We start from the raw sequence: 119,675 nt of genomic DNA, 5'->3' as shown, positions 1-119,675 counted from the left end.
ATATAGATAATCACTTCACATAAGTATGTGTATATTTTACATCAATCCTAAACATACAACACAATTATTGATTTGTGTAAACTTATCCAGATGAAATATTACTTTAATATTCTAAAAGATTAATCTTGTCTCATAAGTTATTATATATATATATATATATATATATATATATATATATATATATATATATATATATATATATCATTATAAGAAAATTCTTAATTAGAAACAAAAACAAAAAATAATTAGTCACTATAGTGACCAATTTAGATACTAATTTATAAAATTAAAAATTGTCGTTCACTAGTATTATTATAAATAAAAAATTATAACTGATCACTAGTTAATTAGAGACCAATTTAGAAACTAAGTCATTTTAGTAGCTAAAATCTAAGTAGCTAATTTGTAGTGACTAATTTTCTTTGATAGCCAAAACCATAGTAACTAATTTTAAAGACTAATTTAGTGATCAATTATAATTTTTTATTCATAATAGTGACTATTTTAGTAACCAATATTTTTTAGTTTTGTAAATTAATATCTAAATTGGTTACCATAGTTACTAATCATTATTGGTCACTAAAATTTATTTATCGATATATTAATTAATTTTATCTTTTTCATTTTTTTATATTGTAAAATATTATTTGACTATTTCTATATAGTTATTTTTATTTTCTAAGTTTTTATTATAAGTGTAATTTTACCACTTGAATTACATTTATAATAATATAATAATTAATGTTATTGTCATAAAATTTGTATACCGTATCAAATATAGATTGAAGTTCAAAAGTTTAAAAAATAAAAAATTTAAGTTTAAATTTAAATTATTATTATTAGTTTAATAATTTTTATTTATAAGATTTTATTCAATATGATATTTTTGAGTGTATAAGAAAATATATTAATAAAGAGACGTTTGAAATATTTTTAAATTTAAATTTTTTTATAGTTTTTTTAACTTTATTTCATTAATGTTTGAAAATTTTATAGATGTTTCAGTTGTGAAATTTTATTTGTGTAAACTGTGAAATATTTTACATAACTATTTGATATTTTGATTAGAAATTTAACTTTTTATAATTTTTTTAAAAATATTTGATACTAAATATATAAAAATATATTTTTTATATTAAATATTTTATAATATTACGTATTATTAATGTTATTTTTTATTTTTTTATAATTGATATTGAAATAATAGAATGACGAGTATGAACACGATATGACATATTCATGTTACCTGATGATGACAAAAAATTTATTCTTTTGAAATAAGCATGATGATCAATTTTTATCTTGAGGATAGCTCGTTATGATCACAACCTCATTTAATTGAATTATTTTGGATAATTGTGGATAAGTGAAGGAAATTGTTTGAAAATATTAATAAATTTGTGACAATTCTTTTTTTTTGTTGTTATATTAATAATGTGAAATGTAATTGAGAAATTGATAATTAATTAACTAAAGAAAATTACAAATAAAACCCTTTTAAAACATATTATTATTAATATACCTTTATTTTTATTTACTCGTTATTAAAAAAAAAACAAATAATCAGGCATGCTCAACTGAATCATTTCTGTTTTAAAATGATGATCATGCAAAAATCTTTTGGCACCCTAATTTACTAGATCTCATGCATGCAACACAGTAATCTTTCCTCATAAATATCATTGAACTGCATGCATGATTTAACAGATTCCCCTCTGAAATTAATATATAAATAGAATGAACATGCAACTCTCTTCCATCACATATTAACATTCTTCTACCGTTTTCAGAGTTTACTCTTTCCACAAACAAAATCTTCTTCTTCATACACGATGGTGTTGACAACGGCACTCACCATTCTCATCTTTTTGTCAACAACAGCTTTTGCAGCCACCGACATGGTTGTCGGGAACCACCGTAGACTTCTTCAGGATTTTGGTGATTACCCTGAGGAAAAACATCATTTTCAAATAACTGATATATTCAAAAGAGTTGACATTATCGTCTACACAAGCATCGGTCTTCTGTTTCTCACCATTATCAGCTGCTCTGTATGTCGTTACCTTCGCTCCAAAAAGGATGCCCCTGCCCCTGCCCCCGCCCCTGCGCCGCCACGACCACAGCAGTGATGCACTGCATCCAAATATAAATACACACGTTTAATAAATGTATTTGGGACAACTAGGTTATTGTTTTCATATGATTTATCTTATTAGTGAAAGTAGTTTTCTCATTACTTGGTCATACATGATTGTGTAGCACTTCTCCTTATTAATGAAATCCTATTCCTTTTCATTTGTTACTATCTAAAAAGTTGTTTGACAAAAAAAAATATATCATGAAATGATCGTCGTGTGTTTTTATTTTTATTTTTATTGTGATGTGACTGCTGCAATAAATTTTTTGAATAATATCTCTAGATTAGTCATTAAGATAGTTTTTATTATAAATTTATTTTTAAATTGGTTATTAGAAGTAATTATCTAGATTTTGCCTATTAAAAAAATTGATTTCAACTTAAGAAATTAATCTCTAATCATGTTTTTTATTAGAATCATTAATTAAGAATTTTATTATAGTATGAACTTATCAAAGGTTCCTTTTGATTTTACTCAAGTGATTTGTAAATTGTGATTTTAGTGTGAAATTGATTAGGATAAATTTCACAATAATTCCATTTTAAATTTCGAAGGAATTATTTTATGTTCACCATTTTTCCTTCAGTGGTTTTATATTATTATAAAACATAATTAATGTAGAAAGATTGACGGGAAATTAGAAGGTTTTTATCGTGTTTCTTTATGTATTTACTGTTAAGTAATTGGTGTAAAAGGTTTGGTGATAGTACTTTTTAAATAAAAAAAATGAAGGCATTTTTGTATTTTGTATTTCATTTGAATTTAAATTTGTAAAAATAGGTTTGTTAATTTTTTTTTTTGTAAAATAAGGTCGAATTGTTAGGGTGGAAAACGACATTATAGGTGAAGTTGTCATCCACCCTGTTGGTTTTTTTTTTTTTTTTCAAAAGTAAAATTGTGATGAAGAAAATCGATTTCTATTCATTGTCAAAAAGTGAAATCGTCCTTGCATTTGATAACTTCACTTTTCAATTTTTTTATATATTACCAAAATACAAAAAAGCTTTTGATATCTGTATGGTTTAATGTTTTTTAATAAACGAGTGGCATAATTCATTTGAAAGACATTTATTTTAGATTTAAATAAACTGATTCAATTTATGATTGACCTAGTTGAAGTGGGGGGGGAGGGGGGGAGGGGGGGGTTGACAGGATTGACAATGGTTTGAGAAGGTTAATATAATTACATGCACATGGGAAGATGCATGTTGGTGAAAATTAAATGTGACATGAATAGAAACCGGTTTTCTAAAATACAATTTCAATTTTTGAAAAGAAAAAAAAAACCAACAGGGTGGAGGACGACTTCATCTGTAATGTCGTCCTCCACCCTAATGACTTGACCATATTTTACAAAAGAAAATTCAACAGACATCTTTTTACAAATTTAAAATCAAATGGACCCCAAAATTAAAAAAAAAAGCCACAAATGAAACTATTTTATTACAATAGGATTTTAATCATCACGATGAAAAATCAACAACACACAAATTCTTGAATAATAAATAAAATCACATAAAAAATAAATAAAAATTGTAAAAGAAGAATAATAATTTTCAATATGCTCTCATTTATCATTTAAGAACTTTTATATATTTTTCAACCATAATTATTTACATTTATTATATTTATTTATATATGATTGGTGTTCTTTTAAATAAATAACATGAATAAGTGGATATAACACAAATTATACATATATATTAGTAAATTTAAAATTTAAACTAAATATAACAGGTATATATATATTGAAATTAAAATTCAAGTTTGAATGAATTATGAGTTAGCAAAAATAGTAAGAAACAATAAGAGAGTAACACTATTATAAAGTACTAGAAATGACAATCTAATATATAGTTCTCAAAGCATAGAAATGAAACAAATCAGTTCCACTTTCAACTATCACATATATTTCTCTTCATGTTCAGAATATATATATATACTATTCTAGTAATTGACAAATCTCTTATAAACCTACTATATAAATATATATCATAATTTGACATTTAAAATGTAAAAAATAAAATAAGTTATTTAATCATTTTAAATATCACCGGTGAAGATTTAAACATTTTTTTTTAATCAGCGGTGAAGATTTAAACATATTTAACTTAACTTAGTAGGAGACAATTAATCTCAAGAATTTTGAGTAACAAAATTTATGATTGTCTCAAATCTTTTGTCATATTCTATGATATGTTTGTTTTGTTCAATCATTGTTTTATTTTGTTAATCCAATTATGACTTCAATGAAATGATTTACATTAAAACACAATCTATCATAAAAAAATAATGAAAACCTACGTATTCAAAAATACAAAAACTACACTATTTGTTACTCATATTATATACCTTTGAAACAATTATTAAAATTGTTAATACTATTAAAAATTCTCATGGAAATTTTTTTGGAAATTTGTTAAAAAAATTTGTAAAAAAAGACTTTTTCCTGATATTTTTTCTAAGAATTTTAATTGACAGGTAATTGGCAGGTAATTCTTTCCTGAGTAATCCTACAAAATTATAGAATTTGCAAGTATTTCTTACAAAATTTGTTACGAAAAGTGTTTTATATAAAATATTTTACAAAAAAATTGGCAGAATTTTCTGCAAAAAAAATTTCATAACAAAATTTATAAATATTTTTTATAAAAAAAAATTCAAAACAAAATTGACAGAAAATATGAGTTTTTTTGAGTAATAGTGTCTAATAATATTCAACCCATCAACATTTGGTAATCCAATATAAACACCAAATTGCTACATATAAGATCATGCACGTTCAATAACTTTTTGAACAAATTTCTTTCTTTAAAATGAAAATATAATTAAAAAAAAAAACTTATTACATGGGAATGGATCCAATAATTCAACATGTAGAATTTCTATTTTCAATTATTTAATGTAATAATTTATATATTGTTGATTAGTTTTAAGCACAGTCACTCTCTTTTTCTCTTTCTACACACACAAAGATAGCTTTGTAGTCCCAAACCAAAATGTCAACTCTATAAATCCAAATTATATCCATGCCAATATACAAGACTAAATGAATAACCGAAAGAAGAAGAAGCAGAAGAGCTATATTATGAGCTAGGTACTTGTGTTGTATTAATTGTATGTGTTCTTCTATCCTTCCCCACCTATCAAATGAACACACTGAACAATTCAACACATTGGGTGTCCAAGTGCAAGAATTGTTTATATTGTTTAAAACATTTTATCTTTCTGACACTTTTTACATATAGTATTTTTCCTTACACATGTTTTTTAATTTATATATGATGATAAGTGTTGGCATGCAATAGTATTAATCGTTCCTCATGTAGAGTCATAATTAATGATCACTCAATTGCATGCATGCAAACACATAAATTCCCTCTTCACCTCTGTCATCCAAAATTAATATATAAATAAACTAAAAATGCACTATCTCTTCCATAAACTCTTCCAACAAAATCTTCTCCATGCACAATGATGTGGGCAAAGGCTTCTCCAGTGAGCAAGAGCATGTGCATTATTCTGAGTTTGTTCTCAGCAGCAGTTTTTGCAGGCACAGACATGGTTGATGGGCACCACCGTAGGCTTCTTCAGGATCATCCTCACATAAAAAAAGCTGACATTATTATCTACGGAATTATCGCTGGCCTGTTTCTGGCTACTGTCGTCTTCTTCATCTTTATCTACTTTCGATATCGTCGTTTACTCACTGAGTAGAACACCACTGTCTCACACCAATGCTTCAAAATGTGTAAGCATGCACATCCAATAAATATTTACGACCACCATGTTATTGTTTTCATTATCATTTTTCTTGCCAGTGTCGCTACTTTTCTGATTATTTGGTCATGTCATTGTGTAACAACACTTCATTATCAATGAAATAACATTTCCTGTTCCTTTTTCTTTATCAGTTACAAACTCTTGCGTTCAAACCCTCTTTGTTTCCCTCTAATATGTTGCTCACGCAAAAAAATTATCATGAAAATGATTCGGTATTGATTTCGAAACTTGGATTCAATTGCTCTGTTATTTCGAAACTTGGATTTCGAAATTTGACGCATTTATTGTTGTTTGTAAATTGTGATTAAAACATATTCTTGTAGGCTGGATAATTAAATTTCAAAATAGTTAAATCCGAAATTTGAAAACACTTTTATTTTTGCTTTATGTTTACAATTGTTTTTGTCTTTCTTTTACTTGGTTACTCAAGTTTCCTCCATCGACATATTTTCTTTACCCAGAAAAGGATCAAATTCCTAAATACATATATTTAAAGAATAAAATTATTTATCTTAATAAGAAATTAGTGTAGTATCCAATGAGCAATTTGATTAACTTGAAAGATTTGTTTTCTAAATTACATAAATTTTAAAACATATTGTCTAAATTATGATAAGTCGAATATCTGAATTAACACTACTGTTAATGTTGTATTTTTACTGTTTTTAATTAATACAGAGTTGTTTTGGAAAAAAAGAGAGTCATTATACTTAAAACTTGTTATCCAATGACAAAATTACTAACGAAGACTAATAAAATGATTAATTTATGCGATGTAATACAATTTTTAGGTCTATTTATCAATTTTGTTAAAGATTAATTTTCTTCTACTTTCTTGATAATGAAATCTTGAACGTCAAGATATTTGACATAGTGAGACTTAACCTAAGTTAATTGGTGTATTATTGTACCTCTATAATTTTGGTATATATTAGGAGGATACAATGTTCATGTATCCATAGAAATTGGGTCTACCAATGAATTATTTTCATAGCCGCATAAAGGGATTAAAAATTTCAAGGAATATTTTATTTGTATTCATAAAAAAATAATATATAAAGATTACACTTGCAGTATTTCAACTTTTTTTTTGAATGAGTCATCCCTTAATCATGATTTTGATCCATTGCATAGGCATTCATAGACTGATTCTCGATTTTCTCCACCCATTGTTGTTTGCACAATTGTTCTGTAACGGAGATCAGGTGAACCGAGTTACAATTCAAGAGAAGAATTTTTAGTAGAATAATGATTGAGGGAGAGATTCTTGCGGGGTGACATCAATTGTTGCATTGAGGAGGTCAAGTGGACTAAATCATAATCGAATCGTAACGCTTAGACTGTTACACTCTTAAGTAAAAAAGAGTTGTATTCTGACTAATGACTATATAACTTCTTACCTAATGATAAATGCTTAATCCCAACAATTAATATTAGAGAACCAAGGTTATGAGTCTGATTCCTGTAGACAAGTATTTAGAGACAGATTGTTGTAACTTATTTTACAAATGACATTTAATTAAAGTTAATAAAAAATAAACAAATATATTAACTAGTAGTAAAATATCCCAAAATCAAATTTTGCAACTAAAAGAGAAGGAAATCCTAATATATTAATTAAGAATATTTTAAAATACTATTTAAAATAGTTTTGGTATTGTTAACCAAACAAAACCCCTATTCCATCAATTATTTTAAATCTCTTTCATTATTTTACTTTAATATATTTTTAGATGAAGGATGAAAATACTCATTTGCATTTGCGTTATTAAAAATAATTTATTAACTTATTTGTGATGAAATTGTATATTATTCATATTAATTACTGATTTATTCATGCATTTTTAGTTGCAATTTATTTTCATAAAATAATTTGAATAATGTTGTATTTTGATGATGTAATAGCTTAGCTTTTATATGTATGTTTTATATTTTAATTAGTAATGATAATTTTACTGTTTGAATTAATAGAAATTTAATTTCTTCATAATGTGTTAATTAATTTCATCAATTATATAACAATGTTAATACATGGAAAAATAGAATCTAATTATATACAAATAATCTAATAAAAAATAAAATTCAATTAGATAAATGTTTAATTATAGTTGACAACAACGTAAAACGAATAATATTTTTTTTTAATTTATTAAATGTAATTGTAATTTTATAAATTAAAATTAAATAATAATTATATTATAATTTTTAAAATCTGGTGCGACCAGTTAATTACATGATAATTTCTGTACAATGACATGACATGTGCCAATGTCCAGACACTAGGGATGGCAACGGGGCGGGGCGGGGACGGGTTTCGCTATCCCATACCCATCCCCGCATAAAAAATTCATCCCCATCCCCATACCCAAACCCAACGGGTATCAAACTTTTTTCCCATCCCCATCCCCACCGGGTAACGGGTATAATCTCGTACCCATACCCGTACCCGTGTTCTAACTACTTCAATATTAATTTTTATAAAAGAAAAAAAATTACGGTAAAGAAAACATAATATTATGAAATATTCAATATTAGGAGGATTTTCTTCGATGCCAAATACCTTAAAATAAATTATAATTGTTTACATTTTATATTAGAATACCAAATAAAATTTCATGTGAACCAAAACATTTGTTAAATTTGCAAACTACAACATTGATGAACTTAGTTGATAAAATTAAAAAATATTTCAAAAAAATATAAAAGGAAAACAAATATTTAAATTAAAATATATTTTAAATGTTTGTTTACTTCAATTTTTTAAATTCTAATGAATATCTTTTTTATACACTAATAAAAGTTATAATATATCACTTGATCAAAATGACACAAAGAATAAATAATAAACATAATAATAAAAGGAAAATAAATATTCAAATTAAAATATATTTTAAATGTTTGTTTACTTCAATTTTTTAAATTATAATGAATCTCTTTTTTATACACTAATAAAAGTTATAATACATCACTTGATCAAAATGACACAAAGAACAAATAATAAAATTTTGACATAGATTTTGTATCTTTTGAACTTCAATATATGTTGGATAGTGACAAAAAAATATTCATAGCAATTACATTAAATTTTTATATTGTAGTAAATAAAAGTTATTTATACAATTAAAGTGGAAAAAATTACAGTATGATTAATAGTGAGTTATAAAATAACAAATAATTAGATAGAATATATCGAAATATTATTCTACATGATGAAAATAAACAATAAATAAAAATATTAAAAGATTAACAAATGTGTGTTTTAGAAATAATTTGAGAGACTATCGAAAGAAATCGCACAAAGGAAATCAAATGTATAATTAAGGTATGATAAAATGAAAAATACCTTACAGAACTAATTATTAAATTATGTTTGAAGTGGTTAAAATTAAATAGAAATATCATTAGTGACCAAAAAATTTGTCATTAAATTACATATAAATTAGTAATTAAATTGGTCACTAAATCAAGTACAGATTCGATCATTGAATCGGTCACTAATTTAGTCATTGATTCAGACAATAAATCAACTACTACCACCAATGACGAAAAATAGTGACTGATATGGGTTACTGACTAAATCAGTCACCATTTCATGTTTTTCTTGTAGTGAATTATCATATACTATTCCTAAATATCATTATATATATATATATATATATATATATATATAAAATTTTAACCACTTCAAACAGAATTTAAAGTGAAAAAATTACATTATGATTAATAATGAGTTATAAAATAAAAAATAATTAGATAAAATATATCGAAATATTATTCTACATGATGAAAATAAAAAAAATAAATAAAAATATTAAAAAACTAACAAATGTGTGTTTTAGAAATAATTTGAGAGACTATCGAAAAAAATCACACCAAGGAAATCAAATGTATAACTAAAGTATGATAAGACGAAAAATATCTTAGAGAATTAAGAAAACTTTTCAAATATTAACATATAATTAATGGTTGAAAAATAACGAAAATTATTTTAATGAAACAAAAGAGTTCTTCAAATTAAACAAAAATTAATAATAATAATAAGTAAAGAATTTTTTTTATATTATCTTAAATTGAGAGTATAAACATTCTCATGTGAAAGAAAAATTTATAATAAATAAAAATATTAAAAAATAATATAAATATTCAAATGTGAGGCATAATTTTTTTTTAATTAACATACATCATTTTAACATAATTACATAAAGGTTATGATAAGATAAAAAATATATTGGAGATGAGAATGAGTTTCATGACAAATGAAATAATTAAAAGAAATAAAAAATAGAAAAAAAATATATATATATATATATAGGGGTTACTTGATTAATTGTGAATATTTTAATAATTTAAACGAAAATGGAGATATGGCGGGGACGGGTATTATGACGGGTATATGTACATCCCCATACCCATCCCCATACCCAACTGAAAAAGTCGGGGATTCCCCATACCCATACCCATACCCAGTCAATGCGGGGATTCCCCGTCAAAACGGGACGGGTTCGGGCAATACCCACGGGGACGGGTTTATTTGTCATCTCTACAGACACCCACCCACTGTTTATGCAAATTATTTATTTATTTTATTTTTTTTGAGTATTGCTGACTGCTAAGACCAGTATGCCCAGGTTTAAGACTTCTAACTATTACTACATGTCTCTGCATTTTCTTGTTCACAACTGTTAATCATCGTATCAAAGCTTCACCAAATTGAAGATAAAAAAAAGTACCCACTTGCTGTTTTCCTAACACAATTCACAATGCATCACACTTTAACACTTTAACCGATGTTTCCAACAATAACAAATTTTTAATTATTCAACAGGGACACTGATGCCCAGCCATTCGCGTGTACGGCCATTAATCAGTGTCTAACAATTATTTTTTCTTAAATACGTTCCTTAGTATTTAATTTTTAATAAAAATTAGAATTAATTTTTATTTTTAAAATTTTAAACTAATTTAATCTTTTATATTTAAAGATATATGAATTTAATCATTTTAATTAATTTTTATTAAATTTATTTAATATTTTAAAGACTTTTCAAACATATTTTTCGATTAATATTAATATGTAAATGTGTTAAAAAGATAAACAATTCAAATATTATCCTGAAATATATTTATTTAAAATATCAAATAAATTTAACAAAATTCGATTAAAACAATTAAATACACACATTTATAAAATAGAAGAGTAAATTCAGTTAAAATTTCAAAAATAAATTAATTCTAATTTTGATCGAGAATCAAAGGACAAAATTATATTTAACTTTTTTTTGACAAAAATAGAGATAAAATTACAAGACAAGACACTTACTCTTCATTGTTTTGGTGTACACTTGTGCAAATTTAGGTTTTGGTGGTGGAGTGTCGACCAAACTGAATTCATTTGTGATAAGTATACAAACACTCGCGAGTTTAAGTTTAATAACTGAAGTTTTTGTTTCCTTGGTAGAGAACAAAAATTCAATGTCGCTTTATGTTTAAAATCCACATTATATGATTTCACGCTTTGTTGTTGTGGATGACAGTATATTTTTATCGTTGAGGTCTGAATCTAATGGCAGAGGAAATGCAAACAAAAGTGGCATGCGTGTACTGTGTACATACAAGTCACCTCTCTCTACTTCCACAATGTGACTCAGAGCGAGTGGTTTCGTGAGACAGCAACCACTAATTTTTCTGTGTACCACCACCATTTATCAATAACCCATGCCATGTCACATTAATCTTTTAGTTATAGATTCTTTTTTTTTCATTAAAGTAGCGTAATTTTTTTAAGTTTATTGAAACGATTAACCTTTAACCAAATTATGGACAATAATAAATTGTGTCAAAATTATATGATTTTATTGTGAGAAAATTGTTAGAGAAACATGATTTTTAATTTAAAATAATTTTAGTTAAGTGACATCAAGGTGATACGAATTTAATTCAGAGTATTTTAAATTAAAATTATACTACTTGAAAATACTTCTATCAAAACTAAATTAAAATTTTGACATTTAATACAACTTTAGTTTAAGATGTGTTTCGATTACAGGAGTCAAACACCTATCTTTAACACTCAACTTGTAGTCTCAACTTTCACCCTTCCATTCTCTCTTCTTTTCTACCATTCAATTTCTTCTCATTTCCATCCATTCGGGTGTCCAGACCATCGGGTACCTGTGTATAAGGCTCTGATGCTGATGCTTAAGTTAGTTCGGGTAAATGCAATTAATGCTATAATAAATGTGATGTGAATGTGTTTACCAATGACTCCTATTTAGAGTGTTTGATGTGGGCATGTAATTAGGATTTTCTTAATTGTGGCCCAATTACTTTTTAAATTTGATTCCTGACTTCTATTACCTTAGTTTGAAGGTTTTGGTTTTATCGTGTCTGACCAACCGATGGGCCGCTCGTGCTGTCAGAGCCACCCTATTTATGGTGACAAAGTTTCACTAGAATGAGCAGATCTTGACCGCTCGGTTCGTGAGCTTCCTAAAATCACTCCGAAAAAATTGTCACATCAACAATCCAAGGAACCATCCGCCTGTAGCGGGCAACCTTCGGCCATTTATCCTTGATCCAACTGACTAGGGATCTGGATGGGGACGTTGACAGGTCATACTGTAAAAAATGCACTAAAGTTGCATTACCTGGTATGATTTTATTACAATGAAATTATGTCAAAATGACATGATTTATCTATATCCATAATTATTTTAAAAGTTATCCATTTTAGTAAATTTTAAAAGGAATTACATAATTTTCGTAAAAAAAAGATTAGCTTCCTGTGACATTTTTACTACCTTCATCGATTCATGCACATATAAGATTCATTCTTAATTATATATTGTATACTGTAAAATCTTTTAATTTCTTTATAATCTTTATGGTTAATAAATATTAAACATCATAAATCATTAAGATAAACTCGTTCTTTCTATAGTGAAGAAAAACAACACGTACACCGTCTTCTTTTCTCAATTCTTTTCACTACGTACCAAACAAAAGTTATAATTTCATTGCTGTATAATAAAGGAAGATAAACAAATACAATAGAAAGAGAAAGGGTGAAACGGTAACATTTTGAAGAAGAAGAAGAAACGTTACTTATCTATCTTTAGTTATACGCTTATGATACATAACTATACGCTTATGATAAATAATTATACTCTTATCATAATAATATATATACGCGTATGATAATTGATATGTCTCGTGACATTACTTCTCTCTTGATTTTCTTATAAGAAAATGGATCAGGATTGTGCTCCCTAATTTTTTTATTCCTTTCTTTTTGGTATCGTCAACCTTTTCAGTGTTGTTGATGTAAAAATGCTTCATTAAAGGAGTTTAAAAATTTGAATAGAATGTGGACTGTGACAGTAGATTTCCATTATTGGTTAATCATATTTTGAAACACCATTAGTGGTTAATCTTGTTGTTTAATTTCTTGAATATGCCAGGTTTATGCATGCTGCTCCCCACCATGCTAATAGTTTATTAATCTGATTAACCAAAAAAGAAAATAAAAGAAAACCTATATATGTCTATCCCAAAATACCAAACTTATGTTTAACCTATTTGCAATTTAATAAAGAATAAATGACATCTCTTAATTAGTGCAATGCACCCCCTTTTTTGACTGTATAAAACATTTTATTTATTTGACTATTGAAAAACCTCCACCTACGTCACCTCGTAAATCCTAAATAATTATTAATTAATATTTTAGAAACGAGAGTTGAAGGAAATTTGAGAATAGGTTTAAATAAAGGATTAAATATTTTTTTGGTTTCTTAATTTTGGAATTAGTCCATTTCAAAACTTTGGATCAATTTAGTTATTCGTCTTTCGAAATGCGTGAATTTAGTCATTTTAATTAAATTTTGTTAACGTTTCACAAAAGTATTTGACATAACATTAAAGCAAAAATGTGTCAAACAGTATAAATAATTCAAATACAATCTTGAAATGCGTACGAAACATCAAATAAACATACTAAAATTTGATTAAAATGATTAAATTTATGTATTTCGAAAGATCAAGGACTAGATTGGTCTAAAGTTTCAAAATAGACTAATTCTAAAATTTACTGAAAATTAAGGGATAAAAAACATATTAAACCCGTGAATAGCAGATTTATGTGCAATTTGTTTAATTGATTTTCAAAGTTTATAAATAGCAGATTAGTACACCTAGTATTCTTAATTTCCTCTTCCCTTCAAACAAGCAACGTGGATCGATAAGCAAAATAATGTATAAGTTTTTAGTTGCAGAAAAATAAAGTATAAGGAAAATTAGGTGCATAGAAGCAATAGTGGTGAAGGCACTATTATTGTGTGGCTCTATAAACAACTCAAAAGCAGTGGGTACAATCATGTTGTGTGGATAGTGGATAACCCAATCCCATGGCTAATTAACACAAATTAGTTCCATTGGTGATTAGTGACAACAAATACCTAAATTTCCTTATTAAACTATAACTAACATTATTTTATTTCATGTGTTGTGGACTTTGTGGTTATAATTAATTAAACTCTCCAAATACTCATTATAATTAAGATACGCTTCTGTTTAGAATAGGTAAATTTGTTGTGGATGATAAGTTCCCTTCTTTTTCAAGCCCAAAATTTAACATTCTGCGTTAAATTTTATACAATCTTTTTTTTTTTCCAATTAATCCAGTGATCCAAAGGTCAAATCTTACATTTATAAAAAAAATATTTTATTTAAAATATAAAGGCTATATTTTACTATTGAAATGAAATGAATTATAATAGTTTATTTTTACTGTAAAACTTTTGGTTTAATACATTATACGTTGAAAGAAAAAGGGACATATATACAGATAACCTAGATTAAAATATGAAAAAATATTAACAGATGTGGATTAGTTCACCTTACGCATACAACTCATACCCTTGTCATAATCAAATTATCTAAGTCTAGCAACAAAAAGGTTCACCTGGTCTCTGGGTGTTTATTATTTTTGTTAATTTAACTTTCTATCGTTTTCAAAGGAATATATTTAACATTCATTACCAAAAATTAAATTTTGTCGATATTCAAATTTAATGGTGATTCTTAAGTATAAGATGAAATTGTGGAGATCCAGTTTGATCCATTTAATATATCATAATATCAATTTGTTCATGTTGGTATTAGTTTTTAGTATCATCAAATACGTGTACGCCATAAATTTATATTTTTATTATATATGTTTTTCTATATATATATATATATTAAAGTTTAAAGCCTTTATTTACTTAAAGTGCTAAAAGATAAAAAACCTCACCATTACCTAAAATAAATAAAGTAGCTAGTTTCGAAACTAATGGTAAACAAAGTGTCATAGCAAACTTAATGAAATTAGCTACATCTTGACCATAAGTTTTTTGAGAAAAATAATTAATTAAACGATAATTTTATAAAATTCACAAGTAGTTAGAATTGTTTTTGTTTTAAATTTATTGACATATATTAACATAAAAAATAGAAACAAACAATATAATTAACCAAAATTTTCCAAATTGAATTTGTTCTGATATATTATATATTCAATATATAGTTGGCATGAATCTGTGGCTGAATTTTTGTGACGATCCGTTCTGAACTCCGATGCTTTAGTTGATGAACATGGATGTATCTCTGTAATGCAAACTTTAACCTAATGCATATTACTATGAGATTTGAGTGCAAGAGTGTAGTTGAATGTTGATGCAATGCAATGATAGTGCATAGTTTCATGATCATGGCAAGATGGAACGTGATCTTTATAAAGAATTGGATGGAAAAGGGACATGATCCATGAATGATTAGATCATGATGAACTTCAACCCTGAAAGCAGGTTTGGAATGTGATCTAAACTCAATCACAGTTTTTTTAAGTTTAATATTTGAATTAGGAATCTTTTTTTTTTCTGTCTAGGAATCTATTCAACTATAGAATCAAAAGCAGATGGTTGTTTTATAATAATGTTCTGTGGAGACAGTGATTATGTCCACCTCAAGCCGAGAAGGCTGAGAATAAGATAAAGAAAGAAAAAGTAAAACAAATAATAGATTATAATAAATTACGTGAAGAAAAAAGGAAAAGAAAGTTAAATGAATTTGAAATGGAGGAAAAAGTGAATGATGACCATAGTTATTTTTCTTCTGTAAGGTGGGTCTGGAACAAAGGCACTAGATGTTTAAAGTATCAATTCATGCATAAATTGTGTTCTCCAAAGACAAAGACACTTCACAATTTTGTTTAAAGTATCATCAACTCATGCACATATTCTGCTTTTACGTACTCTCTAGACTTTGAAGAAAATGAAAAGAAAGTACGTGATTATTGTTGGCCATTTAAACTCTGGTTTTGCAAAATTTTGGTGCCACGACGAATTCAAACCTTTTATTTTCCTATATGTAGGTAGAAAATCGATTTCAATAAATTTGATTATCTCACACAACGTGTCAAAACATCTGAACAAGAATGATGGTGTCCCAACACGAAGAAGAAACAAAATAATAGGTCAACAATGTTTACAGCACACAATTTACAAGACAAGACACTTGTTGTTGTGTTGATTAATGAACAAAAACTACATAATTAATTGTCATTACGACATGAAGTTTGGTTTTGGTCGAAATGTCAATAATCTAAAACCACGAATCAATAACATTTCATATATATGGTGAAGTATTTTACATACCAAAAACCCAAAAAAACTCCACGTGGAGCCGTGGACAACCGTCTATTTGCGCCCATGTTTATCAGCCGCTATCTTCAATTACTCGTGACCACATTTACAACCCAAGTCCAACTCAACCATACCAAGCAAAATTCATAAAATAATCCCACAAAAAAATAACTTAAAGATGTGACACAATTTTTGTCCCAACCATCTACATTCAATTAACATTACTTTTTATATTATGTCAAATATATGTGTATTTTTTTCAATCCAGAATTCAGGGGAAATCCAGAGCAATTTCTTAGATTATTGAGATGTACTATTAAGTAAAAGATAGAAAGAGTTTTATTTTACCTCATTGGCTTTTTTTCATAATGATATTTTTTTACTAAAGATATATTATTAGTATTTTTTTTATTTAATTTTCGAATGTGACAGACAGCCCGTGGTGGTGTATAAAAGGGAGTGAGTCCTCCCTCTGCGGGGTTATGAGACCTGACAGGAAGGGAAATTGAAGAACCTTGCCTCTCTCACTCTTAATTTCGATCCTTAAGTCTTTTTCATAACCGTCATTTTTGTTATTTGTACGCCATAGCCATAACATAAACCCTCTTTCTTTCTACATCCATCTCTATTATCTCCCGTGACCTATTAACTTCCATTTCCAACATTTGTGGCTCTCTTCAACCGCGTCACCTTCATCACACCCGTGTATATATATATACACTACAAGACGACGTCGTAGATCAATTCGGAAATAGAAACCGTAGTTCAAAGCAAAATTGACATCGCTTGATCATAATAATAATAGTATCAGCAGTTTCCTGGGAGTTTATTTTATTTTATTTTTTTATTTTCTTTTGAAAATGACGGGGAAGAAGAATGTGAAGGCGGCGTCAAAGGAAGAGGAAGAGGAAGGGAAGCAAACGACGACGTCTTCGACTCCGCTTTCTCATTCGCGGTCGTTGTCTTCGTCGTCATCGTCTTCCGCTGAGAAAGAGTACGAGGTGCAGGACCTGCGGGACCGATTGAAATCATCGAGAGGGAGCCGGTTCGATCTGATAGAGAATGAGTTGGGACTCAACTCAAGATGGAGCAAGTTCAGTCGCCAAGCTCTTCTCCAGGGAATCTGTGGCTTCTCCAAGGACTTCGTCATTCATCCTGATAACAGGTTTCGTTTGCTTCAACTTCCTCTCTTTCTTCCTTTCAATCAGGATTAGGTTAATTTATCAATAATTTACTGGTTGGTTACTCAGTGATCATGGTTTTAATCATCACAATCATGGTTTATTTTTATTACTCCCTCCCCTTCAAAATTATTTGCCAGAAAAGAATAATAAATATAACATTCTTTTTTCTAATTTCAATAAATTAGTTACTGCTTTTTATTTAACTTTGTTTTTTTTTTCAATTTAACACGATAAATATATGTTTAAATTATTTTTAACGTGTTATGAAAATGAAAGGTATACTAAACATAATAATACACGTGTTATTGAACTTTTAAAAAGACAGATAAAAAGAAATAGACTTTTTCTAGAAGTATAGGAAGTAATGCTATTTTTATTCAGATAGAAACAGAATGAAATAAATACTTCAGCTTTAAGTTTAATTGAACTATTAATATTTTTTTTTCCTTGTCGTTTTTGTGATGATATTTAATTTTTGAGATTTTTTATCCTTATTATTTTAAAAGTTGAATGTATGTGTACTAGCCATAGCTTAATATAATTTTAAACATATATAATAATTTATATTTGTAATAGTTTGTGTTGATGATAATATAAAACATATAGTATATTCTTCTAGTTTTAGTGTTGTCTTGTTAATTTATTTATTAACTTTATATTTGATGTTTAAGAAAAAAGTTATGACATTTATATATGAACCTGACACTCTATACATTAATTTTTTCCATAAGTAATAAATATTTATGAAAAATAAAATATTTCTTCCATTAGTATGTGCATAAGATAAAAATTAAAATTTTGGAAATGAATATGACATATATTTTAAAAATTAAATTATTCACGAATTAAATTTTACTTTTCAAGTAAATTTATCTTTTCTTCTAAAAATATTTACAGAGAATTTTATGTAAACATACTCGTTATATTTTAAATATTTTTTTCTAAATGCTGGATGTTAAGATATGCAAATAAAACCAGCGAAGAAAATTCACTTAGTAATAAAATATAAAGTGCAATAAGTTAATAATAAGTAAATAATAGCTGCATTAGTAAAATCAAAATATAGTTAATTAATGACGTGCTGAGTTAAAGACATAAAATGTTAAGAAATAGATACGGTACGGGCTTCAACAAGGTAGGCTTGAATCTTGTTGCTATATGATTCCATCAATTTGATCAGACAGCAGTGATCTATTAAGTGGGGTGTAGGGAACGGTGGTTGTGTTGAAAGAGAACATGTGAGATGTATTTAGGTTGGATTAGATGTAGGCAAGTTTGAAATGAAGGTTCATTTCCCTCCCGCCACACGCGGCATGTGCTGGCTGGGTCCGTAATTCATGTGATTTTGCTTCGTTGTCCATCTTATCATAACCATCTACTTCATTAGTCATAGTTTACATTTTTTATATTTTTATATAGTTTCAATTTTATTAATTTCTCATCAAGCTGTGTGCATCAAGTGACTCATACATTTTACACTTGGACGGGCTATATTCTTTACAAACTCACACTGTGTACAACCACTCTATCAAAATGATTTTTTTTTTCACTTTTTTTTCTTAGGAATAATAATAACAATATATATTAAATTTTCATTTAATATAAATGTACATATAGTTAACGTAATTTGTTAAAATAATCTTACTGTCAAATTGTAGACTGTCAACAAGATTTTCAACTCCAATTTAGAAGGGAATAATCAACTGTCATTTTTGACATTTACACACTTGATGTTAGGACTGACTTGACACTCATGCTATATAATTATTTATGTCATATTTTGATATCTCAGTTTTGTCTCCACCAGACAGTTGAATATTTGAAAAAAAAAAAACTATATTTAGTACGCAAATCTGATATATATATATATATATATATATATATATATATATATATATATATATATATATATATATATATATATATATATTCGGGAGTGGGTTTTGGTTTGGTGCGGGAATCCGGAAGGAGAGCTAAATAAGGCCGATCTTTTGTCCTGGGAGAGAAGTTTCCTAAGCTTTATAGAACGAACTCAAACGTGAAGCAGTGAGAATATTTGCCAAGTTCAAAATAAACTTTCTAACAAAATTAATCAGGTTTGAAAATTACTTAAGAATATTTATGAGATTTGCAATTATTAATAAGAAAAAAAAGATTTTGAAGTTAGAAATAATCAGATATTAGAGTCTCACGTTTCATCTTTTGAGCAAGATAGCTCGCTTGCGCGAATAAATTAAAGTAATGAAGCATTACTGATTCTGGTAACCGAACTACTTGATGACCTTGCTTCATATTTTCGATACACATTTCTTTGTTGAATCATAGAGTGTGCTCTCTCACTTAAGAAAACTACTGATAGTTGTGTAAGACGAAATTGTTTGATGCTTATGGTGATGGGCACTGCAGGTGGTACCGGGCATGGACAAAGTTCATATTACTATGGGCAGTGTATTCATCCTTCTTCACCCCAATGGAGTTCGGATTTTTTCGTGGCTTACCTGAGAATCTCTTTATTCTGGACATCATTGGACAAATTGCTTTTTTCTTCGATATTTTCTTGCAATTCTTTGTTGCTTACAGAGACAGCCAGACCTATCGTATGGTCTATAAGCGAACACCTATAGCTCTGCGGTAAACTTTTACTTCTTTTTTCTTCTCTTTAATGATGTTCTTCTTCATGTCATTATTACTGATGCTGTTTATGATTATTATCTAACATCAGTTTCTATTGTGCTCCTGTATAACTATGCCTTTGGTCTTTGAGAAAATCCGCAATTGGTTACAAATATTTTATTTGTAGGTGTCCTTTTTTCAATTGATTTATGTCTTACATGTTTCTTTTCATGTAGGTATCTAAAATCTGACTTCGTATTTGATCTTCTTGGGTGTATGCCATGGGACATCATCTTCAAGGTTATACTTCTTCCAGAAAAACCCAAACTTCTTGAGTCTCTATACTATTTATCTTGAATTGTTTTGACGCTCTTTAACATATCATTTATTAAAACGTCACAGAAAAGTTCCGTAGTATCCTGACATTCTGTCTCAATACTAGAATTTGAAAAGATAAGTTGCCTTTTTCTCTTTTAGCATTTTGTTTATTTCATGGTAATGGAACTTTAGTACTTACGGATATTTGACTTGTCTTTTGTAACGTAATAGAGGTAGTTTTGTCCCTCATAGCAGTGGTATACGAACCATTGCCCTTTACGTGTGTTTCTGTTTTGTATCGAACCGCTTCACAAGTTTTGGGACTTAAGTGTATATTTAGTCATGTTTTTACATCACTTTGCTGCACAAGAAGTCGTGAAGCCTGTTATTAAATGTGAGCTGGTGTAAATTAAATCACTGTGCAACTCAGCTATGATACGAGACTAATATTGGCTAGTTTTAGACGTTACCTGTACAGAAAATGGCATTTGATATGCTAAAATGTCAACAGCTTTTTGTTTTGATATCTAATTTTGTTGCAATTTCTTTGTTATTGAAGGTTTGTGGACGAAGAGAGGAAGTGAGGTACCTTTTGTGGATCAGATTATACCGGGTGCGGAAAGTCACAGGTTTTTTCCACAAGTTGGAGAAGGACATACGTGTCAATTACATTACTACCAGGATTGTGAAACTGATAGTAGTCGAACTCTACTGCACCCATACAGCAGCCTGCATTTTCTACTTTTTGGCTACTACACTACCGGAATCACAAGAAGGGTACACATGGATAGGAAGTTTAAAATTGGGTGACTATAGTTATTCACATTTCAGAGAAATTGATCTTTGGAAGCGCTACACAACATCTCTGTATTTCGCTATCGTTACTATGGCAACAGTTGGTACGTTTTTTTATGTTATTCATTCAGCAAAATCGATTTAGTTTGTTCTTCTTTATTAGTTATTATAATTCTGCCTATATCATGGTATGTGGTCAAAGTTAACATAGCCGGTCCAACTCGGAGTGAAGCGGAGGGTTGTTTTTAGGCAATTGATAATCAAATTCAAATTTAGAAAAATCTCTAAGACATTGATCGATGAGTCTTTTCTTCACCCTTTCTAGTTGTACAAAAATAGAACGAACACGCTGAAGGAGAAACAATTAGAAAAAGATATTATCCAATTAAATAGATTTAGTGATAAATTCGTATGTTAGAGTCCAATTGGACGGTTCAATCACTGTAACAACCCTTGCTAGCAGGATAAGGTATGGTCAGTGTTGTTGGTCTTTAGTAAACCATCGAATTCTACTCATAAACTTGTCACGGTTGCTTGATGGTTGTTGCTTTTAAAAATAAAGCAACAGAACAGTTTTGTCACCGATCAAATCTCTAAAGCACTCGAAATTGTTACCTCAAAAGCACCTGTGGTGCTATGAGATTACTGAATGGTGAACCATAGCTAATATCTGCTATCGCTGTTACCTTTTCTGCATCTGCTGAAGCTTTTATAGTTTGGTAATGAATAAATGGACGGACAATAGTCAGAAACTCTTCTGGTCCCTGGATATACTTGTAAGCAAAAGTTCATGGAAACATTTTTGCTTACATGGATTTCAACAAAATCTTCCTCCACCTTAGCTTAAGGTTATAGATTTCTTTCTCCTAGTAACGCGACAAAAAATAGCCCTCTACTCTATCCCCACTTCTTGAATTTGAAAGCTCCTAGAATGCTTCCCAAACTCTTCCTTTTTTCTAACAAAAATTGCTTTTAGTTTTGGACAAAGATAACATTTCAAATCTGTTATTTGTAAGTATAAAGCTCTCAGCAATTCGGAAAAACAAAGGATATTAGAAGGATAAAACCTCACTTGTTACATTCTTTTGGAGTGGCTTAGCTTACCGTTTGAGTGATATATTAGGATAAGAAAAAAATAGTCTTCTTAATTCATGGAATGTCCAGCAGAATAAGTAAATTTGCAGTAGTTTTAGACTTGTCTGTGGTAATTGCTCGTGTCCCAAGTAGGGTGCTACTGTATGTATTCGTTAGTTTACATTGTTTTTAGCGTAGCTTCATAACAACATGTTTGGATACTTTAAAACATTGGTGAGTGATCTTTCCCCAATAAAGCTTGACTCAAATAAAAATAAAGCAGAAAAATCATCTGAACTTATTTAATACAAAATCATTTGATTTGAAGTATTTCTCTCAAATTGTGATGAAGGAATTAATATATTTCAAAATCTTACTAAATTAATTTTTAAGATTTAATGAAAAATTATGTATTAAGTTTTAGTTGAAACGTTGTTAGTGGATTTCAAATAAATCAATCACAACAAGCTTATTTAAATAAATCAAATTAAACAAATATCAAGAAATTTCAGCAAATAAATTACAATTAATAGGTCACCTTGTGCTCACCTCATGACTTCATTGCAATCAATTACAAGTAAGGTGCTTAATCAGTTTCCAACGAGGATAAGTTATTAATAAAGTTGATTAGTACTTCGTACCATTGTCTTGGTGCCTTAAATCAATTATAAATTGTAAAGGTAATTTAAATACATGCAATCTGTTCAAACTAGAAAAACAAAATTTTCACTTGTTCAAAAACATTACACTCATCACCAAATCTAAAAAGACTAACAATTTTAAATGGTTATAAATTCCAGATAAACATATTTTTTCATAGATATCTGCAGATTTTTTTTCAAAATGTATGTTATGTTGTCTCTTTTTAAATTTCCCTGAATGAATCATGTTTGTGACCATTTCTTCCACAGGCTATGGAGATATACATGCAGTAAATTTGAGGGAGATGATATTCATAATGATATACGTTTCATTTGATATGATTCTTGGTGCCTATTTGATTGGTAACATGACAGCTTTGATAGTCAAGGGGTCAAAAACTGAAAAGTTTAGAGACAAGATGACAGACCTTATGAAATATATGAACAGAAATAAGCTTGGAAGGGATATCCGTGAACAAATTAAAGGCCATGTGCGCTTACAGTATGAGAGTAGCTACACTGAGGCTGCTGTCATTCAGGATATCCCTATTTCTATTCGAGCTAAGGTAATAAGAGAAAAAATGACTTTGATCCTCATATGTGGTCAATTATGGATGTCACCCTAGTAATTATCATCATTTGTTTCAAGACGTTACAATTTTATAGTTTTCCCACCTGCTTCTATATGATTTTTAACATTTCTTCACATTTTGTTGGTTTTTATGAATCACCTCCTTACTTTTTGTCTGTTTAGATTACTGTTGTCAAAGTTCTGATAAATGTACTAGTATACAAGTATGGTAACGTGTAAGGAAGGAAAATCTACAATAGATGTATAAAATGCTATTTGAAATGTCAGTTTAGTGTTGAAAGTAACAGTTTAGTGCTAAATGATTTATCATTTCATCAAGTTCTTAGTGGTGTATGTTGGAAAAAATCTGCAGACAACTTTTTCCCAGCATAGAGTATAATTTGGTGCTTATACATAAAATAAAGAGAAAGTCTCGTAATATGATAACGCAGTCAGTACTAGCTTTGAATTATACCTTTAGACAAGGACATATTTTATTATTTCCGTCATTTTGATCACGGATGATGTAATGATCTGATTACCTTTTGCAGATATCTCAAACATTATACTTGCCATACATTGAAAAGGTTCCTCTTTTTAAAGGATGCTCTGCAGAATTCATCAACCAGATTGTAAGTAACGTTTTTCCGTTGCCTAACATGTCAATATGAAATGGAATTAATATTATCTGTATTTTTTGCATACAGAGTTCTCTTTCAACTTTGTACTTTTACTATAATCTACAAATTACAACGAAAACTGATATAATCAGCCCTTTCCCGCTCTTTTTTGTTTGGCAAGTAATTTTTTTGTTCTATAGACTTTTTAGCACTGGAACATGTTTATTCTCATGCCATTAGTCCTTCTGGTAAACTGGATATTGTTATCAGTGTTTTAAGTTTTTTGTAGATTCCAGTTACTTTTTTCTCTGCAATCTATGTAATCAACAACAATTTCATCCTTGAAGGACTTGATTGAACGAGAATACTAACTGCACAAAATATATCTAATTGACTGAAATAATCATATTTACTAGGATTTTTGTTATGACCAGATGTACCAATAATGAGAGTTTTTCTTTTATCGTCCATTATCTTCTTAGTGTGTAATGTTGAAGTGATTATAGTTTATGTTCTTCTGATCTTTCAGGTTATTAGGATCCATGAGGAGTTCTTTCTTCCAGGGGAAGTTATAATGCAACAAGGAAATGTTGTAGATCAACTATATTTTGTCTGTCATGGAGTGCTGGTATGATTTTATATTTCCACATTCACTTCTACAATTGCTCAATTTCTCAATTGTTATATTTTTCTTGTGCTAAGGTTTCTGATTTTTTTTTAATATAGTCATGCTGCTATTCATATCGTTTTCTTACTCTGTATTGCATACTTTAAGAAAGTATTCGCATGAACAAAGGGCCCGAGAATCTTGTAAATTTTCCACAAGACAAAATATTCATGTCCAAAGTAGTCTATGATACAGGAAGCTTCGTAGAATTTTAGAACTGATTCATAAAGAACATTCTAGAGACAAATTTCATTTTTTTTTTTTGTTTTTTGAGTGCCCAAAGCTGTTTCAATGCAGGAGGAAGTAGGCACAGCTGAAGATGGATCTGAAGAAACTGTTTCACTTCTGCAGCGTCACAGTTCATTTGGAGAAATATCTATTCTTTGCAACATTCCTCAGCCATATACTGTCCGCGTTTGTGAACTGTGTAGACTCCTGCGACTTGATAAACAATCATTTACAAATATCCTAGACATATACTTTTATGATGGAAGGAAAGTATTAAACAACCTTCTAGAGGTAATAATTTCATATATGCTATTTCTCGAATCCTCTTCCTTTTGTAGTTTCTGATTCTGACATGAATTAAAAATACTCTATGCTACTCTCTAGTTGAACGAGCAATGGATGTATCAACTTACACATTGAAGATTGTGGTTTACTAATTTCTCATCATGAGACACCTAATTTTTTTTCTTATTTTATAGGGAAAAGAGTCTTTTCGAGGTAAGCAGTTGGAGTCAGACATCACATTTCATATTGGAAAACAAGAAGCTGAGCTTGCTTTGAAGGTCAATGGTGCAGCTTTTCATGGGGATCTACATCAGCTCAAAGGCTTAATTCGAGCTGGGGCTGATCCCAACAAAACAGATTATGATGGAAGGTCACCACTGGTAAGGAACTTGCAACTTGTTATGATGTCTTACAAAATTTTGTTGCTTTCTCTTCATCTATGATGTTTCTGGCAAATAATAACTTAGCAACATGTGGATTCTATAACAAGAAATACTTTCCTGATATGAACCCCTTTTTGTTTTTCCGACAGCATCTTGCAGCGTCCAGAGGACATGAAGATATCACACTTTTCCTTATTCATGAACATGTAGATGTCAATATTAAAGGTAATTGTCAAACTTATTAAATTTCTACGAGTTACTTTGATTTTGGCTGACGAACTGACACAGCCATCCCTATTTGGTAATTTATAGATAACTTCGGGAACACGCCCTTACTTGAAGCAGTTAAGAATGGAAATGATCGGATTGCTTCTTTACTTGTTAAAGAAGGGGCCACCATGAAGGTCGAAAATGCTGGTAGTTTTTTGTGTACAGCAGTTGCAAGGGGAGATTCAGATTACCTTAAAAGACTTTTATCCAATGGCATGGATCCTAACTTAAAAGATTATGATTACCGAAGCCCTCTGCACATAGCTGCAGCTGAAGGTTTATACTTCATGGCAAAGCTGCTATTAGATGCCGGGGCTAATGTTTTTACCAAAGACAGGTATCATTCATCACACTTTCCTTTTTCTGCCATGTTTTCTCTAATTTCAAGTCTTACTCAATATAGTTTCTGTACTTTTCTTCTTCCCTCACATGATTTTGCCGAAATAGCATAACAGAAAGTTTCCTTCATTTTCATTTTATTACAAACAGATGGGGAAATACCCCGCTTGATGAAGCCCGGATGTGTGGAAATAAGAATCTGATCAAGTTGCTGGAAGATGCAAAATCTGCTCAACTGTTAGAATTCCCATATTCCTCCCAAGATTTTACAGGTACTACTACTGACATTGTTTCTTTTTGGACAATGTTTTACACCTTTTCTCTTAATTCTCTGCTTAGTTTTCTTTGTTAAATTTTAATTTTGGGGTTAACTTTATTATAGTTCCTTAACTGTATTGTCTCTCAATCATTGTTCCTTCATTGTCTCTCAAACACAATGTTTAAGAAAAACAATTACATGAATGTTATGCATCTAGTTCTACCTCTTCCATGAAGAGCTAGCAGACTAAAAAACATTATTGTTCCAATTGATGTGCATATGTTTTTGTTGTTATGCCTGACCATCTCTATTTTTTGAAGACTCTAGTTCACTAAGTGCTGTAAACCTTAATTTCATCTATCTTTTTCAGATAAAATGCACCCAAAGAAGTGCACAGTCTTCCCTTTCCATCCGTGGGATCCGAAAGATAATAGAAGACATGGAATTGTACTATGGATTCCACATTCCATCGAAGAGCTAATCAAATCAGCGGCAGAACAAATAAAATTTTCTGGCCATTCTTGTATTTTATCAGAAGATGGTGGCAAAATTACTGATGTGGACATGATTAAGGATGGTCAGAAGCTGTACTTAGTCCATGAAACACATTAATGCCTCTTTACAACCATATAACAAAGTGCCTCTAATGTGTTGTGCGTTCTAGAAATTAGCACATAATTCGATCTTATTAACCGCACAATAAGTGTCGTATAGTGATTTAGATCAAATAATGTGCTGATGATGTGCATGTGCAGTTCGTGCTGATGAAGTGCTCAATAGTTGTTAGTTGTGTAGCACACGTCAGAGTTCAGCTGGAATATATATCAAAGATTAGGGTGTTGATTTCATTGTACTAATTGGTCCCTCGTATTTATAGTTTACATATAAATAGTAACTCCTCAACAATTGAGTTTTAGAATTTGGTAGAGTTCTGGTAACGTTAAAAAATGAATACATTAATTAAAAAATGCAAGCATTCAGTAACTTTTCTTTAAATAATTTATCACGTTCTACAAAATCAAACCTTGACTAAAAAATCTGTTACCAACTCCTCAAGCGTTGCGTGTTTAGTCTTGATCGTGTTTTTAAGTGTTTTAGTTAACTTCAACTGTACGTAATCAACCCAAAGCTTGTAACCGAACAAGTTCCGTAGCATAACGTAAATCATTGTCTACTTAATTACACTCTCCTGGAATTCATTTAATTAAAAAAACCTTGTTTATGAGGTCATTGGTTCGAAAATTTTCTTTGTTTTTCTTGTCTGAGCATTAAGAGATAGTTAAATGAATCAAAGGGAAACAAATTGATTGTGAAAGTTACATTCATATGCTTTAACTCGAACTTGGCCTACCTGTTTTCAAGCTGATAAGACTGATGCAAATGAAATTCACCACCATTGAAATCAATCTGATGCAAGCATGCATGCCCCAAATGTTATACAGATACTGGATTTTGAAAGTTACGCTGTTGATGAATAATTGGTCGATAAGTCTGAGAAAAAAGTTAATCATAGACACAGATGCCCCACCAAGTCATGCTCCAGTCTCACTCACCTCAGGAAGACAGGAACAAACTAAGTTCAGGAAATGAAATCAGTGTCCCCAACAACACCATCCTCAATTTACGGCCATATTATTAAATATCAACTCAGCTAAAATCGGTTGTCTCTTTATCATTGTAATGAAGAATAAATTATTCTGTATTATACATTCATCATTCAGAACAGCAATGTTTGAGTCACATTTAACAACGTTTGTTCTCTCTCTTCCTCACAGTGCAGTACTAAATTTTCTTGTACTCCAGAAGTCAACAATAACAATCCTAATAATCAACTAACACAATACAAGAAGCTCTCGAACAACATCAACTTAGAAAATAAAAAATGACTCGTAGAATACTATTAAAAACTCTATATCACCATCTTCAAAACTCTAATCCAAGATCCCTTAACATATGCGTTGAATTTGACGAAAGTGCTTTTGAGCTGCCACGTTAGCAGAGACTGATGCATCATCGTCTTTTTTCTTGTTCAACTCACTTTCCTCGGACACTGTGTCGCAGTGTGGTTGAGAAGCAGTGGCAGCAACAAAAAGTTCCATGAAACAGCTTAAAAGAGGCAAAGCTGAACACAGAAGTAGTCCCACTCTGATGATATTATTCATCGCTAATTGTTCCACAAAGTTTAGATCAATTTTTGATAAGTTTTTGTGGTTTAAGCACTGCAGAGGGGAAGCTTTATAGTGGTGGGAGAGAGTCGAAATGAAAAGTCTCCAACGTGTTGAGGAAGGTAGAGAAAAGTAAAACTCTCGTGCTAGCCTATGGTCTAGAGTCACTGAATCCATTTCATGATTACAACAAATTCAGCATGACTTGCAAAAGTAATGACTTTGATTTGAGCTAAAATAAAATTCCAAGCAGAAAGAATTTTCTTTGCTCGTGCCTTGGGAAGGAAGAAATTTGTTTCGTTCTTTGTTGGTCAACATAGCCACCTTAAAATATGAAGTGGATAATATCATTTTTAGGAGAGAAAATAGGAAAAAGCAAGGAAAGAATACATCGACATGACTAGATGAAAGGAAGAGAAGTTTTTTTTTTTTTTTTATGCATTGCACTAGTTAATTATTACAAAAATGTTAGAATTCCAACAAGAAAAACAGAGAAAAATAAATTCCACGACATCATCTGATATGTTTTAAAATTTCATAAGATAATAATATCTTCAGATATTTCTTATCTTTCGAACATATATTAAAATGATTCTTTCCCTGTTAAGCAAGAAGAATCTCAAAATTTAAATCATGATTTCGTGTGAAGTTTGAAATTTTGACAAGTTGAGTTGACGAGAAAACATTTAACTAATCTAATTATCTGCAGTGGCAGATTCAAGAAATAATGACAGCTTGTGAAAGACTCATTTAATGGAAGTCTCTTTCACTCTGCAGAATAATTGTAATGATATTAACAGAAACCTCGGAAATTTATTGAGCAATAATCTTGATAGCTCCCAATTATGAATTCGGCTTTTCTCATGAGATTCATGCAAATTTATTCCCTTCACTTAAATGCTCTTTGGATTTCCATTGTCAAAGTAAAAGCCACTAATCATAGGATAGAAGTTACTGATTCAACCTAAAATGAAGGAAATTTATTGTTATCGATAACTTCAACCGTGTTTAAGAAAAAGTGCTAAGATGTGTTCTTTTGAGAAATATATTTTATTTTTAAATTATTTAAAAAAACTATCTTTCGTTCATAAAATAAATTATGTATTCATTTTATCCTTATATTTTATGAAATCATGTTTACAATAAATTAAATGTGATTATATTATAGGTTATTGTAGAGCTTAATTTACATAACAAACATGTCACTTAGATATATCATTTAATTTAAATATAAAAAAAAATTAAATTGTTTAAAAGTAAAAAATATATTTAACATTTTTTTTCCAATACCGTCTCTTTATTGTTCGAAAGAAGTATTACAAGAATCATCTTTACAAAATTGACATATATAATAAAGAAAGATATATCCTTAGTTTTATACTATAATAAAATTTGATCTTTAATTTATATGGATCTCTGTTATAATAAGTTTTTAGAATAGAAGTTTGTGTAGTATTGAAAAGGTTAATGAGTATTACATCATTCCACATAGACAGAAGATTATAGAGGAAATTTATAGTGTTTGTATGTGGCGATAGTAACAGAGGGCGTCTTTTAATTGTATCCGGAAGACAAGGTAGAACAAATTTGTCACAGGGGTTGGCATGTGATGTGAATACATCATTCATCTTTTTATTTATTTAATAAATCTATACTTATGGTTCAAATAAATTTATCCTATAAATGCAATTTAGAAAATATAACCATATTTTGATCTATTCTTTTACCTAATTTTAATTTATTATTTTAATCACTCTTAAATTATTATATTATATCACTAAAAAGTAAAAATAAATAATTATAAAATATTGGAGACATAAAAAATATCAAACCACCCACAAAAATTATTTAAAATTGATTTTTTATTGTCTAAAATTGTATTTTTTTTAATATTTTTTATTGTTTGAAAATAAGTATCATGTGCGAAAAAAATCAAAGAGTAAACGAAATTTCTTTTTACATTTTTTTTTTTTTGAAAAAGATGGTATATATGAAAAGGTTTAGGTTTAATTAAAAATAAGGGTAAAAGTGGAAATATAAAGTGTGGGAGTGTATGAGTAAGTGTGTGGGTACATGAAGTAAAAGCTTCAAAAATGGAAATAATGGGGGAATTGGGGTGCAAAATAAAAAGTTACACAATACAAGAAGTTCTCGAACAACAATCAAGATTTACACATGATTGTCTCCAAACTTATTCATAAACACACTCCCCACAGTTTCTTAAAAAGTCTAGCAACATCAACGGAGAAAATTAAATTATGACTCCTAAAATACTATTCAATGAATTCATACACAACTAATAAACTCAAACAATAAATCATAAACAATTTATACCTCACAATTTCTTTCATCAGTTAGTCTCAACCACATCATCAAAAGTGTAACACCCTATCTAGGATGTCATTAACATCTTATCAAATGACTTAATCATAATCAAAACTTAACTATGAACAAAAAGTTCAAAATCTTTATCAAATTTCAAAATCAAACTCAGTAAAAAAATGTAATTTATCAAATAAGCCAAATATAAAAAAGAGTTAAATATCTCTAATACATTATTCTACCAAAATAAAACTCTTTCTACTAAAATCTCAATACATCTCCTAACTGTTGTGTATCTTTAATTGCATTTGCATTATCATTTGCTCATGTATAAAAATATGATCATTGTAGTCACACACAAACAAAAGAGTGAGCTAACATACACACAATCAACCTTAAAATCATAATTCACAATCGAACAATATAAAAATCACATCATATGCTTCGACCAACATTCTAACCGCACTCATGATCATATCCTATCGTTCATAACACATGCAGTCTTACAAAACAACTCAAAAAATTTATTAAAGCAACACTGCAACCACTTATGACCTTACACACCAACTCAACACACAAATGATCTTAGCGCAATGCATCGACTCATACAAAACTACCCGATAAAATACTTTTGCAATTATCACACATTCCCACAACGTTTCCACTTTCCAGCCTCTTACTCTCCCATAACTAAGCAAATATTAGGTTATCAACTTTAACTCGCACATGTAACTTACTAATTATTCATTATTCACTAAAGTTAGAATGTGTCACTACTCCCAAAGTCTTATGGATGAAGTCTACTCCCCACTGCTCTCTCGGAGAGACTTACGAGCGAAGTTCACCAGTTGTATCAATACGCACAATTTACCAATTATTCATCCCACAAAGATAAAATCTCTCATATTCACTAGGACAGAGTCCACTCCCTACTGTTCTCCAAGAGACATACGTGGTGAAGTCCTTAAGTTCCATTTCCCACCACTCTCTCAGAAAGTCTTACGAACGGAGTTTCGTACCTTTTTGTTGAGTCATCCACCTATCCACACACCTTTTCATCTTTTCAAATCCCTCAAAACACACACACACGCACACGCGCGCACACACAGAGAGCTTATATAAACTACACCATCATCTTTTTTTATACCAATTTTGATACAACAAAGATAAATATACTAAAAGAACATTTTCGTATATACCTAGAATATATTTTTTGTTTTTTGTTATTTTTCTGTTGTACCTTCAAAACACATTAATAAACATTGATTTTGAAATTTTAAAGTATATTAACAAGAGTACTAATATAATTATTTTTTTAATAGTCAACATAGAACACATAAAAAAATCCAAGGAACATCCATAAATATCTGATGCAACCACTAATCATTGTTCACCTTAACTTAAACTATGATAAAATAACTAAAAAAGATCTTCACAAATTCTGCAAAAACTAAAATAATAAAACAAACAGCCGCAAATACCAAAATAAACTAACTTAAACTCTTCTTTGCTTGAGGAGATAATAATAATAATAATAAATCTATAATTACTCTAATAAAAGGAATCAAAACCGCAAATTTGCCAACTTTTTTCATATATATATATATATATATATATATATATATATATATATATATATATATATATATATATTTTGTACCACAAAGTTCCAACTTTATCGTATAATCTAAATATATATCTTTAACTAAAGTAATACACAGCCCATGAGGTATAAATATTCCATCGAGGAGCCTAACCTTTAAATGCGATCACAACCACATGATCTTCCAAATTCGTGCTAAAGTCCTATCATCCAAACATTCATCAAATGTTGAACGGAGCATTTTTACATTGAATTTCACTAAAATACCAATTTTGCTTGATATAGGTCCATCCAACACTCTAATAGGTGAAAATAACACCGATAAGAAAAGAGGGGTGAAAATAGCATTTGAATGAGTATGTATTAAAGCAAATTCCAAGAATAACTATATAAACAATCCCATTTAACGAAAAACACATTAGAAATTCAAGAAAAATTTTCAAATATAAATTAGTCGATGGTTGATAAATAAAAGAAAATTATTTTTGTAGAACAAAAAAGTTTTTCAAATGAAACAAAAATTAATAATAATTGAATAAATAAGATAATTTTTTATATTATCTAGTAAATGAAAGGTTATGATATTGAACACTTAAATTGAGAGTGTTAAATATTTTCATATAAAAAAATATATATAATAAATAAAAATATTAGAAAAGAATAGAAATATTCAATTGTGAAACATAAAAAAATATTTAAAACATTTATTATTTGAAGATAATTGCATAAAGGTTGTGATAGATGAAAAATATCTTGGAAATGCGATTGAATTTCTTGACAAGTCAAACAATTAGAAGAATTAAACATCAAAAAGAGTATAATATATATATATATATATATATATATATATATATTTATTTATTTAATAGACTTAAGATTTTAAAAATTTAAGCAGGGATGGGGATAAGGCAGAAATAGGTATTATGACGGATACGGACGGGGATATCACATACATATAATAGATTGCTTTGTTATTTTAAATTATTGAACTTATCAATAACTAAATCAAAACTAAGATTTTCAGTCATATTTTTTCCAATATAAATAATTATATTGTGTGTAAGAAATGTATTTTCCATTTTATTTCGTAATCTTGTTTGGATGATGATCATAAAACAAAAATCATTCGATTAAAGTAAAATGTATTTCTTATTTTTGTCAAAGATTGATATATTTCAAAGATGGTTAATAACAATCAAATACTAAAATTGAAATTTTAAACTAATTTATTATTATATGTGATATTGACAACTTGTCACCAAATTATTAATAAATAGTAAGTGAGCAAGTAAAAAGGTGATTATTATTTTTTTTCATGTTTTTAAATTCAATAGTTATTTTAGTTTTATCTATAACAAAACCAATTTTTTTATCCCTCATACTTTAAAACAATATATATATATATATATATATATATATATATATATATATATATATATATATATATATATATATATATATATATATCCTAACCAGGGTCCATCATTGACCAGAAATCTTGTCAACGAAAAGGTATTCTGTTGGAATCATATAGGCGAACCAAGTATCTTCTAAATTTTTTAATTTTTTTTTAAATTCTTATGATAAAACTTTCAATGTTTAAAAAATTGAGAAATTTTAAGAAGTTCACAAAATCACTAAGCAAAGACTTTGAGGAGTTGAATGATAAATTGATAATTCAACATTTTCATCATATTCATACTCGTACTTTGACATAGAAGATGTATTTTTAGTACATTAAAAAATACATAATATTTATCTTTATCAGTCATACAAGAATTTATAACGTTGATGCAAGAGTTCAGAAAAAAAGTAACTAATATACACAAGTACAAATTTTTTTTTTTAAGCGAGCTTGTGGACCGTGATTCGCGCGGGTTGCTGACTTCGGCGGGATGGACCACTACTGGCCTCCAGGTTCACTGTCCTGGCCCACCCCACATTATTTTTGTGGGTCTGCAGGTTCATTGTCCTGTCCCACCCCACATTATTTTTACGAGCCTGTAGGCCCGCCCGATGGACCATACTCATATTGTCACCCATGTCCTGTAATCCTATTATAGTTTGTCAACCACTTTGGGCTCAACAACATTGAAAAAACTCGTTCAAGATGTATGTGAAGATGATTAAAAACATAAGAATTTTATTATCATATACTAAATTAAAAAATATAAAGAAGTTGAGTGCTCAATATACTAACGAAATTTAATAAAAACTTAATTGAAAACACGTATTTTTTGAATTATTCCTACTAAAATTAAAAACTAATAAAACGTAATTAAGATAGAAATATCAAAATTACATAATTATAATTATATAAGTTAAAATATCTTATTAAAGTAACATTTTTTTTAACAAAGCATTATTTCCGTTACCTTTAATATGATAAGATTGAACTTTGAATTTATTGAAAAAATCATCATTATTCTTAAATGGTTGTGTTATTCAAATAATGTAGCCATTAATCTTTGTATACAAAATTATCTACCTTAATAATAAATATTTCATCAGCAAAAAAATGGCCTCTTCTGAATTTAAAACATTAATTAATGCCTTTATAAAGGAGAATAGTAATTGGGGTTAGGGCCACAAATTTATGTGAAACTCTCATCGATTTTTGAACAAGTTGAGCGAGCACAAACGCTTCCGTTTCATGCCCATTTTCCGGAGTCTTTATTTGTCTTTTTCATTCGCCGCGTGTTCTTCAACTCTTTCTTCTTCAAACACTACAAATTCAGAGGTATTCTTTTCTCTCGTTACTTTCGCTATTCATCTCATTCATGCAATTGAGTATGCATTTCCTCCTTCAACATCTTTTCATTTTTGAAATATTAATCTAATTTCATTTCAATTTTATTCTGCAAGAAAGGACATGATGAGTGCTTCTTCCTCCAGACAAGTTGACAAGGTATGTGCCCACACAAATTTTCCTCTATATTTTCTACATGTTAAATTAAATTCAGTGGCATTTACCATATACTTTAATCTCTTTTCTCTACTCATTTATATATATATATATATATATATATCCCCTTTCACAGAAAAGAATTGTGTGAAAAAAAAAATTGTTCTTTTGATAAGGGTATGCTTCTTTTACCAACTTTGTTTTCTATGCTTAGTTCCTTTTATCAAGAATTTATAGAGCACAATTTGTGAACTATGGAAAGAGGAGAGTGATATTATTAAATGAAATTGGATAATTATTTAGCCGGAGAAGAAACATGAAATGGCAGAATTATTAACAATTGATTTCTTGGGTTCAATTTCATACAAAAACCAAGATTAAAGTGGAAAAGAGTATGACAAGTTTTTTTAGGTTTTTCAAACTTTGTTTACAACTTTTTGTTTCAATGAAAATTATCACACTCTTCAAGCATAGAAAGCAAGAAAAATCCCAATCAAGCTTAAATTTTCTATTTTATTGATTTTTTTTATCAACATCAGACTGGTCTGCTGAAAAAATAACTTGAACAAAATTGTTTTTGTCAAAAATTAATTGATTAATACTATATATATATATATATATATATATATATATATATATATATAAGATAAAAGAATATTTTTCTTATAAAACATTTATTGCAATATATATTAAATTCAACATAACTAATATTTGAAACATTATGGTGTATGTTTATTAAATATCTTACTTTAAATATAAATTTTATATTAAAATATATTATTTAGTAAAAGTAATTATTAAATACGCAAACACAAATATTGAAATAGTGATTACTTTTTTTTGTTATTTAAAGAATTAAATTACAGAACATAATCAAAAATAGAATTCTTCTTACAAAGTATTGGTTCTTGTATTTATTGACATTAATAATAATATTAAATTTTGGTTTTACTACATAAATGTAATATATCATGTGAACCTCTATACAGATGAAATATATTTAATAAACACAGTAGTTTTCTTCAACATTTAATGTCTTAAACATATATAAATATATATATGGAGTTTAATTTCTATAAACATTCCCTATGAATTGTTATACAGTCAATACATTAAACATTATAATTAATATGACTTTTAATGTATTATAGTAAAGTACAAAGAAAATTAATTATCATAAAAATTTATTGTAGATGATACTATAAAATTTCTTTGTAACGTCAATCCTTACGCTGTTTTATTTAATGCATTATTAAATCTATTATTTAGATAAATGAATTTCTAAATATATAGACTTTTTCAATAAACGCAGTAATTTTTGCAAAATGTAATGTCTTAACATATATAAATATATAGAGTGTTTAGTTTCTATAAACATTGCCTGTGAATTGTTAGATAGCCATAGAGTGTTTAAGAAAATTATAGTAAAGTACAAAGAAAATTAATTATCATAAAAAATTATTGTAGAATATATTATAAAATTTCTTTGCAATAATCCTTGTACTATTTTTATATCAATGCAATTATTAAATGTGTTATTTAGATAAACGAATTTCCAAATATTTAGAATTTTGATATAAATATTAATTAATGTATTTATTTTATATAATATTATTTTAATTTAATTTATTAATATATATATATATATATATATATATATATATATATATATATTAAATTCAATAAATATAATGTGATTTTAAATAAAATATAGAATTTCATATGAATAAGTGTCTACATTAAAAATACATTATTAAATAACAATTAATTACTATAAAATATACTTATATATTATACGTTGAAATTTTATCTTTTTTATAATGAAAAAAAAAATCTTCAATAAATTTAAAATAGAAAAATCCAAAGGTATTTTAGTATACAATAGATCTCTTAAGTTTTATTACTATTGTACATTCAATTTTATCATAATTAGATTTGACTATAGTATCAAATTTTTAATAATTAATTATAATATATTAATTATATTTGATATATATATATATAATATTTTTTTTATTTAGCATATGATTTGTCAAATGAATTTATGTATATTAAGCTACATTGTTACATAAAATTATTTAGTACACAATTTTAAATTTGATTTGTTCATGTTTATAACATTCAATTATATAATTCAGTACCACTATGAAATTAATTAATTTACGGGATGTTATAAATGTTTAGTTTAGTTTTTAAAGTATCTCTATCATCACCAATCTTCTATATATTTTAATTATTATTATGAATTAAGTATTATAAAAAGTAATAAATATCGCTTATACTTTTAGTATAAAATAGAGATTAAAAATCTCTTTTCTTAACATAAGAAAGATACATTTAACAAAATTTATTAGAAAATGAAAATGAATCGGAATTGGTGAATTGACTTGTCAATGCTAAAATTTCGCAGTAGAATTGATATTTTTATAGTTTGTTAGTCTATTTAGACTCATCTATCTATATGATCTAGTAAACAAATCTTTAATAAATCCTCACTATTGAATAGTCTTATGCGAAGTTGTATTTATTTGAGAATGGTACATTGAACTAAGAGTCAAACTAGTCCTAGTAGCTTTATGTAGTGTCTAGCAAAACTTGGAAGGAAGCCTAATATCTTTGTTAAAATACTATACCCACAAGTATTTCATGTAGTCTAATTGTCCTTTTGATGTACAATTATTCTTATATACACGCACATAAATACTTAAGTTTATTTGTATAAAGTGAGTACTATTTGTTAATTTATTCACAAATGACCCACATGATATCATATTCTTGGACCACCCATGTAAATGGGTAATAAAGTTAATAAAGATACTTCATTTTCATATATAAATATATATATATATATATATATATTTTTTTTAATTGTCATAACATGTTGTTATAACTGTGTAATGCTCGTCAATAATCATTATCTTTAACGCATGAGAGATACTCTTCCTTTAAACCTTAGTATCTCATCTTATCCAACTAAAAAATTAGTTTGATCAATACTCAACAATTCTCTAATACTTCTTTTCTTCAGATAATATTGAGGAAATCATTAGTCATGACTAGTATATTGCTAGTATATTGCGACTAATATGATCATATATTATTGTTACATAAAGACTTATATTTGATAGCTTCCAACAACATTGGTGATGATGGGGTAAATTTTAGTTGAGAATTTTAGTCTATTGAGCTTAAGGCTCAACAATTTTAGTTCATGGGACTTGAGCTTCAAAAGCTCCAACATCACACAAAAGTAAGTTTTAAAAGTTGTGTGACCTATTGGCAAGTACACCGCATCAGTTGTAGGATAGTCGAATGAGGATTATCATATCTATGGGGATTTAGAAATTATAGTAATAGTTTATTTTTCGGTTTTCTTTTGGAAAATATTGATATTAGCATATATTATATAGATTGAATGGAGTGGAGACTATGATTGGATTTCGTCTCATTTTTTTTCTACTGTGCCACTAATATATTGTCTATTTAATGTGCAAATCATTCAATGGTCCTGAGAGTACTCTTAAAAGTAGATCTAGGTTCATTCCCGAATCACTAAAACCTAAGAACTTCAGACCCAGTGCGATTTCTCCACTCCTTGTTGAATGAATTTCTTGCCTTAAGTGCAGGACTCTTTCATACAGCACACCTTCTACATCTTATGGGAACCTTTAGTAAGAGTGTGATGATTTGATTGGACCACAGTTTGTGATCAGTTTTCCAACTCAATCCAAACTAGTTAAATAGATAAGTTGTCAATTCATCATTAAGCATAAATCAAACCGCAAACTATTGAATGAAAGTATAGATAAATATCCAAAAAATAGAAGTACATAGAATTAGAACTTATTACATCAAAACTTGAACACGAGATAGTTGAACTACTCAGAATATTGCAATACAATTTCAACATCATCTAGGCATAAAATTTACAATAAAAGCATCTCTCTTTAGCCTCACAGACCTAGTCATACTCTACTACTACATTTCTAACTTTCCACTCAATGTCTAAAATGAGGACTGAGGTCTTTATTTATATAAATTTTTTTGCGGTGCTCAACCTAACTTTTGGCACTTAGACACAGAGGTTTCCTTCTCTGAAGGGTTTTCTTCTATGACTCAACTCCACCTTCTTGTGGCTCATCCGTGCACCTTCTTAAGTGTTAAACATCATTCTCTTATGTCTCAGCCATGTTCCACCTTCAATGTTGAACACCATTTTGTTGTGGCTCAGCTTTAAAAGTCACATTTTGGATCTTTCTTTAACCACCTTACTGGAGCTCAGCCACATATTTTAGGGATCAACTACATCATCTTTAATTATTCGTGAAATTGTTGCAAAATCATAAAAGATTCATCAGTTTCCTATTTTTCTTCTTTTTAGTACCTCATTCTGTAATTATAAATAAAAAGGATTTTTACTTACAAAAATGTGATCAATTAAAGCATGATAAATGTAAAATTTATTTAAAAATTTTACGTATTTTAGACACTTATCAACTAGCTCTTTGATCATAATGTTAGATATTGACATTGTTTTATGAATCTTTGTGTAAATATCCATATTATCCTTCTTGGAGCACTACTTAACCTCTATTACAACCCAAAAAAAAACACTACTCCCATTTTTCTATTTAAACCAAATGTTTATCTTTATAGGTCAATTGAGTTAAAAGAGTCACTATCTTTCAGACTCCCTCTATGAACCTTTTAGTGACCAGCCAACCTAACAAAACTCTTTATCTCTATAGTTGTCTTAGAATGGTCCTACTATGGAACAACCTCAACTTCAGAGAAATTAATAAAAATCCCTTCAATTGAGAGAGCATGTTCCAAAAAGTACACCTCTAACATCTAGAATCCTCACTTGGACAATTTCACATACAATTATTTCTCTCTCAAAATATACAATATTGGCCTGAAGTGTCTTTCAAGTTTTTATGTCATCAATAAACACTCCAACAATAGATATAAATATGGTCTGGAAATCTTATTCATGTAATATGTGGATATAATTGGAGCATTAATCACCTTAAAATGCAAAATTACATACAATGACCATACCATATCTTGAAAATTGTTTTTTCCCATCTTCAATCTTTACTTTAATACAATGATATCTAGATCTCAAATCAATCTTGAAGAGTACCACTATTCCATGTATCTGACTCACCAAATCATCAATGTTAAACAACAAATATTTATTCTATTCAAGTGCCTATAGTCAATGCACAATCTTGATTATCTATCTTTTTTCTTTATCAACAACCTTGGAACACCCCGTACAGAAACACTTTGTCTAATTAATTGTTTCTAAAAAAAACAAAACCTATTTATTCAATGTTTCCAACTCTACTAACGTCATCATGTATAACGTCATGCATATTGGTCCACATTCTAAACTATATCAATAAAGAAGTCTATCTGTATTGAAGGTAATAACTCACGATCTAATTCAAAAACACATCCATGAATTCCTACACAACTTGCATATTTCCACTAAACTATCATCACTTGCCACCATTTGAGCCAACATCGTAAAGCACTTTGCACCATCTTGTACATCTTGGAAAAAAATGATTGAGTTTAAAATATACCATCCTTATAAAGACTAACATATATGAATTAGTCTTTTCCATAATCTATAAGAATGGGATTGATAAATAATTAATACATATCTAAGATCACATCCATGCCCTTTAGAGTTATATCAACAAGATTTATCTTGAACTTGGATCCCTCAACAAACACCTTACATCTAGAGCATACTGAAGATGCAATCACCATACTAGATTTTCATATATACATCAATATATCACACTTAAGCTCACTCAATGGAAGTTTCAACTATTCAATACATAATTTGAACACAAAAGAATGTGTCACTCCAAAGTCATACAACATTTTCAAGAATGAACCTTCTTAGAATATATTCTATGGACCAAACTATCTCACAGTCAACTCCACTAATATTAGAATCTGCTTGTTGTTCTGAGTCTTTGCTCACTACTATGGAGTCCTACACTAAACTAGATAAAACATCAATCTTAATTCTGAAATCTTACGGCAAATAACTTGATTTGTGGCATTTATAACACAACCTCCAATAAGAAAATAACTAAATCTGAATTGGTGAATAATTTGACAGTAATGTATTACATTTTTTTAATGGACTCACATAATATATATAGAGATTTTTGTTGTCATGGCCATGAAAGGATATTCATAAAACTACAAAATGAACTTGAACTTATTAATATACACTAAAACGTAATGACATAACATTTATGTAAGATGATTACTTTGGTTATAAGAGGAGAAAAATAATAAAGTTAACAAAAAGATCAATGGATAAATAACGATGTGAAATGAACATTGATTTCTTTTTGTAGTACAAACTTATTTGACATTATTTACTTTGTAGGATGAACAAGAAGTGGAGGAACGAAAAATCCACAAACCAAGGTGGCTTGAGGCTTTTCTGAGAAAAATTTTCTTTAATTCGTGCTCAACTCATCCATTCCGTAAGAATGAGTTGAACAAGTATTGTATAAACTGCAATTTGTCAGTTTGTCAATACTGTATAGCTTCAGGTCCTCATCGCCATCACAAAATACTGAAAATCTATAGGCATGTTTACAAGGATGTTGTCTCTCTTGCAACTATGGAAAAGTATATTGACACCTCACAAATTCAGGTATGATACATAATATGATACGTTTTTATTCATGCTAAATATTTTATGTATAACATTCAAAATGAATGTTATAAGCTATGTGTGGATTTGGTTCCTTTCTGGTTGCAGCCTTACAAATGCAACAAGCGACTGGTTATTTCACTGAATCCTCTACCACATTCTGGTTCAACAGCAAACAATGAGACATCATGCAATACTTGCAAAAGAAAATTGACTGAACCTGATTTATATCGCTATTGCTCCATTTCTTGCAAGGTGATGACAATAATTTGGCAATCACAACCATGTATTGTTCTTCATATAATTTTAGTCTCTTACTGGTTTACATCTAAACTTGCAGGTTAGAGCTGTTTTAAATAACCCTGATGATTCAACTCCTCCCTTCATTTCCATCCAGACTCCTCGTCCTCCCCCTCAGCAGGAAAAGAAAGAGGAAACTGTTTCTGAACCTCAAAAGCCACAAAAGAGGAAAAGAAAGGGATCACCCCATAGAGCTCCCTTCTTCTGAAACTCTCAAGTATGTCACATGCCCTTCATCTGGATATGGAAGATTCGAATAAATTGCATCTTGGAGTTTATTGACCCTGACATTTGAACTAATTATTACTGTGTTTCAATTCTTAAAATATTATGGATATTAATTGGTATTTTGTGGATTGAACTTTGATATTATCATGTCATGTAGTACTATATATATATATCATGTTTTATTGTTGTGGATTTCGTGGTTGAAACAGAAAGAAATCTTTTAGCATTTATTAACACCATGCATATGACAATATAGTAGGTCTATTTGATAGGATTGGTTAAACTACTTTCTTTCATTTTAAAGAAATATAATCTGAACTGTCTAAAGGATGAAGAGTTCAAATTTCACAATTTGAGAAAATTAGTTCATGTGGAGAATATCAGAAGCATTTTGTCCCAGAAATATACGATGACGATTAGATATTTTTTTGTTGTGCAATGATAAATGTGTAAAAGCGAAAAAGAAGACTCTATCAGAGATGGTTGATTCGTTTTCTCTAAAACTATGTTTTCAACTAGATTAAATTAAGAAGGTATTAAAAAATAAAGAGTATTGGAATAGATGATTTTGTAGGTTAAGCTCAAACTTTTAAGAAAAAACTCAAAGGAAAATATAACTCTTCTTGATGATTAATTAAACTTTTAAAAAGGTAGCTGTACACTTTCCTAGCTATTATCATCTGCGTTTTGATGAAGACATACAATATTATTATTTATTATTAAATGCACTTTATTAACGGGTTTTTGGTATTGAATTAAAACAATATTTTCAATTGCCAACATATATGAGATCTATTTGCTAGCTATAAAGAGTCTATATGGGCGCATAAACATATATTTTCCTCTCTAGATTAGTTTTTCCTACTATTGTGACTTTTTTTTTTTGTAAGATTTCTTAATAATTTTTTTTTTCTTGTTTTCTTATCTTATTTAAATGTTTAACGAATGGACACGTGTTATTCATTCTACGATAAGTTCAATTCCATCCAAATTTCATTACCAAAAAGGTTTAATTTAGCTCTAAACTAGAGGAGCAATCACCATGTCATTACATTTAGATATTAATGCGCTCAACTTTACCTTTTTTATTGTGGTAGTTTATGATGTCAATGAATCAAACTTTTTTTTTTATGTTACTGGTGCTATTTTTCAGTCATTAATTCAATTATAACATTTACAAAGTTGATGAAGAAGTTTATACTATAATAATATCTCAAATTGTTGACCCAAACCAAACGAAAACCCTATTTGTGTGGAGTTTTGTAGGTAAAGCTCGAATTGAGACATGAACAAATCTAATTAAGACAAGTACTATTCCTTCCACTTACTATCTTTCCTTCACCGAATTGAAAGTATCAGATCACCAAGGGGGGAAATAAAACGTTACTTCAAAAGGGACATTAAAACACCACGTGAAAAAAACTAATTTTGAGCAACCATGATACAACAGTTTTTCCTCATTGTTGATTCCTTCAACTTTCGCATTGTTTTTTCCTTCACTTGAAAGTATAAAATCACCAAGGAATAAAAAAACAAAGGGAGCTATTCTTTGGTACCACCTACATAAAACCAACGTCTCAGATGGGAGACGTTAACATACCTCATCAACGAAAAGAGGTGTGAAAAAAATAAGACCAAAATATATGAACAATTGAAATGAGAACAGAGAAAAAAAAAAGGTATACTCTAATTCTAAGCAAGTGATGTTACAACAGTGTTTAATCACGCATACTCATATTCTAGCAGAAGAGAAGGATCTGCTGAAATGAGAAAAGAATCAGGAGAATCTGCACAAAAGGATGATTCGGTCCTGGAGGGTACGAGTGAATCACAGCAACCAGTGCAGACAAAAAGTGGTGGCACTGTCTCAGAATCATCAATGCCACAGCAGCGAGTATGCTGCCACACTTCACAAATGTCACAAGCCACCATTCTCTCCCCATCATCATCTTGAGCTCCGCACTCGCATCTCACCTTCCAGTTATCAGATCCACCCTGATACTTCAAATTCGTGCACAAATCAATGGCAATTCCCCTCACACAAAGTTCTACACCGGACTGGATTAGTCCAAACAGCACTTCCTCATCACTCACTCCCATAAGCTGTTTAATGTCTGTCACTATAAGCCTTTCTGCAATGCAGTAAGTGTCCCTCAGAGCAGCCTCAGAAGCCCTCTTCAAGTCTCCAACCGTTGCATGCAGCGGAACCACCACAACCTCACCACATGGTAGACCTTTCAACTCATACTTTTTGTCCACAAAATTTGGTTGCAGCCGGCAAATGAATGTCAATGACTGCTCCTCTATTTCATCCCTCTCTCCCCACTCCTTTACAAAGTATCTGCTGTCTAGAATTGTCTGAATGGCCAAGTCCACTACTTCTGAATCAGGGTAGCCCAATAGCACATTCTTGTACAAAAACAGTACATCGCAGTAAACATCGTTACCGGGCACCCAAGATGACTCTACTACTTGTTGATCTACATAAGCCATTCCCTCAGTCTCCAGTTCAGGGGCTTTGTACCCCTTGCCAAGATCGTGAATAGTGTACTCTAGAATTCTAGTTGATGGATTCACCATGCGACGAACAACGTAGTTTCCAACAATGACATTGTTCAGTGATTTAAGTACATAATCAAGTAAACCTGTGTCACCAATGTGAAGCCTAGCTGCATCTCTCACATCTTGCCTTGCCATCCCACCTGTGCCTGGTTTAACAGCCTTGTTTTCTTTCAGTGCGTCCACAATCACTTGAGCTGCAAACTCTAGCCTCCTTGTCGGCCACCTACTATCCATGTTAGTCACTGCATTGCTGAACTTCTTATACCTAACAGATTTCTCCTTCATGGAATTTGATCTGGTTGGAAGAGTGTGTTTGGTTGAATTTCTTGACATTAATGCTGAACAGGTAGAATCAGCGGCGGCAGAATAGGAGACTGTTATCTTAGGCGCTGGAGAACGGGAAGACTTTACAGTAAGCATAAACCTTAGGAGATCCCTGAGTGAGATAATGTGAGTCTCACTCATATCTCTATAGCACCGAATCATTTGTTTGATTTCTTTGTTGTACTTTGTCTTACTCAAATCTTTTGCAATCATGTCTAGCTCCAAGGAGCCCAGCGTTGTCATTGCTTCGTTGTAGTTTGGTTCTGTCACTCCAAAGCTTCCACGGCAAAATCTATAACCCCATCTGCCAAACCAGGAGTGTCCATAGGCGACTCCATGAAGTAAGCGAAGGTCCATAGACCTCTTACACGAAACATCTTCAACTGCAACTTTCCTGATATCATAAAAAATGTCGACCCTTGAACGCTCAATAAGTTAATTTAACACAACGAGAATGAAGATGAACGTTGAGTTGGGATTTTCTTTACCTTACTCGGAGGTTGGTGCATACCCTATCCCATAGATCCATAATCTCTCTGCCACTAAGAACCTTGGAGCCTCCTTCAATGCCATTTACAGAGAGCAAATGGCCATATCCATTGCAATGAATCACCCCATGCAACAGATGCCTCTGATTATCTATAGAATCTTCATCTAAGGGCTTATGCCACCCACTGTCCATCGGGATTATAAAATGATACCTTCTCTTTGATACAAAATGGCCACTCCAACCTATCAATTATTAACCAAACAGGGTGTTAATATCAGCATCAGTATCAGCCAATTTCGGTTTCTAAAACCCACTCAGAAATCGTCAAACCTCCAACCAATAAATGAATCATCACTTTTGGAAAACTAGTCGTGAAAAAATGTTTCTCTTTTCTTTTCTAATGAAAAAAAAATGTCATTTTTATTCACTTTGTCTCTGTTTTCAGAAGTCTGCATTGCTTTACACACTTTTAAAATTGCTAAAGTATGGTTTTTGTAATTCAAAATATAAGATAAAAGTTAAAGATGAAATTTTCTCAAACCAACTTGATCACTAATATATCCCCCTCAATAGTCATGAGCTAAGTCTACCCTACGATAGAAAAATCCAAAACTGGAAAAAACCCTCGTCATCACAAGTAGCAAAACCGGCACCGAAACAGATAACTCAATCACGACGAGAACAAATAAAAAAATACGTAAAAAAATAAACTCTTTTCACGAACAGAACGCAATCACATCCATTTCAGAAAAGAGCTCAAAAGCCCGAATTTGAGCCAACCCAATTTCAAGAAACAGAAACCAAAGGAAACCCAAGAAATTGAAATCGGAAACGAACCTACGCAGCGGCAGTGATCACAGAAGGGGTGCGAAGAGTGGTAGACGTGCTCTTCGACGGTGTAAAGAGGAGCCATTACGTTGGACTTATCATGGATGAGAAGGGTACACCATAGGGGGTTCCCGGAGACACTATAATCTTCAGGTTCTCCAGCTTCTTGAAGGAAAACCCGAACATTATCGCGGAAAGTACCCAAAGGTACAATTGGAATACCAGGGTCACCGAAGGAGTGAAACCTGAAAAATTTTGGCCACCGTTTTCGCTTCTTGCAGGCTTCGATGAGAGTGAAAGACATTGCGAACTATGATGAATATGAGGAAATGGTTTGGGCTTCGATTACGATCACTCTCGCATCGTGATTTGGTGCGAGGAACAGAGTGCAAACCAGAGAAGAGAGCAGAAGAAAGCTTTAACTCAACGAACTAATTCGGTTATAAAGCATTGGCGCCTTTGAATTTCTTCACGTGGGTATATTCGTCATTTCGCGTGGAACTGTGGGAAGCGTTGATGATGTATCATCGACGGTCAGAATCTGGTCAACGAGTAGAGAAAACTTATTAAACAATACAAACTTATTATTTAAAGATTAAAAATGGTTTGGGGAAAACATTTCAGTCTTTGAAATTTAATATTTGATACTGAAAGCGTATTTCTTTTGAAAATGAGACACTAATATTTAAAAGAAAATTGAGAGTAAAATATTTTTTTTACATGTGGGTGTTGGTGGCAGAGGAACATGTTGTGTATGGGACTCTCTTCACACTTTAAGATTTGGGAATGAAAGATTTGTGTATCTTTAGGGGGACAATGAGGGTTGTCTCATAGTTTTGCTTCTACGCGGCACGTCGAAAACGGATGGGGTGACCTACTTTTCTCGCCCAGCTCCCATAATTGTGGGCTTCAAGGTATTTAGTCACATATTTAATAAAAATTTGAAAAAGAAAGAAGACTTTAGGAAAATTGTTGAAAACATTTTTATCCCAAGTCTCAAATCCTCCAAAAATTACGAATTTTACAATTATGGAAACAATATTTTTCGATGAATTTGCTTACCAATATTTTATTGCAAGCAAAGTTCACTAACAATAGAAGATGTAATAATAAAGGCTTAAAAAAACACTATATAATGTACAAGGAGGGATAGATTGACCTAATCTTTATGATGGTTTCGCTAGTAGAGAATTCATTGGAAAGACAAAATAACACTTTATGATTCAGAATAGGTAATAGGTTAAAAAGATGAATATAAACTAATGTATTATGTCCTATATTTATAGTAAGGGAAAATGTTACTTTACATGTTTCACTTTACATTATATAGTTTGGAAATCTTTTAATGAAAAAATATATATTTTCGACTATGTAATTTATAAGTTTATTTTTAATGTAAAAGATAATTTGTAGATTGGGTAATTTAAAATTCATTAATCACATTTGGATTGTGAAATCTATAATGGAAAACTAAAATTTAGATGGCATAATATGAAATTTTCCTTTATGTAAAAGAAAAATTTACTTATAAATATTATAATTCAAAAATAACAAAAGTTTCTGAATGATTCAATTTAGAAATAAAAAATATTTTGAACTGTACAAACCATAATGACTTTCGAATTATGCAATTTTGAAGTTTGTTTATAATAAAAAATTACTTTCAAATAGTGTAATCTATAAGTTTTTTTTTTTTTTCATAAATCATAAGAAAAAATGTAGATATTAGGGATGATAAATGAACATTTTCCTACTGTTTCGTATTGACTAAATAGGAATATGAACATGAATAATACATTATCTTTTCAAATTAGGTATAAAGACGAGTATGTACATTTTTATCTCATCATCATTCTCATTTTCATTTGTGTGTTGTCATATCCATCCTCATTTTAAATTACTACAATACTTTTAATTTATTAAGTAATTTAAAAAACTTATATTACTTTTCGTTTGTTCTTAATTTTGTGACTTATTTCCATGACACACTTTTCATTATTTACTTTTCTTTATTTGATATTTATCTAATTATTATTTGATATTTATGTAATTATAATTTATTTTTGTTATATTTGATATTAAAAAAAAATGTACACTACAAAAAAAAATATCTCATTAACAATCAATCTTAGTAATCAAAGGTTGTTAGGCACTATAATAACAAATTTACATACCAATTTACAAAATAAAAAATTATTGGCTAGTAAAATAGTCACTATTATGAATAAAAAATTATAGTTGATAGCAAAAAGTCTTGGAAAGTTAAAGTTTAGTGACCAATTTTCTCTGGTTGCTATATTTTAGAAATCAATTATAATTTTTTATTCATAATAATGTCTATTTTAGTAACTAATAATTTTTTTTATTTTGTAAATTGATATCTAAATTGATTACCATAGTAACTAACAACTTTTAGTTATTAAAATTAAATTTTAATGAGACACTTTCTTATAATGATATTTTCTTTTAAGATTAAATATTTGATAATATTTTTTTACAAAATTTTTATTTTTGCTAAAATATATTTAGTTAATATTTTGTTCTAATTTTATTCTTTTTTGAGCCGTTCTATTAGGGATAGGATGTAATAAAAAATTTATACCCATACCAGCCCGCCTGCCCTTTATCTTTTTTAATGAATATTTTCATATTTGACATTGATATTTTGATATCATTCTTTTTTTTTACTATCATTTAATACTATCTCTCACTACTATTTACTTTATCTTTCTTCTAAAAATGTAAAAGTTAACTTTTATTAATATTATTTTAGCCTTATACAAATTAAATGGTGTCAAACAATATTTTTCCTTACATATTTACGGAATGAAAGTGCAAAAGAATAATATTGGGTAAGAAATTCTCTCTTTTTGTAATGTTTGTAATGAAAAAAGACATTTAGGTCCGATAGTGGACGGCCCAGAGAAAAAGCATTCTTCTTTACAATTATTTTCCTATATTCAGCTTGACCATTTCTTCCTACACCCATTATTTTTGTTCATGCACTCCCATAGATGTAATATACCGATTTTACCTTTGATAAATTTATAATAAAATATGAAAAAGTCAGCTCCTCTCCTTCTTTACTACACCATTTTCACTGTGGGGTGTGGTGTCTAGGGTTGGGATGGGGTCTTTTAAGCACTTGCCATTCAAAATGTTAAATTGACCATTCCAAAATATGGGTATTCGAATATATTCTGAATTACATAATTTAGAACATAAACGTGTATATCAAATTGTATAATCTGAATTATATTTTCAAATTTTAAAATATATTTTGGATCAAACAATTCGAAATATACTTCTAAATCTACAAAATGTATTATAGATTGTAAAATCTAAATATCAATCACGTATTTTGAATTATACAATCTAAAATATATTTCCAAATTCCAAATACATCTCGAAATACAGAATGGTAAAAGTCTAATCCTGAATGTAAAATTCGTATTAAATTTTGTTAACTCTGTGTGAGGAGCATACGCAACTCTCATATTCGTCGTGTATGGGCTTCATTTTCTCTTACAACCATTGCGGGTGTGGGATTTGCGTGTTCCGTTCTGTTGTGTTGTTTGTTCGCAATGTAAATATAAGTAAACTGTGAGTCACCATTCTTTTTCAGTGGAAACAAGCATCAATGGGCGTGCAGGAAGAAATATCCATTCAGCCTAATCAATCAGGCCCAGTACATTCAAAGCGAAGAAAATTCAATTGGGGTTTGACTTCTTGCACCCCACAAAACTTAATAATTTTCCCCCGTTACTCAGGTTCCACGGACAAGAATAAATTACAAAAGGGCACGATCATATATTGGCAAGATTCAACTATCGAACAACAATGATCAATTTCAGATTCAAACCGTAATCCCCATGACACCCAGAATAACATTTCAGCACCAATAAATCAAATAGAGAAGAGATTTCCAGCAATTACCCATTTGACAATTTCAACCAACAATTCAAATTTAACAAGTAGAATTTCACCCTCGAAAATGAAAGTAACTCACAGAACTCTTACTTCCTTCTCATCTTTAATCTATGGTTCATATTAGTGTTCTTTCTTGGCCATTAGGTCCACCATTTTGGGTGAATCATAACAAAAATCCGAAACCGAGCACGATGTCATAGAGGCGTACAGAAAAAATATGTAAAACAGTTTTTCTATCTTCTAAAATAGTTGAAATTCGATACTCATTCTTGCAAAACAAAATTACTTAATTTTGGTCCTTCAAAATTTAAATTATGTTACCTTTAACCTAAAAGTCTAAAGTTGTTGGTGAATTGTTTGCGTGATTAACGCATGCTAGTGCATCACTATCATGTGTAGGATTGATCGTCAATAAAATTTGGTTGGATCTAAGCCTCAAATATTTGAATCGATCAAAGTCGAACACTAATATTTGTGGACTGTGTGTGACAATGAGCTTTCTTTCTGATATTTGGTTTTTGGGCCAAACAAATATCTGATACATAAAAGTGGGTTTGAGATTGGTTTTAATATGTGAATATTATATATCCCTGAATTTTTTTTCTTGTAGTTGGATCGTGAATATACTTTTATAGTGTTCTTATACGTAGGACTAAGAATATACAAATAATTGTTATGTGCGGTGAGTTGCTCTTGTCAATGCTTATTCTTCTTTTTCAAGAATCTCTTTCTTGTTATCCGGTGTCTAACTGATAGGCTATTTGTCAAAGGCATTTTGACGTTTAAGTCAGTATATTCGGTATAAACAGATTTCAATACATGTAGTAGATTTCACAATAATAAACGTCTTATTTACACATCATATTTATAGGTCTTTTAATGAGTCTTTTTACCTTAATAACAACATAACAATGACCTATTAACCTTTTAATCTTGTTTATCATGATTATCCCATACTTAATTACTAGATTTATCTTTCTTCACAATTGATCGGTCTTAGAAACTAAAATTATCTGGCATGAGGCTACCAAGACCGATCGGTGTAATTCTTTCATTTCATGTGACATATACACTAGTCCTCTCAGCTAGAGTATTCTTCTTGGAAGACTAGGACTTTTACTTCATGGTGATTATCATAGGCTGCACAGGATCAACAATTCGGTTGTTATATTTTGTTGAACTATAACTATTTATTTTTTTCCCCAAAAGTAGTCATAAATATTTCCGAGACAATGACATCGGCACTCAACATTTTCAATAGTTGTGGAGAGTCATGGAAAGTGTAAAACTTTGCCATGGCTATAGAATTCTAGTCGATTTCTTTAAAGTTTTTCTCATGAGCATAGGTTCTACTTAGTTGGTATCTTCTGGTTCTTCCTCGTGCTTTTAACTCTCATTTCATGTAATATGTATACAAAGATTTTTCTTTCTTGGTAATTAATAAAGGAGATTATAAAACTTGGCCTCTAATGAGTTTTTAAGATATTCATGGACAATATATCAATGGTTGAAAATTTAAGTGTGAATCAAAATTTGAAAATAGATAAAAATGTGAAAGTTAATAATATATATAAAAACTCATAAATTTATTATTTGGATTAAATGTTAATCTTTTGTGTGAGTATGTGCAAAAGTACTTCATGTACGCAAAGTCTAAGATGGGATAATAAGCTTCATCATCGAGTTCTATTAACTAGATGGTGCATCTTTTCATAATTGTTTGATGATATTTTAAGAGCTAATTAGAAGTTTCCTCTACCATGCAATCCATAATTACATGCATGCACCTTTTTATATAGGGATGTTTCTACATACGAAGTTGGTAGATATATTATTAGAGAAAATTTCATTAACAACCAATTTTAATGATTAAAAGTTATTAGTTATTATAGTAATCAATTCAGATATCAATATATAAAATAAAAAATTATTAATTACTAAAATAATTAATATTTATGAATTAAAAATTATAATTGATTGTCAAATTAATTACTATTATAAATTAAAAATTATAATTGATCACTGAATTTTTTACTAATTAATTAAAAATTAATTCTTTTAGTAATAAAAATTTTGGTAACTAAATCTTAAAAATTAATTTAAAAATCAATTATAATTTTTTTTTTATAACAGTGACTATCTTGATAACTAATAATTTTTTAATTTATAAATTCGTATCTAAATATATGTTATTATAACGATTAAAAACTTTTTTAACTAAAAATGGTTCATAACAAGAGACATTTTTATATTATAGTGATACCACTTCTGGAAAATAATATAATTGAAAACTATCGAATAATGGCTTAACCTAATAAAATATGGGTAAATAATAACAGTGTAAAGTTATACGAAGATAAGGACACCTTGATGCAGTTTTTTAAACCAGTATGTTTTTTTTTTTCCTTTGAAAATTAAATGTTGATTTTTCTGATATATGGATACGATTTCGAGCGCCACGATCCCAACCAAGTTCTTAATATTTCCATGCAGGAAGACAGATACCTCCGTGTAGCTTAAAATTTGAATATATATTCTCTTAATAGCAGCTTCTTCGTAAACCTGCTTCCATTTGGATTGAATAGCCTATGGATCAAATATCCCAGGTTAATCAATATATTATAATTTCATAGACGATGCTTAAGAAATCCTTGATCAAGTATCAACGTTTGTCAGGTTGCATATATAAACCGAAACATGTTCTTTTATTGTACCTCTGAATCTGTGAATTATTACAAGAAGCTTTCAGCATCTCCGTATGTGTAAAATCTAAAACTTGCCTAAAAAATGAATTTCAAAACTTGAATTGAGTGTTAGAGATACAATTTGTATCTTCCGTATGAGAGTGTGTGTGTGTGTGTTTGTACAAGAGTATAATATCCTGTTTCTACAATAAGGCCTATACAAAAGGGAATTGGAAAGTGGTGGTTGAATCAGAAGGGTTTCTTCAAGTGTTTGAAATCCAAGGAGGAGTCCACACACTCAGCTTTGCTCCTGCAACCATTCAACCATTTTAACAACTCCGTAGCTTTCTCTTTGGTGCCCTCAGCACAACCCACTTGCAACAAAACAAGGAGTTTATGAAACACCCCCATTTGAAGAGCCTCCACCAGCATCCCTTCTTCTGTCTTGTCACAAACCTTCCAAAGAACCGAAACACCAAAGCTCGAACTCAACTCAGACACCCTCAAAAGCTTCTTAATCACCACAGGCAAAGTCAAAGCATTGCTTTTAGCCATGTGCAACCCTTGTTTACAATCACAAACACAATCCAACACCCCCAAAGCCTTCTCACACACCCCTTTCTCCGCATCAACAAGAACCTCCAACAACACCGAAACCAAACCCAACTCCACCAATCTCTCGCAGGTTCTTCCTCTATAACTCACTGATGAATTAACCAACTTAAAAATCGTTGACAAACATGCCTTCAAGGAACTACTCCCAACGGGCTCCTTAACCATGTTAACCAGAGCTTCGAAAACCCCTTCACACTTCACCAACGCCTCAACACGCATTTCCTTCAGCAACAAAGCAGCGTTCTGCCTTGTCGCCAATTGTTTACCATTCATGAACCAAACCATGCAAGAAATAGAACTCACTGACCCCAACACGGTTCTACCATCTTCGGAAAGAGGACGCATCCACGTCAACGCCGCCAGAATCTCATCCAACACAACCACGTTCTTCTCGACCAACCCACGTGAGAATATGTTGAACGCATTAGCCAGTGCTAGAGCAGCACCGTTGACCACTATGCACCTCTTGTTCCTCTCACTCTCCTTCCCCCACGCCTTAATCTTCCTCACCAACTCCACACACCTGTTCTCGTCCCCGTTCTGCGCCGCCGACAGGATCCTCGTACACGTGTCAGCAACCTCGTACGGAGTCACCGGGATCCGAGGAGTGGGGATCCGTTCGATCCCGTAGGAGCGGTGCTCCACGCACCAATCCTGAATCATCCTCCGAATGGAGTGGTTCGGGATCATCTCGAAGCTGTTCAACTCCGTCTTCGTAACCGGGCACGTGCGGTTCCCAGACTCGATCCACTTCTCGATGCTGTCTCTGTCGTAGGTTATCCCGGTGGACACCGTGACGGGGTCTTTCATCATGTCCAGGGTTACCGGGCAGCGGAAGTGGGTGGGGATCGCAATCTCTATCTCCAAATCGCTACCGGAACTCAACTCTTTCCCCTTCCGAGCACGCCGGAACACTCTCCCTCTGGTCCACGACAACACCATTTTTCTTCAACGGTAAAAATTTACGATTTTTTTGTATGTATGTTTATTGGGCAGATCTAATTAGAAGGGTTGCGTTGTATATGTGTGAATGTGATGGGGAAAAGAAAGGTGTGAGGTTTGGGTATATATAGTGACGGGTCAAAGCTAGCGTGGTGAGACCGTGAGAGATGAATAGTTCAGCAAGAATGCGTCAAATAAAGGAAAGAAAAAAAAAAAAAAAAAAAAGGGGGTGATTTTTATTTGTTTATTCTGTGCGCGTGTGAGTTAGGACTTATAGGGATTATAATTTGAACGTTGAACGTTGAAAGTTTGAACACACTCTCACTCGGGGCTCGAAGATGTTGAAACATGTTATTTAGTTAATTGATTAAACTGAGGAAATAAAGTAGTAGAGGAGTAGTTGGTTGAGGTTGAAGATGAAGTTTGAACGGCGTGGGAAGGAGTTGACTGGGACTGAGTCAGCAAGGTCGGTGTGCTGACTTGCATTCCTTTCATTTTTCGCATTTGCAATTGCAGTTGCATGCACTTTTTTAAACGTTGTTCTTTTTGGCTTTTTGTGGTTGTAACTTTGCGTTTTTGCTTTGATAATTTGTGGCGATGGCGTAGGGTGAGTCTACGAGTGCCTGCGTGTGCGTGTTTGATTGAAAGTTGTCCCCGCCGCTTACGGAAACATGGGTCGGTGTTTGCCACTTTTACCAAATTCTTTTCATTCAACTCAAACCAGGTGGGTACTGCCACTTACTACTGTTCTTCCCATGCCAATGTAACGCGGAAGAACATGCTTCCTTTTGTTTCTTTATTACACGTGTTGTGTGCTTATTGGTTATGCGATTTGATATTTTGTTCTGTAAAACGTGTGAGAAGGATGATAAAAACTACTCTATGAAATAACCAAGATTATAAACGTTATTAATAACGCGTACAATCAATTGTCTACATTGAAAGTGAAATCAATTTTTATAATTATAATCGATTCGAATAAATCTGTCAAAAAGTAAGGTTAAGATTATTAGTTTTATTTAAATACAAATAAAAATTATATATATATATATATGAAAAAAAAAGTAAAACGAAAACTATAAAAATTTAATCATTAACTATAAAAAATATTATAATATTTTAATTCTTGCCACCAACCTACCCAATTCATTGAATAAACAATTTAATAAAAAATATAAATTAAAAAAAAAACTTTCTCAAGCATGTTTTAATTACACAAGTTTAATATGATAGGTCTTCGCAATGGAACGATTCAACAATACTGACATATGAACTTAATTGACATAAATAATTGAAATTATTTCTGACTTAAAATTTTAAAATAATATTTAATTTTGCAATCTTTACTTAATTAAAAACTTAAAACTCACTTAATTCTGAACTATGTAAATAAAGATAAAAGAAGAGAAATTTATTAATTTATTTATCTTGAAAAAAGGTATGGGTTAGTGGTCTAAGTTCTCTTATATATTTGACGTAAAAAAAGATAATAAAAGATATAGATTTAGAAACGATGTAACCGGTCTTATTTTTATTAATTAACCTATGACGTTGTCCTATGGATAACCAATATTGTTGTTCCTCTTTCTTCTCTGGCGATACTATCCATGTAATTGGTTATAAAGTTGTTTTAAAGCATTATTCATATACAAAATACATACGTAATATACGATGAGAGTGGATGATATATATAGTGTAAAATAGTATGTTGACGTAGATTGTTTGATAAAAATAAAGTGGAGTTGGCATATATGTGGGTCTGGTTGGGGGCACATGCTAGATATGATAGATAATACATATATGATATATATGGTTGCTGCCTCAACTACGTACAGAGAAGGGTATAGTTGGATTCAACTTTGACTTCCACCAAACTCCCTTTGTCCCATGTAAGACAACATTGTCTCAATTCTTAAAACCTACAAAAATTACATTCACACTCCTACCATATTTTCATCTAGATTTGGTTAGTCGAATTGTATCCACTCTTATTTTTATGTGTCAGTTTGATACCTATTTTTAAAAAGATGTCAATTAAATTCTAACTTTTGAAAAGATGCTTCAATTAAGTTATTTTTAACAAAAAATTATTAACACATTAATGGTATTGATATTTAAAATGACTTATAAATTAAGTAATGATATTTATATTAAAATTTAGTGATAAAAGTCATAAATTAAGTTAACGACTTTAACAACTTTTGTCTGAAAGAGATATGATTAAGACATTTTTTCAAAAGTTAAAACTTGATTGCAACAGTTAGTTTTATAAACGGTACCAAGCTGACACATCTAACCGAGAGTGTATCATCCGACTAATTAAACCTTTCGTCTTTCTACCTTATTCTTACAATTTTCTCTCAAACTGAACAGTTTAAGTTTAAGATTAATTGCTATATTCAAATGAATAACTTGTGTTATATATTGTTTGAGTACGATGGATCTTTCGAGAAGATTAACATAATATCAATAAAGATACCTTTTCTTCCAAATAATTTCTCAAGCTTCTAATTTACCAAATCAAAACCTTACAATTAATTTTTCAATTATTTTCAGATGAAAACTTATCAAGCGAACACAAAATCAACTGCTCACTTGTAACTTGGCTCAAAATTTATATTACCTTAATATTTCTTATACTTTAAAGAAATTAGAGCTTAAAAAATTGAGGGGAAAAAAATCAAGTAAACTATTGATAATTTCCATAAATAAAATCTGAGTTTAAATTTAGTTAATTCCAAAATAAAATATATATGAATTAATGTATAGACCAGTTGTCTTTCTTCTTCTAAGGAAAATTATTTTTCTCTTTTAATTTTTCTGAAAATTTATGGAATTGGATAAACTCGAATTAGTGAACTCTATTCTTAACAACCACTACTACAAATTCTAATATTATATGAGAATTTTCTTGCAAATTTGTTAAAAAGATTTGCAAGAAAAGGTTTTTTCTTGCTATTTTTTCTAACAATTTTAATCGGCAAGTAATTCCTTCGTGAGTAATTATTTCCTACAAAATTATAAAATTCGTAAGTATTTTCTACAAAATTTGTTGCGAAAAGTGTTTTATACAAAATATTTTTCAAAAACATTGGCAGCAATTTCCTGCAAATTTTTTTTTCGTAAAAAAATTTATAAGTATTTCTTAAAAAAAAATCAAAACAAAATTGATAGAAAATATGAATATTTTTTGTAGTGAACAAGATTAAATTTTAAATTAAATATAAAGAAATGGTCTGTGAATTAAGATATAATAATTTATTGGCGTAAATATCATACGAAATAATGAGAAATGCTTATTCTCATACGAAATCGAGAAAACACATACAAATAATTTTAGTTGTCACCGGATGCTGCCGTGATTTGTTCGATGTCAATTTGTTCGTTCAAATATTCTGCATATATTTTTATGTCGTTTTCAACTTCTGTTCATTACAGCCTTTAAATTTGATATTAAGTAATTAAAAACAATCATTTCTATTAAAGATATGCATAAAAACAAAATAAATACTTTTAATTTCTTTATAAGTAGTTTTTAATAAAATAAAATAATTTATTTTATATGAAATAATCATCCCATCCTAAATAATATTTAGTATCTTAATGAAAATCCTGCAATAAATAAAATCAAATTTACAGTATATATAAGCGAGGATAATTATCACCTTATAAACCTATTTTTTAAGAACTTTCTAATATATTATAAGAGTTTATTACAAAAAAAAAAATATCAATTAGAAATAAAATTAATTTACATAAGTTTGTCCGTCTTGTGACCATGAATTTTCCATTATGCATACTAAATAGGTTAAATCTTTCATTCCTTTGTTTTATTTATTTATTCGTTGGATTTAAATGTCATGAAATAAGTCTCAAAATATATCCAATATATCCATGAGTATGCATACACTACCAAAAAATCAGTGAGAATTGTGGAATACTGAGGACAGTTGTAGTTGAACCTCTAAATAAAACCAAAACTTCATCTCTTTCGTCTTTCTACAGCTATGCATAATATTTGTTTTCATAACATGGTGCTTTCGATACTGCTGGAATATGTGCTGTCATTTTGACACTTTCTTCTCTTCCGTATTTCAAACTCAGAGGATTATCATCAACTTTTATACTAAAATTCATTCAACACTCACTCAAATATATATATATATATATATATATATGTGTGTGTGTGTGTATGTATATCATCTTCTAAAAAGATCACATGCACATGCTAATGGTTTCAAGCTATCACTATCGCAGAAATTAAATCACTAATACAAAATACTGTCAACCTTCTGCATTTTGCATTTTCTTTTAATCTGATCACTTTTGTTGAAAAATTTTAGAATATATTATTTAAGTTTTCGTATTTTCAAATATTATTTTATTTTATGAATATGAAATTGTAGTTTGATTTTTTTTAATATTTTTTCAGTTATATATATGCATTATTTTTCTTATACAAAAACAGATTACATTAAAAAAATTAATGTCTTAAAAATACCTTTTAGCAAACTCATTCGTTTAAAAATTAATATAATCATAATTAATTATAAGAATAGTTAAGAGACAATAACTTTTTTACTGTAAACTGCAATTAAAACTGGTGATTGTTTACTAATATGATTTATCTAAATGATGAGAAAATTAATTATTCTTTTAGTAAAGTTTTAGATTCATATATCACGAGTGCAAGAGGTGAGTATCAAAAAAAGTTATATCCCTTCATAATCCAACACTGAGTTTGACTCCTCAAATTAATTGAGATTGAATGATTGAGGGTAAAAAAGAAAAAAGGGAAAATCGTCATTATTTATTGGACACTAGTCATAATGGTAATAAAGCTGAAAACCCAAAAGTTAAAACAAAACAAAAACATATAACTTTGGTACGGTATAAATCCAGAATAGTTAAACAGTTAAACTGTTGTTTCAATCAGTAATATTAAATCCTCTGCAGATCTCTACATATACAAAGTACTATCATCATTCAGTTTTTTCAGTTGGTGTATCTTTGTTGGTCATCTGGTTTGATGACACTGTATCTCTTATTAGTTGCAATAATTGGAAGGGTTTGGTGTATTTGTTTTCAAAGAAATAAATAGAAGGAATGAAAATAAAAACAAAAGATTGAGAAAGAAATATACAAGTAGAAATAAAATTAAATATTTAACTACTTAATGAAGTATAAGTATGATAGAATATAGTTTTTTTTTTTTAAAAGGTATATACTTTAATTGATTGGATAGAAACTAAAAAAGGAAATAGAACGATAAATAAAAGTATGTAAGAAAATTACATGGCACGTAGAAAATTATGAAGAGTATTAATTTTCTTCAACATAAAATATAATATAACTCATTGGAATTTTAGAGTATAAAAGTTAAATGATACGAACTTCCTTACATATTGTTTGAAAAATCACACAATTTCCTTAAATAGTGTCAACTAATTAACCCATCTCTATAAAGTTATAATATTCATAGAAAATTGTTAACTTAAAAGGCCAAAAGGGCCATTCATTTAGGTTCTGCTTTCCTTATTTCCAATGTTGAAGCTTAACATATAAGAAACAATAAAGTGGGTTGTGGAAGCCAGTTGGAAAGTTTGACAGCACAGCTTTTATCTTTTGGCTTAACTTGCACTCGCCTTTTGCCACACTGTCACCTTTCACAACCAGGCCAAACAGCAACATGCAGCAAATAATATTTGATTCTCTCTTTTTAACTACTTCCTCACCTGTCTATTTTGTCCATTTCACAAATTCATGCTCATCCAAAACTGCTTCATAAACGCCAGATTCCCTCCAACACTGATATGACAGCAACCATATGCCATGTATAGCCACTGAGTTTTGAAATCGCCTCTCATAAAATGAAACAAACTCAAGTTGTGCATTTTCAAAACGCTGCCATTTGTTCTCTTCATCCTCATGTGTCAATTTATCTACATGCACTCAATATATATACTACTAAATTGGTTCAAAAAGTGTAAGTTAATCAACAAGTTCAACAGTAATATCTGATTTACACATCTCAGAAGGGGAAAAACATGAAAATGTGTGAGATGATGAAAAGTACATTATCGGCTCAGAATCTCTTCCAAGTTTGTCAGCAGAAGTTCTTAAAAAGGGCTAAGATGGTGTAAAATTAATCATGGAGGAGAAGTACACCATGAAAAAAGATAAACAAGTTCACAAAGAAAAGCAAGAACTGGAGAGAATAAACAAACACACTAAAACAAATATTTACAACCGAGCATGATCACCTACCATCTGCTGATGTGAAAGAATCTGCAAATCCATATGGGCGAGTAGGTATACTTGTCTGTGTGTTATCCAAGCTTGGTAGAAGCGAAGATGAAGAAGAGGACTCCATTTGACTTCTACCTTCATAAGCCTGCCACTTCTTGAGTGCTTGTGGCAAGGACATGTCAAGGTCAATGCCATATATATCTTCTGAATTCTGATCAGAGGGTTTCCATAGTTCAACGAGAGAAGAAAGCACGTTAACAGTATGACCCATGTCAGGCCTTTGATATGGCTCCCTGGCACAGCAGTGGCCAGCTAACTCTGCTACGGTGTGAATACTGGCCAGAGTTTCCTCGTTGAGATCGATGGTGGAATCAATGGCCTTGCGGAATGAATCCTTGTTTATGGACATTCTGCGGAACCATGTTACAAGGTGCATGCTATCCTCGGGTTGTGTCTCATCAAGTGCTTTTCTTCCTGTTATCAGCTCCATCAATATTACCCCAAAGCTGAACACGTCAACTTTAGTTGTCACACGCCCGGTCACTGCGATCAGATAGCCATTTGCATGGCGGTGTTAGAGAAGCATGGCTAAACATCAATGAACATAGACAAAGATTACACACAAGAAATCTCAACTTTTATACCACCAAGAAGGCATAGCAAACATCCAACTGATCCAAATAAACCATATCTTCTAAAGACAAGATAAATCCAAGGGGAAATTTACATTTTAAATGCACATTTAAAAACTAATGCCTTAGAAGGAAAATAGTCATGTCCATTTTTATGCATTGAACATGAACAACATGGATGTAGAGGCTTCATTCTTGCTCAAGACTCAAGAATCTTGAGTAGAGAGTATTTACTTCAGTGAATTGTTGTAATGATTGAATGGTGTTACTTCAACTAACTTCCTAGTAAGTTGGTAGAAAATAACTCTTCCTTCTATCTCTTCATCAGTAAATTAACCAAATATTGGGATAGAGTTGGTTAGACAGTGGAGACAAGAAGAATGTCATATTAGCTTCCTAAGAAGCAATGAAATGACACCAGTAGTCTTAAAGCATCATGGATCCTATCAGGAAATAAATATGCTAATTAATCAAACTAGTTTTACTATTCCCAGGAATACCATAACAGGATACTTGGTCATTGACTTGATATATATTTATTGCCTACACTATTCCTACTGTTTATTTGAGGAAACTAACTACATACGGCATTGCTCACAAAGACATGGTGTGGTGAAGGGAAGTTATAAAATTAAGAGATACCTGCATACTCGGGTGCCAAATATCCAAAAGTTCCTGCAATTCTTGTTTCTATAGATGCTTTTCCTTCCGGAGCAAGACGCACAAGACCAAAATCTGCAACCTTTGCCCTCATATCATCTCCAAGGAGAATGTTTGAAGGTTTCAAGTCCCTGTGAATGAAGCTTTGATGGGCCAAGCCATGGAGGTACTCGACACCCCTTGCCACATCTAAGGCAATTGTCAATCTTCTATTCCACTCCAGTGGTTCCAATCCTTCCTCTGGCCAGTTGAAAAGATGCCTACTCAATGTTCCTTGATGCATGTACTCGTACACAAGCAGCTTCTCATTCCCGTCCAAACAGTAACCTAGAAGAGCCACAAGATGCCGGTGGCGAACCTTTGTCAAAACAGCAATTTCAGACTTGAATTCTGCTGCACCCTTCCCTGTTATTGCCCCACACTCCATTCTTTTCACTGCAATTCTTGTACCATCATGGAGTTCACCTCTGTAAACCGTTCCAAAACCTCCTTGTCCCAATATGTTCTTCTCACTGAAGTTGTCCGTGACATTCCTCAGAACTTGTATGGAAATGACCATGTTTCCGGCTTCAACCATTTGGATATCTCCTGTCTCACTGCCAGGTATGGTTCGCGTTTCACTAGCACCACCAACACTGACACTTGAACCTGCAACTGTTATCTTCACACTCTCATTATCCGACCCAGAATGCCTAGGATGAACAACTAGAGCATTTGGGCTCTGGACCCTGCTCAACTTCTTTTGCTTCATCCTAAACAGGCAGAAAACCAGGAAACCAATCATAGAAACCACAAAAAGCGCCCCAATCACCGAAAACACGATCACTCCCACATGGGAAGACTTTTTGCCACCATTTCCAGAACCCCCACCGTTTTCTCCCTTTGAATTGGGAGCCGTTGGAGACACTGAACCCGGAGGGGACTGGCTACTCTTATCCTTCCCTATATCAACATTACCATTAGTACTCACAACTACATTACTCCTAAAACTCGGCACCTTCCCATAAAGCTGATTGTTCGCAACATTCAATTGACTAAGCCGAGGCAAAGTAGTAAGCTCTACTGGAATTGAACCAGTGAGATTGTTATCCGCAAGTACTATTCTTTGCAAAGATTTAATCTTTGAAAAGTCCGGGGATATCTCACCACTAAGTTGCATCTTCTGAAAATTAACAACAGTTATATTCGCATCTCCACAAGAAATCCCAATCCAATCAGCACAAGGATCATTCCCCTTCCAACTCTCGGCAAACCTTTGAGGATACCCCATAAGGCCAACAACAGAAAGAAGAACCTGCACCCTGGAATCACAATCACCAGGTCCTGACAAACAAAAACTGTTGGAATCCTTATCGTTATCCACCTCAACTCCATTGCCAAACACCGGCATAGGACCCTGAAACAAGTTATTAGTCAAGTTCACAACTTCAAGAGTCTTGAGACCCACCAACGAAGGCGGAACAGGACCAGTAAACCTGTTATCCCTCAAACCCAAAACCTTCAAACTCTTCAACCCGGACAAATCAGGCAAGGGACCCGTAAAAGCATTGGAATGCAACCAAACCTCGGTCAAGAAAGTCATGTTCTGCAAAACAGCAACACTGCCACCGAGCCTGTTAACGCTCTTCTGCCCATTCAACCACAAAGACTGAATCTGAGAGCCAGAAAAGCTCAAAGGCAACGACCCCTCGAGGTTATTGATGGCCAGGTGCAAAACGGTCAAACCAGGAAACACGTCGGAGCTGAAGAAATCCGGCAAAGTGCCTCTGACATTGGCAGAGTTGGCAGAGAAGTTCTGAAGCTCAGAAGCGTTTCGGAGAGTCAGAGGGATCTCCCAGGGCTCAAAGGGGTTGTTGTCGATCTCCACCGCCTGGAGCTGCGACATGCCGGAGAAGAAGTCGGCGGGGACGGCGGAGAAACGGTTATTGCTGGCAATAAACACACGGAGGTTGGTCAAGCCGTTAAGCGAGGGAATGGGACCCGAGATGTTGTTGTATTGCAGCTCCAACTGTTCCAACCGGGTCAAGTTCTGAAGAGTTGCAGGGAGAGTGCCCTGGAGATTGAGGCGCCCGATTTGGATCCGGGTAACCCGTTTATCCTCAGAGCACCTGACGTGGTCCCACATGCATGGGTCCGGGCCGGTCCACCCCGGCGGGTTGAGGCTGTTCTTGAGAGCCAGCATTACTGAAACATCGTCCTGGGAGTTCACGAAAAGGGTCATCATGGTTAAGAAAATGAAGAAAGGTAGAAGATTTGGAAAGTAGGTGGTGGTGGTGGTGGCGGTACTGTTCACCATGCTGTTGTGGTTCTGGTTTGAGAGCGGTTTGGGAGAAGGTAATGTGATGTGATGTGAGGGAAAGCATAGAAATTAGAAAAGAAAGTGTTTTGTTTGTTGAGTTTGGGTTTGGGAGTTGAAATGAGAAGAGAACGGAGAAGAAGGAGGAACGCACATGGCAGTGGGGCCCAGGTATCTGGCTGTCGTGACCATTGCTGAGTGAGTGAGTGAGAGACTCACCAAGTGAAGCTCTCATGCATGGCCCATCATCATCTACGTTTTATTAGTTTACTAATACAAATCTTAATATTAATGATTAGAGTTTTTATTACAAACATTTTTTTTGTTTAAAATAATGAAGTACCAATTTTTTTATACATAAAAAAAAAGGAAAAGTTCGGCTCTACGGTAAGGCAATCACATGCAAATATGGGCTAATGTTCTTAATGGTTGGCAAGAGCAAAACCAGGTCCAGCTGTTCTCCCAGGTTTTCAGACATGTCTGTTCTCCCAAACTCATTTCCTTTTATTCAAAAAAAAAAAAAAGATCTTTTTTTTCTCATTTATCGTTTAATTATTTATTTCTATTTTATTTCGTGTATTAAATATGTGAAGTTCGTTGTTTTGAGCTTCATCATGTTAAATGAAAACAAAAGAGGTATAGCATAATTATAACAGGTAAGCGAGAGAAAGATATAGGTTGTTCATAACCCCACAAACAAAAAAGTGATGGGAATGAAAGAAATAAAATAAGGGTGGAAGCAATAGATGATGAAGTTTTCAGTTTATCATTGTTGTGTTGTGCTCTCAGTGTCTTAGCTGGAGGGTATATATATTAATAACCCTTGCTAATGAGGGAAGAGAGATTTTTAATTATTTTTAATCTTTTTTTAGTAACTAATAATGACACAAGGAAGCTTTTTTTAATGCCTCTTGTTAGACATGTCAACCATAGGTAGGTACCTAGCTATCACCCATATTTTAACATTCATCTTTACATTTACGTTTTCTAACAAAACTTATATTTTTATATTAGTTATATAACTAGAGGATTCATCTCAAGGGTTTTTTTTTATATGTGGTCGAAATTATATTTATGAGAAAATCAAGTACATATCATAATTTTCTTGATATTCATTCTATGTAATAATTTCTTTTCAAATAATTTCTTTTCAAATGAATAATATTAAATAATGAAGGCTTCATTAAACCTGCATTTGGAAGCGTTGAGTTCTTCTCATATTTTTTTACAGTTTTTTATTTTTATTTGTTATAATAACAAAAAAGTAAAATAATAAATTTTGATAATAATTATTTTATTTTATTTTTATTCATTTTTGTTATCTATTTCTTTTACCAGTCCATTTTTCATTTTTCGTTTGTGTTCCTTCCTTTAGCTTCTTTTGTTTCTTTCCTCCCCAACAAAAAACGAGACATAGAATAATAAACAGATTATAATAATGAAAAAAGTTCATCCTTATCAGCAAATATTCGTACTTAAACTCTAATTTTTTTAATATAAATATTGCTTTTACATGTTGCTCCAGGTGTCACCTCTAGCTCTTTCTATCAAAAAATCTACTTATATTATTTGTTGTTATTGATAAAATTATTAATTAATATGATTTCCACGTAATATTTAATTAAACAATTAGAAGGATGAATGTTGGTGCATTCTCATGTTAATCTTTGAAACCTTGGTTAGTCAAGTAAGTGACTTTGGGTAATTATTGTTAGAATTAAGTGTGTGAAAGTTTTAAATAGGATAAAATAGGTAAAGTAAAAAATTATATATAAAAATAAAAATCTATAACATTAAAGTTTTTGAATAAAAATGGTGTGAAATATATTATATGTGTAATTCAAATACTATATAAATATATATAAACACAACAATTATTTCACTTATTTTATTACGTAAAAACCCAATAGTTATCCTATTTATAAACTAGAAATTTCCCTTATCTACATCTCTCCCTTCTTTTGTTCTTCTCGGTCTTTTCACTTTCCTCACATAAAACACAAAAAACTTGGTAGTTGATGGTTGGTGCCGAAATTTGGCTTCGTTTCAATTAAGAGGAATGAAAAAAAAAACAAAAAGGAAGGAAAAGAAAATAGAAATGAAGTTGTTAAAAAAAATAGAAAGTGTATTGAAACTTATAATAGATATGATTGACGTAGAAGAATAATTTTTTTATATATTTTTATAAAATAATTTGATACAAATACTTTCTTAAAATATGTAATTAGAGTTAATAAAATTTTTAAATTAAAATAAAAAAGTATTCTCAAATCTTAATAAATAAATATATAAAGATAATATATGTTCATTTATACTTATTTTAAAGAAATTTGTTCTATATACACTTTTCACGTTAAGTAAAGTGATTTGAAAAAATTGACTCTAACGTTAGAAAATAATTTTGATTGATGGAAAAATTATAAAAAATTGTTTATATTTGATGTGAATTTTTATCTATAACTGATTTTAGAAATTGATTTTAAGTTTTTCAAATCATGAATTGATTTTGGACATACACATTACTGAAGTTATATACACTTTCTTCGCAAATCACTTTATTTAATGCGGAAAGTTATTCATCTAAAAAATCTATCATTTTTCGTATTTTCGTTTTTGATGTTCATATTTTATTTCTAAGTGCCCTTGTAAAAATCAATAGATCCAAACATACATTTAACCGTAACGTTATTAATTTAAAACTAATATTACAATCATTAACTTAATTATTTGTAAAACTAATATAATAGTTATTAATTTAAAATCAATCGGTCTAAATGAAAATATCTATTAAAAATTTACTTTAGTTATTAGCTAGTCATAAAAGGTCATCTCGTTATACCTTAATAACTTAAATATTATAACTTGCTTCTTGTTTAATGAAAAGTTTCATTGAAAAGAGAAAAACAGAACACAAAAGGGAGAAAAGTAGAAAATAGGAATCCTTCTCCAAAAAAACATTGATGGTAAACATGAAATATCAAATCAAATTCTTTGAACAATGTTGAATTATATTTATTGTAATGTCTAAATTTTAGAGTTGTCTTGCACTAAGGAATGTGGACCATTGCAAATTAGGCAATCAATTACCTTCAATTCAAATCATCCAAAAATAAAAATCAATATTACATAAGTGGGGTGATAATTATGAGAGAATTTATTTCTCTTCAAATTTAAATCCTAGACCCCAACGATCATCAAACAGGAATTTGGATTCTATGCAGAATTTTTTTTGTTATTCTTCTACTGTGTCTTTATAATATATTGATTACCACTAATTTTAATGTTTTAAAATATATTAAAAAAATATTTAAAGTACCAACATATTGTATTTTTAATACTCAGCAAAGAACAACACTTAAAAACCCAGTAGAAATTTTGGACTCATCAAACAGAAAGATAAAGATGAAAACTAGTTGTTCCAGTAACTTAGAAACAACAAATTTTGATCCACAATTCCAGACTTTAATGAAAAAATATGCGAACATTGAAATGCTTTAGGTAGTGAAGTAACATACACCCTACATGTCTTGAAGAAAAATGATAATTAAGTGGCTTTATTTGAAGAAATGAAGTGAAAGATACATATTTGCCATTTTATTAGGAAACAATTAATTAACAACGGATACCCTCATGAAACCAAATAAAACCGAAGGCATATGGCAGTTGCTATGTATTGTTGAGGTAGAGAAGAATGTTTTTGTGTGTGATATAAATACACACTCTTCAAAATGTAGGAAACAAGCATTGGACAACCTACAGAATGATCAAAAAGTGAACACAAAAATATCTAAAAGTTAATAGGAAAATAACTCTTTCCTTAATGACCTTTTCATTGACAACTTTTACCGAACACTTGAAAGACAAATCAGTGGAAACTGCAAAGGAACACCGAATCTGAATTCACGGAGAGAGGCAACAAGTGGTGAAAGGAGAAAGATACATGCTTAGGTGAATCAAATTCAATGACTCCAATGTCCAATTAATTACACACATCCGCCCTGAATAAACAAATAATAATTAAAATTTAATATAGATGTTTTTTAAGTAATAATAATTAAAATTTAATTTAGATATTTTTTTTAAGTTTAATATATGTTGAACGAAGATAAATAAGATTCACGAAGATCACATTAAGTTATTATATTACAGTAAATAAAATGTATTTATATAATTGTGATGATAAAAATAAACTTATGATAATGAATTAGAAAAAAATAATAATTATATAAAAATCATCAAAATAATATTTTATATGATAAAAATAAAAAATAAAAAAAATGTTAAAAAGAATTAAATGTATGTTTTAGAAACAATTTGATACATCATTCAACGAAATCATATAAAAGAAAATAAATGTATAATTAGGATGTGAGAAGATGAAAAGTATTTTAAAAATGTAAGAAAAACTTTTCAAATATCAAACTAATTGAACTTTTAAGAGATAATGAAAATTTAATGCATAAAAGAGAGTGGCACCAACACTTGAGTAAAGCGTAACATATCAATTTGATTGAAGATAGAAGACTAAGAATACAACTAATAGTGTTAACAAGTTGATCTAGACTGAAGATTGAGTCTAATCAGCTTCGGCTAAGGTCAAAATGATCTTGATCGAAGGTTGTTTTGAGTCAGCTTAGACCAAAGGTCAAACCGAATCAATATGACCCGAAGGATATAGTCGAGTTATCTCGGACTTGGCCTAACTCTATTTATCTTGACTTGAGACCGATGCACACAGATAGGCCCATGGGTTGATCCTGATCCAGATTGACCTTGGTCAACACAAATTTTATTGCTATGTTGTCCATGTGGAGTTTTTTTTCTTTTTTTTTGTGGACCTTCGACCTTGTGGTCCATGTAGGTTAAAATCAAATCCTGAATACTAGGACAAATTAGCAGTTTTATAATTACCTAAGTAAAATTTATTTTATAAATTACGATTTAATATAACTAAAGCTTTTTAATTCTTTTTTTTTTGTAGCCTTGAAGTAAATTGTACAACATAAATCACTACACAATTGCGTTGGACTATATCGTGGGCATGTGGGAGATTTTGGGATTTTGGGATGAATATCTAATAAATTTTACCGTTTGTTTTTCTCAAAGGTAGTTATGTACTAGAAATTAAAAAGAAAGTTAAATATGTTTTTAATTACTAAACTTTGACACAAAATTATAATTTTTTTTTTCTGTCGCAAACTTTGGTACAATTTAGTCTCCAAATTTAAAAAATGAATAAATATAGTTTTTCAACCAATTATGTTGAACCTTTTTTAGGTGTCAAATAGCGTTTCAGGGGGGCGTTTGAACTATTTACATTGTTTGACACGATCTAGCTCAAATGTTAGTCTAGAACACCGTTTAATATCTAAACAAATAAAGTTGACAGGTTAAAAGTTATATCTATAAATTTTTAATGTTTGAGAACCAAAATGTATTAAAGATTTAAATAAAAACGAATTTTATTTTGTATCTAAGTTTAGAAACTATAAATATATTTAACCTTAAAAAAATACCTAAATTTTGTCGTGTTAAAACAATAACATCAAATTCAAATTAAATTTAATATATTCTAAAAATAGTGAAACATATCCAAAGTATATATATATATATAAAGTACGAAGATTGTTAATATTAGGGGGTGGTAAACATCCATTTATTTTAATCCATTTTTACTCAAAACATTAATAAAACTTTAGATAATATGCGTGATTTTAAATTTTTTATCCTTTTAAACATTGTTATCATAAATATATAAAAAAGTTGAATTGATATCAAAGCATTTTATTTGTACAAGCAAAAAAAAAACATGATTATTGGGCAAGAATTGAATCTATAATTATACAGTCGAAAATAAATATTTTCGTACGTTTTGTTTTTTCTAAGTAATAGACTATAATATTACAAATAATATCAAAACGTGGTATAAGATATTGATTTTAAAATTCACACAACCAAACTTCACATTCATTATTGTAAATTTGGGACTTGGAATTCTAGTTGCTACCTACATGTAATATATGAGTTTTTTTAATTATGATTCTCCAAAATTGTTTTCTGCATTCACTTTTTTTTGTCCCTTTCGTTTGTACTCAATAATGTTCACCAGATACTGGACGGAAGTTTCTTCCTGTACCTCCATCATTTTCTCCTGAGCTTTCATAATTATTTTTATTGTTTTTTTCTTTTGAATTATGTAAATTTTGGATTGTACAACACACAGTCCGAAAGCTATTTTAATTTTTATATTATTTTTTAATTATACAATCCAAACGTTATTTTTTTATAAAAGAATGATTTTCAAAAGTAATTTTTTATTTTTGGATTACACAGATGATAAAATGAGAAGTTTTTCATAGGGAGGTGCAGGGAAAAACTGTCCACTGGACACACTTGCATAGCATCCATGTAAGGCCCAATATCAGTTATTCCATTTCTTTATTTTTATTATTTTAAGCTTCTTACCACAATTTTCTATCTTTTTTTTTTTAACAATTCTAATGATTATGTTTCCTCAATAATCTACGACTTAATTATTTTTATGAAAATTATCTATAACTTACTTTTATCCAGATTTACAGTATCAACACATTTTAATGTCGATAAAGTACTTTTACCTTCAGCTCAAAAATAGTTTTCCAACTTGTAACTACCCTACTTACTTACTTAATTCCACATTCAGAAATTACTATTTTTTTATAACAATGATCTCTTCTCTTGCTTTCTGTTCCACACTAAAATAGAGATGAACATATGTATCTTGTAATATACGTGGAATTCAAATATAAAAAAAAAAAAAAATCACACCCGCATTTAACGTAAGGAAAATAATTTTTTAACGGTTAAATTCTAACAACTTTCTCTTATAACTTGTAGTAATATTTTTTGAGTAGTTTTTCATTTTTCATTTTTTTATTTTTTTATATTTTAGAAAAATAATAATAATTTGACCAATTTTTTTAATCTATTTTTAATCCTCACTTTAATCATTCTTTAATTATTTATTTTAATTTTTTACATAATAAGATATGATAATCTAAAAATAATTAGAGTAATAAATTAAAAATAAATTAAAAAAATATTAAAATATCATTATTTATTTTAAAATCACTTAAAAAATGTGATCTCACCTCACGTTAAAAAACTAAAAGTTATCAAAAATTTAGTTATAAAAAGATCATTTTCCTTAACCTAGTTGAAACCAAACATAGTCCTAAAACACAAACACAAGTGTATTTTAGTGGCGTGAGAAAGCAGAAACAGAGAACAGCAAAGGAAGGGTGTTTTATGCGACGATCTGATCCGAGACAGTGGGTCGGGAATGCAACTGCATGCGTACACATTTCCACAGACAACAACGCAGATTTTTTCTTTATGCCCATCAAAAGCACCATTTGTTGTTTGTTTTTTAGCCCAACCCAATAATCGTGGTTGCTTCAGTTCTGCATACATAAGAGTTGTTGTTTTGTTCTGGTCCACATATCTGTTTCTCTTGCTTATTCTAGTGCTTCCCTAGCTGGCATACTGTCCAATATTCATTAAATTGACCCTTCAAATTGGACTTCTCTTGCTACTCAAACAAAAATCGATTTTCACAACCAAAAATGCATCATAACAACACATAATTACGTTAAAAGAACACATTTTTTTGTTATGCCTCATCACGGATGAATTAACACATATTACCATTTCACTTTTAAACTCTTAAAAAGCATATTACCATGTCAGAGGAAATTTCGTTCAAATATTCTTCCCACTTTAAATTTGTGCTGCACAAAGTTTTTCTTCTTGTTTTTCTTCAAACCGAAAGAGATTTATAGGTATCTGGTTCTGAAGGTATAGTTCTTGATAACCAGAGGGCTTGATGTTGTCAATGCAAGCACTGAGAGTGATTTTCAAAATTTAATTTTAATTCTTAGGATCCTTATTCTACTTACACTGTAACGTGACCTTTTCTTCGTTACTTCACTCATTTTTTCCTTTTAATCTTAATCGAAAATAAATTGGACTATAGCAGCCACGAGATAACAAGGATAAGGATAGAGATGTAAGGTCATACTCTACCACATGACGTGGAATCAAGTTTTTAGGTCTCAACATGGATTAAATATGACCTCTGCTCTATTTTTATTAACAACAATCTTAAGTCTAATCAACGATTAAGAAGTTTTTAGTAGCCCTGATTTGTTTTCTACATATATACAGAAAGAAAACAATATCAGGTTTGAAGGTATGAACTAGAGAAAACAACTTTAAACCCTTCATTCTTAGTAGCATCATCACATGTGCACTTCTTGGCCATATTCCAGAAACTAGAGTGGAGGTGTGCATTTTAAATTCAGAAACATTATATTAAAGTTGTTGTGATGCACAACAACAACTACATTGTGGACACATTTCAGCAGCAGAATCATTGGTATTTTTGTGAAAGGTCTAAGGCCCAATGGTGCAAGTAGCATTTGTGTCTGACTAATAAACTAGTTTGGTACCGAAAATTCAACTATGCCAGTTAAGTGGGTTTGATCACAGCAAAAGTTAGTTAAAAGATTATAGAAGCTTACTGGGCAAGCTGTTGAAGAAATTGGAATCATGAACATGTGTTTGACAGTAATTTGTACATAGGAAAAGGCATTGGTATGAATACTTATCAAAATTGAGCATCTGCGGCTAATCCTTGTCTCTGGTGGACACTAACTAATCAGCACTACCTTCGTGTTTATGGTAAACAATTGTAAAGTGAGGAAGCATGAGAATATATTAAAAAGTCACCAGACAAGTGGAAGAATTTGCTTTACATTAATAATAATAATAATAATAATGTGAAGAAGTAGTAGTAGTAGTAGAGTGTAATTATGAAGTAGAGTACTTATTATTATGTATATTTTGATTACTGCAATGGTGATTAAGGTATATGCAATTAAGTGGGGGACCAATTTGAATAGTTATGGAGGCTAATGTGGTTATGAGCGGCGTCTTGGGAGATGAACAAAACGACGGAAAGATGAACTTGTCTCTAACTGCCATGACCAAAAGGTGGAGTGTCACTTGGTCACGTGCCATATATGTGACAGGGTGAAAGCAAACAATAGGATTGAAAGACACGATTCATTAAATTGTGTTGTCTTTGCCACTGTCTTATGCCTGTGTTAGTTTCCTGAGAGAAAAAAAAAGTACTGTTCTATTGCATTGTTTATTGCCTCTGAGTTTTTATTATTATCTTGAACGGGTTTTGATTGGACAAGGATGATACATACGTGGCTAGGTTGCATTTGCCATGAGGTTTTTTAATGTTTTTTGTTGATCACTCTCTCTGACCTGCTTTGGACATGTGCTTAGGCCTTAATGGGCTAATTAGTAGGCATTCCGCTAGCCTAGGAATTGTTTTTAATGCCTAAAGTGATTGAAAAATTTGCTTTGATTTGAGAAGCATATAGGTTTTATTTCTCCACTACTACCCTCTGCTACTTTCTCTATCTTTTTGGGTGTTAAAAGACTAATCCCCTTTGAACATGTGCTTAAGCTTCTAATGCCCCATTAAAATATTGCTTATTATGTCCAACTTTGGCTGGTTCAACCCAAAAGCATGATGCAGGATCCAATTTTGCTAAGATATATTCTTCATAAAGCACTTTTTGTAGGATAGGTATACTTCTTTATAAGCTCTGCCTTGTCAGCGCTTTAGACAAGTGCTTCTCTCTTGTATATTCTTTCTCCATTAATTCATCATGTTGCTCTTGGTTAACCTCCCCTCTAGTTTTAACTATTATTCTATGGCCAATGCATGGTTGCTGCTTTTGAGATCACATTCAAGTATGCTGCTGACACCAAATAGAGCTATGAAAAAAGGCAACACCTTCCTGCCAAATTTTGTCTCTCTGAACCTTCTGCATTAACTTCAGATGGGATCCTATGATCCATCTCCTCTAATCCTTGTGCACAGATACCATTTCCTGTTTCCTTTTTCCAGTTTCAACCACTGGAATCTTAAATAGTCACAACCTCAAACTAAACTCATCACTTTTCTTTTTTTATTTATTTAGCTATTGATAATAGATTAAAACGGGTTAACTATGTTTTTAATATCTAAACTATAATATGATTTTTCTTTTTTTCTTATCTTAAATTTTGATTCTTATAAACCCTTGTACTTAAAAAATACATAAATACATGAATGTAATATTTTTTCTTTTAACGGTGTTAACTATTTTCTAAAGTGACAAATGACAAATCATATTCAATACACCGATTTATAATTTTTTTTTTCTTTTAACATCTAAAAGGTTAGCATGATTTACCATTTATCATACCGACTCTTAGATGAGAAAGACAAAATACCTAACAAGAATAAAGTTTGTGACAAAAACAAGAACAAAACAAAAATCATCAAGTTATAATTTAGAGAAAAAAACATAATTTACCCTTTTAAAATCATAAAAATAATTCAATATGGTTGGTAAGGAACCATGTTTATTGAGTCGAGATTAAAGAATTCAATTTTCATATCTTATATATGAAGGAACATATTTGTTTTGGAGAATTTCTTAAAAGAAAAACAATTAATTCACAGAGGAGTATTAGTGTTAATTAGCAGGATAAAGGGCATAGCACAAAATCAGTACGGTTGATATGGTTTGCTATGAAAACTGAAAAGTAACGTTTGATATACTACAATATAAATTGTACGATTGTTCAGCACAATGCAAGGGAATTAATCTGAAAATACTAAAACCAAAACCGAGGTGGTTCCTTGACATCTGCTAAACATAGAACTGTGTGAAGACAGTGTCGTTGTATTTATATGCATTTATTTTACCAAGTTAGAGGAAAAAAGAAGAAATAATGGAACACCGACAAGACACACTAAAATTCTTTGGTATTATTATTATTTGTAAAACCATATATCGATGTGTTGGAAGCATATTCTTCCAAAACTCAATCGATTATTTTTTGTTGCATCGGAGTACCGTTGTGATTGTACCCGTACAATAGATCCCATGTTGGATCCATTATCCATATGATGCTCCAATAGCAATGCCTTATGTATGTGTATGTACAATCCCTCCCCAAAAATATATTACAAAACTAGCTTTTATGTATTATTCTACTTTACCCAAATATAGGACATATATATTATTCTACTTTGTCCATCGCGTAATAATTGATGCTACCACCAACCCCGTTTTAATAATTAACAAAAAAAAATTGTTTAAATTCATAGCAATACTTATGAAGCCCCGTTTCAGCTTTTATAAAAGAAAAAAAATATAATAAAAACTTTGACAGGAAGCCATTATTTGCTAGAGCTGTCAAAATGGATAATCTGGTCCGATTCGGTTCAATTCATTATGGATTGATCACTTAGTGAGCCAATCCAACCCGACTCACTTATTAGCAAGCCGAAAAAAATTCAAACCCAACCCGACCTACCATGGATTGGTGGGTTAAACAGGTTGACTTATGGGTTCACTTAATTAAAAAAAAAATACAATTTTTTTACTTTTTTTCCGTCAAAACTAAATTATAATTCTAATTAAAATCTAAATAAATTTTAATACAATCCAAATACACACTAAAATCACAAAAATACAAATTATCTATGTGTTGGCTAAAAAAAAACCTAACATGACCCAAATGCAAAATCTAACTTAATAAAAATATTGTGTGACCATTTATTTGCGGATTGGTGAGTCAACTCAGCTCACCACGTCACCACGGGTTCAACCCGGCTCACCACGTCACCACGGGTTCAACCTGAGTGAGTCGAGTCAAAAATCAACCCGTTTTGAAATTTGTAAAAAAATTTCAACCAAATCCAGTTCGAACTCGTGATGAGCGAAGTTGACTTCCAGATTTCAACTCATTTTGACAGCTCTGTTCCTTTGTATACGTGATTTTGAGGTGGATGAAGTGAAAGTATAAGAAGTTAGTAACCGTTGAGATAAAAGTTTTTTACTTTTCGCGGTTGAAGCAGTGTTGTGGGTGTGGACGTAATAATTGTGGTGAGACAATTGCATGTGTGGGTAAAAATTGTTAATTATATGAAATGATATTAAAGAAGTGAAGGTGGTGGGTTTCCCTTTTGTGAAAGATATATATAGGATTGTGAGTGATGATAGTGTTAGATAGTGTAGCATGATGAGAAGCAAGGGGTGGTTGATATTAAAGATGAAATTAAGGAAAGAAAAAGGGCGGTTCGTAGTTGAAAAAGAGGAAATGTTGGATCTATGGCCATTATGTTTCTATAATTTGGTGCGTGGAATAATGGACCATACCATTATCTTTTAAAAACTGTCATGTTAATGATGGAGACTGAAGGCCATGGAATGCAAACCCTCCAATCTCATTCCTTTCTTGGCTCGATTATATCCACATGGTTTCCTATATCCTAAGTAATGGTCCAGATTGTTATCCTTTTAACCGAACAAAGCACAATATATGTTCCAATTCCATTTGGCAGTTGTTTTAGGTATATTTTCATGCCCAATCACCTCATTCCGACTCCGATACTTTCTAAGAACACAAAACTTTTACTTTGTTTTTCTTCCATAATATTGCTAATGTATTTCTACTATCTTGGAATTAATTAAAAAATGTGTATTTTTCGGATAATATAAAATTAGCCTGATTAGTCCATTATAATCCATATAATCACAAACAATCACCACAATTAAGGATGATAACAAGTTAGATTGGATATAGTTAGTGTGTACTATCTATATCCAAATATCTATAAAAAAATATAGGCGGGTTTTTTTTTTATACTTACGAGTATTCATGGATACCCGTAAATCTTTTTCATATTTTATATTTTATTTTATTTTAAATTAAATTACATAAAAGCAAATATTTAAAATATAAAATTAAATAAAACATTATTCCTAAAGTATAATTCAATCAAATTACCGACTAGAATGTTAATGCAATGTAAATTTGAATGAGTTGTATTAAAATATAAATTTTAAAAAATTAATCTTTTTGAAACTAACTTTAATTCTATAAGTCTAAATAAAAAATAGAAATATATGAAGTGAAATTTTAAACACTTATTCAATAATTATTATATTTCTCATTAGTAGTTTTCTTTTTATCACTTCATTAAAAAAAAACTAAAATAAAACTTACTAACAATTATTTTCTTAGAAAAAAAAATTATGAGTGGGTAGTGACTATTTACGATTCTCCTCAGAGACCATAATATTAATATTCATACATGCTTTGTTAGCAAACGGGAGTTTAAATACTCGTATTCATTATTCGCGGATTTCCATTAAAGATATCCATTTAGTAACCATCACGGATTTTGTTTATAGACATCATTGGTATGAATTTTTTTTTGTCATCCCTAATCACAATATCATGCTAGAAATTCAAGGTAACTCATAAGTCACATTAAATAAAAATAAATAATATAAAAGTAGAATGACCCACAAACTCATTGATTTAAAGTTTTAGATTGAAAATAGTATCTCAATCTCTTATATGGATTTGTTCATGACTCATAAATGTTGAATTTCCTTGATATATTTACTTTGATTAATAAAAATACTTATACTGAATACTCCAACAAATTATGTCTCTTAAACTCTTAGCTATACATTTTGGCCCTCAGAATGACTTAATGAAACTTCTTAATAGCTTTTTTTATACTCACGAGAAAAATACATAAATGAATAGCTTTTACGATGCAAAGGAGTGTCATTCTTAATAATCTTCAATGACTAAAATTCAGTCAAATGATAGTGTCTTAATTGAGTTAATCTATCAAAATTCTATTGTGATAATATGATGTTAGTTGAGTTCATCTATAAACAAATCAACTTAAATAATAGGGTTAAATATGTTTTTGGTCCCTTAACTTTTAGTAAATTTTAAAATTAGTCCATTTTGAAACTTTGGACCAATTTAGTCCTTGATCTTTCGAAATACGTGGATTTAGTCCTTTTAATCAAATTTTGGTTAGTTTATTGGATGTTTCGTACGCATTTCAGGATTGTATTTGAGTTGTTTATACTGTTTGACACATTTTTGCTTTAATGTTAAGTCAAATACTATTATGAAACGCGCTTGAAATGTCAAATAAACTTAACAAAATTTGATTAAAAGGACTAAATCCATGCATTTCAAGAGATGGAGGACTAAATTGGTCCAAAGTTTCAAAATAGACTAATTCCAAAATTCACTGAAAGTTAAGGGACCAAAAACATATTTAACCCTAAATAATATGTAAGCTCACCTATAAAAAAAAAGTTAAACAGGATGATAGAATGTTAGGTGGGCTCACCAATAAAAAAAAATAAAGTCAAATGATATATGTTATTTGAGTTCACTTGTCCAAAAAATCAACTTGTGTGGTATGGTGTTAATTGAACTCCATTATTAAAAAAAAATTGCATGGGAAGATGTGGTGTTAATTAAGCTCACCTATCAAAAAATCAATTTGTATAGTAATGTGTAAATTGAGCTCACTTGTAAAAAATACATAATATGGATCATTATTCATCTTATAGAAAACAATGTCTTACTAGGAAAAGAAAATTATCATAATAAATACATAATAATAGTAAGAAAATTATTATTATAGAGACATAATTGCAACTCTAAAGAAGAAAACGTTACCATAAATAAAGACTAAACTTTAGAGAGACAAAATATTGACAATGAATATATAGCTTAAAGGATTTTGCTAAATTCTTGCATACTCAAATGATTTACTAGACTCTTGACATGACCCATGTCATGGTTATACAATTAAATCCCATAAATTTTAGGAATCTTGAGATATGGAAAAACTTTATTTCTTTCCCAAATATGATGAAGCAATACTCATAAGCAATAGATAGCAGCATTTGTGAATGTTTTAACACAAATTCTATGTACATTATTAAATGAAAATTCAGTTCCGATATAAATGAAAACGGTACACACAAGTTGTGTCTGTTCTAAGGTTCTGGTGAGGAACAAATCCAAACCGTCTTCTAAGTGAATAAATTAGTAATTACATGCTTTAATTGGTGTCTGTTTATAGTTCTATCTAAAACCCGAAAGCAAGTTGAAGGAGCAGAGATGGAATTTAGAAGGAAAAAAACAGCGAGGGGGTTCACATAATTCATAAATACTATGTTAAAGAGGGTTGTTGGGAAGTGAATTGTGAGTGGAGTTGTTAAGAAACAAATGATGTCATATCATAGTACATGGGATCATGAATAATATATGGATGGTCTGAATAGGATGGGAAGAGTAGTTATGCTAGACGTGCTAGATGGAACCAAACATGAAACTTTGAAATCTGACCCCATGCATTGGTGTTATCTCAAACACTTTTCAAGTGCTGAACTGAACATGGAGAGAGAAAGAAAGCTAGAAGAGCCTCAACAATCTTTGGTGGGAATAATCACTACACTGTTCTTGTTCGCCTGTTTTTCTGTTCTTCCTCATACCCATCAACCTACTTCTACTTTCAACTTTGTAACTGCTTCTCACTTGTTAGCTTTCTCACAAAAGTCTAAATTTTTGCAAAAGGAAAAAAAAAAGTTTAGATTTTTATATGTTGGTATTAGCATGAACCTTTTTACACAGTCTTGGACCGTTTCATAGACTATTTACTTAGAAAAAAATAACATTAGAGTACACTAACTCAGAGACACTGAAAATACTGTAGCACATTATTAATTTGATGATATATCTCCCACTCTCTTTTTTATATATCCCAAAACCTCCTTTTCTTCCTCTGACTTCTCTGTTCCCTAACTCTCCACTTCTTTCTTACCTGTTCTTTCCTATAATTAAACATCAATACCCACCATCTCTATGTCTCTCTCTCCCCATTTACTCCTTCTTAGCTTTTTATTCCTTTTCAGTTAAACTTCTTAAATAAAAGAGAAAAAAATATCTAAGGCCACACCTTACCCTCTATCAGTGTTTCAGAAACATAGAAAACTCAATGACCAGTTTTGTCTTCTCATAAACAGTCATAGCTGGGAAAGCTACACTGGAAACAGATGTCTCCGATTTCAAAGCAGTTTTTAGGTGATTTCAGAAGCAGGCCACTTTCACTTGATCTTGAAATTTGAGAGGCTATGCAACCTTCTTGCACTGTCATCTATGTACTTAAGTAAGTACTGCTTGTCTTATTTTGGTTTTCACTTTTGCTTCTCTCAACTCTTTCTTGGGTTTACAAAACTCTGAATCACTGAATAAAGGAAATGGTGTGTGGATTTTACCTTCAAACCTCATGTCATCGCATCAGTGCCCCGTTTTGCCTCCACCAAAATCTGCCTCTCTAGCCAAGGCTCCACAGTAATTTTCCTCTCTAAACTGTCATTAGTAGGCTTTCTTTGTTGCTAAACTGGGTGGTTGTTTGTACAGAATGGAAGTCCAGGTAGATTTTGTTCTAAAATTGGGAGGGACTTAGATGGAACAAGCATATGCATGCAGTTCTTTGTTTTCGATATGTTGATGTTGTTGGATCTCCGTATTAATGTTTTTCTTTGTCTCTGTTTTGTGTGCTGAATGATGGTCTTATTGTCTCCAAGCTTTGACTTGCTCTTACAAACTCATGGAGTTCAAGTTTTATCTGGGTGCTTTGTCCTCTCTCTCATCAGGAGACACTCATGACATTCAATCTCCTTGGTCAATGAGTCCTTGGAAATATATAATAAGAAAGAATCTCCATAGCAGATTCAACATTGATTTCAAAATAGATATAGTATATTACTAAATATAGTTAGCAATTACAGGATTTTGATGATACTTTGGCCATGATGAAATGTGAAAACACTAATATTGGCTAATTAATTGTTCATGAACTTACAACAAGCATATGTGACGATTCAGACAGTATGCCTTCCTTGCTACAGATTTTATAATTGTATTCTACAGTCTGATTTCACCTTAATTTCAAATATTCGATCATACTTTTGTAAATCGGATGGCTTTGAATGTTTCCTATTCTTGTTTATATGAAGTTTTACTCGGCATGTCTGAAAAGCTAGAATATAGGATGGTTGGATTTTGTGTTGAAAATAGTAATAGTTTTCAAACATTACGTTTTGTTACTGAATATGTCATTATAAATCCCAAAAATGCAACTAAAACATGGTTTTGTTAGTAGATTTGACATTGGTTATGATCACTCTACGAAACCCATTTGTAGTTTCTGCATATGGAGACTACTTTACCTTCGATCCCAATCGCCCATTTGGCTGGCCAAACATATAATGAAACAAACAAGCACCAACTAGAAATGCTTTTCGAGCTGGGAAAGTCCACTTTTAAGGCATAGGAATCATAAAACACTGTACTTGGATGAGTATCTAGTCATCTTTCACAGTACCAGTATTGATTCAAGATTTTTTGTTATGATTGCTTGATGAGCTGATTGATTTTCTTGGCTTAACTAATTGCAGGATAAAGTAAACATCCCAGTGCAAGCTCAGAAATAGATTTTCTTCTGGATAATCTGGTGGTTAACTCCCACTCCTATTTGTTAAATTAGCTTCTGACTTGGGCACAGCTACATCATGAAACCAAACTTTGATCTTGAAGTTGAGGCATATGCAGAATATGAATCTGAAGTTAGCAGCCAGGTTGCTTCCAATGTTTCCATTCAAGAAACCTCTATAGGTCCTTGCAGTGACAGCCTCACTAACATTTCCCACACCACAAATCTAACTGGGAGCCATCCTAATTCAGATTCTGTTTCACTTGACTTAACTCTCAACTTCAAGAACAGTGAGCCAGGGGGAAGAGACTCAATAGGATTCTCATTCTCAAGCACTAGCGAGAGCAGCAATGAACCTGCTTCTCAAACCACAGCAGCGACCATACCACGAGTCTTCTCTTGCAATTACTGTAAGCGCAAGTTTTTCAGCTCTCAGGCTCTTGGTGGACACCAGAATGCCCACAAGAGAGAAAGAACATTAGCAAAAAGGGCTTTGAGAATGGGATTTTTCTCTGAAAGGTATGCCAATCTAGCATCTCTCCCTCTGCATGGTTCCTTTAGGTCTTTAGGAATAAAGGCACACTCTTCACTGCACCATGGTTTCTCACCAACAATGAGGCCTCCTGAGATAAAAAGCAACGCAAAATTTGATCAAGGGTATGTTGGCATCCCAATATTCTTGGAGGAGGATGAGTCAGATTTGTTGTGGCCAGGTAGTTTTCGTCAGGTTGTCGAGGCAGGTGATAGTCATCAGAATTTCATACTTACTGGAAGTTCAGATTTGAGTTTCACTGGGGTTAATCCACCTGTAGACATAGAAAACTCAACACCAGATTTGACTTTGAAACTTTGAAGGACGTTATTTGGTACAGTTCTGGCCTTGAGTTGTCTGCTTTATTGTTATATTGTTGTACAGTAAGACATGCATGCAAGGGGCCAAGATTGCCAGATTGATTACTAGACTTGTTGGGTTTCCTTTTAGTTTCATTTTCAGTTTTCTCTTAGGAATCTTGCTTTGGTATTTTGCTTTGTATGTTTCTAATTGTATAAGGGCTCCGGGAGGACAATTTTGGAGCTTCTGTGCTTGTTATATAAATCATGTCTTTCCTTCACTGTAATTATTCAGCTTCTATGTGTTTTTGTCTTTCGTTTTTAATCTGGATTCATATTGACAACAAAACCGATCTTATTAAACTAGTAGTACTATTTTTAGTTAGGAATAAAAGTCATGAAAGTTGCTATATTTTATTGTGGTGGATAAATTTGATACGGGTTCTAGTAATGACTGATATTTTCCTGCTATCCTCTTGGAACTGATCAAAGCTAGCTGAATTGACTAGTGAAACTCCACTCTTCCACGTGGTTGCCTTTGTGGCCAACAGAGACATGGTATGTTTGTATTACGTAGTTTATTACCAAACCAAGAAATATGAAACATACCAAATAGGAAATAGAAAAGAGAATGCTTAATAACCACAAACATTTTCATCTCAATAGCAGTCTTGTAGACATTTCTTGGTTCGTTTCTCACAGCTGCCTCCAATACACAATAACTTAGATTTTCAGTCCCATTCTCTGGTTTGGCTACGGCAGGTTGTGGCCGCAAGTTATTGAATCCAAAAGAATGAAAAGGATGAAAGAAAATTATTCTCATTGATTGACTGACTGATATGTACAATAGGCTTGTATATGCAAATAACAGATGTATAGAAGGAAATACTAAATTAGTAGTTCTAACGAACTAAGCGAATTGTACCCTTTCACGAGTGAAAATCAATTTCAATATGTTTTGTGGCGTAACTATCACCAAATACAAGCAGACAAGTTTAACTATCCTTCAGCAGATAAGACAACCATGTTAGCTCATTAGCATTAGCAAAGCAGTTTCAGCCAATGACTATACTCAGCTACTCAGCTTCAGCAGAGCATCTACTTATGGTTGTATGCTTTTGGACTTCCAAGAAACTAGAGAATCCTCAATGAAGACACCAAAACCCAGTTGCAGATTTCCTTGTATAAGGTAAGGACAAATTTCCCAGTCAAAATTAGCAGAAGACAGTAAATGAAGACTGGACATAGCAGAAAATAGTATTCCTCGACCAGGGGACGGGTGCTTTTTGATGTATTGCAGCAGCTGATGAGCAACATCAAAGCGAGTAGTGCGAGGTTGAGAGACAAGTGCACTGAGTTTGTCACAGCATAGCTAATGTGTGGTCTTGATATTGTCAGTTAAAGCTGCCAATAAGATGTCTATGTATCCAATAAAAGCTGTGTTAATTTTAGATTGGGTCTGTTGGTGGTGGCAGAGGTCTTCATCCAATAAATCAGTATCTGAAGAAAAATGATGGCTTATTTGCTTTTTGAGAGGAGAATGCTTTTGCTGGTCCATCCTACTTGAAGCCCCAAAAGGTATTTCAATTGTCCGAAAGCTTGCAGTGAGACTTAAAAATGAACTTGAGGACCATCATTTTTTGCTTATTCCAACTTGCAGGACAATGCTGCAGAAAAGTTGTCGTAAACTTGGTGTTTGGTGAACCATTGTCTTGAGGCTTGAGGAATAATCGTATAAATCTCATAAACTAAATAGCCATTTAGAAATGCATAGTAGATATATAGCTCAATGCGTCATTTACTGCATCCAATTAAAGGACACTAATGTTGTTATTTTTGCCAATAGAGGAAACTGTTTCTGTAAAATCCAAACCAGCTTGTGTGAATTCGTTTGTTGTCAAATGGTCATGCATCAGTCCTTGGACCCATCTGTCTTGTGCTTAATTTTGTAAACGCACCTACAACCAATTGTGTTGTGTGTTTATCAAGTGAAAGTGGAATAATACTTGTTGTTGCAATTCCTCTGTAATGTGCAAAGTGGAATAATTGAGGTTCAAATTCTATGGAAAGTTGACAGAAGAAGGATATGTATGAAACAGTTAGTTTGCCATAGTAGGAGATTTTGATTTATGTTTCTTAGAAATATCAAGGTAAAACCTGTTTCATTCACCTACTATCAGTATATATTAAATCAAGCATACTAATCAAGTATATATTATATTGTATTTATTGTTTATTATTGATAATTTAAATGGACAAATCTTGAGTGCTAATATGGTGAAACCACTCAGAAAAACATGGAGTTCATCTTGAATGTTACCTTTCCCGATCTTATTCAAAAACTTTTGAAGTTAAAAGGATGCAGAAGTGAAAACAAAATTTAATTTAAAGCAAGGTATGAACATTATGTATTACTCACAAAACTTGAATTCTGTCAATTCTTACAATACTTTTGTAGTGATGGGAACAGGTTTTAAATTACAGTCAGAGTAACTCACCATAACCATTAAATTAAAAGAAATGGAAAGGTGATAACGAAGAATTTGAGTAACTCTTGTAACAATTTGATATTCTTGCTATTTTGCTTTATTTCTTAATATTGCAGGAAATCGTGGATGAATGTGGTTGTACGTGGTCACAGTTACTATCTCGTCAACTTTAAAAATCACTGTGTTATTGGTTGAGTAGTGTTTTTTAAAACCGTGATCGGGAAGTAACATAAGAATTGTCTATTGGCTCTGAAGACCAGAAAGGGTTTATATATGGTTATAGTCATTAAGATAACGTGGTTTTATATATATAACATAATATTTGTATTATACATATAAGGTATTTGATAATTTTTGATATGGAGAGATTCAACTACGTAGGTCACTAAAACAAGTTATGAAGTAGATTTTAAACTTAACTCAATTTCACAAAAATCAATTTATAAAAAGAGGTTTACATTCACTTATATATTCTAAATTAACCTTATTTTTAGTTAATGTGGGATTTCCAATTCACTTATATATTCTAAATTAACCTTATTTTTAGTTAATGTGGGATTTCCAACGAGATGTTTGAATAATTAAAGGTAACATTTGTGGTTACCTTCTGTTAGGGTTTTCGAGGACTCTAATTCTTTCCATGAAATTTTTAAATTTGTGAAAAACTCAATTATGTTTCTTTCACCTTGTTGGATAGAATAAATATCTTGAAGCATATATGAAATCTTGATTATACCAAAGATCTTTAGCATTTATAACGTAAACAACACTCAATTATACGTGAGGATAGAGTCTTTGTGATCCAAAATAAGACTATCCTATTTGAATTTTTCGCGTGCATCATACTTGGGATCATCTCTCTTTTAGGTATCTTGATATATCATCCACAAATTTGATCTTGTTTTTTAAAATAAAAACACATTTCAAATCTCTATTCTAAGACGAGTAGTTTATCTCATTAAGAGTTTAGTCGACAAGAACAAATTCCAAGATTAATAAAAAAAACTAATCTTATCTAGTATACAAGTAACCAATTTTAAATAAAAACTGTAAACTAAAAAAAAGAAAAGAAAGACAGGACACAAAATTCTTACCTTTTTATGAATGGATTTCCTTCTTCGTTTCTATTTTCTTCAAAGTTTTAATTTTTGTCGTGATTTTGAATTTTAAATCTTTAAAACCCAAATGTATAGACTTTTATTTAGATCTATTACAAACTTTTAAACTAATAACGTTTTTTTCGTACTAATATTGCACATAAAAAGTTGGATGATGGTGAATGGACGATATTTGATGAAGCAATTAAAAATAATTAAAGGATTGACATGGGTTAAAAAATATTAAAAAAACTAAGCGTCTTATGTGTCGCCACATAATTAGTCACAAAAATTAATAAAATAATAATCCATGACTAAAACGTGGAAGCTCTTTTTATATTTTATATTTAGAGAGAATAGTACACTCTAAGTGTGACTGAAATTTTGCTTTGTTTAGTTCCATTTCAATTGCAAGTAGCACTGGAAGGTGAAGATGGCGGAGGAGAAGCCAAACGGAGAAGAAGAAGCGAAAGAGGAGAGAAAGGAGAACTTATACGACGTCGTTCAGCGTCTCATCTTCGAACCTTCTAAGATCAATGCCACCCTCGTCCCTCTCTTCCCCGAAGCTTCTAGAAACTACTCTCGCCACCTCCTTCTCTGCTTCCGTCAAGCCTCTCCCCTCCGACGCCTCCTCTTCATCTCCGTCAGTCTCTCTTTACCTATAATTATTATGAATTTCTTATAATGTCTTATTCGATATCTATTTTTGAAGTTCCTAATCAAGGAGCAACACAAATATATCTGTACAAAATACGAATTAGTACTACTTGGTAGCACAATAATCTGTGATATCAAGATTTCTTTCACGTTCCTGATTTCTATTAAAGTAAAATAAAGTAGTATCTTAAAAAAGTTTTCATGTTTCACTTTACGGCAAAGATGTGTAGGTTTATTTATTTTATTAAAATATAATTTAGGTTGGTTTATATATTACTCTTGATGTGTCATATTTCAAATAAAAAATATTGTGAAAAACAAAAGTTACTTTCAAAACTTCTGATTTAGTTTAATGTAACGCTTTCTCTGAATTCAAATATAAGAAGAAAAAAAAATATTACGTTTAATAGACTTATACATAAGCAACTTTTAATTTCCAAACCTTATTTATGTTATGATTTCAAAAATATTGTTATTTTTAAATTTAAGCACCATTGTCGATAAACATAATTGAAGATAATTTATAAAAACGACATTTTTATCATATGAAAACAAAAATATTAAATGATTTTGATTTGTGGTTCAAATTGATGCAGGTTGCGACAGTTGCTCTTGTTGCTCTCTCAGGACTTGTTGCTTTTATGCTCTTCGTTCTGGCTGCAACTATAAATGCCATTTTTGTCTCCCTTCTAATATCTTTGGCAGTAGCTGGAGGGTTCTTGGCTCTATCCTTTGCTTTTGTGACAGCTATATATATCGGAGCACTATCAGTGACCATCTTTGCTATTTCCACAGTTGTTTTTTGGGCTGTTGTGGCTATCGTTATTACTGCAGGTAACATCCTGTTTGGAATCCCCGTTCCATTCTCTGTACTTGTCATTAGAGTTTGTTTGGATAAACTTCTAAATAAGATAAAGTAAATTTGACTTCTCTCAAGTTAAAGTTGGTTGATGCATCTCAAATTACCCTAATCACTGTATTCATATAGATGATATATTGAATTTTGAACATTTGCATGAAATTGTATTGATACTAGCCATATTTTCTTGGAAAAGATCTCCTACTGAACAACCTTGCGGAAATGGTGCATGCCTATTATTTGAATGTCGTGCACTTGCCAACCAGATAGATGCTTTAGACAAGAAATGCCTTATAAACGCCTTTTTATCTCAATTTGATGTCTACTTTTGATAAACTTCTCCATAAAAAGGTGAAATGAAGTGAACATATCCTATAAGCTAATCCACATATACACTGATTTAGAAACTTTCTTATCTTATACAAAAGCTTGAGTGTACAAGTTCATTTTAGCTTATTGAAGAAACTTAATTATTTTACCTTATAGAGAAAATTATCCAAGCAGGGTTAAGTATTAAACTAAATTATGGACTTGTAATGTACAGATGCTAGCCACTGTAGAGCCTATGGCATCTCTAACTTTAAGATGCTAACAGATTTGGTTCCTCTCACACCTTGTTTTACCTTCTCGACAATAGAGAATTTTATGAATTTGACCTTTTATTATGTCCTACTTGTGTGAGCTGACCCTATATATTGCCTGCACATGAAAATAATGTTATCCAGGATGGGTTGGATTCCTTTATACCTTGTGGCTGGGAACTAGAAAGAGCCTTGATTTTGCAAATCGATCTTTGAGTGTGACTGCCTCTGCTATTACTACTTATTCTGCTGCTTGGGGTACTCGCAACCTTGAACACAAAAAATCAATTTAGGTGGTGGTTACGTAAAGAACCCTGTACACAAATCTGAAACATGAATGTTTGTTGGAATGGTGAAAGCACGTTATATTTCATCTCTCTCGTGGTTTGGTTTCGGTGGCTGTCAATAGCATGCTTGTATTATGTCAATAAAAACTGCCACGGTTTGGTTGTGTGCATTTTAGCTCAAACTAATGTTGATAAACTCCAGGATGTATGATTCTGCTTCAGTTTTTATATGGAAGAACATGAGCTTTTTTCTTTATTCGCTACGTTTTACCTGGTATTGTGCTTCATGAAATTGGTCTGCTATGGTAAAATGATGTAAGTTTGGAATGAGTTGTGAATTATTATTGCTGCATCTGTGCGAGCAAGAATGTTCATGCCAAATTATATCAGCCACCAAGTCCAGACCCAAAACTCTCATGAAGGTATATGAAGTTACAATTGATGACATTATATTTTATTTAATTGAACTTGATGCAGGACCGTGTTATAAACACAATGCAGATATGGTTATAACAATTTACATTATTTTTTCATTTTGTATTATTAAAATGTTAATTTATCGGCTATTATTTACAAGGTTACTAAAAATTGAATACTTCCACTGATAGCATCGTTTTTACAATGATACCTCTGTAGCACTTCTGAATGCTTGAGTTTTGATAAGCAGATAAAAAGTTGATTTAAAGAGAGCACACATATTATTGAGATAGAAACACATCTCATAGCATCGATATATACTAATCTGAAAGAAGAAAGGTTCGGGGACACTCTACCTCAGCCTTACACCTAGAGATGTGGATTTGGTCATGACCCATGTAAGTTGAGCCAAAAAGACCACAAGACCAAAGAGTCCCAAATTAAAAAGTTATAATGGCCAAAAGGTTCACAAAAGTCTTGTGGATCAGGCTAGTCCATGGGCTTCCTTTTTACAAATGAAACATTCGGTTTAGGTCGGTTTGTCTCGAGAATCGATCTTAGTCCAACCATCTCAATGATCAGCCTGAACCGGCTAGTCTCGAGCTCTGCCATGAGCTTGTCCATCTCAAACTTTATTCCGGACCGCTCCATCCCAACCTTTGTCCTGGGCCAACTCGTCTCAATCGTGGGCCCTAGCCAGCTTGTTTCAATTGTCAGCCACGGTCATCCTGTCTTGTTTGTGGGTTCGAGACAATCTGTCTTGTCCGTAGGTCCGAGACAACCTGTCTCGTCCGTGGGTCTGAGACAACCTGTCTCATCCGTGGGCCCAAACTAGCCTGTCATAGTCAAGGGTCGGCCCATCTTGAACGTGGGCCCATGCCTACCCATATCGACCGTCAATTCAGGTCGGATGAACCCAGGTTGAACTATGTCGTTTGTGGGCTCGAGTTGGCCCCTCTTATCCAGGGGTTCAGGTCTGCCTTTCTAGATTGTAGGCCTAGGTTGTCCTGTTTTGTCTGTAGGTCCGGGCCAACCCATCTATTCTATCAGCCCGAATGGACTGTCTTGGTTGTTTGTTCAAGTAGTTTATGCTAAAATGAAAAGCTCATATGACAACCTTAATTTTCTGTTTAGCCACAAATGTAGATTATACTAAAAAATGTACTTAAAGTAAATTTTCAATCTATCAAATTATCTATTATCTTTTAGTATTTTTTTCTCTTTAGTAGTGCGAGGGTTTAAAAGCTCTTGACCTTCAAGAAACCTAAGAACAAGTGCAAAGTAGAATTAGTGGGGCACATTATTTTATCGTCTGCAAACCATCTTACTATGTACTAACAACTTATGCACTCAATTGTTGTTTATTCTGAGATCTTATTCAATAAAAGGTATGTTTAATCGTTTTCATTGTTAGGAATTATATTTCTTAAGAATCTGTAAATCATAATAAGTAAGAATGTTAAGAATGTAATTAATATGTTTAAACAATTCCTACAAACATGATCATGATATAGTTACAAACAGTTTTAATAAAAGTTTTCTTAAACAATTCATACCAAACATGAAAATAGAAGACTTTAAAAGGATGACCCTGTGAAACACTTCTTGAAAGGTTTTCATTATATAGCTGCTTCTTTTTCTTTATGACAATGAGGAACTACATTATTTAAACTTTTTAATTAAGAAGAATAAATTGATACTGATTAGGAAGAACACAATTCTTTTTTAGCATGAACAAGTTAGAATTAAAAAGAAAATACAAGAAAATTAGAGTAGAGAAAAAAAAAACTTATTTTATTGATGCACAAAAATGGTCATTAATACACACAGATACTTACATCATAGAGCAATTACAATATTTTAAATAAAACAGTAGTTACTAATAAAACTGTCAAACTAACTAAAGTAATTACATATAACCTACAACTATTTGAATCACATTTTTAACACCAACACTTGATTCAAAAGTTTACAAACTAAAATCAACTACATCCAAATATTTTCTCAGCTCCAAGTTTTTCAATCTTAGTCATAATATCAACGCAACAGCAAAAAAACATTGAGATTGAATGGTGTTTAGACTTACCTTGAAAGTCCTGTTCCAGGACAAATGGACTTTAATAACCATTATGTTTGTGGTGTCATAAATCTCCTAGAAACCATTAACCATGTTCATTGAAAATCCCTTCTCCAATAGTTGACCAATGCTAATTAAATTGCTCTTCATATCAGGAACATGAGCACATCAGAAATTACAACTTGTCTTCCATCTTGTTATGTTACTAACACATTTTCGGTTCCTTCAGCCTGAATGACTCTATTATCAGAAAATCCTACAATGCTTTTCTTCTTTTCATCACAATTAACGAGCCAATCAAAACGGCTTATCATATGGTTTGAGTACCCAAAGTCTAAATACCAATTTTCATTGTTGTGTAAATCTGGGTCGGTAACCATCATCAATAATAGAGGTTCTTCAGAATTGTCATTATCAAGCTTTTCTTCTTTAATCATGTGTGCTTCATGTGATGGTCTTTCCTTATTATCTGTATGACTTGGTGCAGCCATACATTCTATGGAGAAATGACCAATGCGATTAAATTTAAAGCATTTAACTTTCTTTCTATCAACAGCTTTTTTTCTTTTTACCTTGCCAATTACTGGAACTCCCTTTCCTATTTAGTCTTTCAAATTGATCTGAATCAATCTTTTCTTGATCTTGATTATTTCTACCATAGCCACCTCTCAAATGTCTACCACGTCCTCAACCACAACCTCTAAAATTGTCTCTGTAGCTTCCTTTTCCTAAAGAGTATGCATGTAGTGGTTGATGATCACTAGGCTTCTCTCACCATCTTTCAAACAGTCTTTGTTCATGTGCCTCAGGAGAACCTTTAAGTTCTTCTACCTTTAAATCTTCAAGCCTCTAAGATTCTTTAGTGGCTACAACAATATGATCAAACTTGGGAATGAGAGTTCTCAGGATTTTTTCTACAATTGTTTGATCTGAAATTTTCTCTCCACAATTCTTCGTAGCATTGTGTGTGTAATGATTTTGTTGAAGAATTCAGCGACCTTCTCATTATCCCCCATTTACCTCTCCACAATTCCTCATTGTTTGTAACTTCAGTTTCTTTAATTGTTGAGCACCTACCTTGCATTTCTCCAATATTTTCCACACCTCTTGTGAAGTTGTAGCCTCTACAATCTTTTCGAAATGCACCTCATCAACATGTTGATCAACATATTGATGGATCAAGAAGATTGCTTTACAATCTTTCTTCTTATGTTCTCTGTAAAGTGCCTTCTACGCATCCATGGAATCTTCCTTAAGCATAGGGTACCCTTCTTCGACAATTTCTACGACATCCTGGTGATCGATATTTACTTTCATTTGTACACGTCAGTAATCACAGTTCTTTCCATCAAGAACAAGAAGATTACTTACGAAAAAATTTGCAGCAGTCGGTCCCATAGAACCTGGCTCTAGATAACAATTTATTAGAACTAAAAAGAGAACACAAGAAGAGTGGATTAAAAAGAGAAAAACTTATTTTATTGATGCACACAATGTACAATAATGCATACAAATACTTCCATCATAAAGCAATTACAATATTTTAAATAAAACAATAGTTAGTAGGGATGTCAATGGGACGAGTAGGGTACGAGTAATAGTTTTCCCTTTCCCATACCTTACCCACTGGATAAATATTCAACCCGTATATTTTCCCATATCCGTAAAGATATCCGTTATGCGGTACGTGCATATTTTTGTAATATCTACGGATATCAATGGGTACTCGTAGGTATTTACAAAAAATATATATTTAACAACATATTTTTAACCATAAATTCAAATAAAATATAATACATAACATCCATAAATTTTAAACAAAGTCTAAATAATTTATTTAAATAGTATTGAATGACAGTTTACAAAAATATAAAGATTTGGTAAAACCAACTGATAAAAAATAACTTATTCAAAATTAGTGCGTTAATATTTTAATCATGTTTTTTGAATTTTTTTTAATTTAACTTAGAGTATAATGGGTATGGGTACGGATAATATAATTCCTTTACCCTTCCCTATAACATGTGAGTGTAAAAAATACCTGTACCAAATACTCGTGAATATCCATTTACAATATTCATCTTCTACCCGTTGCGAATTTTATATACAGATACAAATTTTTTTAACACATCCATAGTAGCTACTAAAAAAATTACAAAACTAACTAGAGTGACAACATATAACTTACGACTATTTGAATCACATTTTTAACACTTCCACTTGATTCAAAAGTTTACAAATGAAAATCAACTACATTCAAAGATTTTCTCAACTCCTTAAGTCTTTCATTCTTAGTCATAGTATCAACACAGCAGCAGAAAAACATTGAGATTGAATAGTGTTTAGACTTATTGAAAGAAAATTTTGTCCAGACCAAAGGGGCTTTAATAACCATTCTGTTTGCGGTGTTATAAATATCTAAGAAATCATTAACCATGTTCTTTGAAAATCCCTTCTCCAACAATTGACCAATGAAAATAGAAGACTTTAAAAGGATGGATGGTCCTACGAAAAACTTCTTGAAAGATTTTCAATATATAACTGTTTGTTCTTCTCTACGACAATGAGAGTTACCTTATTTACGCTTTTTAATTAAGAAGAATAAATAGATACCGATTATTAAGAACTTGTTTAGCATTAGCAACAGTTAGAACTAAAAAGAGAATACAAGAAAAGTGGAATAGAAAAAAAAAATCTTATGCACACATATGCACACTGTCAACATTCAATTTCGTCCGACTAAATAAATAATAGTAAATAATAATAATTTGTTTTTTTCAAAAAAAGGTAAAAAAAAAATAATAAAAAATAAAAAAAAATAAATAAGTTTTCTCTTTGGTTTTTTTGCTTTGTCTAAATAATAATAATAACAGAATAATAATAATAATAAATAAATAAATAAAAAGAAAAAAAACTTTGTTTTAATCTTGTATGTATTTTCTTTTGAGGCTTTTGTTTATATTTTAGCCCAAAATACTCTATACACACACACCGTTTTTCTTGCAACTAATGGTAGTCCAAAATTTAGTTTTCGCACCCCCATTCTATGCTTTGTCGTTTCTGCTCCAGATTAAGAAGTTAGTCTAATAATTAGAAACATAATATGCTCTAATATTTAGAATTATTTACTATGATTTTGTGCTCTGATTTTTATGACACCTCCTTTTTTCAGATGAGGAAAATATTAATATTTTTCTCAAGAAGATCTTTTTTTGTAACTATAATTAATCTGTCCTGATCACGTTTGATTTTGTGCTCTGATTGTATGACACCTTTTTTTTTTAGATAGAGAAAGTAGTAATATAATTCAAAACAATATATCTTTTACTAATTAAAATTAATTTTGCTGATCACGTTTGATTTTGTGCTTTATTACGAGATTACATTAGATTTATAATATTGTGTATACAAACCCATCAGAAAAAGAAGAAGAAATTAATTTTTTCTCTCTTAAAAGTTTCTGGAGACCTCTCTCACTCTAAGCACGCATTCTCTTTTAACCCTCCCAGATAAAAAATCCACTCACTTCGATTGCCACGCCCACGTGCTTCTTAGTGTTCCAACGCAACTATTGTAAGTCTGATCTCCCGTCCAGGTTTGCAAAATTAATTTTTTATTGTGTTATGCAATATTTCTCGAGATGTGTTTTTTATCTTGGTTGAATTTGATGTTTTCAGTATTTCTTTTGATATAAAGAAAAAAACATTACTGTCATGCTTTTTGGGGTTCATCAGTTTTATAATTAAGGTTTTGTTGATTGCTTTGGGTTGTGAACATTGTTGCATGAATAAGTGAGAGATATCATGTTTTGACATTGTATGAATATGTTGTGCCATTTTTTTTTCATGTTAAAGGTTGTAAAAAATTTTCATATTAAAATAATATGTTTAATCCTAAACGTTATTTCCTAATCTTTTATTTATTTATTTTCCTAATGTTTTCATAAATTGTGGATATGAAATAGTCAAATTTTGTTGGGTATCAATGTCTTATTTCGAAAGTTTTTTTTAAAGGAATTAATAACAAATAAATAATTTAAATACCCTTTTAACTTTTAAAATGTATAAGTGCTCGTGTGACCGTTCGCGTCAACTTAGTACTTAATACCTTCGCTTCTCTATAAGATTACTAAAAAATACAAAATATTCAAATATTAAAAAAGAGTGATATCAACATCTTCGAACAAATTGTTTTCAAAAAGTCTTTTCATAAAGAACTAGGTGACCCTGATTCTCCATTATGAATGGAGATAAGTAGGAGCAAGGAGTAATCCTTGTCGGGCCCAAAAAATAAAAAAATCTTTTTGTTTCCTTTGTTTTTCTTTGTCATCTTTATTTATTTATTTATTTATTTATATTATTGTTAATTTATTAATTTATTAATTTTTATTTTGTTTTATTTATTTTTATTTTATTTATTTCTTTTATTTTATTTCTTTTTTTTAAATAAATATTTAAAGGAGACCACATCAATTTGTATTTTAATTAAAGGTATCGTCTTAAGGATGGGCGTTGTAGGGAGCTGACCTTGCTCTTTTTTATGGTTTTCCATAGTTTTCTATAATAACTATGGTGGCGACTCCAAACTCTATTTTTACAAAATTTTATTTTTTTGGTTCGTCATCTCGTCGCGATTTCGGTTGTGACAGATGACGACTCCATGGGGACTTTTGAGAGTTAGGCCATTTAATTAAATATATAAATTTAATGTGGTTGTTTTTTTTTTGTTTTTTTATTATTGTTTTTTTTTTCTCTTTTATTTTTCATTCTTTTTTTTCGTCTTATATTTATTTATTTTATTTTATTTTATTTTATTTCTCATTATTTATTATTATTATTATTATTGTGTATATTTTTGTTAATTTTGGATGTTTTTTTTTATATTTTTTTTATTGTTCATATTACTTTATTCTTATGCTTGAATTTTTGAATCCTAGGATAGATGACTTTATTATATATATATTTGTCTGTTTTTTTTCCTCTGTTTGTTTGCAGTAAGGGGTTTGGGTATGCATTATCCTCCCTTCACACACACTATGTACATAACATGAGTGGGGCCCTATACCCGGGCTTGAGTAACTTTAGAAATAGAGGGGATTGTGTAGCAGTGTCACAGTGGATGTACTTCCCAAGTGGTCATTGTGAGAACCCCAGCTAGAGTTTGTTTGCTTCATTGGTACTCTCACCTCTTGTTGTTTACCAACTGTCGTGGGAAATGCCATGAAGTGGGCCATAGCTCTAGTGACCTTGATATTTAGGTATTAGGAAACCATCCTGGTAAGCGCATGTATTTTACCTTAGATCCATTAGGCGTCAAACCTTTGTTAAGGCACAAAGGGAGATATACACTTTTTTTATTATTCCTTGGTTTTTATTTTTATTTTATTTATTTATTTATTCTCTTTCCTTTTGATTTTTGAATTAGTAATAAAATCATGCATAACATATTATTGCATCCATGTATTTCTCATGTCATCATCATATTTATTTAATTTTAGGTCCGAAATTATAAAGTTGTGATTAAGTTTAAAAAGAAATGGAAAATTAACATGGAATTTGGAGTTGGGGGACAGTTAGATTTTGATGCTTTGAAGAAAAAAAATTATCCTTTAGGGTTACAGAAGAGATGAAGAGCATGATATCTAGGGCTAGAAATTAGGATTTTCTTTCTTTTGCATTTGATTTATGAGCTTTTTAGAGGGTGGGTTTGTGTGGACTCTTTTCCATGTCAATTTCTATTACTCACAACTTTATAATTTCTTAATAAAATAAACGATTTGCATTATGTTTTTCCTTCCTTTTCTTTTCTTATCTTTTTTTTTGTTCAATAAAAATAATAGAGCAAAAATAATAATAAAAAAATATGGCAAGGCCAAGGCACCCTTACAGGACGCGAGCAAATAGTAAAAACATGGAGGACTGGGAGACCGCACAAGAGACAATAAAAGCAGATATCAATCAGCTAAAGGACCAAGTAGGTCAAATCTTGGAGGCCTTGAAGTCCTTAAAGGCCTCAGGAGAAGCTTCATCAACAAAGTGTGAGGAAAGCACTCACGACGCTCCTGTTGCTTTTCCAACGTACGGATTGCCATCGGGTTACACTCCACCTATTGGAGATTATTCAGAGGCTGAACATGCTTCCTTTTCATTCCCAATCAATACTCCAAGGAATGAAGCGACTACCTTTGCGGAACCACGAGTGACTGTAATACCCAAACCTTTAAACACAACTATTGGTGAAAGCTCTTTGGACAAGATTACACCACGCCCTACTATGCAGGCCATATCTGTTGATGTTGAGGGAACCAAAACTAAGTTGGAAATTTTGGAAGAACGGCTACGAGCTATTGAGAGAGGTGGAAACTATGGGTTTGGCGATGTTGCGAGTTTAAGCCTAGTTCGTGATGTCACAATACCTCACAAGTTTAAAGTTCCGGAGTTCAAAAAGTACAAGGGTACCACATGTCCTATAAGCCATCTAACCATGTATTGTCGAAAGATGGCTGCCTATGCTTATGATGACAAATTGCTAATCCACTTCTTCCAAGACAGTTTGGCTGGGGTAGCATTGAGTTGGTATACACACTTGGAAGTGTCTCACATTCGTTCTTGGATGGATTTGGTAGATGCCTTTTTGAAACAGTACAAGTATAACATGGATATTGCGCCAGATCGATTGCAATTGCAAAACATGGTCAAAAAGGATGCTGAATCATTTAAGGAGTATGCACAACGATGGAGAGAGCTTGCTTCTCAAGTGGAACCTCCTCTTCAAGATAAGGAAATGGTGGAAATGTTTGTGAGCACGTTACAACCACCATTCTATGAACACATGGTAGGGAATTTATCCTCAAATTTTTTTGATATCATCATCATAGGTGAAAGGATAGAGATTGGGCTAAAAATGGAAAAATTACATATAGTCCGCTTGCGGCTACAACTCCTAAAAAGTCCGATTTCAGTCTTGAGAAGAAGATGGAAGTAGAGGTGCACGCAACATCAACAATACCTAAGTGGAAAAATCAGACTCTTGCTTACCAAGCACAATCTCTACAATAGGGATCATATCAATCACAACACAATAACACTTGGAAAACTAAGGCTAACACAAATCCCAACCAGTCTTTGGGGCAAATCACTAGTCCTAGAAGGAATCAAGAAAAGAATTATATTCATTTCACTCCTATTCCTGTGACTTACACGGAGTTATTGTCGGATCTACTCCGTAATGCTTTGGTAGCTATTTGCCCGATGAAGCCTTTGGAGCCACCATACCCTAAGTATTTTGATGTAAATGCCACATGTGATTATCACGGGGGAGCCATTAGTCACTCTACTGAGAAATGTTTGTCTTACAAACACAAAGTGCAAGCTTTAATCGACTCAGGGTGGTTAAAATTTCAAGAGAATAAACCCAACATTAAGGTCAATCCCCTCTCTGGGTATGATAATGCTTCAATAAATGCTATTGATGTCGAGGGACACCAGTTGGCGAAGAATGTGAGCGAAATTAAGAGTTCACGAAGGTTTATTTTTGAGACACTACTAACAGTAGGATTATTGGAAGGTGAATATAACTTAAGGGATGCATACGGGTTCCATCCAGGTGCTAAACATTCCATCGAGGCGTGCAAAAAGTTCAAAAATTTTCTACAAAAATTGATCGACAAGAACTTCGTGCAAGTATGTTGTGGGGACAAAGATGACAAGAGGAGGCTGGTAGAAGAAAAGAATGAGCTAGGCCTAGCTTGCATAGAAGGACGAAAACAAAAGAAAGGGAAGATTTGCATCAGTGACATCAAAGAGAGCTTCCTCCGTGTTAGATGGATTAATGCTTGTCAGATATCACCCATCGAGGATGGAAATGGATTGGAAAGCTTAGACTTTGTGCGGTCCTGTCCTCCAGACATATAGTTGAATAATTGAGAGATAACGAATTACCCATGATGTTTAATTTGAAGAAAATGTAATTCTTTTAGTTTATCCTTTTGCTTTACCCGGAGGGACTTTACGAGATGACTTACTTTTTTTTATGCTTAGGGTGACAATACAAAACATTTATAATTTGTTTTTTATCGTTTTTGTTTTATTTATTCGTTTTATAAACTTAAATAATGCAAATATGATGATGAATATATCATTTTTTATTCGTTTTTTGTATTTCGCTTTATTTGATAAAAAATATATCATTTGGATTTTCATAAATGTGTTGTAAAAGTGTCATACTGAGCTGATAATTAAAAATATTTGGTAAAAATGTATATTTGTGTCAAGAAAACATCACGGGTATATTCGCTAGATGCATACTAGCTCCTAAAGGGTGTCGTGGTGGCCAAAAGAAATACAATGTAAATATAAAAATGAGGAAATGAAAGGAAGGAAAAGTACGGGTTTTGTGCATCCATGCATTCATGCACTCATCACATCATACCATTTTTTTTATCATCAAAACATAGTTTGAAAAGTTCGAAAAGGAAAATAAGGGCCCACAGGGGCAAGTTTTCACTTGGGATCACTCTACTTCTTTTTTAAAAAGGCATTCACGTTGTGTTTGTCTACGCTTAAATTGATATTCAAGTTCTCCTTTAGATGTAGACCATCTCCTCGGGATTGGTCTAATCTTTTTCAAAAAGAAATTATATTTGTAAAAAGTATATGCTTTTGGATCGGGGCCCTCTACGTGGTAATGGTCGTCGAATCCTTTGGATGTAGACCATCTCCTCGAGATTGGTCTAATCTTTCTCAAAAAGTTTTAGTTTGCAAAAAGTTTATGTTTTTGGATCAAGGCCCTCTACGTGGTAATGGTCTTCGAATCCTTTAGATGTAGACCCTCTCCTCGGGATTGGTCTAATCTTTCTCAAAAAGAAATTATATTGACAAAAAGTTTATTTGTTTTTGGGATCGAGGCCCTCTACGTGGTAATGGTCATCGAATCCTTTAGATGTAGACCCTCTCCTCAAGATTGGTCTAATCTTTTCAAAAAGAAATTATATCGACAAAAAGTATATGTTTTGGTATCGGGCCCTCTACGTGGTAATGGTCGTCGAATCCGTTGGATGTAGACCCTCTCCTCGAGATTGGTCTAATCTTTCTCAAAAAGTTTTAGTTTGCAAAAAGTTTATGACTTTCTGGATCAAGGCCCTCTACATGGTAATGGTCATTGAATCCTTTGGAATTGTGGTTGTCGGTTTGTGACATTTGATTTCATATCTCGCCTTTGTTTCTTTTGAAGCCGGACGAAATTAGTGTCTTTATCTTTACTTATATTTCTTTGAGAATATGAAAATGTAAAATTCTCATATTATCAAGCAAAATCTAAGTAAAGAGGGGCAGCTGTCAACACCCAATTTCGTCCGGCTAAATAAATAATAGAATAAATAATAATAATTTGTTTTTTTCAGAAAAAGGTAAAAAAAAATAATATAAAAAAAATAAAAAAATAAAAAATTTTTCTCTTTGGTTTTTTTGCTTTGTCTAAATAATAATAATAACAGAATAATAATAATAATAAATAAATAAATAAATAAAAAGAAAAAAAACTTTGTTTTAATCTTGTATGTATTTTCTTTTGAGGCTTTTGTTTTTATTTTAGCCCAAAATACTCTATACACACACACCGTTTTTCTTGCAACTAATGGTAGTCCAAAATTTAGTTTTCGCACCCCCATTCTATGTTTTGTCGTTTCTGCTCCAGATTAAGAAGTTAGTCTAATAATTAGAAATATAATATGCTCTAATATTTAGAATTATTTACTATGATTTTGTGCTCTGATTTTTATGACACCTCCTTTTCCAGATGAGGAAAATATTAATATTTTTCTCAAGAAGATCTTTTTTGTAACTACAATTAATCTGTCCTGATCACGTTTAATTTTGTGCTCTGATTTTATGACACCTTTTTTTTTCAGATAGAGAAAGTAGTAATATAATTCAAAACAATATCTCTTTTACTAATTAAAATTAATTTTGCTGATCACGTTTGATTTTGTGCTCTGTTTTTTATATGATTTGATTCTCATTTTGTAATAATTTTAAGACCAGTTCTTGCCTTTTAAAGCTCGTTGTAATTAAAGCAGACCTTTATTACGAGATTACATTAGATTTATAATGTTGTGTATACAAACCCATCAGAAAAAGAAGAAGAAATTAATTTTTTCTCTCTCAAAAGTTTCTGGAGACCTCTCTCACCCTAAGCACGCATTCTCTTTTAACCCTCCCACATAAAAAATCCACTCACTTCGATCGTTACGCCTACGTGCTTCTTAGTGTTCCAACGCAACTATTGTAAGTCTAATCTTCCGTCCAGGTTCGCAAAATTAATTTTTTATTGTGTCATGCAATATTTCTCGAGATGTGTTTTTTTATCTTGGTTGAATTTGATGTTTTCAGTATTTGTTTTGATATAAAAAAAAACATTACTGTCATGCTTTTTGGGGTTCATTAGTTTTATAATTAAGGTTTTGTTGATTGCTTTGGGTTGTGAACATTGTTGCATGAATAAGTGAGAGATATCATGTTTTGACATTGTATGAATATGTTGTGCCATTTTTTTTTCATGTTAAGGGTTGTAAAAATTTTTCATATTAAAATAACATGTTTAATCCTAAACGTTATTTCCTAATCTTTTATTTATTTATTTTCCTAATATTTTCATAAATTGTGGATATGAAATAGTCAAATTTTGTTGGGTATCAATGTCTTATTTCGAAAGTTTTTTTTAAAGGAAGTAATAACAAATAAATAATTTAAATACCCTTTTAACTTTTAAAATGTATAAGTGCTCGTGTGACCGCTCGCGTCAACTTAGTACTTAATACCTTCGCTTTTCTATAAGATTACTAAAAAATACAAAATATTCAAATATTAAAAAAGAGTGATATCAACATCTTCGAACAAATTGTTTTCAAAAAGTCTTTTCATAATCATTATCATCTTCCACATTGTCAATAGAGTGCTAAAAATCAGGGATATCGACATTAAAATATTCATCATCATATTTGCATTATTTAAGTTTATAAAACGAATAAATAAAACAAAAACGATCAAAAACAAATTATAAATGTTTTGTATTGTCACCCTAAGCATAAAAAAAAGTAAGTCATCTCGTAAAGTCCCTCCGGGTAAAGCAAAAGGATAAACTAAAAGAATTACATTTTCTTCAAATTAAATATCACGGGTAATTCGTTATCTCTCAATTATTCAATTATATGTCTGGAGGACAAGATCGCAAAAAGTCTAAGCTTTCCAATCCATTTCCATCCTCGATGGGTGATATCTGACAAGCATTAATCCATCTAACACTACGGAAGCTCTCTTTGATGTCACTGATGCAAATCTTCCCTTTCTTTCGTTCTCGAACTTCTATGCGAGCTAGGTCTAGCTTAGGGATGGCAACGGGGCGGGGCGGGTACGGGTATCATGATCCCATCCCCATCCCCATAATAAAAATTCATCCCCATCCCCATCCCCAAACCCAACGGGTATACAACTTTTGACCCATCCCCATCCCCATCGGGTAACGGGTATTTTCTTATACCCATACCCATACCCATTTTTTTATTGTTCCATATATCAATTAAATATTTTTTATAAAAAAAATTTAAAAATCACACCAACGGAATCATGATACTATCAAAATATTCAATATTAAAATAACATACTCTTTTTGATTTTCATGATGTCAAATATTAAGAAAAATATTATAATAGTATAAATCTCAAATTAAAGTATCAAATAACAACTAAATAAAATTCAAATAATTATATAAAAGCTAAAAAATTACACATTACTAAAATTTTATAATAACCAAAATATTTATTAATTTTACAAATGATCAGTGGTTTCATTTGCATTCGATCCACCTACACATAGAAAAAAAAATGAAAAATTAGATATGATATAATAATTGAAATTGAAAATTTTAATTACTAGAATATAATGTACCTTCTTCATCAGATTCATTTTCACTCATGAGAACATCTTTTCCTTTTAATTTTTTAACACCTACAAACACCAAATGTAGAATATTAGATGAGAATTCACAAAAAATACTAACAAAAAATATTAATAAATTTGAGTAACTTACCTAGATGGTTTGAGTTCCATATCCAACTTCTTGTACACATCAAAGCCTCTATAGTAATATGATGAAGTCGACTACGGTGAGAAGTTAATATCTGACCACCAGTACTAAAAGCAGATTCAGAAGCTACAGTTGTTATTGGAATAGCTAAAACATCCCTTGCAATTGCTTGAAGGGTTGGAAACTTTAACCCATTTGTTTTCCACCATGATAGGATATCAAATTCTTGTGTAACCGGTAAATTATCTTCTTCCAAGTAATAATCCAACTCTGTTTTCATAACTGTAGTTCTAGATTTTTTCTTTTTTGCCATAAACTCTAAAAATTCATTCGCATCATTATCAACATCCTTTCCCAACTCCAATGATGTAGCTCTATAAGAAGAAGTTTCATTCTTTTTTGATTGATATTCCAAAACCAAATCATAGCACATTTGACGAATCCTACTAAGTTTCAGATCAAAATCATTACCATACAATTTATAAAAATAATATTCTAACATGTCCATCTTGTACCTTGGATCTAAAACTGAAGCAATTGCCAATATGTTATATAACAAAAAACAAAAAGAATGAGAAATATGTTATATATATATATATATATATATATATATATATTATATTATATTATATTATATTATATATTATATTACTATGTATATATATATTATATGTGTGGATATCTTATGTTTATTTATATATATATATATATATATATATATATATATATATATATATATATATATATATATATATATAATTATTTATATATATTATATTATTATTACTATGTATATATATTATATGTGTGGATATCTTATGTTTATATATATATATATATATATATATATATATATATATATATATATATATATATATATATTTTTATAGATATATATTTATTTTAAGTATATATTATATTATATTATATAATAATATAAATATAATAATATATATTATATTATTATGTATATATATTATATGTATATGCGTAGATATTTTATGTTTTTATATATATATATATATATATATATTTCTTTTAAATTTTTATAAATTTGTAATGTTATAAATTTGTTTATAAAAGATCTCACTAGTTAAATGATTAATTTGTTTTATACGTATATATTATATATATTATATTATATTATTATGTATATATATTATATGTATATTATATTATATTATATTATATTATATTATATTACATGTATATGTGTAAATATATATATATATATATATATATATAAAAGTATATTTTATTTATATGTATATATACTATATTATATTATATTATATTATATTATATTATATTATATTTTATGTGTAAATATATTATTTATTTATATATATTTTTTAGATTATTTAATAAATTATAAATAGTTTAGTAATTTAAGCGGGGACGGGTATTTGGGCGGGTATATATATATCTCCATCCCCATCCCCATCCCCAGTTGAAAATTTCGGGTATTACCCATACCCATACCCATACCCAGTCAAAGCGGGGATTCCCCGTCAAAACGGGGACGGGTTCGGGTGATACCCACGGGCACGGGTTTATTTGCCATCTCTAGTCTAGCTCCTTCTTTTCTTCTACCAGCCTCCTCTTGTCCTCTTTGTACCCACAACACACTTGCACGAAGTTCTTATCGATCAAATTTTGTAGAAAATTTTCGAACTTGTTGCACTCGATGGAATGTTCAGCACCTGGATGGAACCCGCATGCATCCCTTAAGTTATATTCACCTTCCAACAATCCTACTTTTAGTAGTGCCTCAAAAATAAACCTTCGTGGACTTTTAATTTCGCTTACATTCTTCACCAAATTATGTCCCTCGAGATCAATAGCATTTACCGAAGCATTATCATGCCCAGAGGTTGGTTTGGCTTTAATGTTGGATTTATTCTCTTGAAATTTTAACCACCTTGAGTCGATTAAAGCTTACACTTTGTGTTTGAAAGACAAACATTTCTCAGTAGAGTGACCAATGGCTCCTCCGTGATAATCACATGTGGCGTTTACATCAAAATACTTAGGGTATGGTGGCTCCAATGGCTTCATCGGAAAGATAGTTACCAAAGCATTACAGAGTAGATCTGGCAATAACTCTGTGTAAGTCACAAGAATAGGAGTAAAATGAATATAATTCTTTTCTTGATTCCTTCTAGGACTAGTGATTTGCCCTAAAGACTAGTTGGGATTTGTGTTAGTCTTAGTTTTCCAAGTATTATTTGAGACGTGTTGTGATTGGTAGGATCCCTGCTGTGGAAATTGTGCTTGGTAAGCAGGAGTCTGAATTTCCCACCTAGGTATTGTTGATGTTGCGTGTACCTCTACTTCCATCTTCTTCCCAAGACTGAAATCGGACTTTTTAGGAGTTGTAGCCGCAAGCGGGCTATATGCAATTTTTCCATTTTCAGCCCAATTTCTATCCTTTCACCTATGATGATGATATCAGCGAAATTTGAGGATACATTCCCCACCATGTGCTCATAGAATGGTGGTTGCAACGTGTTCACAAACATTGCCACAATTTCCTTATCATGAAGAGGAGGTTTCACTTGAGAAGCAAGCTCTCTCCATCGTTGTGCATACTCCTTAAATGATTCAGCATCCTTTTTTGCCATGTTTTGTAATTGCAACCGATCTGGCGCAATATCCATGTTATACTTGTACTGTTTCAAAAAGGCATCTACCAAATGCATCCAAGAATGAATGTGAGATGCTTCCAAGTGTGTATACCAACTCAATGCTACCTCAACCAAACTATCTTGGAAGAAGTGGATTAGCAATTTGTCATCATAAGCATAAGCAGCCATCTTTCGACAATACATGGTTAGATGGCTTCTAGGGCATGTGGTACCCTTGTACTTTTCGAACTCCGGAACTTTAAACTTGTGAGGTATTGTGACATCACGAACTAGGCTTAAACCGACAATATCGCCAAACCCATAGCTTCCACCTCCCTCAATAGCTCGTAGTCGTTCTTCTAAAATTTCCAATTTAGTTTTGGTTCCCTCAACATCAACGGATATGGCTTGCATAGTAGGGTGTGGTGTAATCTTGCCCAAAGAGTCATCACCAACAGTTGTGTTTAAAGGCTTGGGTATTACAGTCACTCGTGGTTCTGCAAAGGTAGTTGCTTCATTCCTTGAAGTATTGATTGGGAATAAGAAGGAAGCATGTTCAGCCTCTGAATATTCTCCAACAGGTGTGGTGTAACCCGATGGCAATCCGTACGTTGGAAAAGAAATAATAGCGTCGTGAGTGCTTTCCTCACCCTTTACTGATGAAGCTTCTCCTGAAACCCTTAAGGACTTCAAGGCCCCCAAGATTTGACCTACTTAGTCCTTTAGTTGATTGATATATGCTTTTATTGTCTCTTGTGCGGTTTCCCAGTCCTCGATGTTTTTACTATTTGCTCGCGTCCGGTAAGGGTGCCCTGGCCTTGCCGTATTTTTTTTTATTATTTTTGCTCTATTATTTTTATTGAACAAAAAAAAGATAAGAAAAGAAAAGGAAGGAAAAACATAATGCAAATCGTTTATTTTATTAAGAAATTATAAAGTTGTGAGTAATAGAAATTGACATGGAAAAGAGTCCACACAAACCCACCCTCTAAAAAGCTCATAAATCAAATGTAAAAGAAAGAAAATCCTAATTTCTAGCCCTAGATATCATGCTCTTCATCTCTTCTATAACCCTAAAGGATAATTTTTTTTCTTCAAAGCATCAAAATCTAATTGTCCCCCAACTCCAAATTCCATGTTAATTTGCCATTTCTTTTTAAACTTAATCACAACTTTATAATTTTGGACCTAAAATTAAATAAATATGATGATGACATGACAAATACATGGATGCAATAATATGTTATGCATGATTTTATTACTAATTCAAAAATCAAAAGGAAAGAGAATAAATAAATAAATAAAATAAAAATAAAAAACCAAGGAATAATAAAAAAAGTGTATATCTCCCTTTGTGCCTTAACAAAGGTTTGACGCCTAATGGATCTAAGGTAAAATACATGCGCTTACCAGGATGGTTTCCTAATACCTAAATATCAAGGTCACTAGAGCTATGGCCCACTTCATGGCATTTCCCATGACAGTTGGTAAACAACAAGAGGTGGGAGTACCAATGAAGCAAACAAACTCTAGTTGGGGTTCTCACAATGACCACTTGGGAAGTACATCCACTGTGACACTGCTACACAATCCCCTCTACTTCCAAAGTTACTCAGGCCCGGGTATAGGGCCCCACTCATGTCATGCACATAGTGTGTCTGTGTGAAGGGAGGATAATGCATACCCAAACCCCTTCCTGCAAACAAACAGAGAAAAAAAAAAACAGACAAATATATATAATAAAGTCATCTATCCTAGGATTTAAAATTCAAGCATAAGAATAAAGTAATATGAACAATAAATAAAATAAAATAAAAACACATACAAAATTAAAAAATATACATAATAATAATAAATAATAAGAAATAAAATAAAATAAAATAAAACAAATAAATATAAGACGAAAAAAAAGAATGAAAAAGAAAAGAGAAAAAAAAAACAATAATAAAAAAACAAAAACAAAATTTAAACAACCACATCAATTTTATATATTTAATTAAATGCCCTAACTCTCTAAAGTCCTCAGTGGAGTCGCTATCTATCACAACCAAAATCGCGAAGGGACGACGGACCAAAAAAATAAAATTTGTAAAAACAGAGTTTGGAGTCGCCACCATAGTTATTATAGGAAACTATGGAAAATCATAAAAAAAAAGCAAGATCTGCAAAAAATCAGAATTTTGTATTTTAATTAAAGGTATCGTCTTAAGGATGGGCGTTGTAGGTGCTAACACCTTCCCTACGCGTAATTAACTCCCGTACCTCCAATCTCTGTTGTCGTAGACCTTGCTCTTTTTTATGATTTTTTATAGTTTCCTATAATAACTATGGTGGCGACTCCAAACTCTGTTTTTACAAAATTTTGTTTTGTTGGTTCGTCATCCCGTCACGATTTCGGTTGTGACACACACTAATGCACACAAATTCTTACATCACATAGCAGTTACAAAATTTTAAACTCTAATTATTTTATAAAAAAATTAAATATTAAAATTAAGTTTAATATTTGAATTATATAAAATTATGTAGATCATTTCAATTGTTAATTAGACTGAAGTAGTTTAAAAGTTGATGCAATATGACAATAACACAAGCGAAAACTAAATTGAAAGTCCTTTCAATAAAGGACTACTTCTTCTCTTCCATTCTAAATTAAATTCGTGCTTTTAATCCACTATTTCTAATTTCAATTCAAATTGATACTCCTTTTTTTTATATTTTTAAATAAAGTTGTGTTTTCCATTAATGATTTTTAATTTTAAGAAAATAATTAAAAGTCGGGCTTATCTTACACGAGCTCAGTTTGTTTTCATTTACATTTAAAAAATAATAACTGAAGTCAGTTATTAAAAATACAACTTTGTACCTTTTTCACTCTGCATCAACGATTTCAGTTGATGAAGTCGCTTTTGCTGAACACGACTTCCCCAACTTTCATAATCTACCTATTTTTGTAATTTAAACGTAAATCTGCACCAAATCTGTCAAAAAAAAAAAACAAACCACGCAATTCAAGTTAGTTGGGGTGGTAAATCATGAAATATTTTAAAAAATAATACGGATTAAAAAATGTTATCAACATTTATATGGATTGAGAAGTTCTAATTTAGAGTTAAATGTCAGAAAAATATAAATTTAGATGATTATTCCGGATTGGAAATTATGTTTCGGATGGAATTGATAAATTTATCATGTTCTGAATTGTTTAATTTGAAATTTGTTTTCAGATTTGAAATGTTTTTCAAAACACTTAAACTGAAATATGGCTTTCTATAATTTGAATCAGTGTTTTGAAGAATATTTTTGAATTCAAAAATATCTTTTAGATTAATCAATTCAAAATATATTTTGAATTAAGTATTTTGAAAAATATTTTCAAATCTGAAAATAAACATTCATTCCGAACAAATTAAAAAAAAATAGCAACCTAGATTTTTATTATAATTTTAGTGAATGATTGTTTGGAAATTACAGATTCTATGGGGTGAGAGAAGAAATAGGTTACATGAGGAAGATATTCCTCCTTCCACTTAGGTTTGCACCAGCCCAATTTCTTCATAACTATTTCGTGGGGGTTTCTCTTGCACCTTCAAAGAGTTCTACTGCACTTCCAATGCACTTCCAAAACAATTTAAATTTTCTATAATACCCCTATGAACCCTTTGACTATTAAGCGGTAAAAGTTAAAAAAAGATTTTCCGGTAAAATCCTTAACCGACTTTCGAAATCCGGTAAAATCCTTATCGGCTTTCGAAATCCAGTAAAAGATTTATTTTCAATAGATTAATATTACTAAGTTGTTGTTTTGTTGTAATATATTTTATTAATATTTATTATTTTTTTAGTTATGAACTTGAGTTATTTATTTATTTATTTTTATTATTTTTTGTTTTAATTTGTTATTTTTTTTATTCATTTTATTACTTTATTGTTTTATAAATTTTATTATTTGCAATTTTTTTTATTCATTATTTTCTACACTTTTTTTAAAGTTTTATTTATTTGATGAATGAGTTTTTTATTTGTTTATTTGTAAGTTTTAAATATTTGAAATAAATACAAAGAATTTCAAAATCAAAAAAATAAGTAAAGCAAAATAAAAATCGGATTTCCACTTTCGGATTGTATAAAATAAAATCACTGATTATCATTACAACTAGAAGCCGGTTTGTATTAAAAACAATTTCAAAATAAAAATTAAAGACTTCACAAAATTCTTAATTTTTAAAAGTTTGTAAAAAAAATATATAAATTAAATAAATATAAAATGAATCACAAAAAATATAAAAAAGTTAAAAATTTAAAAATTGAAAAGATTTATTATAACATTACGAATATCGAAACTCATAACAAGATAAAACGGATATCCAAATCCATTTTCTAAAAATAAATACAAAGCATTTCAAAAATAAAAAAGATATAAAAAAATAAATAAAGTAAAATAAAAATCGGATTTCCATTTCCGGTTTGTATAAAATAAAATTCGTGATTATCAATACGACTATCGAAATTCAAATATCAGTAAACTTTAAATAAAAAGCAGTTTATTGAACCGAACTTCCATTGTCGATATATAATTTTATTTAATGTAGTTATATATAATGTAAATAATTTAAAATTAAATAATTAATATATGAATATAAACAAATTCAAATTAAATCTTATAAATAAATCAAATAAATAAATAAAAACACTAACAAATAATAAATAAGTAAAAATAATTTGAAAATAATTAAATAAGATTAATCTAGATATTATAAAGACAAATACCTACAAAAATTAAATTAATAAAATTTTATTTAATGTACTTATATAAAATATAAATAATCTAAAATTAAATAATTAATACATAAATTATAAAACAATTGAAGTTAAATTTTATAAACAAATCAAATAAAAAAAATAAGAAAATTAAAATCACCAACATTACTACGAATGTCGCTTTTAAAAAAAATTGATTTAGACAATTTCATAACCGAATTTCGAATGCCAGTATACAAAGAAAATGGATTTTGAATTTCATTAAATCACTTAACCGAACTTCAAATGCTGGTTCACAATTTCAGATTCGTTTGACACTATTCACCGGATTTCGAAAGCCGGTTAAAGATTTTACCGGATTTCAAAAGCCGATTAAGGATTTTATCGGATTTCGAAAGCCGGTTAAGAATTTTACCGGGTTTCGAAAGCCGGTTAAGAATTTTTTTTAACTTTTACCGCTTAATAGTCAAAGGATTCAGAGGGGTATTATAGGAAATTTAAATTCTTTTGAAGGTGTAGTAAAACTCTTTGGAGGTGTAGGGAGAAACCCTTATTTCGTATTTAGGCACTCTATTATTTTCTTCCTCACTTTTGAAATTTATTCTTCTGGAATACAATAAATAATTCTAGAAATTTGATGGGGTAGACGAGAAATTTGATGGTACACGAAGCAATCGCCTAACTATTATCTCTCTCGTATATTGCATGATAAAATTAAATATAAATTATATGCTTTTTAGTTTAATTGAGATTACATTACTAAAAATCATAAACCATAATAAAATAAATATTTACAATGATAAAATGAGTTATCTGTATATGTAAGTTATGTATTACAACAAACTACACGACCTAATATTCATAACATACCATTAATATTTCAACCTATGATTTATCATGAGCTTTTATCACATGATATTTAAAATCCTGTTACAAATAGAAATTAATTAATTGTACTTTTAGAAAGGTCAAAGTTTATTTACATTTTTTCTTATACTTCTAGAGTATGGGGACTATATGTCCTAATTAAGTAGCAAGTCTAAATATTTATGAATATATGTTTTAATTAAATATTAACATTATTTGTTTAATTTATTAATAAGAAAAACTCGAGTGTAAAAAGAGAAAAAAATAAGGACAAATAAGTACCAGTAAAAATACTATTTTTCAATATACATTGAAATAATTTATCTTAAAAGGGTTTTTTCATTAATATTAAAGATACATTCAGTGTCCTAGTTATTGGATCTGGCAAAGCTAACTAAGAAAATTTAAACAGATCATATTACAAACGTGAAAAGCCCATATACACAAAACTTAGGACACCTTGTTTGTATTATTTGCATATACTTCATAATTATATATACAGATGCTTGCTATATTTTTTTAACTGAACATCTTGCAAATTATTATCTTAAGTAATTAAAATGGATAAACTTGAAAAAATGAAGTAAAGAGAAAATGAGAGAAATGAAAACATTCGAGTTCAACAACGAAAAATATGATTAAACTTCTTTATTCCTTCCCCAACAGTTTCAATTTTCAATCCCTCTCCCTTTGCTCTTGTACATTTTGCATTGCATCATCTTGGTTCATAAAGCCTTGTTGCTACATCACAATTTCCCGTTGTTACCTTATCCTCTCCGATCAATGAAAACAAAATATAGAATGTGAACAAAACTGTCATGAACTGAAAGCACTTCCCGAAGCAGAACTAGAAAGAAAGGGTCTTTTCTTCATCTCCTAGACACCAATTTATATTTATCTAAATAATTAATCACCTCTACATTTCATAAAAGATGATGAAGTTGTCACCATGGTTTATAAATAAAATTGCAAAACAAAAACAAAAGAAGGGAACAAATCAAAGTTTAGCTACGCTTGCTCTTTGCCATCCCAATGTGGTCTTCCTAATGTGAATTCCAAGCTCGGATTCTTGCACTCCAAATTAGAACCTCCCATGTTGTTCTTCTGTTGTGTCGAATCACACTCCTGTAACCTCATTTTGTTACTACTGTGCTAACATCATGTATTTAGACATTGTAGAGGGAAACATTTCACAGTTGTGAATATGCAAGACAAAAAATAAACTAATGACTTGCAAACAAATGTTATGTCTCTCTCATTACCTGAATTTGATGAGCTCCTGATATTGTTTGTGACTGTAGAATAGGTGATCTGAGACCATCTATGTCGTTAGACGTAGTTCTTTGTCGCGATTCTCCACAACTGTTATCAGTTCCATGAAATTCAGAACGTCACCAACAAGAACATGCAAAATATATATGTACCTCGTAGCATATAAAATAAGATTAATGTGCTAAAATGGTAGAAATAAATGTATGTGAAGATTATATATATATCAAGAGCAAATGCTATGTAACTGTGTACACACCATTTATCTCAGAGAATCTGAAATGCTTAAGCCTTTTCTACTGTTCTTTTTCCACTTTTAGTCAGGAAGAACCTCTTTAACTAACTAGTAGATATGAGCAGTCCAAATTAAAACGATATTCAAATGGAGCAAATTTTGTTTTGATGGCTGCATATTCTCACTATAGCAATTAAAACTTACATTAGAACAAAAATCACTTCAACTGCTTAGATGTTTACTTCTACAACATTTTCAGTTTATAGTGTTATGTTTGAATAGATGAGCTTAATAAGGCCAGGTGAAGCTGCATAGTTTTGTTACTTCTATATGTTATATCTGGTGCTGATTTTCTACATATATAAAGTTTTTTATATGTGGTAGTACTAAGCCGGTTTATATTTTCTAATAAAAATTGTTCATGACTTGACATTACTGAGTCACAGTAGTTTTCCACGATATTTCAATAATAGAGGCGACCCTTTCAGGTTTTCCAGCTTTTGAAAAGTACAGGCTCTGTGTGAAAGCTAGGTTAGGTTGCACAGTGAGATGGCATTTTGAGTACTAATTTATTTTACCTTAAAAGGAATTCTGGCTTTTATGTTGACTCAAATATGCAATAAATCTATTTGAAAATAGGCACTGTTAGGCCAAAGGACAAATTTAGAGATATCTAGGCACTAATAAGCTACACCTCTTGAACTGTGAAGATGGGTTTTGTTACTTATTTTGAGCAGTTTTGTTAAAACAGGCACAGCACAAAGGTACATGTCATACGTTTCACTTACTATTCATGTTAAATAGTGTTACTTGAAAAAGTCAAAATTCACATCACATATTTATACTCCAACTATAAAATATCTCAGGTGAAGGATTTTTTTACATCTTATTTTTTTCAAAGCTTCGTTATCATGCAAGAGAGTCTACTTATCACCTTGAGGTGTAATGTGTATGTATGTATGTATCTTGAGCATCCACTTTTACTTCTTTAAGAAGAATATAATTTCTATTTCAAGAACAAACACAAAGAGTCTCTTGCTTAATACAGTATGTATATATAAGAGGTTTCAACTCTCAAAACCCTCTATCAGGAATCTCTAAGCTAAGCACAATGGTGGAAAAATAAAACAATGTACACCGTTTGAGGCCAAAACAGCTGCAGTATATAGAATATGCTCATTTCCTCCATGGACAATACATAATGTGGTTTCAGTATATACATTGTTAATAAGAATATCTGAAGTTAAAGACACTCATACTCGATAAGAAGACTCCATATATACATATATATAACACTAAAAAGGTATGCTTAAAGAAGCAGCATTAATGGTGGGTAGCAGAAGGAGTTGTTAATAAGCACATATTAACAATTCCTTCAAAGGAGAAAAGAAAAAGGGCATGCAGCTATAGGTGCTGTGTTTTTCTTTTATCCTAATTAGCGTTTCATTATGTCTTGAAAGCTTTCCTTTATTATATACCCATCATGTCTTCAATATAGATCTCTGGTGAAAAAATTCGCTGAGGTACAAAAGATATATAAAAGAAAGAAAAACAACCAAACACAAGCAAAGCAAAAGCTGACACAAGAACCCTTTTTATTCTTCATAAATAAAGAATCCGGTGGACGTGGGTTTGCAATGCATTGATATCCATTAGATACCATGCAAAGGCAAAAGCAAATAAAAGCACAATCATAAACATGTACGTTCAAACAGCCTGCAAACTACACAGAGATATTAAATATATAAATAATTTATGATCTCAAAAATTGGTAACAAGTGTTGTACCTTGAAGAATTACTCCAAAGAGTGGTGGTGGAAGAGTAGTCCATGTCTTGTTGCGCCACCCAATCCGGCCGCCCTCTGTGGCTGGGAAATTGCCGGAGACTGCCCCGATCGGCGGTGCTGCCAATAGGAGATAAGTCATCCTCTCCAGACCCATCTGAATGGCCTGCAAAGTCAAAAGCTTTTAACATTTCAGATATATAGTATACACATGTTTATTATATATGCATGCATGCATCTCAGTACTATGTATAATTTATTTTGGACTAGTGTCGAGTCTTGTTAAACATCTGATACCTCTGTGGAAAGCTTTTTTTTTTTATTAAAGGGTGTGTGGTTTGTGTAAAAGTACGAGAGGAGGAACAAGAAAGGAATAGTTTGCGGTAAAATTAAAGGTAATAGTAAAAAAAATGTAGGGTCTAGAAAGAACATGGTGTGACATTATTTCCCTATTATGTTATGACAAAAAAATTTAGTTGTTGCATGCTTAAGAAAAAGATAAGGCTGCTAAAAAAAGAAAAAATGGGTTGAAGATTAAGCAATACGAATTACCTGAAGACGCTGCAGGTTTGTCAGTGGTCTTAACAGTTCGATACATCTGGGAAGAAGTCATAAACAAAAACAAGGCATTATATAAAAGGCTTTTCCATGGTTGGAAGAAAATCCATTAATTAGTGTGCGTGACTGCGCGAGATGTGTATATATGTATATAAAAATCCAAATTTTTTATTGCAAAATTCATTAAAGAATAGAAAATCATTTCCCATTTAGATCCCTTTTTTCACTCTCTCTCTCTCTCTCTTTCTATGTTGGCTTCTGGGATTGTCTGGGTGGGTTACCTCATTAATCACGAGGTTGATGTTTGATGAGGTTGTAATGAGAGGGTGTATTATTGGAAAATGATGATCTTTGTCTGTTCTCTCTCTTTCAAAGCAGAAACTGTTTTCTGTCTGGTCTTCTCAGACGTTAAAGGCTCCCTACTCAGCTGACTACAGACTTTAAATTCATTCATCCACTCCCACATTCACTGCTTTCTTCATCGGTTACCGTGCCAGTAGGATAGACAACAAACACCGCCCCACATGAACATAGAGAGAGAGAACACAAAGAGAGATTCAAAACTATACCTGCAAATGGCTTTTCACATGAGCTAGTGTTAGATCCTTCACATCCATGAGCTCAAGAACTGATTTTGGAGTAGCTCCTGATTCCACCATATCCAAACGCATTACATAAATAAAAGTCAATAATTTAATACATAGACACTAGTACACGCCCTCAACTCATTGATAAGAATAAAGAACAAGACAAAGTAGAAAATTAAAATATAGTCAACTTTAGAAAATGAGAGGTTAAACAGCAAAAAAAAAAATCTTTCTTTTTGATGAAATCAACTACATGAATACTATTAAAAATAGAGGGGTTAAGAGAAATTAAGAAAAGTTAAAAGGGAAGAAAATTAATGAAACATTGTTTACTTTCATGGCCTCCGAGAAGTTCAACCGCATGGACGAATCGAGCGTGGAGGGTGCTTGTCCACCTCATTCTGGGTGCTCTCATGCTCCTCTTGTTGGGAAGCTTAGACAAAAACCTTGATCTCATGAACCCTGAAGAGGCTTCTGAAGAGCCTACCCCATATTGGTGCAATGGATGAGATTTGAAAGCATCGCCGGAAAACCCATTAAACCTGGTGGCAGTGGCTGCCCTACACCCCACGGTGGAACCGTTGTTCAAGAAGGACATGGGATCCACGAAGTAAGGCGAAGGTGAAGAAGAAGGAGCGGTTGTGGAGCACAGAGAGGAACACGAGGAAGAGAGAGAGGGGTAAGAAGGCATGTGATGATATAAGCACATCTTGGTATGAGGATCTTTGTTGTCTCTAGCATGGTCCATGGACACAAAAGGGAACGAACGGTTGTGATACACCGGAATCCCCTTGATTGGCCTCAAGCCGTCTGATGATGATACATCAAGCAATGAAACTCCATAGTTTATGTGATTCAAGGGAGTGTTGGCACTTGTAGGAACAGTCGTCGCAGTATTACTACTAGTAGTAGTGTTGTTGCTGGTGTGGAGAAGATGATGGAAATGGGTTTGGGTTGGATAATAAGGGTTGTGTGTTGTTGGAGTTGGTGTTGGTGCTGGCGTTGGTGCTGGTGCTGGTGTTTCTCTTGCTGAAGTGAAATTTCTTCCAAGAGAGAGTTCTGTGTGGGCTTGAGACACAGTTCTTGAAGGGAAACTAGGTTGGGGTTCATAATTGGTGATGTGGTTGGTATTGGAAATCAATGAAGAAGAGATGCTTGGGGGGCTTATGTGAAGAGAAAGATCAGGAGCAGTGGTTGAGGTAGGCTCAATGAAAATCCCCTCCAAGGTCATCTTCTTTATTTGGATGGCTTGAAGCTCACAAAATATATATATATGTATATATCAAACACCTTTCCTTTTCCTTTATTAAAATGGCATCAGATTTTGACACTGCTGAGCAATTAAAAGTGCAATATTCACAAGGTGAGGAGGAGGATATATAAGCTAGCTAGACCCTGCAACAGTGTGTGTAATGTAATCCCTTTTTCACTTTTGTATTTTCAGTCTTTCCCAAGAAAAGAATCTGGAAAGCTTACCAAGAACAAGTTGTGAAAAAAGAGAAAGAAAAAAAAGGGAGAGAAATTAAGCTAAGATGAAGAAAAGGAGGTAGCCAGCTACTACAAGAACTGAGTGTTGGAAATCTTCGCCAAACAAAAAACAGACATGCTGAAGAGGTTGTTGTGACTGTGATGAGAGATGAAAGAGAGAGAGAGAGAGAGAGAGAGAGGTAGAAGTGAGTGAGGTAGAAGGAATGAAATTTTAAAAGGGAATTGAATTAATAAAATGAGAAAGAAAATGGAGAGAGGAATGGGAAGGAAAAGAGGTGGATTTGAGTTTTGTTTTCCTCGAGAGTATATATCGGAAAATGACAGTAGAAGAAGATGAAGGAAGAAGATAGAGCACAAGATGTTTCTGTTTTTCTCTTTCTCTCTCTCTTTAGTCAAAACCCACAAAAAATTGTACCAAAAAATAAGGTGAGTTTGGATTTCCCTTCCGCGGAGTGGACGGGATAAAAACTCTTAGACAGAGAAACACACTCTCACTGTGATTCTTTTTCCCCCACTCCCTTCGCTACCATCATCATCACCATCACAATCAAATATAATATTCATAATATTATTGTAATTATTATTCTTTTAAGTAAATTAACCACTGTTGTCTCATTTTCTTCCTTAAATAGGAATGCTTAGCTATAGGACAATACTCTTCTTTCCTACAAAAATATTTCGTTTTTCTCACACACACACACACACCTTTGGTTTCGGATTTTGTAATCTTCTCTGCACCAAAATAAAAACAACCACACACACACAAAAACAGCTGATTGACTTATCAAACGGTGACAAAAAACCCACCCTGTTTTTTCTTTCTTTCTTCATTACCCTTTATTCCTGTTTTTGAAAACCATTCAAAGACTTTCACTCTCAATTTAATTCCAGTGTAAAACTTTCTCTCCCTCTCTCTCTTGTGAATATTTTATTAAATTTTAATGATGTGCACTTCAAGATTTTCTCCATTGATTAGTTGGGAAATTATTAGAAATAATGGTGGGATTTTTAATTTTGATTTTGCTAACCAGGCCACACATGCTAATCAATCAAATTAAATAAGCATTCATTACATTTAGCTAATCAACCAATTACTTCAAATTATCGTTTTATCAATTTCAATATCCACACTTCTGCCATTTTAAAAATTTTACTGTTCATCCTATACTTTTCACTTTCAATTGTTCATCCATAAACAACCTACTAGTTTCTTTTGTTTAGAGAAATAAAAGATTGAAAATTGAATGAGGGTTTGACACTATGGCAAGCTTGTATATTGGAATGATTGAAAATCCTTTGGCATTGACCAGTGTTGAAGATGGGTTAGGGTTTCCAAAACCCTAGGCTAAATCGAAGATAATAGTAATTTTATGATAAAAAAAGATGCAATCCATAAGTGTGATA

The 119,675-nt window shown here is 30.9% G+C and overlaps 8 protein-coding genes across 10 annotated transcripts; 4 read left to right on the top strand and 4 right to left on the bottom strand.

Moving 5' to 3' along the window:
- The first annotated feature begins 17,077 nt into the window (after positions 1 to 17,077).
- On the top strand, positions 17,078 to 27,703 carry LOC114194645 (potassium channel SKOR-like). The gene is made up of 13 exons (XM_028084994.2): positions 17,078 to 17,768; positions 20,194 to 20,418; positions 20,637 to 20,700; positions 21,278 to 21,617; positions 23,499 to 23,794; positions 24,351 to 24,431; positions 24,949 to 25,047; positions 25,384 to 25,605; positions 25,794 to 25,979; positions 26,132 to 26,207; positions 26,295 to 26,589; positions 26,742 to 26,863; positions 27,221 to 27,703. The coding sequence occupies exons 1-13, from the start codon at positions 17,464 to 17,466 to the stop codon at positions 27,460 to 27,462; spliced, it is 2,553 nt and encodes an 850-aa protein (XP_027940795.1). The 5' UTR covers positions 17,078 to 17,463; the 3' UTR covers positions 27,463 to 27,703.
- An 8,018-nt stretch (positions 27,704 to 35,721) lies between these two features.
- Positions 35,722 to 43,213, top strand: LOC114193210 (protein RGF1 INDUCIBLE TRANSCRIPTION FACTOR 1-like). Its single transcript, XM_028082929.2, has 4 exons — positions 35,722 to 35,848; positions 42,267 to 42,539; positions 42,648 to 42,794; positions 42,880 to 43,213. Exons 1-4 carry the CDS (start codon positions 35,813 to 35,815, stop codon positions 43,045 to 43,047), a joined length of 624 nt encoding a protein of 207 aa, XP_027938730.1. The 5' UTR covers positions 35,722 to 35,812; the 3' UTR covers positions 43,048 to 43,213.
- A 1,481-nt stretch (positions 43,214 to 44,694) lies between these two features.
- MMD1 (RING/FYVE/PHD zinc finger superfamily protein) lies at positions 44,695 to 47,575 on the bottom strand. Its single transcript, XM_028085496.2, has 3 exons — positions 47,281 to 47,575; positions 46,442 to 46,685; positions 44,695 to 46,347 (listed from the first exon to the last, which is right to left on the bottom strand). The coding sequence occupies exons 1-3, from the start codon at positions 47,573 to 47,575 to the stop codon at positions 44,790 to 44,792; spliced, it is 2,097 nt and encodes a 698-aa protein (XP_027941297.1). The 3' UTR covers positions 44,695 to 44,789.
- A 6,312-nt stretch (positions 47,576 to 53,887) lies between these two features.
- On the bottom strand, positions 53,888 to 55,621 carry LOC114194376 (U-box domain-containing protein 20). Its single transcript, XM_028084553.2, has one exon. It carries the CDS (start codon positions 55,440 to 55,442, stop codon positions 54,135 to 54,137), a length of 1,308 nt encoding a protein of 435 aa, XP_027940354.2. The 5' UTR covers positions 55,443 to 55,621; the 3' UTR covers positions 53,888 to 54,134.
- A 5,793-nt stretch (positions 55,622 to 61,414) lies between these two features.
- Positions 61,415 to 65,433, bottom strand: TMK1 (transmembrane kinase 1). Its single transcript, XM_028083981.2, has 2 exons — positions 62,966 to 65,433; positions 61,415 to 62,234 (listed from the first exon to the last, which is right to left on the bottom strand). The coding sequence occupies exons 1-2, from the start codon at positions 65,277 to 65,279 to the stop codon at positions 61,702 to 61,704; spliced, it is 2,847 nt and encodes a 948-aa protein (XP_027939782.2). The 5' UTR covers positions 65,280 to 65,433; the 3' UTR covers positions 61,415 to 61,701.
- Positions 65,434 to 80,639: 15,206 nt separating this feature from the next.
- ZFP4 (zinc finger protein 4) lies at positions 80,640 to 83,837 on the top strand. 3 transcript variants are annotated; one of them, XM_028084960.2, is made up of 3 exons: positions 80,975 to 81,390; positions 81,479 to 81,575; positions 82,685 to 83,837. In XM_028084960.2, exon 3 carries the CDS (start codon positions 82,799 to 82,801, stop codon positions 83,570 to 83,572), a length of 774 nt encoding a protein of 257 aa, XP_027940761.2. In that variant the 5' UTR covers positions 80,975 to 81,390; positions 81,479 to 81,575; positions 82,685 to 82,798; the 3' UTR covers positions 83,573 to 83,837. The 3 variants fall into 3 exon arrangements, with proteins under 3 accessions (XP_085521950.1, XP_027940761.2, XP_027940760.2); XM_085665824.1 differs by lacking the exons at positions 80,975 to 81,390; positions 81,479 to 81,575 and adding an exon at positions 80,640 to 80,660; XM_028084959.2 differs by lacking the exon at positions 81,479 to 81,575 and having other exon boundaries at positions 80,982 to 81,390.
- Positions 83,838 to 87,496: 3,659 nt separating this feature from the next.
- Positions 87,497 to 89,776, top strand: LOC114193610 (uncharacterized). The gene is made up of 3 exons (XM_028083479.2): positions 87,497 to 87,779; positions 88,390 to 88,627; positions 89,378 to 89,776. Exons 1-3 carry the CDS (start codon positions 87,570 to 87,572, stop codon positions 89,524 to 89,526), a joined length of 597 nt encoding a protein of 198 aa, XP_027939280.1. The 5' UTR covers positions 87,497 to 87,569; the 3' UTR covers positions 89,527 to 89,776.
- Positions 89,777 to 113,122: 23,346 nt separating this feature from the next.
- LOC114193599 (transcription repressor KAN1-like) lies at positions 113,123 to 118,266 on the bottom strand. The gene is made up of 6 exons (XM_028083470.2): positions 117,117 to 118,266; positions 116,766 to 116,842; positions 116,191 to 116,236; positions 115,642 to 115,804; positions 113,613 to 113,712; positions 113,123 to 113,475 (listed from the first exon to the last, which is right to left on the bottom strand). The coding sequence occupies exons 1-6, from the start codon at positions 118,012 to 118,014 to the stop codon at positions 113,359 to 113,361; spliced, it is 1,401 nt and encodes a 466-aa protein (XP_027939271.2). The 5' UTR covers positions 118,015 to 118,266; the 3' UTR covers positions 113,123 to 113,358.
- Positions 118,267 to 119,675: the final 1,409 nt, after the last annotated feature.

Source organism: Vigna unguiculata, chromosome 8 (genome assembly GCF_037176805.1).
Source record: "Vigna unguiculata cultivar grain cowpea cultivar isolate G323 ecotype 2 chromosome 8, ASM3717680v1, whole genome shotgun sequence".
NCBI lineage: Eukaryota > Viridiplantae > Streptophyta > Magnoliopsida > Fabales > Fabaceae > Vigna > Vigna unguiculata.
The sequence above is the reverse complement of the archived record's forward strand: the minus strand, read 5'-3'. Positions and strand labels throughout refer to the sequence as shown.

Coding starts and splice junctions, on each gene's coding strand:
- LOC114193599 (XM_028083470.2), bottom strand. CDS start 118,014: ATGACCTTGGAGGGGATTTTCATTGAGCCTACCTCAACCACTGCTCCT. Junction 116,843..117,116: donor ACTTCTCGGAGGCCATGAAA/GTAAACAATGTT, acceptor TGGTGGAATCAG/GAGCTACTCCAAAATCAGTT. Junction 115,805..116,190: donor CAAACCTGCAGCGTCTTCAG/GTAATTCGTATT, acceptor TTGACTTTGCAG/GCCATTCAGATGGGTCTGGA.
- TMK1 (XM_028083981.2), bottom strand. CDS start 65,279: ATGGTGAACAGTACCGCCACCACCACCACCACCTACTTTCCAAATCTT. Junction 62,235..62,965: donor TTTGGCACCCGAGTATGCAG/GTATCTCTTAAT, acceptor ATCTGATCGCAG/TGACCGGGCGTGTGACAACT.
- LOC114193210 (XM_028082929.2), top strand. CDS start 35,813: ATGATGAGTGCTTCTTCCTCCAGACAAGTTGACAAG. Junction 35,849..42,266: donor CCTCCAGACAAGTTGACAAG/GTATGTGCCCAC, acceptor TTTACTTTGTAG/GATGAACAAGAAGTGGAGGA. Junction 42,540..42,647: donor TTGACACCTCACAAATTCAG/GTATGATACATA, acceptor TTCTGGTTGCAG/CCTTACAAATGCAACAAGCG.
- LOC114193610 (XM_028083479.2), top strand. CDS start 87,570: ATGGCGGAGGAGAAGCCAAACGGAGAAGAAGAAGCGAAAGAGGAGAGA. Junction 87,780..88,389: donor GACGCCTCCTCTTCATCTCC/GTCAGTCTCTCT, acceptor AAATTGATGCAG/GTTGCGACAGTTGCTCTTGT. Junction 88,628..89,377: donor GGCTATCGTTATTACTGCAG/GTAACATCCTGT, acceptor AATGTTATCCAG/GATGGGTTGGATTCCTTTAT.
- MMD1 (XM_028085496.2), bottom strand. CDS start 47,575: ATGTCTTTCACTCTCATCGAAGCCTGCAAGAAGCGAAAACGGTGGCCA. Junction 46,686..47,280: donor TGATCACTGCCGCTGCGTAG/GTTCGTTTCCGA, acceptor AATAATTGATAG/GTTGGAGTGGCCATTTTGTA. Junction 46,348..46,441: donor TGCACCAACCTCCGAGTAAG/GTAAAGAAAATC, acceptor TTATGATATCAG/GAAAGTTGCAGTTGAAGATG.
- LOC114194645 (XM_028084994.2), top strand. CDS start 17,464: ATGACGGGGAAGAAGAATGTGAAGGCGGCGTCAAAGGAAGAGGAAGAG. Junction 23,795..24,350: donor CTATTTCTATTCGAGCTAAG/GTAATAAGAGAA, acceptor TACCTTTTGCAG/ATATCTCAAACATTATACTT. Junction 26,864..27,220: donor TTCCTCCCAAGATTTTACAG/GTACTACTACTG, acceptor TATCTTTTTCAG/ATAAAATGCACCCAAAGAAG.
- ZFP4 (XM_085665824.1), top strand. CDS start 82,799: ATGAAACCAAACTTTGATCTTGAAGTTGAGGCATATGCAGAATATGAA.
- LOC114194376 (XM_028084553.2), bottom strand. CDS start 55,442: ATGGTGTTGTCGTGGACCAGAGGGAGAGTGTTCCGGCGTGCTCGGAAG.